The sequence below is a fragment of the Cyclopterus lumpus genome, chromosome 13, assembly GCF_009769545.1.
Source record: "Cyclopterus lumpus isolate fCycLum1 chromosome 13, fCycLum1.pri, whole genome shotgun sequence".
Classification (NCBI taxonomy): domain Eukaryota; kingdom Metazoa; phylum Chordata; class Actinopteri; order Perciformes; family Cyclopteridae; genus Cyclopterus; species Cyclopterus lumpus.
In genome coordinates this window covers 3,740,598-3,884,776 of record NC_046978.1, presented here as the reverse complement: position 1 = coordinate 3,884,776, position 144,179 = coordinate 3,740,598, and the positions used below count along the sequence as shown (strand labels likewise).

General features: G+C 41.4%; 6 protein-coding genes across 12 annotated transcripts; all 6 read left to right on the top strand.

Annotated features, from left to right (window-relative positions):
- Nucleotides 1-37,780: 37,780 nt before the first annotated feature.
- Nucleotides 37,781-43,803, top strand: spa17 (sperm autoantigenic protein 17). Of its 2 annotated transcripts, XM_034549292.1 has the most exons (4): nucleotides 37,781-37,849; nucleotides 38,106-38,179; nucleotides 41,325-41,480; nucleotides 42,853-43,803. In XM_034549292.1, exons 2-4 carry the CDS (start codon nucleotides 38,129-38,131, stop codon nucleotides 42,874-42,876), a joined length of 231 nt encoding a protein of 76 aa, XP_034405183.1. In that variant the 5' UTR covers nucleotides 37,781-37,849; nucleotides 38,106-38,128; the 3' UTR covers nucleotides 42,877-43,803. The 2 variants fall into 2 exon arrangements, with proteins under 2 accessions (XP_034405183.1, XP_034405184.1); XM_034549293.1 differs by lacking the exons at nucleotides 37,781-37,849; nucleotides 38,106-38,179 and adding an exon at nucleotides 39,751-40,007.
- Nucleotides 43,804-46,917: 3,114 nt separating this feature from the next.
- On the top strand, nucleotides 46,918-52,331 carry hepacama (hepatic and glial cell adhesion molecule a). The gene is made up of 7 exons (XM_034548933.1): nucleotides 46,918-47,014; nucleotides 48,715-49,062; nucleotides 49,291-49,572; nucleotides 50,934-51,024; nucleotides 51,256-51,323; nucleotides 51,480-51,550; nucleotides 51,963-52,331. Exons 1-7 carry the CDS (start codon nucleotides 46,918-46,920, stop codon nucleotides 52,329-52,331), a joined length of 1,326 nt encoding a protein of 441 aa, XP_034404824.1.
- Nucleotides 52,332-57,018: 4,687 nt separating this feature from the next.
- pde9al (phosphodiesterase 9A like) lies at nucleotides 57,019-64,035 on the top strand. 3 transcript variants are annotated; one of them, XM_034548588.1, is made up of 18 exons: nucleotides 57,019-57,087; nucleotides 58,560-58,630; nucleotides 59,143-59,220; nucleotides 59,473-59,516; nucleotides 59,685-59,739; nucleotides 59,899-59,969; nucleotides 60,048-60,125; nucleotides 60,238-60,314; nucleotides 60,425-60,499; nucleotides 60,594-60,680; nucleotides 61,586-61,690; nucleotides 61,859-61,941; nucleotides 62,211-62,367; nucleotides 62,485-62,598; nucleotides 62,838-62,942; nucleotides 63,060-63,188; nucleotides 63,275-63,370; nucleotides 63,985-64,035. In XM_034548588.1, the coding sequence occupies exons 1-18, from the start codon at nucleotides 57,019-57,021 to the stop codon at nucleotides 64,033-64,035; spliced, it is 1,545 nt and encodes a 514-aa protein (XP_034404479.1). The 3 variants fall into 3 exon arrangements, with proteins under 3 accessions (XP_034404479.1, XP_034404478.1, XP_034404477.1); XM_034548587.1 differs by having other exon boundaries at nucleotides 60,048-60,135; nucleotides 60,236-60,314; XM_034548586.1 differs by having other exon boundaries at nucleotides 59,682-59,739; nucleotides 60,048-60,135; nucleotides 60,236-60,314.
- A 16,777-nt stretch (nucleotides 64,036-80,812) lies between these two features.
- Nucleotides 80,813-95,606, top strand: oafa (OAF homolog a (Drosophila)). Its single transcript, XM_034548874.1, has 4 exons — nucleotides 80,813-81,663; nucleotides 92,546-92,680; nucleotides 92,822-93,002; nucleotides 93,748-95,606. The coding sequence occupies exons 1-4, from the start codon at nucleotides 81,433-81,435 to the stop codon at nucleotides 94,020-94,022; spliced, it is 822 nt and encodes a 273-aa protein (XP_034404765.1). The 5' UTR covers nucleotides 80,813-81,432; the 3' UTR covers nucleotides 94,023-95,606.
- A 522-nt stretch (nucleotides 95,607-96,128) lies between these two features.
- Nucleotides 96,129-99,904, top strand: tlcd5a (TLC domain containing 5a). Of its 2 annotated transcripts, none has more exons than XM_034548451.1 (3): nucleotides 96,129-96,407; nucleotides 97,866-98,069; nucleotides 98,548-99,904. In XM_034548451.1, the coding sequence occupies exons 2-3, from the start codon at nucleotides 97,874-97,876 to the stop codon at nucleotides 98,985-98,987; spliced, it is 636 nt and encodes a 211-aa protein (XP_034404342.1). In that variant the 5' UTR covers nucleotides 96,129-96,407; nucleotides 97,866-97,873; the 3' UTR covers nucleotides 98,988-99,904. The 2 variants fall into 2 exon arrangements, with proteins under 2 accessions (XP_034404342.1, XP_034404341.1); XM_034548450.1 differs by having other exon boundaries at nucleotides 98,455-99,904.
- Nucleotides 99,905-102,401: 2,497 nt separating this feature from the next.
- On the top strand, nucleotides 102,402-138,226 carry arhgef12a (Rho guanine nucleotide exchange factor (GEF) 12a). Of its 3 annotated transcripts, none has more exons than XM_034548671.1 (41): nucleotides 102,402-103,866; nucleotides 115,740-115,760; nucleotides 116,577-116,668; nucleotides 118,912-118,971; nucleotides 123,051-123,149; nucleotides 124,169-124,218; nucleotides 124,478-124,535; nucleotides 124,635-124,807; nucleotides 125,408-125,485; nucleotides 126,265-126,384; nucleotides 126,800-126,898; nucleotides 127,269-127,397; nucleotides 127,606-127,707; nucleotides 128,498-128,608; nucleotides 128,724-128,822; nucleotides 129,271-129,313; nucleotides 129,604-129,709; nucleotides 129,863-130,000; nucleotides 130,148-130,180; nucleotides 130,744-130,858; nucleotides 130,939-131,044; nucleotides 131,132-131,335; nucleotides 131,416-131,554; nucleotides 131,641-131,673; nucleotides 131,768-131,919; nucleotides 132,174-132,320; nucleotides 132,561-132,646; nucleotides 133,377-133,502; nucleotides 133,762-133,876; nucleotides 135,062-135,162; nucleotides 135,379-135,456; nucleotides 135,635-135,710; nucleotides 135,804-135,971; nucleotides 136,183-136,270; nucleotides 136,360-136,437; nucleotides 136,529-136,623; nucleotides 136,718-136,918; nucleotides 137,026-137,262; nucleotides 137,444-137,670; nucleotides 137,784-137,859; nucleotides 137,960-138,226. In XM_034548671.1, the coding sequence occupies exons 1-41, from the start codon at nucleotides 103,835-103,837 to the stop codon at nucleotides 137,968-137,970; spliced, it is 4,302 nt and encodes a 1,433-aa protein (XP_034404562.1). In that variant the 5' UTR covers nucleotides 102,402-103,834; the 3' UTR covers nucleotides 137,971-138,226. The 3 variants fall into 3 exon arrangements, with proteins under 3 accessions (XP_034404562.1, XP_034404561.1, XP_034404563.1); XM_034548670.1 differs by having other exon boundaries at nucleotides 137,441-137,670; XM_034548672.1 differs by lacking the exon at nucleotides 118,912-118,971 and having other exon boundaries at nucleotides 137,441-137,670.
- Nucleotides 138,227-144,179: the final 5,953 nt, after the last annotated feature.

Genomic DNA, 144,179 nt, shown 5'->3' with positions numbered 1-144,179 from the left:
GCAGGCAAGTCGACTAATGCCCTGAGGGCACTCGAGGCTGAAATGTTTTTTACAATATAAAAATACTTGAAGGAACGCAAAACACGATATTCTTAGAGCCTTGCTAAGAGTTGGACCATAAATGTGAAGCGTGATCATGTTATCAATATATCAAAACAAATGAATGAGTATGAATGTGCTCAGCAATATGACACTATTCCTATTTCATTTTGCAATATGCCTTGTGTAACATTTTTGGCCTATGGGGGATATTTAAAAAAGGAGTGAAATGTGTTTCTTGGTATTCTTGGTAAATTGTAATATTTTTGTGTGCCAGTGGGAGTTCAGCTTGATGGTAGTGCGAGAGGAAAAGCGATTTGTCATCAGCATCATCAATAACCATGGCTAATTAAATGTAAATGCGGCCATTTTTTATATATCTTGTGTACACAGTTGACATTTCTTGCTAATGGTTCCTTTAGAAAATACATAAAGGGCAAACAATTGGTAAAACATGGAAACTGTCACCAGGTTGCAGAACAACAGAGAAGCAGAACAACACCTGATACTCAGTAGAGTTCGGGCTGGTTGATCCAGCAGGACAGTAGTATCCAGCCTGACAAAGTCCTGTTGGCTGTGACAGACCAGGTTGAGAGCAGAACATTCCTGCAGGAAACACCAGCAGAATAAAGTAATCATCATGAAGATTTTAAACAGAGTGACTTGACTTCAATTAAGGTTTAGGTGATTGATGATTTTGAACAAAACACTCATTCTTTCCACACCGGCAGGACAGAGCATGCAGGCATCAGGATTGGAGGCTCCGAGCCGGTTCTGCACGGTGCCAAGAGGGCAGGGCAACTCTCGTCCTAGAGTCAGTCCTGGAGGACAGAAGTGCCCAACGGGACACAGGTTTGGCTGTATAGTACCTTTAACTGAGCCACAACAAGAAGAAGTCATAAACAAAGACAACATCAAATGAGACCAATTCAATTAACATGATTCTACATTTTTGGAATATATATCGTCTTTTGATCCAGCTACATAATTAAGGAAATGCACACTGTGAATCAGTCAGTTAGATTAGCTGAGCTAAAGTGAACTTCCATTAGCTGTTCCTATTTTACCTCAAGATGTTTTAGATTTGCTTAAATTAGTTATACCACATGCTTCCCAAAGTGACTTCTGACAATCCCCACAGAATGGTGTGAATTCGTTGCCTTTAATTAAAAAGTCATATGGGCTTGTAAATGTTCTGCACCGAGCAAGCCAATGATTTCTGTCCTTTCAACAAGGTGATCATTGCCCTTAGAAAACATTTATTGTGGCTGTACTACATGCTAATCTTGTGTGACTACTGCTGGGAAGTTTATTACAATCACTATCTCTAAGTTGTTGAATATTATATGAAGAAAAAGATATCTCCGATAATTCATGTTTCCCACCTTGACAGTAGTACCCAGCTGTACACCTAGTGCAGTTGTCTTGATGTGTGTTGCCTGCTTTAGAGCTAAATGTTCCTGCTGGACAAGGCATAGGGGCTAGTGTTCCTCTGGAGCAGAAGAAACCAGCTGGGCACAGAGCCGTATCTGCTCTGCTTGAGCCCCAGTCGCAATAAAAACCTGCCCAGCAATCCCCTAGAGCACAAAGGGGAAAACAGCACACTCAGATGGAGGATATTATCTTTAAAAGCCATCAATTCAAAAGAAATTGCATTAAACATGGCAAACCTAAACATACATTTTAGGTGTATTTCATGTAATCTACCTGCTCTTAGCCCCTGTTGGCAGAAATTCCCGGGAGGACAGAGAGATCCGGTTCTGTTGTCAGTCGGGTTTGGCACTGTGGCACCCATCAGACAAAGAAATCCAGCAGCACACGGCCCTGAAGGCTCAACCAAACCATCTGACCCACAAAACTGACCCGCTGGACACACGAGGCACTCACCTGTCAACACAGATTGACAGCCTTGACTTCAGTCCAAACAGAAGAACCAACTACCTGCCAGAGGTGCATCAGTCGTATCTCTGACATGGTTCCACACTGCGAGAATTTGTCATTGTGTTGAAGTAAACTAAATTAAGAAGGATAATTTCAAGAAAAAGAAAAAATGTTTGAAACAGTTTTATTTTAGTGTTCACTTTTCAGATTACCGTGCCTGAATTTTCTTTCTGTAGTCTAAAGGAAAGCCAGAATTGATTAAAGCCCTTGAGAGTTACACCAGTAAACAACCACTAAACTGGGTGTTTACCTGTGGAGGTGAGCCCGTGGCTGGGGCTGTAGGTCCCTTTGGGGCAGGGAAGAGGTTGACTGTCTGGACTCTCCCTGGGACAGATGTAGCCAGATGGGCATGGCAGAGGGCTGGAGACTCCAGTGGAGCTTCCCCTGGTGGGGCTCGTACTCGGGTGCGGACAGTGGAACCCAGGAGGGCAGGGATTACACTCAGTTTGGCCCGACAAATCCTGGAACCAGCCTGGCAAAGACATTCAAACAGTGAGTGAACTATGGTACAAATGAAAGTCAGTTATGCAGTATGTCATATAATACAATTTATTATTCACCAAGAGGGCATGTTTTGCAGTAATCTTTTCTTTTTCCTCCGGTCTCATTTTGGTAAAAGCCAACTGGACATGGTGAGGGTACACTGCTGCCCTCTGCACAGTAGTGGCCTGCAGGACAAACACTTCCAGATTCACTTGACATCGGGGTAGCAGTCCGGGATCCCTCGAGACAGTAGACACCTGGGAGGAAACACTTCAATAAAATATTTGGAAAGCCACACTTTTATATCATATATATTTTTATATGTGACCTGGCAGGCAGGGCCCGGAGACTGCAGACAGGCCGGTCTCTGAACAGTAGAAGCCAGGACTGCAGCTACGACACTGAGACTCCTCCACAAGCCTGTTCTGCTTACTGTCAAAAGATGCATAATCAACTATAAACCGCAGAAGTAATGAGGTGATTTGATTTGATTTGGATAATAATAGCTCAGTATTACATTACAGAAGGCACTTCATGCCACCACCTTAATCTCCTGTATCATCACACTTTTATATTTTATACTGGCAAACCAGAAGGTTGAACATGGATCATCATCAGTGTCTGGGGATTTTATTATCTTCAAAATGTCAAATATTACCTAAACATATTACCTAAACATTGTTCTCTATGTATTAAGACACATAGAGAACAGTGTTTAGTCACCATGTGCTGTGTTACTGTAGTTTGGAAATCCTTATGTTCATGGTAATTAGAGATACAGTATGAAGGAGATTATAACATATATAAAGATATTGTAGGATATGCACCTGAATGTTCCTTTTGGGCATGGTTTTGGTACAGAAGTCCCCACAGAGCAGAAGAAGCCGGGAGGGCATGGAAATCCAGTCAGATGATCTAGTGGTGCTGATTCAGAGGCTCCGCCAACACAAAGAAACCCTGCAGCACATGGCCCACTGGGGAAAGTTCTCCCTTTAAACAAATATGATTCAAGCAAGATTTTAGTCACCCCAATAACAGAGCAGCCGCTTACCGCTAATTGTTTCTGGAATACTTACTAAATACTACAAGCAAGGTAGATATATGTGAGAAATACATAACAAATTGTACCTGTTCCTTTGCAGTACATCCCAGGGTCACACAGTGAGCACTGCCGTTCCTCAACCAGTCCTGACATGTTTCCATAAGTTCCTGCTGGACAGGGATGTTGATTTTCTGATCCACTGGGACAATAAAAGCCTCTCTCACATGGAAGTGGATGAGTGACTCCTGATGTACAGGTACGGGACAGAATGAAAAGGTATTTTCTCCGATTAAATCGAAATGTCAAATACATTCATGTTCCAAGTCATCCGACAATGTGTCCACCCATCAGCTTTACCTTGATCTCTACAATAGAAACCAGAAGGGCATGTCTCACAGCTGCCCTGGCCTCGCCTTAGCTGGTAGCTGCCTGGGAGGCAGGCTGCCTGTCTGACACTTCCCTGGAGCAACCATTTAATTGATTTTATTAGACTCAATATCTGGAGAATCACATACATCATCAGGCATAACCATGGTGCAACAATAACAGTGGAGACTGAGACAGACACAACACAGGAAGAAGACTGAGAAAGTCAAGAAAAACAGGAAGAAAACATCAATTGACTTATACAACAACTTTTATACAACACCACCAGTGAGACGGAAGACTCATTCAGAGACATCGCATACAAATAACAGTTATCATGTAATTCAGTAATGATGACAGAAAATAGCTTGAAGAGTAATACTGGATGGCTGACCTTCTCACAGTAATGTCCCACTGAGCAGACATGTTGTTGTGGTCTCTCAGAGCTCTGTCCCCCAGGACAGTAGTAGCCTTCTGCACACTGGCCACTTGGCTCAGCAATCCCTCTCTGGTGGCAGTAGTGACCTGGAGGACACTGCTGACAAGCCTCCACTGTAGACCCACCAAGGGAACCTGATGGATAGCACACAATATGCATATCAATTGGAAATTAATTCATACATTGATATACCTTTACAAGTCTTGAATTGGTTGGGGTTTTATCTAACAATCAATCTTTGTTGACTTGCAAACAAACTAACAAAACCACATAACAAAACCACTAAAATAGGAGGTTAATTTGATGCAAAGTACCTTCATAAACACACAACTGAGCTACAGAACATTTAATAGGATTCTTGTTGTTTGCCGGAAGACAAGAATACAATTACACAGTTAAAACACTTTGTCATTGAATTTATTCATAGGTGCCCAAGGGAAAGACAAAAGGCTTCAATGGAAGTTTTCACATTCCTCTGCATCACTGAACTGCAAAGATAGACATCAGTTCATGTAAGGGCATTAGCCGAACAAAACGAAAAGCATTGTGTGCAACAAAGAGGATTAGGTATTATATTGTATCTCGTTATTCATTCACCATTAATTCATAACCACACTTGATCTACTGCCTCTCAGATGTACGTCTCTGCCAACCAGTCAAGTTGCCATTAACATCCATGTCTGTCCAAAATCTCCTCATTTCATAATTTTATCCTATTAGACATTTATGTGAAAATGTCGTAAATAGCATATCCTTGAGTTATGGCCAATAATGCGTTTTTGTAAAGTAATGGTGACCTTGACCTTTGACCACCGAATTCTGAACAGTTCATCCTTGAGTCCAGGTTTGTTTCTGACAAGAAATTTCCTCCAGGCGTTCCTGAGATCTCAGAGAGACCAAAGGACCACCCGAAAACATAAAGCCTTTTGCGACAGCTGTCGCCGGTGCAGAGGCATAAAAGAGCACAATTAAATCGATGAGATTAATAGATTAATCTAACAATTGCAGCTTTATTACAAAAGAGCAACATCTCACTTGTTATGGTCCCAACAGGACAGGGCAGAGGAAGAGGAGTTCCAGGGGGACAGTAGTTTCCTGTGGGGCAAGGGGTGGCATGGGGGTATAAAGAGCCTTTGGTGCAGTGATATCCTGCAGCACAAGGTCCTGTGGGGGCATCTTGACCAGCGTTGTCACAGTAAGAGCCAGCTTCACAGGGCTGGGGGAAGGAAGAGCCCATTGGACAATAGAAACCTGTAAAATAGGCACAAAAAGTATCAATGAAATAAATGTACTTTAATAAGTTTACTGTTGTTATGCTCTCACTCCCTCGAGAGATGGAGGATATTCTCAAACTCTGCATTTTTTATTTCCACACTTTTACTGCTTCTTCTACCATTAACCCAGCATATATTATAAGTAATTACTTTGCAGAAAGAATCTGACTGTGTTCCTTGCTGTTCCGACATCAGCTATTATTTCAGTGCAACTGTTTTGTGTGCACCATCACCCAACCATCTCCAGGTCTTCATTTAGAGAAATTTGAAGATTAGGTTATTCTATTTGAATAACCATCAGCATTTATCTTGCACTGCCTTTAAGAGTTACTGAATCATGAAGATAATTTCATGATTGGGTTTAACTGATAGAGCCATTTCTGTAATGCTTGACTTATACTTAATAAAACTAACCATGAAAGAAAATACAAGACATTTATTTTTCAAACTATCTTGTCTGGATTTAACATTTCAGTCATCATTTAAATGTTGAAATAAAACCAAGATGAAGTGGTATCAAAGTTGGTATGTTCCGCACAGACTGGACAGATCAGATGAAATCAATCATGTCACAGCAATTTCAGTAAATGGGAATGTCATGTTATGAGCAGGAAATATAACACGTGTGCCTGAGGGAATGAACCAAGTATCAATTCAAGCTCACGCACGTTCACTGTCAGGTTATACCCACCCTTAGGGCATATATCCCCTCTGTAGGTGGAGCAGCAATTATGTGGACTCTCGAGGCATGGCGGTGCGTGAGTCCCAATATGGTCTGAGACTGCCTGAGGCGCCGTTACCACTTCGATCGAGCTTGCGTCTCTCCCTATAATAGAATGTTGCAGATAAAGTATGAAAGATGTCAGAATTAATATCTTTGTCTTGCAGAGAGGAAACCAGAGAGGAGCCACTCTTCTCTTTCTAAATGCAGATTTTAACAGTTTAGAGTGCCAAGGGAAGAACACCTCTTTGCAATGTAACACTGTAAGGTAATGATTAATTGTAGAATACTTGAGAGGAAGGTCAAGCTGAAAGGTGTTGCTTTATGGAACATTTATCACAACACGTAAGGCTCTGCTCGCTAGTTGAATAGTTTGAAGAAATTGATGTCCTGCCCTTTCAAAGGAAGCATTTATTGTGTTATTGCAAACTGAAGAATCACATATTTTACCAGAATTACTGGAGTTATTGAAGCAGGGCAGATTGTGAATCCAGAGGGCAGCATCTGTCTTTGTGGTATAAACCGCCAGTATTTCACAAAGACAGCTGGACAAAGAGGCTCGAGGTGTGGGGCTATCTGCACCTCCAGAACAGAAGAAACCTGCAGAGCACAGACCTAACACAAAGAGGCATTAGAAAACAAGCATTTGAGGAATATCTATTTCATCGTATGTGATTTTAGCTGATCACTTCATGATGTATTATTTTAATCCCCAGAAAAACAAAATTGTTGATGTGTGCAACAATTCAAGGGTCTAGAACCTGAACTTAGCTAAAACCTGAAATGTTATACATTTGACCCAATTTTCCCTCTATACTCATTCAGCAAGGATAAGAAGGACTTCCCTTTACTTATGGTACTCCCCACCTGTCGGCTGTGAGCCTCCGGGACTGAGGCAGTATTTGCCCGGGGGGCAACGGTGGCAGTGAGAGCGGGCAGAAGCTCCAGGCTCTGAGAGGAAGCTCCCAACAGGACAGGGTTTGGGTGACCCACTACCCTGAGGACAAAAGTGTCCCATGCGACAAACATCTCCATAAGGCTGGGAGACAGGAGAAGGCTCAGTGGATCCCAGGGAACAGAAATGTCCTGTGGTAGACAATCTGGTTAGACATCTTACTGACAACACTGCAACATTCAGGGGAAACTGTAGCTTAATACATAGCAGCGATACAGGAGAGGAAAGACACTCTTAAAGCTCTATTCTCTGACACCACTCTCCATGGTGATGCTGGACTATCAGACCTTGTCTGCAGGGTCCAGACGGCTCTGTCAGAGCACTGCGGTTACAGAAGTAACCAGCGGGGCAGGGGGAGCAGTCAGTCAGGGACGTCCTGCCATCTGACGGATTGACACTGCCCACCGGGCACGGTGATGGCAAGGGTGAACCCGGAGTACAGTAGAAACCTGGCCAAGGTGGTGCAAGTCATCGTAAACTTTAGTTCACTTTTGTTTCTTTGTGTACACATATGAGTGCATGTGTGAGTTTTTCAATTACCTGGTGGACAGGTGTTACAAGTGGACTGTCCAGAAAAAGATTGAAAAGTGCCAAGGCTACAGATGGCCGGCTCAGCACTACCATGTGGGCACGCATGGCCAGGTGGGCACTGACATCCTGCAACACAATTAGATAAAGAAAACTGTCATCTGGACCCTCCTTTTTTACAATAAAAACAACATAAATGTCAATATAGAATATTGTACTAATGTTTTAAACCTTTTAAATACACATACAGTATGTGCCAAATATCTACAAAAGAAAGCATGGCTGCTGTATTTCACCAAGCTCAATGTGTTACCATGGAAACAAGGCAATGAAGAAGAGAGCCACTCTGAGCAGTGAAACTCCTGTGGTAGGCAAAAAGAAGAGAAAAGCAGGCTCAGCAGCACGTGCTCTGACTGACAGCAACGAGTCGGAGACTCTTTCTCGGTTCTGGACCATTTCATGCTCAAATTAGGTTTTCTCAATGAAAGGCAAAAAGGGGTCTGGATGCCTTTCATAGAATCTCCAGGTGTGCATGTAATATGAGAAGAGGAGGAAAGCTCTTTTGTGGTATATAATTACGTAGGATTTGTAAAGTAATTGTTGAGTTCTGCTACACATCCAGAGAACCAGTTACCACACCAGGAACCGAACACTTACATTTAGGGAGCAGACATAAACAATGCAAACTTCTCATGGAAAATACCTTAAAGTAATGTATTACAGTTATAATTACTGCTACAACGTCTTATAAGCTTACTATAATCCAGTAGTTAAACTTCTAAATGTTCAAATATATCAAAGACAACTTTCTTGTAAGTTATATTTTAAACTTAATGCATCAACGAAAAGGAAAAGTAGGGACAAGTTGAAACGGACCAAAATAAATAGAACATTGTCACTGTCATTTTTTGTTATTCAGACAAACTTTAGTATTAAGTGCTCCATCTCCAATTTCTTAAGCTTAATAAACAATAGAACAAAATAACATGATGACAATTTGATTCACTTTACTTCAAACTATAATCAATTGTGTGTACAGTATTGTGTCCATCCCCCTTTAGGTGTGCAATACCATTCAAATGTACAGTGTAAAGTAACCTGACCTGAACCCTGATGATGTGTACCGTACCTGGCTGATGTCCAGACACTGATCCTGGTGGACAGAACCAGCCCGGGGGACAGAGGAGGTTGGCAGAGCTCTGAGCCCAGGAGGGGCAATAAGAACCCGGGTAACAAGCTCCACAGTCAGCCTCAGACTCAGCCGCAGACCTCCCCAAGAAAGTGCCTATGTGGAGGAAATAAATGTTAATGTAACTAAAGTAAGTACTCTACTTCATTTTCCCTCACACAAACACTCTCATACGCAGATATACAATAAATAACATGGCATAATAGTGTCATATATACACACCATAGATGGTTAAGTAGCTAGCGGACCATTATTTTATTGGGCTCTCATTAGGTTTTACAACCACCTCTAAGGTTCTGGATACATAAAGCATAATATTGTACCTTTGGAGACTTTATGGAACTGTACACTGCATTTGGGGGGAATGTAATAAAACCAAGAGGTCAGACACATAGCTAATTCTGTGAATCAACAGGATACTTAAATATATGTCTGTTTAGGAACATGTTCATAATACATGGTAAAAGAAATAATTTGTTTGAGAGCTCTATCTGGAAATGTTGGATTTTTACCTGGAGGACAGGGGCTTGGCTTTGCACTCCCTTTAGGACAGTAGTGGCCTGCAGGACACACGCCACCATTGAACTGACCCAGGGTTGAATCACCAGGAAGAATGGATGGCGATGTGGTATCTCCTGTAACTGGGACAATAGAATGTTATTGGATGCCATTACTCATTATGTAAATGAGTGAAATAAAAGGCCAAAGACATTTTCTGCAATCCCAGGGAAGCAGTGGGGACTGTTAAATGTTCTGTGGAGACCTCTCCAGCCTTGTGGAGTCAAAGGTCAGGAAAAAATTTAATAAAAAACCGAAGTGCATTAAGGGAAAACTGCACAACAAAGTATTTTTTCAAGTTTGTTTTCAAGCTTTTTTATTACAAATACCATGTCTAAAACAGTGAAAGTTGCAAAGCATATATTTACCAGCTGTGTCTGCAACGACCACTGTTGTATTGTGTGATTGAATGAACACAACCCACAATTGGCCAACAGCCACATCTAGACACCAAAGGGCTGTAAGGCGCTGTAAAACACACTTCGGCTCGAAGTTGTCATACATCATACAATTGAGTAAAAAACTGAATTAAACTCACCAAGCTGCGGCTGATATCAGTGTGTTTACTGGCTGTTCCTTTAGCAGTTTGCCAAACACAGCGTCCAAAAACAGCAAAAGTAAGCTTACTCAGCTGTGTTATCACTAGCAGCAGTGCGTAGCAGGTAGTGAGTCGGGAGTCATCAGGAAGTCAATGGCAGTTTGAAAGAGGCAATATAAGGTGTTTCGATGAAGTTTAAATTAATGCAACCATGAAAGGTCCTTGAGCATGCAGACATAACTGGCCACCCAAAATAGTATGCAGTTTGCTGCAGTAGATTGCCAGTGTACAGACACAAAGATATACACTCTCAGGGACGCGCACAAGCGACCGATCGCATGATCCTTCTGAAAGAGGTAACAACAAGTTGTCCATGTTGTCATGACTTTCTTTTTAAAGGGTAAGAAGAGTCCGCCTGTTACCTGTGGTGTTACCCCAAGGTGTGGCCGTTCTGGATCCCTCTATGCAGTAGAAGCCTGGGTTGCAGGAACCAGATGGGGAGGACAGGCCAGCCTTAGAGCAATAATGGCCAGGCAAACAGGGCTGACAAACTTCTATAGAAACTGCCCCTGGAACATCAAAAATACACCTCATATAGTTGAGCTAAATAACAAAAAATATTACATGAATTAGAGTCAGATAAAATAATTCCACTTCTCCTGTTTTCAGTAATTGTTCTCTGATTAAGAAAAGGAATTATTATACAGAAAATCCCAACAACAGTGCTTATAACCTCATTTAAGTCATCCCATTATATTCAAATGTCACCAAAAGTGTTTCTGGGTAATTATTCAGTGTTATTGGTTACCGTGTTTTGAGCCGAAGGTGCCTGCTGGGCAAGGAACCATATAGCTGGTACCCTGGGGGCAGTAGGACCCTGCAGAGCACCGGCCTCCTGTTGGGCCCTCCTCTGGCCAGGCAGAAACCGAACCATGGATACAGAGGTAACTAGGGGCAGCAAGATGATGAAGACAGAGATGTTGGGGAGGGGATGTGGAAGAAAGGAAGTAATAGATGAGAAAGACAGAAGGAGGCAGCGGAGGTTTAATTATAGACAAGGGCGACAGAATGTCTTTCATAGTATGTGAACATGATGAGCTATATGTTCAGTTTGCCCATTTACCCAGGAGAGCAGACCCCAGTGGGAGCAGCTAGTCCAGAAGAACTGCAATATCTTCCTGGAGGACAGAGTTCACAGCCCGACTGATTGGACAACCCCATCTGCCTGCTGAAGGCGCCAGCTGGGCATGGGAATGCTACACCAGACTGCGTTCCTGTAGATAAATAGTGTATAACATCTACAGATGGTCTCGAAATAAACATCACAGAACAATTTGTGAAAGCCGTCCTTATCTTGATTACACTCTATAAATGTTTCCATTTGCATAATTAGAAAGCCATTTGCTAATACAGCCACTTAATCAGGAGTACACACAAAACGTACTGCATGCAATCAATCTCACTGAGTCTGAAACAGCACGTGTATGTGTTCCACATTTATTTATAAAATTGTCTAATAACATTGTACAGTTGTCCCAAATTTGTTAGAATATCTGTATTATTGTATCCTACCTTGTGGGCAATAGTGTCCTTTAGGACACAGCGTGGGACCAGACACATGCACAGTGTCAACATGGACTGTGCCAGCACAGTAAAATCCGGCTGGACATTTAACACACTCTGCCTGTAGAGGGGTACATTACGAACTACAGATGTTTATGAATATCACCAAAGATCAGCACTTTCTTGTGTTGGAGATGATTAAAGTTAAACAAAAAGTTCACACAGATGTTGAAGATGCATTTAGGAGAGCCATAATATTTCCTACAGAATGTGCAAATAACAAAACCTCACAATACATTAGAAATCCATCTTGTATAGGTAATATACAATTAGTCAAAAGCAGCAGTTTGTTATCCATTATAAAAAAATGTATAATAATTTTTTCAAGCTATAGGTGCACCTTGCCTGGGAATATTATTATCAGAATATTAGCAGACTGTTCATTCTCATCTTCCACACCTGTCCGTGCAAATCCTGGAAGGTCCCTGGCAAGCAGGGTACCGGTCTATCAGATCCAGGTGGACACATGTTTCCAGGTGAGCAAGGTGTAGAGGCCTGCTGGCTGCTGTTTTCTCTGCCTGGACAGTAAGAGCCAGCTGGACAGATATGAGAAGGGAAAGAGAGCCCTCTGGTGACACACGTGAAACCTGAAGAAAGAAAGGAACATTGTTAAGCATCCGCACACGTGTAAATGGATTATCTCTTGATAAATTAAGTTATGTAATGGGAGCTTTATCTTCTGGCATAAAAAGACACATATTTAAACACTCAAATATGCATAATAAATTTGCTCCAACCTGGAGGACAAGGCAGACAGTCGGAGAGATAACTGTTTCTGGTTTTGTTGCTGTAATGTCCTCTGGGACAGGGCAGTGGTGCTGAGGACCCCTGTGGACAGTAATGACCTTCAGGACATCTGTCACCTGTCGTCCCTCCATCCTCTGGTGTGGGTGACCAGGCCCCTGAGAGACAGAAGTACCCTGCATCACACTGGCCTGCTGCATCACTCTTCCCAGGGGACAAACAGAAGTAGCCTGATTTGAAAGGGGGAAAAAGGTTTTTTAAGTGAAATGTAAAATGACCCTGAATTACCCTGTGAAACACAACATGTACAACAGGCACTTCATATTGTATTAATCTCACTTGCAATGCAGAATAAGTTTGATTATTTTTGCTACATTTGGTTACAGTTTTTTTAACAGCTGCTAACTCAGTCAACTACTTAACCTCAAGGAAACTCATAATCATTAGCAGTAAATGGTGTGTGACCTGGAGGGCAGGGCAAGCAGTTCTCGGGTTGTGCCATCTGAGTGTGGGGGTTGATGGATCCAGCTGGACATGGGTACTGGTGTTTGGACCAGGTCCCGGACGGGCAGTAATGACCTACTGGACACTCATAGGTCTTCGACAGAGAGCCATTACGTCTGCCAGGACAATAAAAACTACCCAGACAAAACAAAAATGGAATAACTTAGTTCTCGGCTTCTGATTGTGGCGATGAGGCATGAATATACTTGTGTCTGTGCAAGTATATGTATGGATGCAAAGCGAGAGGGAAAATAATGTACATTATTATTATTTTTATAACAATACTGGTCCCCCGCTTGCAGGACAGCAAGCAATACATGTAAACATCAAAAATATGTACTATAATTGTGGTAACAGTTGTTTCATAATCCATCATGTTTATATGTGCGGTTGTCTGTGCAAAGGGATTGTGTGTGGCTGATAAGCAAGTTTACCCCTGAGGACAGGAACTGCAGTTGGCTCTACCATCTTCTGTACTGATGGTTCCCAAGGGGCAGTGCTGAGGAGCCACAGAGCCCTCAGAACAGTAATACCCTGGTTGTGTAAAGGCAAGAGTCATGAAACACACACACAAAAACTTTAAACCTATCAACGTGAAAGACGTTTTGTCTACCTCTTCACTCAGCTGGGCTTATGCAAATGTGCCACTTAATTGTGGACTTCACAATTCATTTCATTTTTTGTATTCCATACAATGCCATGGAAAGTATAGTTTTTGCTGTTTAAACAACAGAAACCTGATTACAGTATCCTGAAGTTTGTTTGTTTTTTTCAGGTTGTTTTTCTTCAATTGTTTATTTATTACTTTTTTAATTCTCGACAGATGGTTAGAGGGTTCTGATCACCTTTTGGGCACGGCCCTCCCCTGCTATCACTCAAAGGAGGGTCAGGGCGATCTGCACTCTCCAGACAGAAGAAACCTTCCCAGCATTTTCCTGAAGGCACTGAGAGCCCCGCAGCATCGCAATAGTAACCGGGGAGACATTGCTGGCAATCCTCCTGAGAAGGAAAATGAGAGAGACAAATAGAGAGGGAGAAAGAGAAAGAGAGAGAGAGAGGCTGTGAGAAAATGAAAAAGAGAGAGTGCCTTATTGCAATATTGATTTGGGATTCGATACTGATTGGCTGTCACAATGAAAGACAAAGATAACATTGTAAGTTACTGCATACACAGTATAGTTCTGGTGTTGGATAACACATCATAAACAGTAATAGCAAATAATGAAATACAAATAAGAAATGAAGCAAACTACATACATAACATTAATAATAAATAAATACATGCAAAATATATAACTGTAAAACTGTGAGATAATTATTTTTACATTGACAGCAGATTCTTTCTAAGCCTGTATTTCCCAAAACCATTTTCTTAATGAGAAAGACTCTCAATGATTGTCAAGGAGGCATGCAAGTGCAATATTGAGTCAAAGTGACCTTAGAGACTAATTTGGTGAGATTAGAGAATGTTCCACGTGGACAGGGCAGAGGCTGGATGGTGGCCTGGGGACAGTAATGACCGGCAGGACATGTTCCTCCCTTTTCTGGTGAGAGACACAGAGAACACAGCTGATTTTTTTATCAACGGTCTCAACATAGGAACACTGATGGAGAACCCCTGCCTTGAGTAATTACAAAACATAGTAAGAGAAATGTGGTATTATCAGACAGTAGCCTACTGTACTGTATTTGCTAAATGTGTGAACATGCAGTACATGTCTGGTAAAGACGTTAGTTTACCTGCAGCCTGTGACGAGGGTTGCGGCGATGTGTTTCCATGTGAGCAGTAATATCCTTCCTGACATGGTCCAGTGACAGCTGTGCCATTCCTGGAAGAGCAGTAATGGCCGCCGTCACACTGCCTGCACTGAGAGACAGACCAGTAGCCAGGGTCAGGACCGTAAGTTCCCTCTGGACAGCTTCTCAGGTCAAATCCAGTTATTTCGGGACAGTAAAATCCTGCAGGCCACAGAGCAAACAAAAGAAAATGCATAAACACAATGGGTTAGGGGGATGCAATTAAATTGAAGAGTTATATTTTTAGCTAAATGCATCAGCCTTTTCACGGATCTTCTTTTTTTTTTACCAAATAATGCTTTCAATGTTTTTATAAGGGTTTTAAAGACATACAAACAGAAAACTACACACCTGTAGGACACAAGTAAAGAGAGCCAGAGACACAGTACCAGCCTGGCATACAGGGCTCACACTGAGTAGCATGTGTGACAGCAGCATATGTCCCTGGATCACAAGGCACAGGTTGAACAGTTCCCTCTGGGCAGTAGAAACCCTCGGGACAAGGTCCCCCAGTAAGTCCATCAGTAGGGGTGGATGTAACGGCTCCCTCTTCACAGTAATATCTGCATAAGAAACAACAAGAGCATGAACACTTTATAACAGAATGAACAATGAAAAGCGCACAATAAAGTTTATTTCAGAGCCTGGTGTACCCCCCACTGCAGGGTCCACTCGGTTTGGTGAGACCGGCAGAGTTGCAGTAAAATCCCCCCAAACAGGGTTTGCAATCCTCCTGGTTACGCAGGCCAGAGGTGTTGGACCAGCTTCCTTCAGGGCAGGCCCCGGGGGCTGTGGTGCCTGTAAAGACGACGCAGACTTCAACTCACATTTCAACTTAAGTAAACAGAGGAGAATGAACAAATAAGTATATTAAAAGATGACAAGAACAATGCAGTTATTGGATTTGACAATACAATATTCTATAAAGAAATGTTACACTGTTACACTGTTTTGAATTGAAGTGCAACTAAATAAGTGAGGCATTCAAGCACCAATTGCTGCGTGTAGTGTTGAGTTTACCCTACAGCAACATCTTTAAAGCACAGGCCACTGCCCCCATGTCAGAAAGAACATGTGTACAAATTAATTTGAAGAAAACTGTTACAAAGTTGCAAGACAAATGTTGTCAGTACTGTAGGCCACCAAATGGTAATTAGCATGAATAAAACATTGTAGCCCTTGGATATAATAGGGTAGAATGTTAATAGCTTCACACAGTATACATTTGGTTGCATTAGTCTATAAAACAAGCTGCATCAGCATTGGACTACAATAACTATTACTTTTTAAATGAGAACTGCCTGCAACTTGATACATTTCAGGCATCAACCGTATAGCAGCTCTGAAGCAGTTGCTGGCTGATTGCTTATTAATGGAGGACGAGGTAGGTAACCTGTGGGGCAGTATTGACCAGGCAGACACAGGGAACCTGAGAGTCCATCCAGTGGGCTGGGAGAGGATGCTCCCTCTCTGCACCAATAACCAGCATTGCATGATCCTATAGGAACACAAATACCACAACGCAACACATCATCATAATGTAATGTTATAGATAAACATTTGAAAACAAAGGCAAATGCAGTACATTCCAAGCTGTCTGTTCTAGTGTTCAGTTAGGAAATGTTTATTTTCAATTTGGGCAAACCGCCCATTTCATTATTCAAAACAGACACAAGGTAACCTCATTCTGAATATTACATAAACCCCTCAAATCATCTCATTAACATAAGAAGACTGTGGAAACTTGTTGGAAATACAATTAAATGTCTCAATTAAAATGTAGCATGGGAATGTATGAATACACGTTTGATATTTTTAATATCCATTTGCTGATGACACGGTCATTAAAAAAGTGTTTTCCATCATCACAGAAATAGCGTTACCTACTCCTGTTGAAAATTATTTTTACAAATGTTTTAAATGGAAGAAAAAGAGAGAGGAGAAGAGAACTCTCTGACCTGTCGGCTCTGACAGTCCCACAGAAGGACAGTACTTTCCAGCAGCACACGGCATGCAGCCTGCGATGCTGTGTGCGCGCTGTCTCGGGTTGAAGGAGCCTGTGGGGCACGGGTTGGGCAGGCCTGTACCTGCAGGGCAGTAGTGTCCTTTAGGACAAGGCCTCGGAAAAGAGACATTGGCTAGTCTCAAATCACAGTAGTACCCTTGAAAGAAGATAAATAGATATTTTTAAATTAGCACTGCCGGTGTGGGAAAACACATGATAATGGAATATCAAACACTTATTGCAATTTGTTTTAAATACTCCTTGACAACAAACTATACAGCAAAGTGCTGTATAATAAATGGAACAGATGCATTGGATTGAAGGATCAACTTCATAAATAAAACACAGCCTGTTCAGCAAAATGGTCAAACTGTTTTTCAAATATGTGCTTTTGCCTAGAAGAAAAGAGAATAACGGTATCCTACCTGCCTCACAGACAGCACAGGCTGCCTGTTTCTCTCTGTCCTGGTGGGTTCCTGATGGGCAGGGCACGGGAGCTGCACTTCCCTGTGAGCAGAAGTGGCCTGGAGGACATGGCAGTGCAGTCGCCACAGTCTGACCTGGCGGGCACCAAAAGCCTATCAAGGTGACAAGAGACACAATATGGTTAAGTGAGCAAGGGTGGAAAGGAGCTTGGAGTGGTGGAAATAATGTATCAAAACACACATATATTTATCCAACTGGCAACTGCCAATAACTGAAGTTGTTTCACACTAGTAAATCAGTGCATGGACTGGCCTTGGCTGCAGGGTCCACTCGGAGCCCTGAGACCTGCTAATCTGCAGTAGAAACCTGCAGTACAGGGCTGACAGCCAGCCTCACTGGTCAGACCTCGCGCTGAGGAAAAGGTACCAGCTGGACACAACTCCGGCTCTCCTGAGCCCTCAACTGAAGAGAGAAATAGTTGAATTAGTCTTTCATTCAGCCATACATTCATACCTCAAGTCAATACCTATTCTGGGCTGAAAGTTTATACCACGATGCATTGGGTAGAAAGTGTGGAGATACCTGACACAGGTCAATCGTCTATCAACAGGCTAACAAAAACAGACACAAGATGACTCATACCCATGAGTCATGTAGGGTGTCTAGTCCACCCGAGTCATAGCTACAGCTACTTCAGAGTTTCTAGTCCACCTAATTTGCATGTCTTTGGACTGTGGGGTGCAGTGTTAAAGGCCGGGGCCCTCCTGCTATAAAAACAACTCCAATCAATTCCAAAGAACTATATAAATATATATAAAGTAAGTATGGTGTCTCACACTACCTATAGTATGTAGGAATATAGACATTCTCCCAAACAGACATTTTTGCTCTTCAATTCTATGTTAATGTATAGTGGTGATATTATGGATTACAACTTTTTTCTCAAATATTAATATAAAAATTAAGCATTATGCCAGGTATATGGAGATCCAATGTGCTGTCCATTTCCAGTACTTTTGTTTACTCTTCTTTATTAATAAATAGGCTTAAAAACTTTGTTGGCAAGTTTCGTAATAAAGCCGTTCCAGTGCTGTAAAGCAAGCTTACCACAGTATGCCCCAGGTGGACAGATGCTGCCTGTTTCCCCATCTGTTGGCCTGGCCTCAGTGGCTCCTCCTACACAGTAATACCCAGGGAAGCAGGGAGCCATCGGCAGAGCCAAACCTTTTGAGCAACATAAGTACATGTGTTAGTACATTTGTTATGTTTGTTATGTTATATATATATATATATATATATATATATATATATATATATATATATATATATATATATATAGTGCATTAATTGGGTATATATATATATATATATATATACACACACACATATATATATACATATATAGTGCATTAATTATATATATATATACCACATGAATTGTATATATAAACACACACACATCATGCCAAAGACATACATTTATATTCTACATATAATTGTAATACTTTGTGTCAAATATGGCATAATATATTGAAAATATATTGTAAAATGTAACAAATAGACGCAGTCATATATTTTGTAATATAATGAATTGGCAAAATGACAATTTGTCTTTCTGTGCATTCAAATACATGCTTAATTGCAGTATATTTTTCATTCTAAGTCTCTGTATGTTTTATAATGACAGATCAGTGAATGTAAAACACATTAAAATGTGCTCATCATTAACAGCAACGTCTTTGATTTGTGTCTCGCAAATGTACACTGTGTGTAAATTGCATTCTTTTTCTTTTTACTTTTAGTACATACTGCAGCTGTCCTTACAAAGATTGTACTTTTGCATGCAGTATGGATTCAATTGGGACATACTCCCTCATAACGTGGCAACTTGAACTTTGACCCTCTAGTCTAGCTCATACATCTAATGTGCAAAGCATTGTGGGTCAGAATAGCCAGAGAAGATTGCTGGCTTCCATAGTGCAAAATGCGACCAGATGTACTCGAACATCCTGGTATTTTTGGCATCCTGCTTTTAACATACTTTGTATTGAGACATACTAAATCTATCCAACCCATTTGTGATATTAGATGCATATATTTGGTCCGAATGAAAACAAGTACACTCTTGAGGCCCGACATGGAGAACCAGTGCCATTGACCATTGATGTGCTACTGTGGGCTAGTGGTTAGTGTGCATGAGCTGGTTTAGTGTCCTGAAAAATACCTGAGATGTTACAGAAGGTTCCAGGTGGACAAGGCACGGGCTCTGAGCTACCTAAGGGGCAGTAAAAGCCCACTTGGCAGCGCCCCCCTGTGGATGTAGCTGGACAAAGACAGTTGGCGTTTGTGTAATTGTCCAGATCGAAAGGCTGGGAGTTCCAAGCTGCTGACACACAGAACCAACCTGAGAGGGTCAAATGCAGCAGAAGGACAAGAGTGTGAGAAAGTGAAGATGAAGAACTGATGTTTTGACTGTTTATCTCTGTGACATACAAACACTCCTGTTGCCGACACAAAACAGAATCAGTGTAGACTTCAGTTTCTCAGCACAAGGTGAAAAAGACACTCCACAGAGCAGAAAGACAGCAATAGAGCCGAGATAATAGAGATGAGTCACTGATGAGAATAAACCAGGTAGCCACATTTCTCATATCTGCCTGAGACGTGAGTGCATTAGGTGGTTGGCATATGGAGCCAGGCTGTTTGGCGCCTTTGTACATGAATAATACAGGGTATCATCTTAAAGCTGCTGCTGTTGCTGAAATGCTAGAAGAAAAAACTCTAAAGTGAGTAGAAGTAAAATAATAACTGATGTGGCTGTTGTTAAGTTTCAATCTTAACAAGCGCTCTTTGTTCCCTACCCGCAAGCACTCCAGACTGCTTTAGACTGACTTGCCGACCCAGAGACACAAAACATTTGGCACAGAGAAGTCCTGCCACTGAGAAACCAGGCTGTACGGATGTGATTGTGAAGAAATAAACAAACGCACTACTGACCAGCCTTGCATTTCCCAGACACTTTGGTCAGCCTCTCCTTCTCACAGTAGTGTCCCGGAGGACAAGGCAGACAGCTGTCCAGACTCTGAGTCATGGGCTCTGGGTTGTAATATCCACGAGGACAGGGGAACTGGGTGGCATGCCTTGTACCTATTCACATAATACAATTTGGTTTGGCAAGTGCAACATGCCATGTCAGTGTTGTAGTATCAAAACAGAAGAAATCGTTGAGGACAACAAGAAGCTCCGAGATAGTGTTACTGCGATCGATACATTCATTAAAAAAATGCAACTGTGACTAATAGTATGTTGGGTGAGTCTACCATCTGGGCAGTAGAAGCCAGGAGGGCAGGGGAACTTGGTGAAGTTGCCAGTCTTTTCTGGACAGTAGTATCCAGCAGGGCAGTGGGAACACACTGACTGGCCTGTGAGGTTGGTGTAGGCCCCAGCTGGGCAGGGCACTGAGCCGGCACTACCCTCAGGGCAGTAATGAGCTGGTGGGCAAAGACCTCCTTCTGAGCCTCGAGAGGAAAAAAACAATTCGATGTGGTGAATTACTGAGATTATGACTGCTAAGCTCTTAATGTAATTAATCATGTGATAAACCCTGATTAATTCAGTAATCATTTGTTCAACAAAACACTCTCACATATTCAGATTTCCTGCATTTATCAGCATTTGTTTCTCCTCTATCTGATGCTTATTCATAAGAGTTATCTCTTTCTCCACACATTATATATTAGCTCTGTTTGCCACTATTTCATGTCATGTATAAACTGAACATTATTAATCATTCATTCATAAACAGAGAAATCATTGTGTTGATATTTGAAGGTATACCTGGGTTTATCCTGCAGAAAAGATTAGTTATTGGTCATTATGTCCTTATCCAACAAGCACAAATTAAATTAACTTCTCATGAATAAAATAAAAACGTAATATTTTGCCTTCTACCTGTAGCTATTGTGTCTCCCCCTGGACAGTAAAATCCTGCCAGACACAGTCCAGATGGACGAATGAGACCTGCAGTGCCACAGAACTGACCCGCAGGACAAGGACTACAGCCAGAGACGTCTGTCAGATAAAGACTGCAACCATACATGTGTTAACACATGCACACATATACAGTTACAAAACAATGCAAAGCAAAAGGATTAACTTTCTGCAAGTGCGGTCCACCAACCTGTTAGAGTAGGTTCCTGGTGGACAGGGCAGTGGGAGACTGGTGCCCTCAGGACAGTACATCCCCTTTGGACAGGCCCCTCCCACTCCTGTGCTGAAGTTACCATCTGGGTTCTGAACGTTCACACCTTGAGCACATTTAAGATAAGTTAAGTTGTTAAATTTAGCAATCAGCACAATGGCCCATTTTGTACAGTTGCAGGCCTTCAGGTTAGGTTGCAATGATAAATGATAATATTGCCATTGTCAGAATTGTGCTAGAATCATGCAGTGTACCTGCTATGCAATAGTAACCAGCTTGACAGGGTCCAGTAGGTTCAAACAGACCCCAGTCCTCACAGTAAAACCCTGTTAGCAAAGCATGAAGAATTGGAAATGCCACTGTGGTAACAACTAGAGAACATCTTATGTTGGGATGGGAGTGGGACCTAACATGTTATGCGATGGTATTACACCACATCTACATCTTATGCGGTTGCATTGCTATCACATTGACCATCTGGCAAACATCTGGTAAAGTACTCAAAACCGCCGCTGTGGAAGTTCCTGCTACAGTAGGTGTTATGATTACTTATACACAAGATGAAATCAATACCAGTGTCACTGTCAGAGCTAGTAACAAGGCATGGGAATCCAAAGTGTTAATTGTCACATCATGAAAATAATGTGCCTTCTCTAGTTAATTATATGTGATAAAACATTATATTACTGCCTTTTATCTCTATCGATTTATTCCAACACATCGAGGAAATGAAGGACAACCCACTAAAAATGTAATGAAAAACTTTCCAGTGTCTTGCAGAGCAATGAAGACAACCATGTGGCAATACTCTCACCTGCTGGACAAATGAGGCACTGCTCCACTTGGCTGAGGCCAAACTGAGGGCTGTTTGTGCCAGGAGGGCAGGGAAGGATACCCTCAACACTGCCACCGAGACAGTAGTGTCCTGCTGGACAGGGCTGGACACCTTCTCCCGACAGACAGTAGGTCCCTGAGAGGCAGTCATCACACTCTGCTGACCCTTCATCCAAAAAAGTACATGGAGTACTGAAGTAATACCTGGATTTAACATTTAAAATGGTGATACTTTATTTACGTCATGCAGTTCCGTGAAATACATTTTCCATACCTGTAGTGTTCGAGTACGTCCCATCGGGGCAGAGTACAGGAGAAGTTGAGCCCGTGGGACAGAAGTGTCCGACTGGACAAATGTCCCCTGACACACCGTCTGAAGGCACTGAAGACACAGCCCCTCCTGAACAGTAATGACCTATAGATCAATAGATACAAATTCATTTGTAGACATAAAGTAAGAAAAACAGGGCAGGCAAGTCAGTGGTCAGTGGACAAATACATAGAAACACTTCCTCTCAAATGTTATTCTATTTAACTGTTTTTTAATCGCTTTTTCTCCATTGTATTGTATCAGATTATTAATTACCATACCGGCATTACAGATTCCTGAGGGCTGGCTAAGTCCAGTACTGTTGCAGTAGAATCCTGGAGGGCAGGGCCAACAGGAGGACAGGTTTTGGGCTCCCACGATGCTGCTCCAGGTTCCAATAGGGCAGTGGTGCTGCTGGGGGTACATGGTCCCCCGTGGACAGACGTAGCCTGCAGAACATACAGCTCCAGAGGCCAAGGCCACCTGCGGGAAATGTTGGAGTAGTCACCAGAATATAACAAAGTTGTTTCATTTTGGCTTTCACGTATAATTAGAACTTTTAAAGTTAAAGCTGTGGGCAGTTTGAGTTGGTCGCTGGCATTCATTTGCCACACTATCGACAGCTTATCCAAAAAACACAGCAGAAAAACATTATTTATTTTTCCTGAAGCAAACTTTAACTGAACAAGGCTCTACATTTATGTTCATGTTAAATGTCAGAAAAACACTTAAAACACTTAAAAAAAACGCTTCTTAAACAGCGTATATGTAGTTTAAATGTCACACTAGTTAGTTTTCACTAAAACATCCATTCATTCTTGGATAAGCTGCTGGAAGAAAAGCCACCCAAGCTATTGATTATATATATCTTACTGGAGAGGCAGTGGAGGCTCCAGAGGTGCAGTAGTGTCCTGGATCACAGAGACCCTGAGGGCCAGAGAGACCGGCTCGGCTGCAGAACCAGCCAGCCTCACATAGCCGACAGTACTGCACAGCATTGCCACCAGGCTGGTCAGAATAAGAGCCCTGGATAATCAGATAGTATCATTGTACAATATCAATTATGTGAATTCGAATGAGGGTCAATCCAATTCATGAAGCTTTCAGCAAACATGACAGACTAAGAAGACAGAGATGAGAAGGAGCTGGGCAAGCAGCTAAATAGACACATTCACACACACCACACTGCAGACATATAAACACACAGATACTGACTGGAGGACAGGGTTGAGCAACAGAGGACCCCGGAGGACAGTAGTGTCCTGTGGGACACAGTGGTGGCTGGGACAAGCCTGTCTGGTTACACAATCTGCCTCCATGACACTCCACACATGACTGTCCACCTTGACGCTGTGGAGGATATATTGACAAGGGAATAACCTTAAACCTTTATCACATTATCTCATTTTAACAGTACATTCTCAGTAGAACAGCACTTAGAATTATGAATGGATTATTTCCTACTGGCTGAAAAGTCCCAAGAGGACAAGGTTGTGGCCTGGCTGCCCCCTCCAGAGTATAAAAACCCTCCTCTGCTTCGTTCTGAATAGGCGAAGCTGAGCCGCCGGTACAGTAGAAACCAGGAAAACAAGGACCCGAAGGTGAAGTGTTGTTGGAACCTAAACAATAGAAACTGACAGGAAGATAACAATATTGACACGAGGAATAGAGGTTTCTATTTCACATTGTCCTCCTAGATATCTGAATAATCATGTCATAAGGAAGAACATTACCCTGGTGGACAACTGACACACTCCTCAGGTCTGCTGAGGCCGGTGCTGTTGCTGAAGGTGCCGGCTGGACAGGAGAAGGGAGAGGACGAAGCGAGAGGACAGTAACTTCCTGCTGGACACAAACCTCCTGTCGGTCCATCCGCAGGAGTCTGGACATAGTTACAATATATACATGTCAAGAAAATCCAAATTATACTATAGTGAGGTCATTTAAATCCTTAAATACCTATTCCCAATAATTTAATTCATAAAGACACGTATACAACATGGATGGATGGATGGATGGATGGATTAAAATATGATTGTCATACTGCAGACTTTGCTCCCTCTCTACAGTAGAAGCGTTCTTTGCAGCTTCCAGAAGACTCCGAGAGTCCCACACTGCTGCAATACTGGCCTCCACCACAAGGGGTGCACTCAGACCCATCACTGAGAGCCGGACGTGAGCTGTAGGTTCCCTGAGGACAAGGTTCAGGAGTCGAAGTGCCCTCCGCACAGTAAAAGCCCTATTAATATTGTGACAGACAAAGAAATGGTCAAATGGTCAATGAACTGTACTTGTATGGCGCTTTTCTAGTCTTCCGACCCCTCAAATCCCTTTAACACGACATGTCAACATTCACTCATTCACACCCATTCATACACTGATGGCAGGGGGCTACCATGCAAAGTGCAACCCGCCCGTCAGGACTATCTAACATTCATACCCATCCACACGCCGCAGGAACAGCCTGCGTGGGCAAATTGGGGTTTAGTGTCTTGCCCAAGGACACATCGACATGGACTAACGGAGCCAGGGATCGAACTGCCGATTCTTTTATTGAAGGACGACCCCGCTCTACCACTGAACCTCGAGGTCAGAGGGTGGCTGAGCGCTGAGGGTCTCGAGCCAAACCCTGAGAAGAGAGACAGCCTGGGGGACATATTGTGACGCTTAACATGACTTCCTTACTAGTGGTCTCATTACTGCAGTAGTGGCCCGGCAGAGAAAATGGGTTCACAAACACAGTAGCAAACACGCAGACAGACACGTTACCATGTCTCCTAAATGTAACAAAGAACTTTCTCAAAATGGTGGGTATTCCTACCTGAGGGCAGACGACGGGCATGTGAGTTCCCAGTCTATCGCAGTAATGCCTGGATGGACATAAAACACACGCCTCTCCACTGTGACCAAGTGTGTTGTTCCTATATTGGCCAGCCTGACAGGGGTAGGTGCGGGGGTAGCCAGTCCCCTCTGGGCAATAGTGCCCATGAGGACACACAGCTGTCTGAAATATTGCAGCATACATAATAATTGTGTCAGTGCATTCTTCACCTAAAATATTTTTGTTAACAGTATAATCATGTATGATCACTATGATTAAAGTGGATTAGGCAAAAAACACATTACTAAATGTGTTCATCTTAAATACTATCTATCACGTTCATTTGGCATCTTACGGGCCTGGTGATAGGCTGCTCCTGAGGCTGCTGGGAGTAACAGTACTTCCCCTCCGGACACTGTACACACTCTCTGGTGTCACGCAGACCAGGAGAGTCACTGTAGGTACCATTGGGGCAAGGAATGGGGTTAGGATCCTACGAGGGAAAACACATTTGTAAGTAGTTTAATGAACTACAAGTGCTCTACACGTGTAAAAAAATAGAACATATTTATGTTAAATAGATATATTCCTATGCTGTAAATATCGCGGTGACTCACAATGCCTCCTCCAGGGCAGTAGAAGCCTCGAGGACAGAGGGTGGCTGAGCGGTGGGGGTCTCGGGCCAAACCCTGAGAGCAGAGAAAGCCTGGGGGACACACCATGACGCTTAACATGGCTTCCTCACTCGTGGTCTCATTACTGCAGTAGTGGCCCGGCAGGCATGGAGAACACTCCGCAGAGCCCTCGTCCTACACACAAGAGAATGTGAAGGAAGATTATGAAAGTTGAAGTTAAAGATATCAACCAGTATGGGGGAGGTAAAGAGCAAAAAAAAGACTGAAAACACAAGGGAAAGGAGGATCAAACTTGCAAGATGCTCGTATAACACACCGATGTGTTTTCAATATCGAGAGCAGAAGATAAACTATAATACAATTTGACTTAAACTACGCCTCTTGCTGACATTTAAATATGTGCATACATGGTGAGTAATGTAAAAACGATCACTGTGGGCGGAAAATGCTTTTCTAAAAACAATCAGACTTATGGAGGGACGTGTTTAATGCACCAGCTCTGATTTCCACTGGTTCTCACAGTGTACTGTGATATAGATGTGGCCTTACAGAATAGCTGCCAGCTCCACACACTCTGGGGTTGACAGTGGCTGAGTGGGGACAAAAATAACCGGCAGGGCAAGCAGAGCAGTCCTCCAGCCTCCGACCTCCTTTCAGATGGCGAAATGTGGAGCTGGAGACAGAGAAAAACGAAAGGATATACAAAATCATACTTATTACACCAGCTTAATCCATTATTATGATACATATTGCAAATTGTTTCCATATCATCATCTTCTTCTTCATCATGTTCACATCTATACAGCACACATTGACTGCTTACAGTGGGCAGGGTGAAGGTTTGGAGGTGCCCTTTTGACAAAATGAGCCTTTAGGACAAATCAGGCAGTCTTCTCTGTATCTGTTGCCCATTTGAATGCTGTATGTCCCTGCAGGGCAAGGAAACTGGGTGCCATATGCAGTCCCTGGTGATGCAACATAAAAATAGTAATATCCACAAAGATTAATGCAGCTCTTGAAAAGAAAACAAATCTTATTTTATCGAATCAATTTCATATGGAAAGCTGTGTTTCGTCTTTAAAAGTTTGCAAAACAAAATATTTCATCACTTTTATATGTTGAACAGTAGAAGTAAACACATTTAATAATGTAATGTAGATACTACCTATATTATCACGTATGTCCCACTCATGTGTACCTTCAGGACAGTAGTGTCCAGAACTGCATCGACCTGACGGAGCTCCAGATCCAGCCAAACAGTACCAGCCCTGTGGGCATGGCCGGCACTCACTTTCAGCTTCCAATCCACTCTGACCACTCCATGACCCCACAGGGCACTTGTACTGGGTGGGGAACATAGTTCCAGGGGGACAATAATGCCCTGCAAAGCAAGAGATTGGTGGTCTCTGGATACCACCAGTTCCTGTTAAAGCATAAATAATATAGACATCAAGGTTGGAAAACTCGCAAGCTATAGATTTTATTGACATAAAGTAGGTTTAGGAGATAGTGACACAATTAAAAACAATACTATTAAAGCTTTTGAACTTGTTTACACACAAGAAAACATAAAGAAAGTAAAGGATTATCAACGTAGACGTAGGGATCAAATTAGAGACATTAATTCATTTCAAATGTTACATCTCTAGAGAAGTCAAGTAAGCTTGTCACATTACATCCTGAATGCACCCTTTAGGTCTAGGAAAACACACATTAAAGCTATATCAATATGTTGATTCATATCACATAGAAAAATAACATATTGATATATACAGCTCCATTTGGCATCAGAAACTAAATCAATTGATTCTAATACTACTAATAATGAAATATTAAACAGTACTTTTGAAAGGCCAACTGAACATGTACAACATGTGTGAAAGAGAAGTGGCACCTCGAAGGCAGGCATATCGCGCTGGGCACTGCTGACACTGTGAGCGGTCAGTGAGGTCAGTGCGGTCGCTCAGGGTCCCTGGCGGGCAGGCATTTGCTGGCGGGTTCGGTTTAGAGGAACCAGGGGGACATACAAACCTATCAAGATTCAGGCAGAAATAGGGTAACAATTTAAAGGCAGATAGGACTACAACAATCTCTTGTTTTTAGTCCTTCAAATCAGACATGCAGTATCAATAACAGAATCTGTATCATTGAAGCATGCTTCACAGAAAACCTTCTCTTACCCTTGCATGCAGTCCACATCGGGGGCTCTCAAAGCTACCTGTGTGCAGGCCTTTCCTGCGTAACACTCTCTGCAATCGGTCAGCTCATCCTGACCCTCTAAGGGGTTAAAGGAGCCTGGTGGACAGGGCACAGGGTCGCTTCTCCCCTCAGGACAGTAAAAACCAGCCGGGCATTTGAGACAGTCCTTCACACCTGGAGGGCATAGTTACAAGATGCCAAGATGAATGTAGGTTTGTAAATACACTGTAGCCTACTTTATTAGAATGTCTCTTCGTTTAAGGTTTTATTTTAATATTTTTTCACCCATTTCATCTCTACTGGACCCACAGCTCCAGCTTGTCATCGACAGTTGTGTTTTTTTTATAACTAAATAAACGCTTTTTCTCTTCGCCCTCTCGACACCCATCTGTTGCAATTTCTCATCTATATATTGCGGTTCATCATGGGAACAAAACAGCACTTATATCTTTATATAATCACTGGGTTTTGCTATAATAGACTGCTTTAGCACCATATTAGTTTAAACTGAGCTTCTGAGGAACTGGAGGGAAGTTCCCAAATATTGATTTATCTTTTAAATAAACGCAAGCCATAACCTCTGCCCAGTATGCAAGAGGGAAAAAATCAATAACTGTTCATATGAAATATTACTTAATAAGTGGTGAGTATAAAACAGTAATAATCCAGTTTATAAATTCACTTATTGCTCCTTGATGAGGGGTGAATGTGCCTCGAGGACACATCACTTCTTCCAAGGTGCCAGCAGGACAGTATTTCCCTCGAGCACAGGGCAGGCCAGGACCTGATGAGCCTGTGCCGCACACACACACACACACACACACACACACACACACATGTACACACAAATCAAGAAATCATTTCATTTCATGTTCTTTCTTTAAGTGTGGTTGTAGTTACTTCCGGTGACACATTTGGTCTGCCATCCATTGAAGTCAGTGTACTTGTGCTCAGACTTACCTGCAGGACAGAAGCGTCCTTCTCTACATCTCTTGCAGGCTGCCCTACTTGTCTGACCCAGTTGTTCTCCTGCTGAACCAGCAGGGCAAGGTGACCCATGCGGGGTGCCGGTGCCCTCTTCACAGTAATAGCCCTGTGGGCACAGGAACTGGGAGGTGGGTCTCCATGAGCTGCCTTCCAGACAGTAAAACCCTAAAGAAATTTATAGAAATGTTCATAAGCACAGCATAGCATATCATATATGGTAATTCATACAAAATAATGATCTAAGTAAAATTGGCCTATTAGGCTTGAAAAAAAAAATTGGAACTGGGAGTATTACCTGCAGGACATATTGTGCATTCTCTCAACCTCTGCAGACCTTCTTGAGAGCTATAAGTCCCTGCAGGACAGGGTACAGCTACACCTCCCACACAGTAATGACCTGGGGCGAAAACAAACATGGATAAATAGAGTTCGTCCAATAGAGATGGCTGGAAGTGAGGAAACTGTAAATGTAAATGTCAGTGTGCAAAGGTAAACTCTAACCTATTGGACAGACCACACATGACAACTCTTCCCTCGCTTCTTTGTATGTTCCTGGTCGGCAGCTGATTGTTTGACTGGACCTGTGGACTGGCTGGCTCCAGCGGGCGGCTTCAGCTCCTACACACAGCAACGACGTGTCATTACAGTTACAGTTCATCTGTCCAGGTGTGGAAGACCAACTAGGAGGACAGGGGAGCGGCTGTGACATCCCACTGTCTGGACAGTAACTTCCTATGGCAGACAGAGGACACAAAGTAACTGATTTGTTTCAAGTCTACTGATTGCTGTATTGAGAGCGGATGAGATAACAGTGATTTATTTCTGCACTACCTGCTGGACACTGCAGGCACTGGATAGTGCACACAGTTGAATAGAAGCCTGGGAGACAGCCATTACACATAGTGTGATCTAGGTTGGGCTCTTTGCCGGGTCCACACTTTAAGGCACATATAAGAGATTAATAAGGGAGAAAGGAGCATATGACTTAGATGTATTCAATGTTGTCTTTACCAACCATTTATAATTGCAAACCAGACATTGTCTCGCTCAGATACAACATATTCTTGGACGAAGGACATTACAGTCTGCTCTAATATTTACCTTTGTAGGAAATCCAGAGGTGCAGACAGAATCTACAGGGCATGTCAGACACTGTAGGACCCCCTCAGGAGAATGTTGTCCTGGGGGGCATAAAGAAAGCGTCCCATTGGCTGGATCACATGAGAAACCTGCAGGACAAAGTCTACAGTCCACTTTATCCTCTGAACTGATGAGACCTGGAAAACAAGGCTGCAAACATAGCGAAATGAGTAAAGACAATACAATGACAACGATACTAATAGTCACACTGCAACAAGAACAATATTTGAGGTTTCAGATATAGACAAAATATGTCAAGTTTATGTTGAATAGACCTTTTTAATTTTAGTTCCAACTGTGCTTTTCATGAGATGACAAATTCAAATGTTTGTGGTGAAATAGGTCTTTTGTTTATTTATCTTTCAAAGGAGGGAATGTTGTATGATAATTTGCTCGTATTGACAGACGTCTTTCACCTTGCAGTCACTGAGGGTGCTTTTTCCAGTGTAGAGGTTGAATGTTTCTGCTGGACATCTATGAGGTGCAGATACATTGCCAGGGCAACTATACAACATAAATATATTAATTCATTGTAAATTATCGTTAAATGTCTCATTAGTAGTTTTAGTATCAGTTGCATATATGTATTATCATAGTGTACATAGCAAAGGTATACAGGTCAGTAATAAAAGTGGTTGAAGACTTACAAATGACCAGAGGGACATTCCAAACAAAGCTGGTGGGAGAAGTATTTTCCCTCTGGACACTGATCAATGTCGGTGTCTTCCCCGAGGAAGAGGTCTGCACTCCCTTCAGATGATTCTTGCAGACATAGATTGATTTCAGGAAGGATGTAGAAGAGACATAAGAAAGACTGTCTAGTAAAGATGGTTTTGTTTCTTCTTAAATTAGCTGAATTAGTTTGCTCCGCTTTTAACTGGCATTGCTCTTACCTGAGGCGTGTCCAGATTGTGGCAGCAGCAGAAAAATCCATGATGCTGAAAAACAGAACAGGTGCATTGCTTTCCATGAGCACATTATCACTGAATCTATCTTATTCAAGACTGTTTGGTCTTAGCCGTCATGACTGACTGTTTCACTGCATGAAAGTGAGAGGCCCTCGGTCCCTGAAAGTGAAACGAGAGCATGAAATGTGAGTCCCAGGTCACTGCTCTAGCTGTGTGCAATGATGTTCTGAAACTGTACCTTCCATTTCAATAATTCATGAGTATGTGCTAAAGCTAACCTAGATATTGTCTCTGTTAGTGGATTACTTCAATAATTTATGTTACCCGTGTATTTCATATAAAGAGAATATATAAAATATGGGACATATATGATAAATTGGGAATTAATTCCATGAATCCACACGCCAACGCTGAAGGTTTTATTACAAAAGAACCCCTTTATCTTTAAATTGTGACGATTTGAAAATAAATGAATTCATGTTTGTGTGCCAGGCACATCCTCTGAGCAGAGAGTGAGCTGCAATGGTGCATCTGCAGACATGTGCAAACCACAACATCATGTGTTTTAGACAAGCCAGGTGCAAGATGTATGCTTTGCACTATTAAAAGTACACATGTAGTTACTTAAACATGTCAGTGTGTCATGTGTGTATCATCATGTTTGAGAATTGTTTTTTTTTTACTTTGCAGGAAGTCAGTTGCAATCAATGGAAAGTTATGAATTATTTTTCCACAGCTCCAAATCCTGTTGTATGCCACTTCCTGTAGCACATGTGTGGGTATTTCAGAATTTTCCTGCAGGTGCAAGCATTGCTAAACTAGGTGAGCACAAGATATGTTATTGCATGTTTGGAGGCAGCAGGAATCAGAACAACAATGATAATCTCCGTCCACTTCATTTTGCTCTTTTGTTTGGTGGCACAAGGTAATATACTGTTTATACTCTTATTCATTAGACTGCACTCTAACAATTAAGTGTACATGTCCATGTATTCAATGATGCAGTTATCTATACAAATGTGCTCTTTATTTTATGTAATACTATGTTTTGTAAAGTAGATCAAATTTCCTCTTTTTGCAGATTGTGTGAGCTGTGTTAATATGACGATACCCATTGATTTCTTGGATGCAGTGTTAGGTGGTTCTCTAACATTAAACTGCACATACAATTGCTCCGCTGGATTTGTTCGTGGCTGTTGGAGCAAAGCATTAGACAAATCTGGCTGTCTAGGGAAATTCTCCAAAAGCAGCTTGTGCATAACATCTCTTCATCTATCAAATGTGTCTACTGAAGATCTTAAGAAGAAGTACACTTGCTATACAGTAGCTACAGATTACCCTCAACTTCCACAAAAAACTGAGCGCATTGTTTTACTGAAACTTCAAGGTAATGATGTTAAAATCGATTTAAGATTCTTCAAGATGCAACAAGTAAACAAATGTTACAAAGCTGGAAATAGATTTGATTTCAGTTTATGTGTTGCTATTTCTTTTTCAGCTGAAAATGTCCCAAACTCGACAGCTAAGCCAAAGACTGGAACCAAAACTGGTGAGGACCTTGTATGTAAAAGAATAAATATATATATTTTTATATATACTATGTACTATATTCTCTTGTTTCTCAGCATCGCTTCCTGTTCAGCCAGAAGATCCAACTGAAGGTAAGATGGGACTTACATACATAAGTATATATATGTATATACACAAGCTTACTACAGCCTCTGAAGCTTTATTTATCAATATTACACTGCTCAATGTAATATATTGTCATCGTCATGGTGAGAAGCCAGGCAGACCAATATAAACCATAAAAGTGTCGGTCTTCCCTTAATAAGAGTTGCAAAGAAAGCCAACATACTCAGAAGACATGTTTCTGAGAGTCAACAGCTTGCATGACAGGCAGCTCACAGGACAGTTTCAAGCACAGGGTGAGTGCCAGCAAGGAAGCCATCGCTAAGATGGCGATATCTTCAGTTTATCACGTAGGGTTTTTGTACGCCACTGAGTAGGCGAAAAGGATGGTTCCTCAGTGTGTTACACCAACTGTCAAACAAGGAGGGGAAAGCATGATGATTTGTTGCTGGCTTTAGAGTCCAGCATTTTACAGCACCATGCATTGTCCTCTGGTCTCCATCTAGTTAGTCAAGAGTTAATGATTACAGCAAGATAATTGCCCAAAACAAACCTCCGGGCTATGAACTACTATGGAAGAAAAGCACAAGATGGTCGGCTTCAAATCATGGAGTGGTCCGCACAGGTTTTAACCCACAAGCTGATACGGGATGAACTGGACAGAAGAGTGAAAGCAAGGCAACCTATATGTGTAACACATTTACAGTGTTGGGAAGAACTTTCCAAGCAATATTTTACATCTATTGTAGAAATAATGCGGTTACTTTGCTAAAACCTTTGACCGGTACTATGTGTGGAGCTGTAAAGTAAAGTTGACCCTTTGATGCAATATAATCCAAGTGAATACTGTTGTTTCCATGTTAACAGGAGAATTTACTGGTATTAAGGTTTTAGCCACAGGCACCGTTGCTGTGGCTACGATGCTTGCAGCATTAGCCGTTTACCTGTGCCTGAGCCGAAACAGACGGAGCTGGAATGATAAAGGTGATAATAATATAACAATAAGAACACACACACACTTTCTGTATAAAGTAAAAAAAATAATTATAATATTGTGTAAATAATGTCACACATTCCAGAGGAGGCTGTTGTTTCCAGGTCAGGGTGAGTATAATTGACTGAATGACTATTTGGGAAAATCTGTGTTCAATTACCTTTAAAAAACAATAATTTTGACACATTTTTTATTTATATCTAATTTTTTTATATTTTCTTGTTTAAGCTCACCACTACCTCCTCACGTTGTCCTCTCACCAGTAAAGGGTAAATAGTTTAAAATATACAATGCAAAAATGTCAGTCTCCAAATCCAGTTAGCATTCCCTCTTGTAATATTCCCCAGGGTCACTGTCAACACAGAGTGAAGTAGTGAGGAGTCCGACACCAGGTAAAACGATCTCTGGATTAGCAGAATCCCCACACTTATTTTTTCCAAGTGACACAGCAACTGTGTCTGAAATACAAAGTCTGAAAATAACTTATATTTCTTTTCTTTGTCCCAGATAATGAGAGTGACACTGAAGTACCATATGCTGACATCATGATCACTGTGCGAGGTGTCAGTACACCAGAGCTCACTCAGGTCGGCTACTTGACTCCCGGAGATCAAAAAGAGGTTAGGAACGTGAGAAACGTGGCTTCAGAATCAATATGTTTGTCGCTTTAATCTTACCAAATCCCAAATTCATAGGAAAGCTTATTCTCCTCTAATGTATGAGCAACCGTAGATAATGTAGGCTTCATGAATCCAAAGAAGGTCAATGCAGTGTTGTGGTTTATTATAGTGGTATATTGGTTTACAATGAGGCAGAATTAATTCCGATACTATATTAGCTTAAATGAATAAGCAGATACGTGGCTATATTTTACAGACAACTCGAGTCCGAGGAAAAAGTAAGGAGCTACTGTGCATAGTGAGCGTCATTCACTTTAAGAATGCCAAACAAGAAATGTGGGGTCTGCTAAATTTTAACACTTCTCCAATTTACATATTAATGCATGAAATTGTATAAATAAAAAGAGAAGTAATTTGCCAGTTTATTAAGTATTGAACCATTTCTCAATAGATCGCAATATAATTTAACAGCACCACAAAGTACAGCCTCCAAAATAATCATAATAATAATAATAACACCTCTTTAAAAAGGTGGTGTTGAATTAGCCAAATAAACAGAAAATTGAATGTTTACATGTAATCAAGTTAGATGGTTAGTTAATTACGTATTGTTATTGGTTTAAACATCTGCAGATTACAATGTTAATACCTAACATAATTAAAAAAAAATTGAAATAAAACATGTGGTTGCTTGCAATAAATAAATGTGTCTCTGTAACCTTTAAATATGATAAAAACGTTTTTTATTTCTCCAAGTAACAATGACAATAACATTTAAGAGCCTACTGGCAGAGGCCGCTCAATAGTCTTGAGACAGTCTAGCTATTCACACGAGCTTTCCTCTGCTTCTCCTCCAGTGGTGGGGAGATGGCTCAAGGTCTCACCTGCAGGCCTCACGTTCAGCTGACAGGCTGCATGTCCCCCAGCCCAGAGAGGTCTGCCGCAAGATGAGCACCAACTCTGAATATGCAGTCATCACATATGCCTGACTGAGGCACTTGCTGTTATGTATATGTATATATGTATACATATATGTTAATACGCTTTAATTCTTTTTTGAAGCAATGGTTTTGTGTTAACCAATTATATTGTTTTGTATAAATGTAACGTTATGTTCTATGTGTAATATGGACCCGCTATTATATCCAATAAAGACGCTATTTGCTGTAAGTTTTGAGCCTTGTCAGTGTCCGTAGTTACAACCGTTACCTAGAAACAGTTGTCAACCAAACACAAAACCATAAATGTGGATACGGAGTGCACGTCATTTAAGGTACCAGGTGTAAACAATTACTAACGTTCTGACATGTTCTAAAACTTGCTAAAGTATATATTAACTAAAGCCATCTAAATGCTTATGTGGCGACTAGCCTGCGGTCATGTTAGCTAACTAACGTTAATCAATACCAACGTTAGCTTATATTCTTAAGTTCCCAGTGTTAGCTAGTTAGACACGTCGTGCACTGACTAACGTTAGCTTCTGCCCTCTTCTACTCTAAATAACACACCGGGAAAAAAGTAAATAACTGATAAAAACGTGGACTTCACTTGGTTATCTCTCGCTTTCTCAGAACTTACCGTCCCACTGTATGCTCAAACATGTCCGTGCCTTTCTCCAACACTCACCTGCGGGTCCCGCGAGGACTTGGTACCGTCCTGGAGGGGTTGGCCAGGGAAGTCCTGCGAGACCAGCCCGAAGACATACCTGAATATGCTGCACAGCATTTCGACGCTCTTCTCAAACAGAGAGAGGGTAACTGCAACGTCACATTTGGGAAATTGAGACAAATGCCATTGACTGCTGTCAAGTAATTGATTGTTTGTGTTGCTTGTAACTCAGATAGTGGAATGGACCCTGCTGAGTGGGCAGCTAAACTGGAAGACATGTATAACAACAATGCATTTAAGGCTACTGGGGTACTCATTCAAAGTCACTACTCTCAACATTCCTCTAAATCTCTCCTCTGTTAGTCTCTCCGTTTATTCACCAATACACCTTTGTTGTTGTTTGTTTTTACCCAAAAGGCTATTCCTGGAAAAGATAGCAGCTCTGCTTCAGACCACGATATGCCTCAGTCTGAGTTAGAGCCCACGGACTTATCATTCAGAGAGTTAGGAACGGCAGAGGATGAGGGAGGCGATCAACAAGAGACTGCAATCGTAGATGAGGAGATTGTAGACTCAGAAGGTGTGGTTGTGTTTGCTGCAGAGTTTGGAGCAACAGAAAGAACAAATGAAGGAGTCACTGCTAAAGATGAGGATGACAGCTCAAACCCCCAACCGGAGGAAACTGTTCTACAATCAACATTGTTTCAATCTGAAACTCCTGAGTGCAATCAACATGAAGCAAAAAATCAGGTAGAAAAAGCAAAGGAGGAGAAAGCAACAGAGACCGATGCTTCCCCTGGAGGAATAAATGAAAGTGTTGCTCATATTAAGGGTGGTTTGGATGGCAATGCTATACCAAAGAAGGATTCCTTAGTTGAGATCAGCTTTGAAGATGTTCCAGAGGATGAGCAGATTAAAAAGGTTGATGTGAAACAGCCAGAGGAAGAGGGCTCAGTAGAGGTCTTACAGAGCAAGATATTAGAAATGCAAGAACAGGAAAACTCTGAAGAGGTTACTGTTGTGGCAACAGACCAAAATGTATTTAGCACACCACACCAAGATGAACTTGAAAGTATGGGAGTTGAAAAAGCAGTTCATTCTGAAGGGGGGGAAATGGAAAGTCAGCACGAGGCATTTCACTTATTGAAAGAGAAGGTGGATACACATTATTTAAATGTAAATGATAGTGATGATGATGAGAAGCGCAAAGGTGTTAAAACCAGCTCGTCACATCATTCCACCTCCAAGGCAGACGAAGAGAACCCAGAGGATGAAGCCGATCAGAATGAACATAATGAGAAGATAAGAGGAAGCACATTTCACCAGAAGGAGGATTCTGAAGAAGAAACAACGTCAAACAACCCTGACTACAAAGAAGATGAGACAACAGACACGGTTGGAGGAGACAAAGGGGACATACGTACAGAAGGTTATACTGAGGTGGGGGATCATTCATCACGAGTCACCTGGTCAAATGTATCAACTGCTGCAACGGAGGGTGAAACTTTAGAGGCAAGTGTACAACATCTACGAGAGGAGAATGAAGAGGGTCAGAGAACACCTGTCGAGCCACAGCCGGAGGATGCAGTGGTAGAACAAGAGGTCACATCAAGGGCGAGAAGTTCAGATGCAGAGGACCTTGGAGAAGAAGGAAAGATTGATTCTGAAACACAAAAGAAGTGGGATGCAATGTGTGAAGAGGGCAGCATCATCCCCACTGAAAGCACAGATCGGCCGGCTGCAAGTCAAAAGGATTCCACAGATCCTGAAGGCAGGAGTGGTGACGAGGTAAAATGTTATGCTTCTTCTCAATACGGAGTATTTGCACCAGTGATGCATCATATTTCACACATTTTTAAATACCTTAACATTATAGATGATATTTTTTGTTGTGAGAACATAGCCCTGATAGTTTACCATTCATGGCCGGAGCTTGTATGATTTTAATTTAATTGAGTCGATTGCATCTCACCACATCTCCACTTGTATCAGCAGGCTGATAATAAATGTTCATACAGTTAGACTGCTCCCATTCCTGTCTCAGGTCAACTGTATAACCTTTCAAGGATGAGTCTGATCAACAGTGGCCCGAAGTTTATTTCCTTGGACTCTCCAGGGGTAGGTGATTGAAAATATCCCAAATATAGTTCATATTTTGCTCTGATAAGCTTTGAATGTCATAGAGAGGGTCACAACACAAATCTTTAAAACTGACATGCAGTGCAGAAATTGTAGTTTCAGTGTCTAAATTCACGATAAGCTGTGTCTGTGTTCACTTGCGGGCGTGTTCGAGATGCTTTATGATGCCTTTGCTCTGCCGCATGCTCATAAAACTGTAATACTGTGGCGTTTTTTAGTGCCAGATCCACTCTCCTCTTGGGAGGACACTACAGCCTCCACAGATTGAAACTAGATTCAGTAATCCATCGTCATAAAAGACAGACTGGACGATTTGTCTTGTGAATTAGGACCTTTAACATTTTTACTGCTGTGACAGTTAGCCCTGTCTGATTTCTCTGGACCAACAAGGCTCCAAACACACAGAGGAGGGGGGGGGGGGGTAACCATGGTAACCCCTCACTATCCTGCTCTCTTCTAGGGTCGTCATGGAATTAATAGGAGATGGTGATGCTGATAGTTGCTAGGCACCATCTGTGTCAGTAATCTACCTTTAATAGCTGGTTTTTTAAATGAGTGATTACACAGTACAACTGCACTTTCTGTATTTTTGCACAAAGTAGAGTGATATTTGTTATACTCTTGCATAGTGGCAGACGTTACTTCTACTGAAACAAAGCTACCACACAACTACAATATGTGGGCCATCTATATGAACAGTGACCTAGCTGCAGTATGTCAGATGCCTTGTCTTGTCTTTTTTATTTATTTAATGTATATGCCTGCAAGGTTGTTCTTTTATTCTCCGCATAGGAGAATAAATAGTGTGTTAGATATATTAATTATTATATCCTACCATGATTGATGACAGTACATTTAATTACAGTTATCGTTCCCTCAAATTAACAGTGAATTGATGTATAAAGCCTGTCATCTTTGCGAAATTAGGTGCGAGGACAATTTAACATATTGTATGACTGCTTAGTAAACCAGCAAGACAGCGTTGTGTGTCCGATATATAACTCAGATAAATGGATATATTCTCTTTCTCTCTGTCTCCGTCTTGTCTCTGAGGCTGGCAGAAGAGTGTGGGCGGCCATACCAGCTGGGATCAGAGGGATGGAGAGGCTTGTTAGCTCTCTGCCTCTAATAAATGTATAACACCTCCTAGTGTAAAACAGCCCAAGATGCTTACACGGTTTTATTTTCACGCTATTAGTAGAATTTGAAAGTCAGCGATCATTGTTTTATGACCATCTGGCTTTTACATAGTATTTCTATGTTGGTCATCTGTTTTTATTTGTGGAGTTTGTTGTTGTAACACTAAAACTTGTGAATGTGTATGATACTCAGTGCATGTGTTAGTCACTTTGTGGTTTCCCAATTTACATCTGACAGATTCATCATTTTCATTTGTGTCGAAACTGTCAAACTTTTAATCAATGAAACAGTCTTCATATTTAGCCTGTGTCAGTTACTTTCCTGCAGTCTGTGGGCTGTGCTCGGTGAACGTTACCTCGGACACGGCAGGTCAACAGCCTTAGTGGGACTGAAAAAATGGAAACACATGCTGTCATGTTTGTAGGAGGTCTTTCTTTCCCTCCCTCCCTCTTTCTCTCTTCCTCTCTCTCTCTGACTGTATGTCTCTCTCTCACTCTGTGCATGAGCGGGTGTTACTGAACATACAGTGATTGTTAGTAAGAGCCAGTGAGGCATCTGTATTATACCGGAGACTCATTTAAAGAGAACCGAAGCATACAAGTCGTACTAGGTCAGCTCACCTGAAGACTGAAATCATCTCTGAGAGTCAGACATGGACTGTCACAATGTGAGTAGAAGCTTCAGAATAACTTTTTGATGATTATTTTAATTTTAATTTGTACCCACTAATCAGTTTGGTTAATTGCGTATTGCAGTTTGTTAGATACTGGTCATATTTACGAGCATTTCTTTGCCCTCAAACTGCCATGTGTGTTTATTTTCCTGACTTTAAACAATGTTCACCGTTTGAATAATTATGGCTCACACATTGTACGTTTTCCGCAGATTAGACCACATAAACTCTCCACACAGTGGAGATTTGCCTGATAATATTTCAAATAAATGTGTGTCAGGTTCCTAAGGACCCTGAGAAAATGAAAAATGCCCCCTGACAAAGTGGGTTGCCAGAAAAATCCAGTGTAGCAAACCTGCGTCTGCAACTGCACACAAACTGTATTCTGGCTGCTCAGTGAGCAGTCAGACAGCGAGGCCAATGAATGCTGGCTGAACAGGTGGGTGGTCTCACTCCTACACTGAAGGGGTTTCACTGGAGACGTGATGCACTGCATAACCGAGGCAGTGGGATGACAGTAGGCTCGTTCAGTGGGTTGCCTTTGTGTGAGATGCCAATCTGTTTCTATAAGCAAAGCATGGTGTGTAGCTGAAATGTGTTCACCATGTCCACAGCCATGGCGCTATTCTAATAACACTTTATGACAAGCCATAATTTCTCTTGCGCCCACCTCATGGTTCCTTTTGGATCGTAGATGTGATTTCAGTGAATGAGCTGTTGACTACAGTCGCATTTTTGGCTGGCTCATTCTTTTTTGGGCCCAGGTTGCAGTGAACGGGATGAGTTTACCCTCGAAAGAAATACTCAGTGAAATAAGAAGTATTAGCATTAAATACCTAATAGAAAATGAAGCAATCATTTCCACCAGCTTTGATTTGTGTAATGAAACATTATCAATGCTCTTATAATCATTGACTGTCTCAGTTTTGGAATCCATATGACTGCTCTTTTCTGGATTCTTTAAAAAATGTTTTCCATGGTGAAAAGAGAAAAACACAGCAGATGTTGATTCATTACAAAAATAGGCCGACTCAAACATCAATGTATTATACGACAAAAGAAGATGGGGAGAGAAAAAGGAGACAATGTGGGTTAGTGACCTCCCGAGAGCCTTGTTGAATTCATGTAATAGGGTAAGCCACATCCGTCACTGTCGAAAACATGGTGTTGTTGTGTATACAGTTATCAAAATATGATATTACAATCTGTTGAGGGATAGATTATTCCACCAATGTTCCAAGGGAAAAAGCAACCTCATATGATCATGTAATATGCCACCCTTCTGGGACTACCTTCTGGTCCTCTCTGCAGGAGGAGTGCAGCCGGCCCCAGGAGGAGGAGGACATTATGGACATCCCCCTGGATGACCCCGAGGCCAACAGGGCTGCTGCCAAGATCCAGGCTGGTTTCCGTGGGCACATGACCCGTAAGAAGATGAAGCCGGAGGACAAAGCGGAAGGGGAGGAGGTGAGCAGCTCGGGGGGGGGACAGGTCAGTGGTGTAGAACCACTAGGTCACTTAAGGCCGTGAAAGGGCATTATGGCTAGTGACTGTAAGGACGATAACAGGCTCGCACCAGGAGCTGCAACTACAGTGGTGAAGAAAGGTAAGTGAACGAGAGCTCATTTGACCGTAACCAGCCTTATAGCTCTGTGTGTTGTTGGTTGAGCATTCGACCTCTTCAGGTAAGATATTGTAAGATGTTATGAGAAATATGTGACGATAAGCTTTTCTCAGAGCCAAGCGCATCATGCAAGAACATAAACTAATTAACCATCATACACACTGGAGAAGAAGCCATTTAAAAGCCATACATAATTAAACACACCTATTAGAGCCCCCTATGAGTTATCCAACATGTGATTAATGCAATGCATAACTGTGTGACTCATTTACTTACCACATAGGGTCTCCGGCAACAGATGATTAAATCGTTCATTTATTTATCCTGTTAGGGTTATTAATGGCTCTGCTTGTGCATGTTCTGATAAATCACGAGAGAGAAAAGATGCTTGTCAGTGTTCAGTTGACCTGGAAAGTTCTCTCGATGGTAAACATGTTTTCCTAGTTTGTATCTTATACAACTATGAACAAGAACATGGTTTCAGAATTCCGTTTTTAGTCCAAAATGTCCCCTACTGTTTCAACACAAGCAAAAGTTGCACTTTGATTAGATTTACTGTTTCATTTTTTTTCTCTGAAATGAAAAAAAAAGGAAGCAAAGTCCTCGCCGTATGTATTACACAGTACAATATTTACATCAGATATCCACTCAAATCAGTGTTTTTTTTTTCTGAAACAGGTTCTCCAGGTAGACGGAACTTTTGTTTCCCTCAACATTTCACCTTTTCCTCGAAGACAAAGCAGCATTGTCTTTGGGGATATGGCTGACACAAGGGATGCTCGTCAGTGAATCTCCCTAACACAGTTTTTTGCTGCCTTGCATCCTTTGAAGGAGATGTATTTATAGCGCCAGGTGCATGAGGTACAGTGTATGCTTCAGGGAGCCAAGCAAAATGAATGGAGCTGTCGGACTGGAACCATCCATTCCCTCCCATTTGGAGAGACCCCCTTTTCACAACAGAATTGTTATTTCTTAGCTTAGGTTATGTCAGCCAAGATCTGAGCGTTTGCGAAATACTTTAAAACGTCAGTTGTATCTCCTTTAAGTAGCAACTAGATATAAAGTTTTCTTCAAGTGTGTTTTTATAACAGATCCACCCACAACCTTACAGTTTGTGCACTGGAGTCTCTAACCTTGACGACAAGAGCCTTTACAGAAACGGTTCTTTCCAAGCTACGCAGTGTTTAATTACGCCTTGCCTGTTTCTGTTTCTAGAGACCGGAGGACCGGGGACAGTAGAGGGAGAAGACGTCTGTGCCAGAGCAGTGACGCTGTCCTGAGCTGGATGAAGAGAAAGAGGCGAAGCAAGGTAGCGAGGGATGGCTGGCATAAGATTGCTGGGCTGGCTTTCAGGCACACCTTTCTAACCCGGAAGTCTTTTTCTTTTTCGAAACACATTAGCAGTTAAAGATGAACCGACAGTTTTGAGGGTGTGTGATGTGAAATTTGTGAACTTTAACACTCCTTCTCTGCTTCTTCAGCAGACTCATCAGTATGGATGTCTTTGACCCAGAATTTGCAACTCACTGCATGTACTTGTGAAATATTCTGGTAGTGTGCTAGTTTTTAGATGATGTGAAAATGAATGTCCTCTAAATGCTAAACGGGGCTTTTTTTGATGGATCAGTTCATACCATCTGTGTATAAACCTTGTATGCATCAGCATTAGACTTTGCATATTTAGTGGCTTAAATTATTAGATATTTTGCATTGTTTACGATGTGCTTGTATCTTGACTATCATTTACCTATTTGACTTGCTTACAAAAATGATTAAAACATCAAAAGAGAAGCAGCTATGTATGTTCTATTTACTCGCAGTGGCGTAATTCAGATTGCATTTGCCTCGATTATCTTGTTCAAAATATAAAATGGTTCTCTTTTCAACTTTTCAAGCATTTTCTATAAATCTGATCTTCCAGAACAGTAAGCATGCCATAAGTACACTTTTCTTTCTCCAGATGCATTTAGTTCAGCTTTACTTTCTGAGACATTGCTTCATATGCTCTGTTGTTGTGTTGGTGGGTTTGAATTGTTTGACATATGTTAAATCAGATGTGTGAATCCCATTATCAAAGTCTGCAGAGCCGTTGTTCTTTAAAACTAATCGAATAGTACCTTGCTGAACTTTGTCATGTCATTACACAAATAAATCCAATTAAATATACATCGAAATGTCTGTGTTAAACTTCATTAATTCAGGTTAAGTACTGTTTTAAACAGTAGCTTTTATATAATATGTCATCTCCATCTCTATTCTTCAACAGTAAAGTTGAGATTTGTGTTTATTACAGCAGCCAAAGCGTCTCACTTTTCTTTTGTCACTGCAACATAAACAGGGCTGCTAATTGGAGGGCAGTTTCCATGAAGCAGAATTAATGTGTTGGCTCATGTTTGGCTCTCTTGCACGAGGAATCTTGTATTTCTCATTTTATTACTGTCAATTACACAAGACAAATTAATTGGGGTTTTACTATAATAATAGACAGGGCCAATATAAATAATTAGATTGTTTGTCGTTGCTTGGATGCATTAAGATATAACATGTTTTCATCCTATCAACAAGTGCACTGTTCTAAACAGCCACACCAAGGAGGAATGTGCAACTGTTCTGTATTTTTGCAATACTTTTTTTGGTCAACCTTTATTGCAATAAGGCTGGTACACATTTGTTTCCTTCATTTGGTCAATCAGTCTTGTTCACTTGATGAGAAACAGACTAGAGCATCTTCAGTCTCCCAGTGCTCCCACTCAGCCCACCCACGCACATCTGAGCCACGCAGCACTCAGCAGAAACTCAAACTGTACATGCATTCTCACACAGGAAAAAACAACCCATGCCTTAGTGTGCAGATCCCACTCAAGTCACTCATAAGCTCTTTCGTGGAAAAACACACACACACACGCACACAAACACAGGCGTTGTTGATTGTGTCACAAACTGTTGATATGCCAACGAGCATGAGTCCCTCGCTCAGTGGTTTTGCAAAGCCACTTCCTTCTCAGCCTGACATTCCTCCTCCGCCATGCTCTCATAAACATCCTCTTTGGGTTTTACACAGACTGATTCTCTCTTTTCTCCTACTCAGAACCCAGAGGTACCTTAGCCATGTTGTCCTGTCTCTTCAATGACTGGGCCTGAACAACCAATAGTGTGCACACCTCCAGACATAGCACGACACCCCCTTTGTGCTTTGAATTGAATTATGAGAGTGAAGGCAAAGACAGTTTTCCAGAAAGAAATACACCCTGAAAGGCCTGTTGTTCAGGGTGTTAATTGATCCTCATGTCATGTGAGCGAGTGTGAGTTTGTAAAGTGCACGGGAGCCTTAAACTTGCCACGGTGAAGCAGATAATAATTATAATAGTTTGTTCCCATTTTCAGCGTGTTAAGCTGTAGATGGACTATTTTAGGAGGAGATCATGTGAAAGATATGCTTGATTGGTTTGTGCTCTTTCTCAGACAGCTTGTCAGAGAGAAAATATCTTTCTGGTCTCTTGGGTGATAATTAGAGATGAATAAGCCAGGGCAAGCAGCAGGGGGCGCTGCTCTCTAATGGTTATGCCTCTGTCATCCCCATCTTAGGAGACACACTATCATTAATAGCAAGTAGGTTACACAATGTAGCGCTAATGAGAGGATTGTAATACAACAGCTGCATAAACAACAACTGTCATATTACCATCAATTAGGAGTCACAGTCAAAATATGTGATATCATGTTGCTTCATACATTTTGTCAAATCTGTACGTCTGAGTCACAAAGGATGACATCAGTCTTGTTGGACTAAACGTGATGGTGAACGGTTTCTGTCATAACACGAGTACCCAAACTGCCTGAGACACACAGGCCCCTTGTGTGCTCACGCTCTCTGTATTGTGTGGAAAGAGTCCTCCTTGATTTAAAGTGTGTTAGAAGATGAGAGGAAGAGGGAGGTGCTGCTTTTATCGAGGGCAGAGGTGGAGGGGAGAGGTTCGGCTTTGATGGCCCACTACACAGAAGTCTGAGGCCTGGGAGAGTGGTGGGGAACAGCATCTGTTCTCACATTCCTGGAGCTTTCTATCTACCATGCTTCCTCCTCTGCATAAAACATCCCTTTGTTGTCAAACTAAATACAAAAAAAATGAAACTCTAGGCGAAAGACTGCTTTCCTGAAGTGGGAGAGATCATTTGTTATGCAATTGAGTCAACAATGCATGCAAGCCTTAATCTCCAAAAAAAAACTGTGAACAATGACTGATGTGGGATTTTCTACATCATGTCGGATAAGACATGTCCAGTGTACAATAAACTATGGTAGATAAGTCAAATATGGTATTTTGACTTGTATAGAGACGCTGTCTTTTATTGTCATAAAGCACCTGATGCCATAACGTTAATGTAAAAACATGGCCGACCGTTGATGGCAGTTTTTCTGAAAGCATTGCCTCCTTCAGTCCACTGGCTGAATGTAGCACGTATACCACCTAGAGGACAACGTAGGTACAAAACATTCTGCTCCTTTATTTGTTGTTTTCATTATGATGTAGCTCTCACCTGCAGGTATAGCCCCATGGATCATATACCTGACAGGCACTGGAGCAACTAGCACCAAAAAGGCTTCGAGGCTGCATGTGCTTGTGTGTGGGTCAACAGCAGGGTTGGTTTCCCAGCGACAAATTGTCAGTTTATTGTGACGCTCCAGTCCAGAGAGGAGTTTGCACAATGTGACACAAAAGTGGGCCAAAGGGGGGGAAGTGAGTTGTTTTTCAAACTCAGACATTTCACAGCTTTAAGTGGGCTCCTCTTAGAGCTGAAGTACAGTAGTTTTCCTCAATAGGAATTCTTGCAAAGTAGCTTAACGCAATATTACATTTAACCTCTTAATGGTTTACTTAATGTAATAAAAAAATAAAGCAATTATTTTGTTCCATAAAGCTTTTGAAAAAGAACAAAAAGAGAAATAACACTATAAACACATGAAAGCAAACACTATTTATTTTGAGCTACTTTCTGAAAGGGCAAATTGCAGTAGAAGAGAGGGGTTCATCTACACTAAGTCTCTGTCTCACACAAACAAACCCACACACACACACACACACACACACACACGCACACACACAGTTGGCTGTTGTTGGCTGTGACTGGGGTGCTGTGAGGAGAGTGGGGCTCAGTGGGACCAGGCAGAGGCCAGCGTTGCAGGCAGGCAGGCAGTGGAGAAAGTGTTGAGCCGCAGAGACGTGCCCAGGGTGGATAAACCATGCTCACTAAGTGGGAGAAAGACTCTGCCCAGGACACAAGATGAAGGTGGAGAGGAAGACCTCCTCTACAGGCAACAGTTTTACTGACATTCCTCCTCTACTGACGCTCTTTGGCCTCCTCCTCCTTCTCTTCACAGGTAAGCTCAAACATTTGTTTGGCCATCCAGAGTTTAGAGGATTTAAAATCTCCCCGACCCTCTGCTATCTTTCAGAAGACAACCGATCAAATGCATTTCAATCAAATTGTTAAATTATGAAAGAAAAATCTAACTGTGCCTAGTAATTGTTCTTTAATTTAAAATCTTTTAGAATGTTCTTATTTTACAGTCTTTTGTTTACTTTCACTGTGTCAAAAAAGATCAAAACTTAAGTGAAGTTAATCCAGGTTAAGTTTGTCTCCATTTTTTTCGTCTTGTTCTCGTGTTCCACGGATTGGCGACACAATGGATTTGTTCATGGGTGGTGCTCTCTATTGGGCCCCCATCCCGAGCTCAAAGGAGCCTGGAGTGTCCATTGTAGGTGTGTAAGAAGGGGATGTGTAGGTTAAGTGTGATGATATCTGTTTTTGTGAATAGGGCAGTGCCTGCTTCTTTTGAGTGTGGAAAGCTTTGGATGAGTCCATTTGAGGGGTAAAGCGATGGCAGAAGTTTAGCATGTGAGGATTTGGGTTTTAAAATGTAATAATTTAATTTCATGACCGTATCATGTACCCAGTTTACCCAGTTTACCCAACCAGGTCAGTTTTGGTAGAATCACTTGATCCAGTGTCTATCTCCAACTTCACCGGTGACAAAGACTCACTCTCTTTCTCTCCCTCTCTCTCCCTCTCTCACTCTTTTCAAGGGAGGAAACTAGTTCCAACAATCATGCCCTTTGTCTTATCGCCTGGGCAACCCCTGTCAGGCGGACCAAATGGTTACCACGGCAATGAGGCGATGCTCTGCTAACTGCCTCACTGCAAAGAATAGTGAACAGTGCAGACTCTCTGTCTCCTCCCTCTCTTCTAGGTTGATCTTTCCATCACTGAGGCCTAACAGTGGGATGCCCCTCACAGGCCCGCAGCCAATGTTCAGAGCTCCATGTGTCCAGCCACAGCGGAGTTATAGGCACCTCCACTGTGAACATAATAGCTTTGCAGTGTTCGGTTTCCAAGACAGGGCTCTTTTATAAAAGATGAAATGTGGCTCCCACTGTAATACCTTATATCTGTGTCCCTATGGGAGGTGGAGAATAATTGGGGAACACAAATCAAAATTAGAGTATTAGTTGTTCACTACGAGAGGTCGTGAGGAATTCCTGGGGGGAGTTTCCGAGAAACAGATCAGAGATTAGTGCAAAGCAACGTGTTTGCATCTGAGTTCCAGTCTGCAAGAAGAAAACATCCAACAAATATGTGTTGCAGTTATGGATGTGAAAATGTACATTTTCACATTTTCACCTCTAACCGTAACCCTATGAAATCAGTTGTTTCATGCAAATAGTTTGTACATGATAAGCATGGAATGTAAAAATGGTTAAAAAATTGGATTTTACATAGAAAGTGATACTTAATATGAAGTTTTCAGCAGTGGTGGAAAATCTAGTGGAAAAGCAATCTTTTAGTGGACTGCTCCTATAACTCTTCTATTTGTTTTATTTCAATGCCCACTTAGGTTGAATGCAGGTGTATGGCTGTTCTTAATGGTAGGAATAAGTATTGCAGTAATTAGTGTGTCCTTTTTGCCTGATCTTTGCATGCTGCTGGAGCATCACGGTCTGCAAAGTGACTGTCTCCAAACAACCCCTTAGTTCCTCTCAGTTCAAGACCCCACTACCGTCTTTTTGCCTTCTTTTCCAGGTGAGGTGTCAGGGGTGAATGTGACCAGCCAAACCCAGGTGGTGAGGGGCACGGTGGGCAAAGAGGCCCTCTTGTCAGTCAGCTACTCCAGCAGCAGCTTGGACAAGCCTGTAATTAAGTGGCAGCTAAAGAGGGACAACGAGAAACCCATCACTGTTGTGCAGTCCATAGGAACAGACATCATAGGGAACCTGAGGCCAGAGTACCGCAACCGTATCCTGGTCTTTGAGAACGGGTCGCTGCTGCTTCACAACCTGCAGCTGTCAGACGAAGGGGCTTACGAAGTCGAGATCTCCATCACAGATGACACCTTCACTGGAGAGCGCTACATTGGGCTCACTGTGGATGGTATGCAGAATGACCTTCCTTTTGAAGAGTTCACACAGAGGAGTTATGAGCTAAAAGAAAATATCAATTATTATCTTGCCTGAGAGTGTAACTGTAATAGAGGAGTTTAGTTTGTAACACGATACAGAGTGATTGACAGTGTTAGAGGTGTTCTTTTTAAGTTTCATCATGTTTCTGTTTAGCGCCACGTCCATCCCCCATGTGTGTATGTCCTGTCATCCTCCTCAGTCCCCGTGTCCAAACCTTACATCCAGATGATGGCCTCGTCTGTCCTGGAGTACAGCGAGCACTTTAACCTCCACTGTTCCCACGATAATGGCACAAAGCCCGTCTACGGTTGGCTGAAGGGAGGCAAGGTGCTAACCAATGACACGCGTCTGCAGCTTTCACATGACCAAAAGGTGCTGACCATCTCACGCGTTGTGATGTCAGACGATGACATTTACGCCTGCACAGTGGAGAACCTCATCAGCAGCATGAAGAGCATGCCTGTCAAGCTCACTGTCTACAGTAGGTGGCATGTTACACCGGTAGGATCTCAAGATTTACAGGTTTACATGAGAGATGAAGACATGATGGTAAAGTGACAACAGTGTTTTCTAATTCTTTACTCTAGTTAATATAACAAATCCTCCAGGGGAAAAGTAAAAGTACTTCAAGTGTCAAATTAGATGCAGGGTGACCTTGTCAGTGTTATTATCATGATATTGGATTATTGTTATTCATGCAACAATGTGTAAGCAGCTTTTTTTTGAGGTAGCTGGTTGAGATGGCTTTAATGTCAACGTTTTAATACAAAGAATGCATCATATTTATTGAGATGATAATATGTTTGTGATATACTATTATTGTATGAACAAGTAACTAAAGCTTACAGATACATGTAGTGCAGTACAATCTTTTATATATTCCTCTGAATCCTGGAAAAATAGAAATACATTAATTATAATAATAATTAATGCTAAGCATAGACATCACAGTACTTAAATGTACTTCCATTCCAACAGTGGTTTCTAGCTCCAATAAATACCAACCTACACTATATGAAAATACTGTATGTATTTAGCTCATTGTTCAACAACCATCCATTTTCAGTTGCTGTCAGAAGCAATTATCATCTCATGCTCACCCGTAACAATGTTGTTTACAACAAGTGCAAATCCAGGCTGAGTGCAGCAGAGTTGGCCCAGAGCGGCTGTTACTGGGCGCCAGCATAGGGCCACATGTCAGGCTGGGAGAGAGGGAGAGGCCGTCTAATCCAATGAATGGACAGTTATTTACGAGGAGGGAGCAGGAGAAGAAGGCAGGTGGGGAGAACGCTTTGCCTCAGTGGAGCTCAGTAATCCTGACTTCATTATTTCTGTACTATGTGTTGCATGAAGAGACAGCAACAGGCCCTCACACTCCTTTCTATTCCCTCAAAGCATAGCACCACGGCATAAAGTCTCAAAGTGACTACCCTAATGTGCTACTTCGCTGCCTCTTATTCATGCAAGCACACTCAAACGACTTGGCAAGCAATGTAAGAAAAAAAAAGTCAAATGCTTTGAATATTGCATATCCTGGCTATATTTCATTCTAAGCTTATCTAAAAGAAAACAGGACGTTCCATATTAACAAATGTGTTTCCGTGAAGACACAACTTCATCAAATCCGGCAAACTTCACTTTTCCACTGTGAAAGAGAAAACATCAATAGAGGTTTTGCATACAACACAAAGCAGATAACGCGTTGTAGTTATATGGGAAGTAAAAACAGGTTAGTGGTTCAGTGAAAGAAACACTGCATTGTTTTATTGACACAAACCTCTCCATCTTTCTTTCTTTCCTTCTTTGTGTCCTTGTCTACCTCTATGTATCACTGTGGTTTAGGACGGAGCTCGCTATACATCATCCTGTCCACCGGGGGCATATTCCTCCTGATCACCCTGGTGACAGTGTGCGCTTGTTGGAAACCATCCAAGTGAGAGCTACTTTTTCTTCTCAACCCTTTTCTCCTCTTCTCTCTCTCTCCCCCTCTCTTTCTTCCTCTCTCCGTTGGCTTTGCTATTGAACTTTGAGGGTGTGCCTAGAATCTCAAGTGTAGCTCAATAGTTTCATGACAATCTGTGGAAAAGTAAAAAAACACAGTGACCTGTAGCTTGTAACTACCATTTAGCAGCAAGGATTGTATGTGTTTTTGTTCCTGCTGTAGAAAGAAGCATCGACCTGTCCCTCAAAGAGCTCCCATCTATCTGGAGCAGAGTGAACATAGCCATGATGGTGAGCAACAATTACATTTAATCACCTTTAAATCTATAAAACACCTTATATTGTAACTCACATTTAAAGCTCATGATGACCCAATGATTTTACACATGGCGAAGTTAACTTGTTGGCGGAATATCAACACTAAAATAAATATACAATGTTTTGCAGTTGATGTTGTTCCCAAACCAACTACACTTGGTCGAAGGAGTCCCATGCCTCTTTATGTTCTCAACGAAGATGTAAGTCACTCTTTTATTGAAGAAAAACAAAATCAATACAGATTCTGTTAAGCCAAAAACAAAATCAATACAGATTATGTTAAGCCATTACAATGAAATAAAATATGCTTATGCTCAGCGATTCTTTGAGCTAAATGCCAACAATGTCAACCTGCTGTCTGCTGGTGGTGCTAGAGGTAAAGTCAGGAGATTACCAAAGTCATTATGATTCATTCTCTGGGGGCCATGAATGTCTGTCCACAAAGCCACATGGTAATTGATCAATTGGTTGATCTTTCAGTCTGGCCCTGTTGAATCGACCGACAGACCAACATTGCCATCCATTGAGCGTCAGTTGATTTGCAAATTATGGCTTCATTACAATGAGCATCATAGATTACACCACAGCTGATTCACATTCATCTTCTTTCAGGAGACTCTGGAGCGTTTCGAAGAATATACTGGCAATGCTGCCATCCAATCAGAACTGAGTATTCCTGCTTTGTATGCTCCAGTGCTTCCTAGTCCTTCCTCCTCCAATAGAACTGAGCGGCCCGTCTGGTCTGCCCCGCGCAGATACCCCCGCAGCCCCTCACCACTGGCACAGCCTCTTCCACAACCCTTTGCAGGCCCTCCGCTTCGCCCCGTCCGCTCACCTGCTCACTCCCCTGGTTCATCGCCACGAAGTTTCAGCCCGATAAGAAAAGCCCGTCCACCAGTCGGCATCCCAAGCAGCCACCTGCCTGTAGAGGTCGAGTGCCCGGACCCTCGTGATCAGACTCACTGTCCATCACAGCAGTGACAGCTGCTTTGATGCATGTTTTCATTCTGTGATATGTAAAGTATACATGTAGTTTGTTGATCCTCTGTCGCACTGTGTCACGAGGTTAACGGATTTGATGCACTGGGATAAGAGATGAGTTCACTTTCAGATAATTCTTTGACTTCATATGCCATTATTTATCATCTATTGCATATATGGCTATGCACAATATGTCTGTAGTCTTTTGATGATATCCTGTCACATGAAAAAATAAGTATATTGTGTCCACCAGCATGTAGTATATCATGTATAGGCTGATCAGACAGTAAAAAATAAATCCAGATCTGGAATATATTTTGTTTCTTGATGAATATGAATTTTCATGGGAACTACCTGTAGTACCTGTACATATGTAAGTTAATAGTTTTGGGTCGGGTGTTTAATTTCATTATTTTTTCAAACAATTAAACTGCAAAGTGTATTCTTATTAAGGATTAGGTCATTGTATAACCTCAGGTAATAAAAACAGTTTAAATAGTTTGTAGATCGTTATGAATTTGTAAAACTCTCCAGCACAACTCTGCTACAAGACATACATATTAGGCTATTAGACTTTTTGATTTCTACAGGATTATTGTATTCTGTTTTTATCAGTGTTCCAATAATAGCAGAAAGTAGAAACCTTCCTTTCGGCCGTCATTCCTTTCTAGTCCATTAGGTGTCGCCCACACATTGCTTTAAATGCACACTTGTCAGGAAGAGAATTATTGGTAAATATATTTTACTTTACCACTTTTAATCTACAAAATAGTTGACATATGGCATGTTGGAGTACATTGTGCATAGCTTATGTTTATGCTTTTGATGTGTTACCACTGTTTTGTCCTTTTGCTTTACCTAAAGACATCATCCACGAGCAACTCGTTGACTATGACAAATTGTCCCCACTCTTCCAATACTTGACATTACAAGGTCAATCAGGATCAACCACAGTTCCACATTAATCATAAAGGACACCATAATAGTAATAATTAACTTTAAGAAAGGCTTTAGGGGAATTACATTTAGTCAGTAAATACAGTAAATCTAGTAAATCTCTGCATCTCAATGCAGGTTAAGCAATCATGTAGCCTCCAATTGATTTCCTATAAACACACTCTTCTTGATTCTAGACAAACTATTCCTAAACAAATGGCTTAAGTACATGGCAACTGTATCCATACACACACGTATTGATTACTTTATTGTTATGCATTCCACAAAAACACAGGGAACATGGAATAAAAAGACCAAAAAGATGTGCTGAACGGTTGTGAGGTTACGAGCTTGTGAAAGAGTGTACAAACGTGCACAAACACACACACACACACACACACACACACACACACACACACACACACACACACACACACACCTCCATCACTATTATCATGGATTATGTGTTCCTTTCAGAGGTCCAGCTGGACATCTTTTGTCATGAAGATCTGCATGATTTTATTAATTGCTTTTATCCTGAAATGTATCTTCCGTTACTGAAGGTGTGATGAGTCTTGTGATTACATAAGCAAATCAGATCCGCCTGTTTTGAGCTATGCTTTGGTGTCTTTGTTCCATTTCAAACACAATGTATTCCCTGGCACACAGACTCATGAATAAGCAAACAGCATCACAAACACACACACGCACATATGAGCAAGCACATGAATGTGCATATACTCATTCATGGATTACACAGTAAGTGAAAAATGATTTTTTTATTTTGATGTCACATATCTATTAGTTATACTCTTTCCCATCATGTCCCACCTCTCCTCCAGCATGGCACAGGAGCTTGTAAGCCCAGGCAGTAATTAGTTAGGGGAGCAGGATCACACCTGTGAGCATGCAGTCCATTGTGCATGTCTCTGAGCATCTGCAAGTGTGTGGGGAGTAAGTATCCTCTGAGTTGAACAGATTATGTGGATGCTCTCATCTCTAAATAATAGCCTCCTCCTACCGCGTGGCCGAGCCTTGTCACTAATGTCCTTCTTCACACCAGCCTGTTGATATTAACTCCTCAATATAAGAATGTGACTATTGTTGGAAAGCTAAACCCTGTTTTGTGTCTAGGTCAGGACTTGCAGTAGGTAACAACAGGTAGAGCACAGGCTTTGATCTTTATTTGGGTCAATGGATAAAAAAGAAAAAGGAGAAGAGAGTCCTACCAGCCTCTTCTCCCAGTTTCTACTCAGTCATATTTTGCTTGAAAATTCATATAACTCCTAATATTTACTTCATATTGTCATCCTGAATTACAACTTATGTCTACTCATACTGTATGACATGAAGGAGAACTAACACAGTATGTGCATGTACTGCAGTACTGTGCTATAAGTTTCTTCTTAACTTGAGTATGTGCATGTTATTTCAGAGGCAACTATATACTTTATACTCTAGTGTATTTTTGTCAGTTATTAACGTTGCTTGTGACCTTTAAGAGGATAACTATAACATGTTAAAATGTATTATAAGTATATACAATGCAATGCATTGTTGAATATTAAACCAGTTTTTCCCTTTTTAATCGTATAACTCTTAATAAAAAGCAGAGTTTGGGCCCCTTATCACGTTTTAAATGTCTATGAGTTGTTCATAGTTCCATCAAATATATATTTCCCCTTTAACCATCTCAGAGAGGGTTTTTATTTTATTTATTTAGAATGTTTTAGGCCCAAACAAATCAAAATGTAAATATTGTTAATTAATTTATTGTATGTAAAAGCATGTATAGTCTGACATATTGGTAAATGTATTATCTGTCTTGTTGAGCTCAACAGATTAGAAGGTCAATATCACTTTCATGTCTGTACAATAATTATGACGCCAAAGATAACAGCTGGTTACATAACATAATGCCACTTTCAGGCAAAACAAGTAATTCACTCACATTACATGAGTTCTATCAACAGGATAGTAAGACATAAGTAAAGTACACCGATATAATGTAGGTATGCTCGGTATTATCTTTTACACTATAGTTCTATCTCAACCAACATGCCTCCTACACTGTGATGTGTCAGTATTATCATTAATAAGAATTATTGCAATATAAATTACCATATCGGTTACAAGTGCTATTTTACTGCATTATACGTGTTTACCTTTTGATACTTTAGGTACATTTAGCTGATGGCACTTCTGTTTTGTATGATTTTGATTCCAGAAATTGTACATGAATGTACTAATACTTTACTTATCTAAATACTTCTTCGACAACTGCTGTTGTTTTTCTTCCTTGTAGACGTTTTCCATATCTAAATTGAAAGTCTAAAGACAGTGTCGTGACATGAAATTAAAGGACATGCAATAGTCATTGTATCCTCCACTTGACCATTTAGAAATTGTTTCTAAAAATAAAAACTTCTCAAGTGTTCTGCTGAATTTGTCTGACAAAACCATCTGCTGAACCTGTAGTGGACACAGGAGGGGATGAGTGGTCTGGGGAGTGTAACACACACACACACACACACACACACACACACATAGACAATAAACAGAAATAAGTATCAAACTAGAAGGGCACTTGTAGACCTCCATCAAAGCTCACTTTGGCTCATCCTACACCTTTACACCAAGTTTCATGAAAATCAAGGCCATTATTTCTCCATAACCCTGGTGACCAATAAACCAAAGAACTGAACCAAAAGCATAACCTTCTTGGCAGAGGTAATGAACATAAAACACATTCACACATACGTACATCCAATTCCACATTCAAGTCAGTGACTGAGACAAAGAGCAAATCCTCGCCTGAAATTAGGAAGTGGAGTCTCCCTTTTGAGATGTAATGTTCCATGTGCGTTCACTATGTGCCGTTTAGTTTAGTAAAGATTGCTGCATAATTCAATTATTTTTGCCAGGTTTCAATCAGATAGCTGTCCAGTATTTGATAAAAGCCATAATACTTTTGTGGTTTTTTTCCAAAGAGATACAGTGAATCATTTGGATACAAAGTGTGTGACCAGCGCAGGTAAAATCCCTGCATCACTTAAGACATTAGGGTTGTCTTTTATTCTCCATAGTAACTGTACCCTGGCAACCAGTTAGAGTGCCATTTATACTCATAGTACTCCATACCTCTCTGGCTCCGTCACATCCTCACCTTCTCCATCACTCACCTCCTCTCTCTCCTCCCGTAGCTCTCCCTGTGCATGTGTGTATTTGTGTGTCTGCATGTGACTCAGTTGCATTCTAAGGACCTTCGGTCTCCACGGGGGAAGCTGCATCGCTGACACTGTGAGTGTTGTTGCTTTTGTCAATTAATCTGACTGATATTTTAAAACTCTGTTTTATATTGTTTTCTATTGAAGAAAACAAGTTTCACTATTGGATTGCATTGTGAAAACTGGCTGTGAATGATCGAGAATAAGAAATGCAAATGGTCAGTTGCCCATTTTCCCTAGTAATATTTTTCTATATATTTAATTTTTTATTTTATTTATTTTAAACTGGAGATTGGCAACGGCAAAGTCTTGATTATTATGTTATTTCAAATGTGTTGACAGAAACCATGCTCCCCCGCTGATGTTTTCTTGTCATGACTTAGTGTTTTCATCAGGTATGTAGAAACTACGAAAAAAGAAATTAGCGTTCTCCATTTATTGTATTTTTTATTGGCTCATCAGGTTTGATCAGGGTTTCGAGACACAATCTTTGCAGGTGTGTAAGAGAGGAGAGGGAGGTCAACATGGGCTCCAGCTCCTCCTCTTATGCCCCAAAAACCATTTACCTGGATGTGGATGGGAAAGTGCAAAAGGTGGGTGTCCAGTTCAGGTGGAAACGATGTACTTCTAATATCTTTTTTTTACCTGTTTATCATAGATATAATGCGACTATACACATTTTGGAAATGCACTTATCTGCTGGGTGAAATTAGCTGTTTTTTGAAGATAATAAGGTTAGGCTTCTTTTTTAGAGAATAAGCTTTTTTTGCCAGCAAATAGTGTCATTAAATTGGTTGACAATTAATGGAAATACATAAAGATTTAATAAGACTCAAAAAACATTTCACTGCAGACCGTGAAGTTTGTTGCAGAACTATTTCTACAGTTTACACATAAACAAATAATGGTTGTTGGCATCTAACTAATGTCAATTAAATTAATGAATTAAAGGAATTTATATGGATTATTTTGGCAATATAATCCAAAATATGATTCAATTCATGCAGTGGGATCCACTAAATTTACATGTTGTATCTATTTAGTTATTACATTTTTAGTATAATACTAAATTGGTTTCATTACAAAGCCAACCTATAACAAGATTAATTATGGCAATTAAAAATGAATTTCTTATTTTGCCATTTTGACTCACGTAGCAAGTATTCCCAGCAGCTAACTCGGTTTGAGGAGGAGATTAGTCAGTGATGCAGAGCAGGTAGCCTTCCAGGTGTTACTGACAGAAGAAAACACATGTTGTTAACAGCTTACACACCAGAATTAATTTATGCCAGCTTTCAGCTCTGTTGTATGGATTTTGATAAATTTATTTCCTTATTTTTATGAAAGCAGCAATTCAATAAGGGCCAGCACAAATGAAAAATAACATGTCTAATGCAATTTAATTTTGTAGTCATAAGACAGCGGAGCAAGAGCTTAGTAGTCATTTAAACAGTCATGAGAAATGGTTTAAAGGCTTGAGATGCAGAGCTCCGAACATGCAGAGATACATGACACACACGCTGATCTGGTGATGGAGGGTGCTTCAAGTAGAGAGCTGGCGATGACACATGTCTGTTCAAGAGCCCCGAGCCCACGGCCTGAGTGTTTGTCTGCTACACCTGCTTCCTTCAAGACGGAGGATCACAGTTGTTGCCCAGGGTTTATGCGCCCATGTATTCTTTGCAGTCAACCCTGGACTTTTTTAAATGTTATAACCTCTATACATGTAATGGATCTCCTGCATGAACTGTAGCTCATGGGGAGAGTGGTCGTCTCCCGACCACAAGGTTTCCGGTTCAAACCCCGCTCTCCCCATAGTTGCATGTCAAAGTGTCCTTGAGCAAGAAACTGAACCCCCCACTTGCTCCCTGGGTGCTTAACCAGAGATAACGTGATAACCCAACATGATAACGTGTTGGGTTTGTGCGCGGCTGAATGTTAGGTTTTCTAATATAACGTGACATGATGATAAATCATACATACTACAAAGTTCATCCAATGTAACAACCTTCACCCATCATTTCCATTATGTATGGAGGTAATACAAAATGTGTTTACCTCACAGGTGGTGTTCAGTGGGCACTGCAGCCCCTGTGACATCAAGGAGCTTCTGTGTTCCTCATCTAACATTCCCAGGTGTGTTGCTTTGTTTGCTAATGTATTTATTCACATGTAGAGAATCCCTATCTGTGTCTCTGGCCATACTTGAAAAATATCCTGTGAAACTGCACAACAATGTCATACAACACAGCAAGATTAGTATGGCGTAAAACAGCCAATAATATACAATGAGCACCTGCATGTAACAGACACACATTAGCCATGCACACCAAAGCAGACAATAATACATTATAAAAGCAAGATCATTATCATCATCTTTAATTCAGTTGTATATATACTTGAGGAAAATAAATGTTTTAATCCATAGTTATTCTATTTTGTTCTCTCCTCTACTTTGTATGGAGGAGATGATATATTCTTGACACTGTGAATATTTGTATATTTTCTAATAACTTTCATATCATGCATGTGGATCATTTATGTTGATCTATTCTGTGATAACTAGCATTCACTTAAAAAATAAATGTTCAAAAGACTGACATATTAAGTGAATAAAACTCACTTTTCCTCTAATCCTCTCACCGCAGGAACACTGCCATCATGATGGTGGACCCAGAAGGAGCCCTGGTCTCCATAGATCCCACCATGCCCATCAACTCTCCAAAGTAACATACCAGCATATTGTCATATTGTATTTGTTCAGAAATCTCAAATTCACACTTGTTATCTTTTTCTAAATATCCTCCACAATTCAGGGGCGTTTTCTTCAAACTCCCAACTATATTTACACAACAGCTGACTGAATTAACCATGTGCTAAAATTGCTCCATCAACTAAATCTTTGCAAAAGAACAAATAATACAAACACATGGTCAAACTGATTGAATAATAATAATTTCCTTCTGATTTCCTCGCAGCTCTCTGTACAAGGTTGTCCCTCTGTCTACTGGTCAAATTGGAGGTACAACTAGAACAGCTTTCTTTTCCTTTCACTCTAACGAACACATAACACATTCATGCATCAAAAACACATCCACTGTGAAAGTAACAATGAGCTTGAAAATATAAATGTTGACAACGTAGTTGCTTTCATGATGATTTATCAGGAGTGTATGTATTATCTCAGCAGAGAAAGAGGACATGTTTCAGAACGTGTTGTCCCAGGTGGCTGATCAGTTCAGCAGGTAACGCCTCAGTTCTTCATGTTGTGTTGTAGCCGAAGCCTTCCCATCCCCACCTTCACACACACACATTTCATTCAAGTTTCATTGTGTCGTTATTACCAACGAACCATGTCAATTGTGTGTCAGCCAATCATCATTTTCTCTTCTTTCTCCTCACAGAGCCTTTCGCATTAACGAGTTGAAGACTGAGGTCACCAACAGGCTGGCAATGCTGGAGAAGAGAGTGGAACGTACGTGGTACATTTTAAATAAAATGATCCCTCAGAAAATCTCCCTCTAATGCGATATTTCCTGCCTTCCTGTTTCAGTGGAGGGCTTGAAGGTGGTGGAGATTGAGAAGTGTAAAAATGACCTGAAAAGGCTACGAGATGAGATGACTTCAAGAGGTGGTGGCAGGTGAAATTAATGGGAAGTTAGACATTACATTTGACAGATTACAACAGAAACCAAATCACGTCAAATTATCTTTTTGGGATTTCTTTCCTTTTAAATTCAGAGTAAACTGTCCGTGCAAATACAACTTTGACGATGGGAAGAAGGTCACTCCGAGACGAGATGTCCCCAATTACCCAAAAGTATGTCCACTGGAACAATTACTTTAAGTACTATTAGAAAAAAGATTTCTTCATGAATATTTACACCCTCTTTTGAAGTTCTGATGGACTTGTTTATTTGGCATTTACAGTACACACTGTCTCAGGAGACTGTTGAGGCGCTCAAGAAGCCAACATTCGATGTCTGGCACTGGGAACATAACGAGGTTGGTTGACTCTGCCGCCTCATCAAACATTTCCATTCTATGTTATCCAAGTGACTGATGTCTGAATGTCTGTTCTCTTCCTCTGTGGCTGCAGATGCTAAGTTGTTTGGAGTACATGTACCATGACTTGGGACTGGTGAAGGAATTCAACATGAACCCCATCACACTCAAACGCTGGCTGGTACAGTTAGAGCAGTAAAGGATAACTAAGCACATGGATATACTGTATACCGCCATGCACATGGATATACTGTATACCGCCATGCACATGGATATACTGTATACCGCCATGCACATGGATATACTGTATACCGCCATGCACATGGATATACTGTATACCGCCATGGACATGGATATACTGTATACCGCCATGGACATGGATATACTGTATACTGCCATGCACATGGATATACTGTATACCGCCATGGATATACTGTATACCGCCATGGATATACTGTATACCACCATGCACATGGATATACTGTATACTGCCATGCACATGGATATACTGTATACCGCCATGCACATGGATATACTGTATAATGACATTGACATGGATATACTGTATACCGCCATGCACATGGATATACTGTATAATGACATTGACATGGATATACTGTATACCGCCATGCACATGGATATACTGTATACCGCCATGGACATGGATATACTGTATACCGCCATGCACATGGATATACTGTATACCGCCATGCACATGGATATACTGTATACCGCCATGGACATGGATATACTGTATACCGCCATGGATATACTGTATACCGCCATGCACATGGATATACTGTATACTGCCATGCACATGGATATACTGTATACCGCCATGCACATGGATATACTGTATACTGACATTGACATGGATATACTGTATACCGCCATGCACATGGATATACTGTATACGCCGTATACAGTATATCCATACGGCATATTCCAAACAAGCTTTTACTTCACATGTGTTGCTAATATCAGTGTTCTTACACGGATAACTAAATCATTTTGAAATCATAATTAATTATTTTCATTTGAGATTCTGCAGTCAGTGGCTGAATGATGATTTATCTTGTCTTCCAGTTGGCAATTCAGGATAACTACCGTAATAATCCGTTCCACAACTTTCGCCACTGCTTTTGCGTTAGTCAGATGATGTATGGCATGATTAACCTCTGCAACCTACAGGTATGGTGCATGTATGTGTGTGTTCATGATAAGTTTTACGTTTTGAACAATTGAGCACCATCTCATAAGTCGTATTTAGTTTGAAATATCATACAATGAATTTTCAGAACAGCCATTTTGCCATTTTCTTGACAATTTCAATTAACTTTGATTTACACTGTTGTCCAGGATAAGATGACTCTCACAGATATGGGTATTCTAATGACAGCTGCAGTGTGTCATGACCTGGACCACCCTGGCTACAACAACACGTAAGACTCCCTCTTCTGTATGTAGGTGTGTTAACAGATATAGCATTGCAGATGCCCATCGACCCCATTATGTTTTGACATCCTCTGCACAACACTGTTGTCAATGAACTGTGAAACTAGTTCAGCATGGAGAGAGTCCAGGTATGAAAACAGCCGGATTCAGATTAGAGTGTTGTTTTTGGTCTGCGTTTTGGGCAGGCTCCTTTCAGGGAAACTTCATTGAAATATTCTATCAATCTATCCATTCACCCGTGTCATCCATCCATCAGGTACCAAATCAATGCCCGCACAGAGCTGGCCGTTCGCTACAATGACATATCTCCGCTGGAGAACCATCACTGTGCAGTGGCCTTCCAGATCCTCTCTCTTCCTGAGTGCAATATTTTTGCAAATGTGGATCCTGAGGCATTCAAACAGATCCGGCAGGTGAGATGTAAATTCAAGACATACATGTCTTGTCATGTATTAACATATTATTCTGAAAACAATTTTGACTTTAAATGTGAACAAGTAACAAACTGACTTTGGGTTTTATATTTCAAGGCCATTATCACCCTCATTCTGGCCACCGACATGGCCAGACACGGGGAGATACTAGACTCCTTTAAGCAAAAGGTGGACAGCTTTGACTTCAGCATTGAAGAGCATATGACATGTGTATGTATACAAGATCATGTTGCATCACCACTTGACATCAGCTGCTTACTGTACTGAACATGCAAGACGTCAACATAAGCAGGCCTTTATCTGTTGAGCGTGTTGTGGATCGTATTATTGTAATTGGGAAAGTAGTCACAGAAACACAGTCAATGCTGTTTGTGTCTTGATGATGTATAGGCTTCTTCATCCTGTGTTTTGTGTTGTGTGTATGTTCGTACATGTGCGTGTGTTTTTAGCTGAAGATGGTTTTGATCAAGTGCTGTGACATTTCCAACGAAGTGAGGCCAACGGAGGTAGCTGAGCCATGGGTAGACTGCTTATTGGAGGAGTACTTCATGCAGGTGACCTCAGCTGAAGCATTTTAAAATTCAATATCTAAATCCATCAAGGTGAAGGAAGATTGTGGTTCATTGTGAGCAATAGCTAAATGGCTATATTTCTACTTATGTGCCTCCCAGAGTGACAGGGAGAAGTCTGAGGGTCTCCCTGTGGCTCCCTTCATGGACAGAGATAAAGTCACCAAACCCACCGCTCAGATCGGATTCATCAAGTTTGTCCTCATCCCAATGTTTGAGACTGTCATGAAGGTAGGACAACGTGTGTGTACAGATGTGTTCCTTTACCAGGACACACACTGATTATTAATGAATGCTCTTACTGTGGCATCCAACAGCTTTTTCCTCAGATTGAGGAGATTATGGTTCAACCTTTGAGAGACTCGCGTGACCACTACGAGGAGCTGAAACAGATTGATGATGCCATGACAGAGGTAGAACCTATTCTATCGTATTCTATCTGTCTATCTATCGGCACAATCACACTTTGTTTAAACCCACATATCTTTTTGTTTTACTCAACTATTTTCCAAGCATGTCAAACAACATCACCTGTTGATTTCCACCTGACACTCTGTAACAAAGAGTGAGTAAGTGGAAGGGGGAGTTGAAATATTAGTGTTTCTGTTAGGAAGAGATGTTTCAATACATAAATAAATCAAGTCATTTGTATTTAAACATGCAGGGATCAGAGGCAAAAGTGACATTCCTGGATGGTCTCAAACATGTCATTGAGCCTGTGTGGCATACCAAATAACATTGACTGTAGGTACCTTCAAGGCTCCTCTTGTCTTGAAGGTACCTACAGTAAGCAGAGTGTAAGTGGTTGAAATAATGGCAGAAACACTTGTTTCCCGCTGTGAGAGGAAGATATGTAGAGAACGAAACACAGTGTCATCTAACCATTTCACCTGAAGCAACCAATTATCATTTATAAAGTGTGTGTTACATGGGTGGGGTTACACACACACACACACACACACACACACACACACACACACACATCAAACCACTTGCTAACATAAAGGTGTGTCTTTTGTTCAATGAGGCACAGAAGAAAAAAACTGAAAATATGTCATTAGGCGGGAAGAAGAAGTAAGCTCTGCAATGAGTGAGTGCTGTGCTATCTATGTAAGTAAAAGCCACTGACTCCTTGGTTGTGCTTTAGTGTTTAGTGTTAGTGTCATGAGTGCACTCTGTCTTTGCCTCTCTCTGGCATCTCTGCACAGCAACTCTCCTCTATAGTGAACTCTACAAAAGCCACACCTTTAGGAATGTGTAACATTTTCATCACTTTGGATTTGCCTTTTAATTTTGCACCAAAGTTCATATCAATTTAATAACAAAAGGGAAACCAAGGGGGTGATCTAATTTAGACAGCTCAAGCTAAATTGGCTCAGCTTGAGAAGTTCTTAGACAGTGCTAAGGTCTTGGCTATATAGAAGCCAATCGGTCTTGAAAGAAAATGTCAACAGCCTAGAAGAAAGAAACATAAGCATCTTTTTGATTCCCTTTGATTTCGGTAATGTCATGCCAGAATTACGACTTCATTCAATTTGCTGTTGTCTCGGCTGGAAACATAGTGATGAAATTGTCACTCATTTGTTTTGGTATTCTTTAACACCATCTTACCTTTTATATACAATGACAAGAAACAACATGTTCTGCTTATGAAATTATACTACAACCCTCTTTTCTGTCATTTTACATTGTCAAGTTGTTGACACTAGACTCTGTGAGTAAGCGTTGACTTTTTCATAGGAATGTCAATTCTCACTGACAGCTCTAAGGCAAGTTCAGTCCAATAGACTTTATCTGTGTTGGACGATAACCACACAAACTTTGGTCAGACATGGTTTGCGCTGATCTAGGTACAGCTCTTTTTCACTGAGTTGTCTTCTAAACCTAGATTCAGTAGCGTCCCACTGCAGAGCTACAGGCATGGGCACCCCCGTTGGTGGGACCCATCTCCATCACCAGAACCCATGGTGGAAAATCCATAAATGACATTTACAGTCCACTTTATTATATTGGGCAGTGTATTGTTTTATGGCGCTTTTTGTTAACAAATAAAGTAGCCTACTGAGTATAATATTCAACACATTGTTTCATGTCCATACAGTGATGGAACGTAACATATAAGTACATTTAATTAAGTACAATTTGGTCATACTTACTGACTTACTTATTTCCATTCTACTTTTACTTAAGTAAAGGATCTGAGTACTTCTTCCGTACATTGCATCATGCCCATACGACACAACCTAGAGCAATAACACTAAGGTAAAAGTGCTAATGTCGTTAGTAAACTAACGTTAACATTGGGAAAACAACAGGAAAAAAAACACAATGTCGACAAATAATTTCAGCGTTTAACATTAAGGTTGTTGCAATTTATTTGAAGCTTAATGTTGCATAACCTAACGTTAACGGTGCAGTTATTGCAACATATTAAATCTAGGGTTGGTAATCTTGAGAAACTAGCAAGAGTATGCTAGACTTTTAAAATAATCCAACCGAAAAACCCTGCCCAGTGTTGCCAACTCTTCTCCAAAGAAAGTAGCTTGCAGCACTAGCTCAAAAGTTGCGTAATCTAGTGGGAAAGTTGTCAAGTCAGCCCGGCCCTTGAGGCCTCCCTTCAAATCCACTCCCCGAAAATGATCATTATGATCGGAAACAACTAACATCGCTATTGTTAGTACTCACAGCTGTCAAGCTACCAGCTTGTGGAAGGCTCGAGACGTGCAATGAGTGCACAGGCAGAGTGCACGCAGGCAGGTGGTGAGACAGACAGGCAGGTAGACAGACAGGCAGGCAGGTAGCCCGTCCAATACCAACCCTAGCTTTAAGATTGTATTGTTTACCTTGGTGTTATCGCTGAAGGCTGTGTGGGTTACTAAGGAATGCATGGTATCGCATCTTGATGATCATCTCTGGCTGCAGTGTTTCATCCTCCAAGCTCGGGACAGGAAATGGTCCGACAGAGAGGTGGGCCCGAGCCTGGAGCTCTGCAGCTAGACCCCTTCTCCCTAGTTTTAGTCTCATGGTAACTGCTGTGTCTTTTTACCTCCTAATCTAAGTTCTTATTTTATTGCAGGGGTCTTCTTTTGTCATCCAACTCAGGAAAGACTTTAAAACATGTGATTGAGGCCTCGGGGAAGACATTCCATGCTGCGTTGTGAAGGTGACAGATGGATCAGGATCAGAATGGAGAGAAAGGAGATTGCTGGGCTACATACTAAACTAAATTTAGGCGTTGAGGTTGCATATCTTAAACTTTGACTTAGACTTTAGCATCGAATGTAACAGAGAGGGACCTCTCCGTATATGTATGGTTTTTATGTTCTCTCTACTCTTGTTCAAGAGTTTGATGGACTAATTTCTCCAAAAACCAACCTATTTAAATACTAATACAGATGTGACTAAAGAATTTAATTTCCACAAACAGTAATTAATCATTTATTTTTTCCCAGTAGAAGAATAAAATGCACCAAAGTAGGATATTTTCACCTAAATGTAGCAATATGTTTTTGATTGATATGGTGCACTGTGTTTTCCAAAGAATAATGCAACTTTACTTTTACGTTCACTCCCAATGACCAGTTAATCAAACCATCAAGTCTTTGGGTTCTCTTTCCTTAATCAACACTGTTATCAGCACTGTTCAATAAAATAAAGCCACACAAGGTCCAAGATTTTACGCACTTGTAAAAAAGTTGTAAAACTGTGTTTTGTATGTCTGTTCATCTGTCACACTCTGAGTCTTTAAAGATAAAGGTTAGACAACACACATTTCAGAAGGGCTTCAGAGTGTTTCCATAGTAACTCAGTCACTTCATTTAATAGAAAAGATTTTAAAACAACAAAAGTTGACCAAGATTTGTTTGAGAAAAGCAAGAAAATACACGATTAGCCTGATATGAACCTTATAATGATCACATGGTAAAAGTGACCTGGCGTCCTCGTATCCACATGACTTGTTACATATTACGAGATGAACATGAAAGCTCCTTCCTGCCCTTGAAAATAGTTTGACAAAACTATCTCAACTAACTATCTCTGGCAGCCATATTGCACTCAACAGATGCATCTCCATTACAAGTCCATTATGAAGATTATGTGAAACACAGATCCAATCAGTCTTGAGTTGAGATTGTTTTTCATATCACTGCATATTACTGACACATGCTGTTCATTCCATAACAAACCACAGCAAATGCCTATTTAGACAACTGTGGTTACATTTCACATGCGATTATTGGATTCAGTTAATTATCATCTTCACCTAAAAACAATACTTATTTTTGTTGTGTCGCATTACAATCAGATTATTTCTCCCTTTTGACCTCCACATGTAAGACTTCATTATCTTAATATCTTTGATTGCTGTGCAGAGATTTCAGTTTCACACAGCTTCTCTGCTCATCATCCTGACTGACATACATTTTATTGCCGCATGTTAGGCTTGAGGGCTAGAAATGTGTTGAAATATGAGCAGATATCCAATGTGTTCCACCCAAAGGTGCCACTTATCTCCACCCGAACCACAGCTTCCCTTCAAGCAATATCAGATATGGGTGGTTTTCCTCCAGCTACTCCACAGTGGTTTTATTACCGTGCGTTTTTCGCAATATTTTGGCAATAACTCCAGAGTGATTATTTCCTCACCTGTCAGCTTCACCTGACACACACCACCTGGCTGGTGCCTAACACAATACCACCTACATAGCTCTGATGAAATCATTAATAATACTGAACTAATAATAATAATACTAATGACTAAAACACCAAAGACTTTATTTATGCTGCATATTTCTTTTTTTTTTAGGTGTGTTTGTGCGTTCCAAAATCAAGTAGGAGACTTGAATTTCACTCCTCTAGTCTGGTGTTTGGATTGATTAAACTCACTATGTATTTACCCCGTTGATGGTCTGATGGTTCTTTTGATTGAACATGACCTTTCGTGTGCATTCTGTTGCAATCCCAATTGTAAGTTGATGATCTCAAAGCAATAAAAAATAAAAATAAAACCACATGTTTGTGTTGGTGTTGAAAATGAGAGAAAGTAAGTAAACATATTTGAGTGTAATTGACCTTCTCCACATAGCGTGACCGAGTGTATTGACATTTCCCTGTAGAAATGCTCTGATCAAACAACATACTGTCTTTTCATACAATGGTGCTGCACTGTAGTCTGCTGCATGGGAAATGATTAAAGGACCATTCAAACTGAGTTTCTTCGGGAGAAGTTGAGACAATGTGCACTTTCATTATATTTGAGTGCACAAAGGGTTATTTTTAACGCCTAATTTTATCTTCTCTCTAAAATCTCACGATCTCTTCACATTTCAGTTCACCAAAAGATGAATGACTCAACTTGAGCATCAACCCGTCCTGCTAACTTGTCATCCAAGAAAGAGACTGTTAGATGTTTTCATCAGAGCAACGCTAATTAGAGCGACTGATATCAAAACCCCTTTTGTCATCCTCTTTGCCTAAAGGCTGGGTGTCACATCATGTTTAACTGCCACAATACTTCAATGGGCCCGTTTGTTGATGGAAAAGTGGATACGGTATCTATTACAAATGCACCTTGATGGCCGTTAAATGACTGTTTGATTTTTCTTTCAATGGGCTTGCACAATAGCGGACCATAGCGTGCAAAGGAAAGTGAGGCAGATATTTGATCAGGGATGTGGGACATTATGACTCATGCAAATTCATTGTCTGGATAGCAGCAGATTTATTTACATATTACAGTAACATTAATTAAAACATTTAGACAACTCCTTCCACCCTTATAGATGCTTAGAAATTATGAGCATTGTACAGGAAGGTGCCTCCCGCAGCTTTAATTGACTTAAATCCAGGATCACATGGTTGTCTAACAAATGCTGATTCTCAGGAGACAGTTTAAAATACTTCAAGAAGAACAGGTCATTTAAACCAATTTAAGTCCTTTCATATAGTTGTATTGCAGTTGATCAGGTGAGAAAAAGCAGGTGAGAAAATCAAAATTGAAAAAAACATTCAGCTGGGAAAGCAGCACAGAAGAGAGAAACACATGTCTGTTGTGTGTGCAGTGTTATTGCCTTGTAAATATGTTTTGGCCAATGCAATCCCTTTCTCTCATTTGTTCTACCATTGACAAGGAACCTTGGAACCATTTATGTAAAGAAGTCGTACCTTCAAGTGTGTTCTGCATTTTCTCATTAGAATAAATAGTTTTTCAAATAAAGACTTTGGACCAAAACTCTATTCTCTATTTATTTATTTTCTTCTTTTCTAACTGAAGAGAATTCCTCCCAGCATGCCGTCTTCTAGGAGTTAAGGCAAAATGATGCGTGTGTGTGGCTTTTTAAAAATGTGCAGCAGGAAGCTGGTTAAAATACGGCACACATGGCGATGACTCCACTCTGACTGTACTACCAGCTAGCTGTTTTACTGACTCAATGTTCAATAATCTGTTCTTCGTTATGGAGCTCCAGATTTTCACAGGATTTTGAATGAACTGAATGTGTAAACTGTAGGATTCTATGCAAACACATGCGACTCTCCGTTTATCTTTGGTCAGCCACAGATTAGACAGTGGCGTTGGTCAGGGGCCAGCCACACAGGCTTTGCTGACCAGACAACAGCGAAGCCCTGGCCTGTTTCATGTGAGCAAACACGCAGACAAAGCCATATGCGAGTGGGAGAAAGGCAGTTAAAATCCTCAGGGATGTCACATCTGCCTGACTCCCACATTCACAAGAATGCCCGGCTCCTTGTTTGGATGTGAGGACTCAAGCTCGATTTACTGAAGACAGTTACATCCCGTACAAGAATGGTAAGAAGTCAAAGGTCAGAAGTTAAGGTGGTCAGAGTTAACCCTAAATCTGGTTCTGTATTTATGTGTCAGAGAGTGCTCAGTGGCAGAAAATCAAAGCACCTAAACAAAACAGTTTTTCTCTTCATTTTCTCGTAGAAAACACATCCACTGTTGCCGGACTGTCCCGTTAATCAACACCCCCCTCTCTCATGTCCTTCTTAATGTGTTTGGTTTAGTTTTAATAATGACTCAATCTAAAATCTTACAAGCTGGTTTAACAGCTAAACAGGAAGACCTCACACACTCAGCCAGAGGGCTTTGAGACACATGCACTACATCCTGATACAATCGGTCTTACGCCCCAATGTTTCCATGAAGTGCAGACAAGGCTACGACTCATTTAAGTGACAAACACGAGGCTTCATACACTTTAAACTTTGTTTACAATCAGCATTTCTTACCTGAACACACTGTGTGCGTCCAGGTGCTGAAACAATATGTTGAATGCATTTCTTACTTTTAGATGACTGAAGGTTTTTACTATGAATCGAGTAAATATTGAAAGATCTGATTTCCAACGAGCTGTACACACAAGCTAAGTATTAATTTCTTGCTTATCGCTATTGTTTGGTTAGGATCTTCGACTTTCTCAGGCTTGACCTCGATGAGTTACTTCTGCTCCGGTGATACATTTCAGAGAATTGCTATACCTGAGCCACAGTTTGTCTGTGGATTTCTGGAAATGTGTTGTTTTTGGTCAGTATTATGAAGAAGCTGAACTTTATACCGATTCTCTATTTCATGGTTGCAAAGATCATTCATACTCTGTCAACAAAATAGATAAATTATATATATATATATATATATATATATATATATATATGTATATTAGGGCTTGGCATGTTAAGCGTTATAAATACGTTACCGTAGCAATCCATTAACGCGGACAATGATTTTTTTCATGTGTTAACGGCATTATTTGTTTTGCATTGGGAGGGGCTTAATGCCGCTGAACACATTAACCGAGAACATGTAGAAATGCACTTGTAATTGAACATTTTCATTTTAAATCTCTACCAGACGGCGTAGTTGATAAAATCAAAGTTATTTGTAACCACTCAAACTGGAGTTATCTCATCACCGGAGGACTACGAGCTTGAAGTACCACGAGCATGAAGTAGCCTACCACCAGTGTTGCCAGGTCCGTGGTTTTCCAGCGGAATTGGGGTACTTTTGAAGTGTTGCGGCGGGTTGAATTTTTTGTCCGCTGGTTCGGGTAGACCTATTTTGCATGCAAATTACATGAATATCTTTAAATAAAAATCCATATTTTAAATGAAATAATTTATTTATACCCAAATCCTACCAAACTGACTCCAGATCAGCACGTACACACATGGACATGGGACACGCCCACATACACACACGCACCTAAACAGGTAAGCTGAAATTATTTTAATTCAGTAAATGCATCAGGGAGGAAGAGAGAAAAGGGAAGAGAAACCCTAAAGACAAAGCAACAGGTTAGTTTCTCCGTCAGTGAATTGGTCTACCAGTTCACAGAGCTATATTTTATTTATGATAATATCTGTATCTAATTACACAAGGCCATTTTAGGACCTAGGTGAAATAACTGTTTAGGGAAAACTGCTTTAAATGCTGGCATACTAAACATTTGGTGTTACTTTGTAAATATTACAATACATTTGGCAATGATAGCAATGCTGTTGGACTTTAAAAGCAGTGTATATGGTTTGGCACGGGCATATTTTGAGTTCTGATATTGGGCTGGTTTTTGGGCTGGTTTTGTCACACAGACCTGGCAACCCTGCCTACTACGAGTATGAAGTACCACCACGAGCATGAAGTACCACGAGCATGTAGTACCACGAGCATGAAGTACCACGAGCATGTAGTACCACGAGCAATGAAGTACCACGAGCATGAAGTACCACGAGCATGAAGTACCACGAGCAATGAAGTACCACGAGCATGAAGTACCACGAGCATGTAGTACCACGAGCAATGAAGTACCACGAGCATGAAGTACCACGAGCATGAAGTACCACGAGCAATGAAGTACCACAAGCATGAAGTACCAAGAGCATGAAGTACCACAAGCATGAAGTACCACAAGCATGAAGTACCACCACGAGCATGAAGTACCACGAGCATGAAGTACCACGAGCATGAAGTACCACCACGAGCATGAAGTACCAAGAGCATGAAGTACCACAAGCATGAAGTACCACAAGCATGAAGTACCACAAGCATGAAGTACCACAAGCATGAAGTACCACAAGCATGAAGTACCAAGAGCATGAAGTACCACGAGCATGAAGTACCACGAGCATGAAGTACCACGAGCATGTAGTACCACGAGCATGAAGTACCACGAGCATGTAGTACCACGAGCAATGAAGTACCACGAGCATGAAGTACCACGAGCATGAAGTACCACGAGCATGAAGTACCACGAGCAATGAAGTACCACGAGCATGAAGTACCACGAGCATGTAGTACCACGAGCAATGAAGTACCACGAGCATGAAGTACCACCACGAGCATGAAGTACCACGAGCAATGAAGTACCACAAGCATGAAGTACCAAGAGCATGAAGTACCACAAGCATGAAGTACCACAAGCATGAAGTACCACCACGAGCATGAAGTACCACGAGCATGAAGTACCACGAGCATGAAGTACCACCACGAGCATGAAGTACCAAGAGCATGAAGTACCACAAGCATGAAGTACCACAAGCATGAAGTACCACAAGCATGAAGTACCAAGAGCATGAAGTACCACGAGCATGAAGTACCACGAGCATGAAGTACCACGAGCATGAAGTACCACGAGCATGAAGTACCAAGAGCATGAAGTACCACAAGCATGAAGTACCACGAGCATGAAGTACCAAGAGCATGAAGTACCACAAGCATGAAGTACCACGAGCATGAAGTACCACGAGCATGAAGTACCAAGAGCATGAAGTACCACGAGCAATGAAGTACCACAAGCATGAAGTACCACGAGCATGTAGTACCACGAGCATGTAGTACCACGAGCAATGAAGTACCACAAGCATGAAGTACCACAAGCATGAAGTACCACAAGCATGAAGTACCACAAGCATGAAGTACCACGAGCATGAAGTACCACGAGCATGAAGTACCACGAGCATGAAGTACCAAGAGCATGAAGTACCACAAGCATGAAGTACCACAAGCATAAAGTATACGAGCAATGAAGTACTACGAGCATGAAGTACCACGAGCATGAAGTACCACGAGCATGTAGTACCACGAGCATGAAGTACCACGAGCATGAAGTACTACGAGCATGAAGTACCACGAGCATGAAGTACCACGAGCATGTAGTACCACGAGCATGAAGTACCACAAGCATGAAGTATACGAGCATGAAGTACCACAAGCATGAAGTATACGAGCATGAAGTACCACGAGCATGAAGTACCACAAGCATGAAGTACCACGAGCATGAAGTACCACGAGCATGAAGTACCACGAGCATGAAGTACCAAGAGCATGAAGTACCACAAGCATGAAGTACCACAAGCATAAAGTATACGAGCAATGAAGTACTACGAGCATGAAGTACCACGAGCATGAAGTACCACGAGCATGTAGTACCACGAGCATGAAGTACCACGAGCATGAAGTACCACGAGCATGAAGTACCACGAGCATGAAGTACCACGAGCATGTAGTACCACGAGCATGAAGTACCACAAGCATGAAGTATACGAGCATGAAGTACCACAAGCATGAAGTATACGAGCATGAAGTACCACGAGCATGAAGTACCACGAGCATGAAGTACCACGAGCATGAAGTACCACGAGCATGAAGTACCACAAGCATGAAGTATACAAGCATGAAGTACCACGAGCATGAAGTACCACGAGCATGAAGTACCACAAGCATGAAGTATACGAGCATGAAGTACCACGAGCATGAAGTACCACGAGCATGAAGTACCACGAGCATGAAGTACGTCTTAAAGGCGTCACACAGCATTGATGCCAACGAGCTACCAAACAACCAGTGGAGTGAAACCTCATCAGACTACTGTGGATAAACCAACGCAGGAACAATGAACACATGAACAATGAACACATGAACAATGAACACATGAACAATGAACACATGAACAATGAACACTGAACACATGAACAATGAACACATGAACAATGAACACATGAACAATGAACACATGCCTCGGCCAAGTGGAGAGCAGCGGACTGCAGGCCGCTTCCTGCAGGGGAAGAGGTCGGTCTGAGGAGCGTATGAGACGTATCAAGACGCACCGTCGATGTTTATGAAACGGAGCGGACTACAAAGATGGCGGCGTTACAACGTGCACCAACTGTTGCTCTCACTGTAGACGACTGGACATCGCTGGGTACCACAGTTATCTCAGAGTTACAGTTCACTATGATGATGAACTGGGTGCTGCATTCATGTGCTTTGACTGTCATGGCAACAGAAGACAGACATGTTTCAGAAACGTGGGCGGAACATTGTAATCATGTTGCTCAGCAGTGGACCGTTTACAATCAAGTCAGGACACTTAGTAGTGAAAGAAATATGATTGCAGTGTGTTTGACAAAGTTCTGAACAAATGCAGAAAGGTGGGACACTTAAACTAACTGTGGGTACCTGTTCAACCTGTATTTATCTTTCTTTGACTGAGATTCTCTAAAAGGAAATCCACAGGCTGTAAAGACTAAAGGTCTCCTGCACAGTAAATTACAGCTGTGTACTTTCTTTTGTGCTAGACCACTTAACGTCACTCTAACAGGGACCCTAACTACTGAACATACACTGTAATGCTGTACCCTGATAAAAGACATGTTTTTTCTGGTACCTGTTAAGAAAAGAAAAATAATTTGAATACTGTATATTAACTTGCTGTTGCTCCGAGAGTGCCTGTATATTGTTCTGATAACATTACTTTAAAATAAAAGCGTGTAATACACTAGTTTTTAACTCATTATTGAATTTTGCGCATAATGCAATTAATCGCTGTTAATCACAGAAAAAACATGCGATTAATAATTAATTAGTGCCCAGCACTAATATATATATATATATATATATATATATATATATATATATGTTTTCCACTAACAGCCACTGCTGTTGGGAAACTTGTGGGATACCTTTTTTTCCACTTTAACTTTGTACAACAAAATATTGCACATACAACCCCTGTGGATATTTCTTCATACTTTAACATTTTGTATGTGTTGAAATAGGAACAATTATCATCTATTTACCATCTACAGTGTTTTTTATTGTTTAATTACATTCAGAACATAAAAGACACAGCCTTAATGTTTCCCCTAATTTTCAATTTTACTGGTTTGCTGTTTTTCACGGGAGAGGCCATTAAATGAACAGTTCCCCCAGTCAAATACAGCACCAGCCAACCAGAAATAACTGATGTGGATTCAACAAAAATAATCAGATCAAGGGGGTTATTGTATGATAAATAATTACAACTTTGTTGAACAAATAATAATGTTATGGGGCTTTGTTTGGCCATGATTTGTATATTTGTTTATCAGATTTTTTTTTTTGCTCCAGAAATATTTACTATGTGAAGTTACTCAGTGAGCCCAGTTTGGCAGCCGACAGTTGAACATGCTAATCCCAGCAGATGAACGAGGCCTTCAGTTTGCTGAGGGAGAGGCCGGCACCAGTTTGTTTACAGCGTGATAATCAGGAGCTGGCATCTTGAATGTGTGCTGGCACAACATCAGCGGCCGTGCCATGACTGCCGGGCTGCATGGCAATTACACTGGCTTCTTATCTGTATGGAGAGCAGGCCTTAATGACAGGTGGACATTAAAAAGCCACAAGCAGAAAGTAACATGAAGTCTTCCCTAAGTGAGCTCAGTCTGGGTAATAGCATGGGGCTGGAGTGGGACTGGGTTACGCTTTAAGTGACACATTTCAATCCAATATTTATTTTACTTCTGGAGAACATGTCTGCTGTGGTCAAACGCATCTGAGGGGAATATTCTTACTTACACGCAGCTGCCAGGCGCTCTTGTTTCTATCATAGTTTTCTCTCAGCCCATTTTGTTATGGCGGTCATCATTTCCCTTTGTTCACAACAGACAGTCCACAGTGTGGTTCAGTTCAGTCCTGCTGGTTAGCAGTGTTGGCTCAAAGTGGCTGCCTCCCTGTTTCCCTTCTTCCTGATTGGGATGAACCAATTCCCCTGAACCGGGGTCCTTTTTGCTGCTCACCACTCCACTGATATTTGTATTGAAGGAGATCGCCAAGTGTCTCCTTTTATGATATTTGTTATGATATTATTTTTGTGGAAAAGACCTTGAGCAAGTGAGCTCAGTATTTGGGTGATTTTGGTATGATAATTGTGTTAGATGACGCCCTTTACTTATAAACAATAATGGGATAATTCAAGGCTGAACAGCAAACATTAAGTTTTTCGTATATATTGTGTTTAATTGCTACGGAAACTTTGTTTTGTGAGTCACCTTTGAATGACTCCCAGGAAACATTATTAAATACCCCCCACAGAGAATTAACAGTAATTTCTATAACTCCAGCAGGCCAAGAGTTTGATTAATTAAAACCCGAGGAGACCTGCCCTGTATTCTGAACAGATGTGTTCTGAGTCACGTGCGTTCTCAGAACCGAGAAATGAATCAACACCATTTGACGAGGGAGAGTTGCAAGATATTCTTGGCCAAGTATCATACGTTGAAACTGCACATTTTATCAACATTATGATCTATTCTTATTTCCATTTATGGGTTCTGAAAATGGATGCATTCATATTTGGACATAAGGACATAAGGACAAAAAGGGTAGCCAGAGACACACACACACACACACACACACACACACACACACACACACACACACACACACACACACGCACAAACACTTCTTGTGTTATATAATAACCACAAATGCTAGATGATATAGATGGTCAAAATGTTATATATGAATTCTATCTGAAGAAAGCGTGAGATAGCTCCACCTCAGAAATTAGATCACAGCTTTGACCTCCCATTATGTGGAAAGATAAATGATACGTTCCTACGCCTGTGTTTAAAGTGGGATTGTCTTTCATCTCGTGCTGGGACTCTGCCAGGAAAGACTCTCACTGTGGGGTTTAATGCTCCGAGCCATAAGCCCAAACATGTTTATTTATTTTAACAATTCAAAAGAACCTTTTTTTCCCCTTCTGGATCTCCCACTCATTCTTTCCCTCTCTCTCTCTCTGTCATTAACTCTATAGGAATTCCCATGAAATTCTTTCATAACCATTATGTGTGATCCGATGCCTTTTCGTGGAAAAGCAGGGGTTAAAAGAACCCTGTTTTTCCTTTGAACTGATCCCCCGCTAGTGTTGACACAGGAACATCTGGATGCTACTCTGGCAGTGATTAATTGATGTAGAATCAGTAGACAGCATTCATATCTTTGTGTACTTGAGATTATGCAACATAAAAATAAAACAAAATTGACAGATTAGGATCCTTTACCTGAGTAAAAGTAGCAATGTGCTTACTGTAAGTAAAAGCCTGTTAGTATTATTAGCAAATTGTAATGCAACTGTAATGCAGAAACGTGTGTGTTATACTACTATATCTTACATATATAGGCTTGTTTACTGTGGAGGAGATAGATCTTAAACAGTGGTTTATGTTTTATAAACTCATCACAAGTTACATGTAACATCTTAATCTTTCAAGTAGCCAGTAACTATCAATGTGGGGGAGTAAATGTGTTGTTGTGAATGCCTCAGTATTATTGTTACTGTTATTGTTATCTCTATCTATTTTCCTTTAGCTTAATGTAACGCACACTATGGTATATACATATACAATTTATAGCACTGGTATGAACCGTGCTATAAATTGTATATGAATCTCTCCTTGCCTCGAGTCTCCCCGCCATCATATAACTGTACTCTCTTTTCCTCCATGTGAGCCTGCGCTCTAAAAGGGTTACTGTGGCCCCAGAGCCCCAAATGTGAAAGGGGATATCTCTTGCTGTAGTCAGCCGACAGGCAGCAGGGAGCTCCGAGGGCAACTGGCTGCTGCCCCAGCACACTGGAGGCCAAGCAGGGAGAGGGAGGAAAAGAAGATATGTAAATATCATCAGAGAACTGGAAAGCAGCTTGATTTCAGCTCCCGCCGTCCTTAAGTAAATACTGTACACATTCTCAAAAAATGCATGTACACACACACACACACACACACACACTCACACACTTCTGGCATGTCTGGAGGTGATCAGTCAGATCCACCACAGAGCTCGGCTCTCCCCCACTGGCTGCCCTTATTCTGCAGTGTGAAAAGGTGAAACATCATCAGCTTGTTGGTCTTGGAAGCTTTCTGATTAACTCTGAATACTTTCTTCAAGCAAACCATTATGGAGGAAAATATTGAGCATTTTCAGTGAGTGTTAAGGGTATCTCTGCTCGGCTGCATGTGATGGCGATCAACCCACGATGCAAATATTGTCTTTCTTTACCTGGAGTTTTTCAATCCCTGCTATGAATGCAAATTGGTCCAGTTTGGGAATATGCTTTTAATCCACTTCATTTATCCAAAATACAACAAACCTGATGAGATGCAGGGTAGTCACAGCTTTTTGTTCAGAAATGTCTGTTTTGGTGACTATAGCTTTGTCTGGGTGGTTCACGAAATGCACACTCATAAACACACACACCCACACCCACACCCACACTCACACACACACACACACACACACACACACACACACACACACTTGACTGCAAATCAGTATTAAGACCTCAAAGTCGAGTACCTCACAAATAAAGACAATTTTCCTTTATCAAGAGGTGGAAATACTTCACATTTCTTACAGCAAATATCAAAGTATATGTGTGTGTGTCTGTGTGTGTGTTTAAAGATAATTTTTTTAATCATATCACCCTGTGGTATGACCTAAAATATTGATGATCTTTAATACATCCTCTTGATGCTACTTTCCAATTGTACATGGGATATTCTTTAAATATTACATCACCTGATCATATTCTTACAGTATTAACTGATTAATTTGTGATTTAAAAAAAAGCCTATACTGTTTTACAGTAATCGAGCCAGAATCCTCTTTAAGAATATCTAAATGCATATTCAAATGTAATAAAACATAAAATGCATGTAACTCTTTATCTACACTTAGATACACTCTAACCCTACACATGCATTGGTTTTAACAAAACCACTTTATTTCCCAACTTTAGGAGGATGTCAAGAGTACACGTGTTCAGATAATGACGCAAAAGCAAAAACTTCAGTCTGCAGGAGACGGACCAAGCAAGACTGTCGTGTTTATTTCACAGGTTTTGCCTTTAGGAATGCAAACAGCTTCTTTTCTTTTCAGCTCGAACACTTAAGAGAATATTCTAGAGATAAAGATGACATTTAAAATGTATTCTACACTATTATCGCCTAATTATACACATCGTACAAATATAATCCCAAGAGTGTTTGTGTGATTTCCCCTTTCGATTCTTCTTAACAAAGGGAAACAGACACATCTCCTTTGGCCAACTGTTTCAAATTAAACAAGTCCAGTGAGGAAAAGGCACTGACGTGGTTACTTCTCATTGTGTCCACAATTACTGTGCTAGTTAGTCATAAACAACCTCTGTACACTGTCTCTGCTACCTGCATGTGTCACTGCATGCAAACAGCCTCACAGAGCTACCGGCCTTTGGACCCCTCTGTGTGGGAGGATACAGGAAATTAACGGTGACGCAACTGCAACAAGCAAGCGCATGATTTTGAATAAAGCCCCAAAATTGTTGGATGGCGCAACATTTGCATGTTGTCTGACAACGATTCGATCCCATCAACTATTCTTGGCCCAAGCTTTGGTCTTCTGCTTTGTAAGCGCTCTAACTAAGATGTAGCCTGAGACTCCGTCACAATGGGGTGTGTTTGCCTGACCTCCACTCCTCCACAACTCCACTCCTCCAGTCTATCAGGATCCGGGGCCCCGTTTGGTTTGCCAGGCCCGGCTGACAATGTTTGCTCTGCTTTACAGCCTCTCTGTTTGCTTTCCCCTTCACTGGAGCATCCACCTCTTGGTCTCAGCAGCACTCAAGTCCTGCCACATTCGGGGTCACCAGCCCGGGGCTCGGCCCACCCAGAATGCAGTGCGTCAGCCGACAGAGATAACACCATTGTTCAGGTGGTTCAGCGCGGGGATGTCCCCTTTAAAACACACACAAACACAGTGATCATCTATCATTTGATGTAACTCAGAGATCTCCCCTCATATAGGCAGCTGCTGTCTGTTTGGCAGCCCTCACCTCTGCTTGACAAGCGTGACGTGCATGATTTCACTCGAGGATATCATCAAATATCATAACATGTCAGGAGAATAAAGGAATGACTGTATTTATTGTTTCCATATTTAAAAGAAAGGTGTTCGGGAGATTAGATGCATTTGAAAAACAACTGAAAAATAAAAAAGTGAGTTCAAAAAGAAAATTGTTCTTTATTTTCAATTTAAAATGTTTGATCTTAAAACTGGTTATTAGCCTACTCAAGTTACAGACAACAATAATCTGTTTCCCCCTCATTTGCTTTTAGGCAGTAAACTGTAGTCCTGATTTTTCCAGTAAAAGTTTAAATGTCACACATCTGTGATGAAAATACGCCACAATATAACGCTCAATGTGCAACAAAGATATGTTATAGTGACATAGTGAAACAAACAAATTGCTTGAATTTATTTATATTTATCTTGACATCAACAGGGTTGTTAACTTGAGAAACTCAATACTATATCTTTAACAACAATGTTTGTTTTCTGATTTGTTTTCTGACGACCAGCAGCAGGTTATAGTTTACAGAGTCTTTTATTTATCCCTACATGACAAGAGCAGTAGCCCCAAGTTATGATTTACAAATTCTCACAACACTTTTGATGTAATTGTTGGGGATATTATTAGTTCAGCCGGCGTGCAGTAGGATCACATGAGGCCTTTAGGGGGATGGGCAGAGTGTTCAGAGGGTGGTATGGCTTTAAGAGTTTACTACCACCACTGCTCTCTCTCTCTTTCTCTTTCTCTCGCTCTACAGAAAGTTTGGAGGCCAGGCGAGCTGTGGGATACCGACGGATAGGAAGTGACGGGACGGCATGAATTGCAGAGAAAAGGGAGACGGGAATATCAACACAAAGCGGAATTAGGAGCAACGTGCGACCATCGGACTGTTGGCTGTAGTGCAAGTGGAGGGAGAGGGAGAGGGAGAGGGAGAAGGAGAAGGAGAAGGAGAAGGAGAAGGAGAAGGGAGGGGGCTGAAATGCGCATGATCTGAACAAACGCCGGAGCGAGAGACTTTCAGTGGAAGTGAGAAGCGGAGATTTGAGTCTGATTTCCATGGCCGTGCTTGTAGTTCTGCAAAGTGCCGGCACACCGGGGACCGTCTGGAAGGGCGACCCGTGAACGAGAACCCCCCCCACACACACACACACACACACACACACACACACACACACACACACTTTGAATATGAAGGACAAGACTTTACGACCCATTCCCAGATCACAGTGAGCGGGGGACATGATCGCAGACCTTTGGATCTTCGCCTCGATTTTTCCCCCTCGGTCGGGCTACAATTTGCGTCTTCGGGGATGTTTGCGAGTTGCGTCTCTGCGGCTTCAGCTCGGATACTGAGCCGGCTCTGCGCCCTGGTGCTGGTCGTCGCGCTGGGACTGGGTTCAGAGCTGCGGGTCCGCGTCCGGCTCGCGGACGGACTGGTGACCGAGGAGGTGTTGGAGGCGGACAATGAGAGAGACTCGATATCGCTCGAATTCAAGCAGGGAGACGGGACGCTCATCACGTTTGTGGCGGACTTCAAACAGGTGAGAGGGGGTCCGGGTTACCTTTTCATCGTGGTCCCCGGGAGGCTCATACGGACTCTGGTGATATGATATGAGATGCTGTTAGAAACTATGTCAAGTATGAAAGTATGACTCCACATTCAGCCTGCACCAGAACTTGTTTCCACTGGCCCCAGCTCTTGGGTGTTCAAATGATAGCTGGGGTCCATCAGTGCTCCTTGAGAGCTCCCCATTATTGGGTGTTACATTCTCTGAAGGTAATGGCACATTTAAACTGTATAGACATGGTTATTCTAATGTTGTAAGCCATTCTTGCTCATCCTTGAAATTCGACCCAATCGAGACCTATTCGACCCTACTCCTTGTTTTTAAGGACTTTGGGACCCCCTGGAGCTCCATCAGGGACTGTTATTTCTGCCTCTTTTTGAAGCACTTAGTTCATTTAAATCTTCAACAGTTTCACCGTATTGCAGCTTCAGAATATGAGGAGAAACCTGCGCTCTCGCAAATCAAAGTCATGTCCCTAGGGGGTGAGGTCTATAGTCTGATAGGCAGGAGTAGGCTACATAAAAAGATGACTTGATGCCTTTCATCTTTTCTAATTGTCTCATGAGATTCATATGAGGACTGAAATAAAGTAACCTAATGGTGGTCAGGCTAAATGGTTGTCTCCATCGCAGCATTAAAAATAAATAATAATATCTGAAGTTTAAATGAAAAAACATACCAAAGTAGTTTCATTCATCTTTTTCCATCTTAGCTTGAGTTTCACAGAGGTCAAGACAGCTGCTGGCCTTTAAACCCCTGCTGCTGACGGGTCCAGCCCAGAGGTGATCATCAGCGGCCATATTTAGGATTCTTCTAAAAGTAGACGAGCAGATCAAGTGTCCCTCCATGTCCCTTTTTTTTTTTTAAAGATGAAACTGTTTCACTTTTGATTGACTACACAGGGACACATACAGTCCTGGAAGGAAAACTACAACTGCATGGAGTGAGTGGGGGAGCGCACAGAGCAAAGGCCTGTGTCTGTGATGGTTGCTGTCACACGGAAGCTGACAGGCTGGCGAGATGTGAAGGGGGAGATTTACCAGGATTAAGTGGGCATGTCTGACCTTTTTTGATCTGCACGTCTGGTTCACTAACCAAAACAGCTAATTTAGAGTTGAAAGAGAAGAGTCCGTCACCCCCAATCATTGGTGACGCACCAATATAAAGAGACACACGCTGATCTGTGAGCGTGGAGCCGTTGCTCGCTTGTGAAGCCACCCCGTGTTGCTGCGTCCCTTCGTGCATGCACATATGGTTTTCTTTATTTGAATAAAGGCAACACAACCTCCAGGATACCCTTTTTTCCTTTCTGCTGCCTGATTTCCCCCCCCCCCACACACACACATTTCTGTCTCCCCCTGCCCCCCCTGTCTCTTGCTCACTTCTTCCTGCTCTCTGCTCAATTTCTCCTGCATGTGGTTTCCATTCAGCTCTTGTGCAGTATCTCCAAGATTTATGGAAAGTTGGAAGAGCTGTCACTTCCAGCTGCCATGAATATACAGTCCAGATTCAGGCATGTGGGAGGAAGAGTGTTTTAACAGGGATGTGAAACACTGCATATTTCTAATGAACTATACAGCCAATGGTGGATGGGTACAGTACAGGTTAAAGTATTATTCCAGTTACTCATTATTGAGGAAGTAAGCGTTTCCCTTTTTTTATTTAATATTTTTTTACCATCCAATTATACATGATCAATTCACCCAGGATTGTGGTGCACGGTAGGATCTTTGCTCTCACAAGGAGCATTAAAAGGCCTCTATAAATAATCAGCCGTCTTGCTCTCTTTGTGAATACGTGGCAAAGATGTGATTGTAAATGCTTTAGTCATTAGACACTGGCGGAGAGGTCTACTGGATGTGGGAAGGAAGTTTAGTCAACCTTATCCAAGCAATGAATCACTGAGAATCAGCTGTGCTGTGATTTCAGGAGGGTTATTGCTCTGAACTTGGCATGTAGACTATGGAAAGATGATGTGGTTTAGCTCGCTCATGACACCTTGTGTCATGCTGAGTATGTCTCTTTATGTAGGTTGTTGTAATGATGCATGTCTGGTGCTTCATTGTTCTTTCTTTCTTTCTTTCTTTCTTTGCCCTGCAACGGAGCTCTCATGCTGTTCCATATTTAAGTATCTTGTTTTACCATTGTAAATTTCAATTCAAACCACTGAAGAACTGTTTAAAGCCGAATATACTAAAAAGTGTTGCAGCAATGTGTGTGCAGTTCACTAATATCCTGATGACATGCTTATTTTTTAAACGAGACAAATCAGATTTCTTGTAGCCTAAAATAGACTATTCCTTTTCAGTCATTTGCAGAATCAGTTAATATATTTTCTTTCAACGATCACTGCAACAATTTATGGTCTCATGCAGTCTTAAGACCTTGACCTGAACTTAAACCATGTCTTTGAGTTAAATCCAAGGAAAATGTATCACATATTTGGGTCTTTCCAGATGTAGGAACTTTGTCAGGGAGGATAATCAGTTTGTATTCTGTGTGTCTGGCTTTCATGTCTAACTAGCGGGTTTGATCAATGCAGGAATGTGAGTGACTCCACAGGCCTCTCGGCTGAGTTAACACTTGAAGAAGGTTTAATTTCAGGGATGCAGTGGTGCACAGCCATGTGCATCTGTAGTTACATGCACCATGGCTCTATAATATAACATCTGTGACAGTTTCAACATGTATTATTATATTTAGAGATTGAAGAAACATGGTGTCACACTGATGCAGAATAATGTGAAAAGGCTGTTTTTATAATTGGAAAGCTTTAGACCCACATTGGTGTTTCCAGATTGTATTTTAAACTCTCTGCTGTCCTCACGGAAAGGCCAAAATAGTTACACAGTGTTTAAACATTTGGGGATGCATAAGCCACTTAAGCCAGTAGCTTTATAACTGAAAACGGCCATTTAAAAAAATCGTCACTTTTCCATAATACGACAGCAAAGCCTTTTTTAAGTAATCCACTATTCTGTGCTGAGAAGTTTAAAATGTTGCCACATCAGTGTTCACATGGCATGAGAGTGACCCATTGCTATGCTGATGGACCACAGGAGCAACAGATGTTGGAAGCCACTTGACACTATCTCACACTGTCATGTTAAATGGGTCTGGATTTAGTAAACAATGGCGCCGCGGTGTGAATGAGCTTGCTAGCTGTTTATATTGATTCTCATTTAATTTCAGCCTTACAAACAAGATTGTGTTTCAGCCAGGGGCTTATCCCTTGCGACAATTCACTGTAGTGTACAGTATATTGTGGTTGTCTTCAAAGCACAGAGGCTTTATGGTTATGCCCAGCTTGCTGTAAGAATTCATTTGAGATTCTTCACACACCCTCATGTGCTGTGTCAAACACAGGATTAAAAGAGTGGGGGGTGGGGAGGCAAGTTGGTTGGCCTTTCTTTGTGCCCTTCCTTTAGGATCTACAGTAGAGTATCCATGATACATTTTGTTAGAAGTCCGTTCTCTCACAGCCATATCACATACTGCATCACATGGTCAAATTGTTCTAATGGCTTTGGGCTATGGCCTTTATTTGCTATTAGGCAAACTCTCCTGCGTGGGAGGCTTCCTGGTAATCCATTTCGCCCTTTCTTGTTATTGGGAAATACCGCCGTTTGCCAAATGAAGCAACTGCCGGTTGTTTTTTTCCCCGATTGCAAGTACTGTAGATCAGTTGCAAGTCGGTGCAGTGCAGTCACCCCATTTTATGCCTGGCTTTGTTTTCTTTCTTTTGGCTGCCACACCTTGCCTCTCACTCGCACCCTGAAACACCATCCCACTTTGTCACTTGCACAAACTTGCAAAGTCTGTCTTCACAGGCAAATGTCACCTGTTCCGGAAAATGTTGTAGTTTCAGACACCGTGGAGGACGCATCTTAGGGGCGCGCACATTTTCCTCTCTAGTGATGTGAAAGGTCACCGAGTCAACTGCGAGTACAGCTTTTTGTTTACGTTGCACAGTACCTTTTTAGAAGAACTCTACTCTACTATGGCTCCTTTCCGGTGGGAGAGAGAAACTCCACAAACGAGTTACTGCCTAACTACTTCTGTGAATCAGAGGTACAGCTGCGCACTTGTGTAGAAAGTGACATGTGACATGTGCGCGACATGTGCCTTGGAATTTGAGTACACGAAGATCCTGTTTGGTTAGTCTGCAGGGAGAAACAAAAGCGCAGGTTACATTGTATACCTGAAATTATTTCAGATGTGGGTTGTTTTTTTATTGTACTCCATTTCAGTTTGTTCCATTGCAATGTGTGCAGGCGGTGGACCCTTTTCAAAGATGAATCCATGCACTTAATCTTTCTCTTGGCCACCCTTCGTTCCCTCCAGGAAAAAAAATGCTCCTTCCATCGCCTTGTTGTGGCCCTTCAAGGCCACATAAAGGCCCCCTTTGGCGTCTAGTGGCCCCTCAGCCCCTGTTGAAGTTTGACATCTACGATCCAACTTTTCTATTTCAATCATTTCCAGAAATCAGGGGTAATGTCTGACCCATTGTCACTGCAGGGTGCTGTGACAACAGCCTCTTGATGGACAACAAGACAGTAGTTGCAGCTTGCATTGTGCATAGTTGTGATCATTTTAATCTACCTCAGAGGTTTTTAGATTGCAGCCAACCACGGGTTGAGTTTACTCCACCAAAGCTTCTGCTCTATCCTGATATGTCCTTTTGTCAAATTCATAGCTGTGTCCTTTTGGCTAGCTCAACCTGGTAAGTTTCAAACCTTTGTGACAGTTCAGTCAGTGCTGGTGCTTAAATTATGTGGGTCCACACCTGGGAAGGTATTACATCATCCTTTCTCTTGTCAAATAAACTGCTCTGGTGTTACTCTCCCAGTCATAAAGCACTGCTTGTATCGTCAAAGTTCTGACAGAGAGCAAGGGAAGTCTAAGAAGTCACATTTTCCAATTAGATCTGTAAAAAACTGATCTTCTTTTACTCTGGTGCCAGGTCGCACAAACTAAATTGAAACTTTTTTGATTGCAATTTAAATTTAAGAATTGGATCTCGGTGGGGTTTTGGGTTGTTTATGAATAATTGCATATACAAGACAATCGTGAAAATATATGCCTTTTTACAAAATGAGATATAGTTTAAATGATCCCATCATTTTTAAATGCCTCCTTATTAAATAGCTGTTTGTTTTTCCCTCTGCACAGGATATGAAAGCTGTGGGACAATAGTTCAACGCCGAATGAGGCTGTAGCCATCTCTATTGTTTATGCTTTATCTATCTGTCTCATTTCCTTCCCTGTTAGCACCCACTGTTTGTACTCTCATTTCCTGAATGCAAAGTCTCCATGAACAGTTTGGGTGTCTGGATAATTGTATCCAGATTCTGTGTGAATGAATAGTTCCCTCATTGTGGTCTGCACATACTTTTCACAGGTTTGAAGACTTTTAAAGTCTGCATTGGAGACCTTTGGTTGAGTGTTTGTACATTTCTGAGTGTATGTGTTAACACTCCTAGTAAGTTACCATCCAATAGCCAAGGTGTTTTTATTGTCCATTCAGTGCCCCTGTTTACTAATTGGTCTGCTCTTGGGACCGCCAGGTGTGACCAGCTCAAATGTGACTCCACATTCCTGCTTTTGGAGCCTATGTAATTAGCTTCAACCGAAGCATTTCTTAGCGCAGCGGCTTTTCTCCCGCACCTTTTGTCTGTGGGAGTCTGTCTCACCCTCTCCCCCTCTGTCTCCCAACATGATCTGTAATCCCTGCCTACACCTGTGCTTTTAGACTCATGAGCCAAGGCAAATATTCTCCCCATCACGGTAAATCCGTTTGTTTTTAAAAGGGAGTCTGGGCCATTTGGGCAGGTTAGGGGTCCTAAAAGTAAACATCTCATCACCTGTGTATCTACAAATGAAGGCCAAATGGATACACTGGAAGACCAAATATGATGCAGAACATGTTGGCTTTTATATTAACACTGTTGTCTATAAGAAGAACTTAAAAGAGAAAGAAAATCTGTTTTTTTTTATATTTCAGAAACTGTTTTGTTCCTGCTCTATTTAAAAAAAAAAAAAAAAAAAAAAAAAAAAGTCTGTCTCAAATACCCACTCAAACCCACAGTGATCCCAAGTGAGTCATCAGAGCGTGGCTGACCAACAGCCCTCCGCAGCCAGCCGTCAGCCTTATCAACAGACAGGGTCTTAGAGGGGATTGAAATACAGGAAGGACCTCCTACACAGGGGATAGCTACTGGCACACTGTTTGTTTTTGTGTGAGTGCTCATGTGTTTGTGTGTGTTGGAATGTCTATTCATGCATGCAAGTGTGAGACGACACAGTTAGTATTGCTCCCAAAGTGAGATGTACATGTCTTGCAGTTGTTCTTTTAGGACATGCAACAACAAAAAAACTGCTCTTGGCTCTAAATAGAAAATACACTGATAATTCTTTCAGTTTAGGACTTTACATAGTTCTTATTTTCACAGCCAGTAAACCAGGTGTACCCTCTGACTGTAGCTTGGTTACAACCACACTGATAGAGAATGGTCAGCCTTTGAGTGTGTGAATAGGCTTTTGTGCACCTCTTAAATAACCTGGCCCACCAAAGGTAACCACCTATGAAACAGCCCCCCACCTCTCTCCTGTTTAACAGGTCTTGGTGTTACCCACTAGTCGGTTGCATGAATACAGACTTGTGTTTGGCTGTTGGCCAATGGTAGTTTGTCTGCAAGTGGACTAATTCCCGGGTGTCAAGGAGCAATGCTTAGGAATCTGTACTTGTGTGGATTATTTATAGCCGTGCTGACATTTACTCTGCTCTGGTAGGGGAACAACTCAAGGCCTTGGTGTCCTTTGATTATAGTATTACCCACCTTTTTCAAGGCAGGCAAAGGTCACTCTTTTAATTCTTAATGTCTTTACCTGGTAATTTGCGCTAAATGTTGGTCTGCAAGCCTTTAATTTCATGTAGGTCTGAGGAAATGCACTTTAATGGGGTGACTCATTTTCTTGATATAGGCTTCACTTCTTTTAAGGAGTAGTTGTGAATTCAAATGGCCTTACTCTTCATTTCCAAGCTCTAGCAACCCACTTGACTATGAAGTCCTAAAGTTGAATTAGGCTTTTCCTATTCAAATGTATAACTAAGATTAACTTTATTTACAGTTTGGTAATCAGGGATTTTTGAGCAGCAGTTGACACAATCGGTATCTATACCCATAGCATAGATATAACAGTGTCTGCTGCAGCAGGAAGTAGATTTCTTATGTTATGATTTCTCATAACATAAATGATACAGGCAAGCTTGACGCCTACCTATATCATATTTGTCTGATCCTCTGTCAAAGTTATTCCATTGCAGTATCTTCCCCCATCAGTTTGAATAATTCCTTGACTTAAAAAAACACCATCAAGTCCCACTGATTTTGATCACTTTGTTCAAGACTCACTCCCTCCTGGTGTTAGACCACTAGACAGTTCACTCTTTTGTGCAGCGGTTTTTTTTTTTATCACACTTTTGAGTGTGTCTGCACAAACGAGTCAGTGTGTGGATGCGACGGTGCTGGTTTCAGGCAGGCACAAGCTAGCCTTAGCCAAACAAACAGTTGAATCCAGCAGCTTCTGTCTGGCTGGAGATGTGGAGATGATGTCATTGATATTACTCTATTTGCTTTTAGAAGTCGTGCTGATTATTTTCTTATTACCACATAAATTACCAAGATATCAACACCGGTTTGTTATTGCCATTTAAAGGCAACAATTACACTTAATTTTCCTTCACTGTTGGCTGTATATATTCATTTCATTGTGTCTTTTATTTTGTGGTACCTGTATTTTAGGGTTAGATGAACGATGTAGATGGATAGATACTTGATTCATCCCCAGGGGGAAATGTGTTTGCAGCAGCAAACAAGGTTATAATATATTCAATAAAATAACATATTACATTTAAGAAAATAAAAAAATAAAAAATGCAAGGTATATATAATAGTATAAAGTGCGAAGGGTTATTGATGTTGATTCAATTGGAGGAGGATCTGGCCAGAGGCGATTTATTACAAAGTCTAATTGCAGTGGTCAGAAATGTTCTCCTGTATCAGGAATGTTCTGTTCTCCTGTATCAGGAATGTTCTGTTCTCCTGTATCAGGAATGTTCTCCTGTATCAATAATGTTCTCCTGTATCTGTCCTTGTGAAGCGGAGCTGAAGCAGTCTGTTGGAGAACGTGCTCCGCTGTCCCTGCAGTAGGTGGTGGAGAGGTTGGTCCGGGTTCTCCAATATGGACAATAATTTCTTCAGTGTCCTCCTCTCCACCACCTCTTCCGGATAGTCCAGTTTGCAGCCAATGATGGAGCCGGCCTTCCTCACCAGTTTAGTGAGTCGGTTGGTGTCTCCGGCTGCAATGCTGCTCCCCTAGCAGACTACGGAGAAGTACAGAGCACTGGTCCAACAGACTGGTAGAACATCTCAGAGAACTGGTCCAACAGACTGGTAGAATATCTCCAACATCTCAGAGCACTGGTCAAATAAACTGGTAGACCATCTCCAACATCTCAGAGCACTGGCCCAACAAACTGGTAGAACCTCTCCAACATCTCAGAGCACTGGTCCAACATCTTGTTGCACACATCGAAGGATGCGAGTTTCCTTTAGAAAAAGAGTTGACTCATCCCCTTCTTGTACACAGCGTTGATGTTGGCCTTCCAGTTCAGTCTGCTGTCGATGGAGACAACCAGGAACCTGTACTCCTCCACCATGTCCACATCCTCCTCCACCATGTCCACATCCCTCTCCACCATGTCCACATCCTCCTCCACCATGTCCACATCCTCCTCCACCATGTCCACATCCCCCTCCACCATGTCCACATCCCCCTCCACCATGTCCACATCCTCTCCCAGAACTCTCAGCGGTTGTGGAGCCGTCGTCTTCCTCCTGAAATCCACCACCATCTCTCTGGTCTTGGCCACGTTCAGAAGCAGCTGATTTCTACCGGCCCGCTCCACAAAGTCATCCACCACTGCCCTGTACTCCTCCTCCTGTCCATCCTTAATACACCTGACCACTAGACATGGTATCATTGTTCTCAAACAATCTCATGAAGATGTTCTATTGTGTGCAGATGTCTTGACACAAAGTTGCATCAGAAAAATAAGCCAGAGTAAGCACTGCTGCTCTCACCTCGCCCTTTTCTGGCCTCAATCCAACTGCCGGGCAGTAGAAGTAGACGATCATTAATCTGGACACATAATGACACCAGAGGAGGAGGAGATCTCAGCTTCTGCGTTTTGCCCATGAGTAAGATCCAAAGAAGCAGAGTTTGTGGAGCTACCCTGCTTCTCTGTAATTACCCACAGAGTCCTAGGGCAAATCTATGTGGCTGACACAAATGCCTTCCCTTCGTCTCTCTCTCTCTCCCGCATGCAAACACACACACACACACACACACACACACACACACACACACACACACACTCTGTCAGCAATATGGGAGGTCCTGAAGTCGTGGCCTCTGCGTCTCCCTACACTTGAGGGAAAATGGCACTCTCGGCCATCTCTCAGCGTTGTACTCCCTCTTCCTCACATCTACTCTGCTCACTTTAACATAGTCATACTTCCTGTCTCGACATTCTCTCTAATGATTCAGGCGTTGTTCTTTTTGTAATAAGTCTGAGTACTGGCTTATTATCATAGTATGGCAATATCTGATGTATTTAACGTCAACTCTTTGTGTTTAGTCCCTCGAGTCCATGTTTTAATACACTGATCAGCTCACAGAGATCTGTGGAGGAAGAAACCAGAGGTTATTATCGTATAAAGCCTGTGAATCAATATTTGCTCAGTAATTTGCTTTCCAAAGGTCAAATAGTATCGCATGATTGTCTTGTGTAATACCCATGCTTGTATAGTAAGCCTGCCAGAAACTCTTTTCACTGACAAAAGTGGCTGAGGAACCAGTGATCATGGCTATAATGAACTACAGAGCATAAACACTTCTAAGGCAGCTTGTATTGCTTTCTTGCCAGTGTGTACACTTATGCATACAGGAAGTGGGACAGAGGAGCTTAAGGAGAAGTCAATGGTGTTATCTCTGGGCTGTTTATCTATCCCAGAGTCCCCCATTGGAGGGAACGCCTTCAAACTGCGATTCCTCTGCAGCCTGTTTGCTTCAGACGGGAGTGTGAAAAGCGGAGGAGGGGTGTGTGGGACTGTGTCTCTGTCCTCGAGCTGAAGCCGGGGGGGGGGGGGGGGGGGGGGGTGGGGGGGTCTGATGAATAGGAGGACAGGTCTGCTGCTCTGCTCTCCCCACTGTTGGAGCTTCCCATCATGCTTTGCATGCCTTCTCGCAGAACTCTTTATGGGTTTGGCGCCAGATCTCTCACACACTCGCCAACAGAAACAAGTCCTCTGGTGCGTTCTCCACTATCACTGTTTTCCTACCTCCACCATTCCACATAAAACGGTGCAGAGAAATGTTTCGGACTTTTACGGCATGTGAGGAAACTCTAATAAGTTTGTCAGGAAACAGGCCCAGAGCCTTAATTTGACAGTACAAATAACCAGAGCATGACTCTGCACAGGCCTACAGACAAAAAGTATCAACAAACTGTCAGATGAGGCTCTATGAGCAGAGTGAACACACACCCCTCTTTACTTTGATCAGACATTTGCTTAAACAGCTTTGATCTCAACATATTGAATTAGTCTCTGTGTCTGGAAAAGGGCTACATTAAGTACCGGAATGGAAAGAATATTGGTTTTAATCTGGATGAGCCTGCACATATAAACTGTAAGTTATTATAGCCTCGCTTCATTCCCACTTTAACGTCTTCTGGGAAGCGTCTGTTTATCCGTTCAGCTAGTCATCTCTCATCTCTTATTTCTCGCAGGATGTGAAGATATTCCGAGCGCTGATCCTGGGCGAGCTTGAAAGAGGACAGAACCAGTACCAGGCCCTGTGCTTCATCTCTCGCCTCAGCCGCAATGAGATCATCCCGAGCGAGTCCATGGCCCGTCTCAGACAGGTATGATGTCATGCCGTCGAGCAGAATGTATGCGTCATGTGTACTATCAACATTTTAGGCTCTTGAACAATTCAATGTGTACAGTGTATTGCTCAGAGCATCTGAGGGAGTGAACGCTGATCCTTTGTGTTGTCTGCTCAGAAAAACCCTCAGGCCATTCGCTTGGCAGAGGAGCGGAGAGGATTGGAGCAGCTGGAGATGAGCGCCGCGGTCAATCTAAGTCAGGCCTCTCAACTCAGCTCCCACATCCACAACATGTGCAGCGAGGCCCGGGAGGCCATCTATACCAGGGAGTCCGATGTCAGACACTGGCTGGACAAAGGTCAGGGATCATCTGATGTTTTATCATTGAAACCAGCAGATGTTCTACGGTGGCATTGTGTCCCTTTTTGTTCTCTTATCTCTCCCTCGTCTCTCCCATGCCCCCAGATTGACTATCCACTCTATCTCTCTCCTGACACGCTTTATCTACCAGATGCTCTCTATCTTTGCGGTTTCTATCAGCCAAACACCTCTTTCCACTTCATTTTAGTGATCTTCATGCTATCTTTGGCCTTTTGATGATACGGCTCAATTACTGTTCATGCTATCTATGTTTATCTTCCTCTGTGTCTCTTTACATTCCGAATCAATCTTCCACTTATCTAAACATTAGAGTACAATCCTCCCACTTACCGAGATTTAAACCTTTTCTAGCAGCAATTTGTTTTTAAAGGCATTTTTGCAGTGGTATCCAGTATTTTAATAGCAATGAAGTCTACATTATTGAGGCTGAGGAGAATCACTATTGTCCACTGACAGCACTGTTACAGAGGAAACAATGTTGCACTCCGCACCATTATCAGCCGAGGGAATCACACGAGCATCTCATTTTGCATAACAAAGCTCCCCTTCTACTGCTCCACCTCCCCTCTTTTTCACCACTTTGTCCGCCCTGCTCGGTTCAATACAGTATTCAATAGCGTGAAATCGGAAAGAGAATGATTCACACAACTCAATGATAGCTTGATTTTGTTTTTAATACCACAAGCTCTGATAATCATGTCCCTCTCACGTCTGTGTTATAGGAGTGGATGGCTCCATATTCGAGGTCCTGCCCCAAACAACAGAGGCGCCCAGCTTTCAGGCCTGTCACTCTACTAAAGACTTGTGGCAGCCCTGTCTCTGCACATACAGCCTGCGTCTGGAGTGGTACCCATGCCAGCTGAAGTACTGCCGCAGCCGGGACACCACAGGCAAAGGCTCAACCTACAAGTGTGGCATAAAGAGCTGCAGCAAGGGCTACCATTTTACGTACTACGTTCCCCAAAAACAGCTGTGTCTATGGGACGAAGAGACCTAGCATTTAGTTCTGGATGGTTAAGAAAAGAGAGATACTGTATTTTCTCCCAGCCAAACTGATGCTTCCCCACCCAAGCTATTCAAAGTAAACACGGTAACACTGGACATCGGTTTACGTGACATGAAGTTCACCTTGCTCGAGTGGGGAGTGGAGAGATCCAGATGTTCAAGCTGAAACGGAAATTAATTCAGGTTCCAATTGAGACCAAAACCTTAGAGGAAGGAGAGCTGCAGCACGTAGTTCTACGAGGACCCACTGACTTTCAGCCTTTTCTGGGGAAATGACATATCGTTATCAACTATAATGTGACTTTGCAAAGAAGCTGTCTCTTTTGTGCCTTTTTTTTGAAGTTATTGTAGCAGATTACAGATGGAAACAACAATAACCTCCCAAACAAGCTATGGCATGTACAAAGCTGGATAGTGCATTTCTGGTCGATTTTGAAAACCAGCAAAGGAAGAACAGAGTCCCACTCTGATCACACAAGTCATACTGGACAAACAACATCTACCATCCTGGTGAAGGGAAATTTGGGTGGTGGAGTTTTTTTTCCTATAAAGCTCTGTGTAAAAATGCTTTGTAGCCAGCTTGTTTTTAACAATGTAAGCTGGCGGACAAAAGAAATGCTTCTTCAATGCTGGCTTTATTTATTTTGTTTGCAAAGTGAAATTATTGAGGACTTTTGTTGTGTCTTTTTGCATTAAATAAGCTCTTAGAGTCAAAACCACGAGTCCTCAGTAACAATAGGTATTCACACACATTTCAGAGCATTTAGACCTCTTGGAGTTTGGATGTTGTTTATAGACTCATTCAAGTGTTCATGGTTTACATAGAGTTTGGATAAACAGATGTATTATATTCTTATTATGATATCAGTAGTTCTGCTTTGCCCCATCAATACCATACCACTCACATTCTGTTTAAAAGTGCCAAATAAACCAAAGTCAAAGAAATTGCTGTCAAAAGAAGGGAGTAATGTTTCAGTTTCTAGAACCTCACTCTAACTAGTGTTTTTCCATGTCAGGATTCATAAAACTGTGGCCTTTTTAATAATATATACTGCCATCTTCTGGTTAAACAATGTTTCAGTTTATTGTGTTTTCTGTCCCATCCCAATGGCAAAATGTGTTTTGTTTTCAGTTTTGTCGGTTCATCTCGGCAGTTAAATGTCTATAATTTCTGCAACTCAAATCCCAGATAATATTTCATGCGTAATTCAAGAAGCATTTTTAATAACAATGTTGGACCAAATTTCGTTTTGTCTGTCTGTTCTTAAGAGAAGTATGTTAAAGTATGACCTCCATCTTCATTTCAGTCTTTAGTGCCATGTCAAAAGATAATGTTGTGTTTTGTGTGTCATGCTAACTAAAGAACCAAATGAGTGGAACATTTCTATTTGTGACCTTTACTGGTGATGAAGTGCCTTAACATTTCCACTGATATATTTGATATGTAATTGTAGACATTTTTTTCTATGAAAGAGTTTTAAATGTTGTAAAAAGTTGGAGAAAATTAAGCAGTTAGGTAATGTACCATATATAAGAGTTTTACATGAATTTCAATAAAGTCTTTCTTTGCACTGCATATAGTATTGTATGTATTTGTACATTGTTTGGGGGGACATTTCACATCTTTTAGACAATTTACAGTAGAGAGCTGACAGGAAATAAGGGAAAGGGAAAGGTATTAGAAAAGAGGCTGACTCCATAGGGAATGGTGGGGCTATATAATCAGCATCCTAAACCTGGTCCAAGTCATGCAGATAATATGTAATCCGCAACCATAACACCACTGTTCGGACCCTCATTACACATGTAGGACTATTAGTAATATTAATAAGTAATAAACAATGTCGTTCTTCCATTTTGTCTCCCCTGTTGGAGAAGAACGTATTTGTAATTTCTGCTATTGACCACACGGTGTCGCCACTGCTAAAGGGGAAAAAAAGAAAGCTGAGGCCACTTCCCATTGCTTTGGGAAGACGGCAAGTAGGATGGGAACATAACATACCCCCCCCCCCCCCCCCCCCCCCCCCCCCCCCCCCCCCCCCCCCCCCCCCCCCCCCCCCCCCCCCCCCCCCCCCCCCCCCATATTAAACATTACAATAAGCCTGCTATGACCTCTTAATTGCGGCATATATTGGGGCAATACGAGCAGGGCTCATGCATGTTAATTCTACCAGCCGCCGACACTAATAAGATGGCAGGGCAATAACGATGCTGGAGTCGGCTGCGCTCACGTGAACGACAACAAACAGCAGGCACCGTGTCTGCTAACACACCTGCTTCACATTCTCCTGCGGAAGCCTTCACAGAAAGATGTTTTCACGGCAGACGAGCACACGCAGGGTGTAAACGAAGACACGGTTGCATGTTCCCAGTTAAGGTAAATGCTGTTTTACTGCGTACTCATCCCACAGGAAGAGCTTTTGAACGATAGCTCGCTCCGGGTTAGTGTTCGCTAGCATGCCGGATGCAGCTAACTGGGTAACTAACTTCGTCCGCCGCTGGGAGAGGATCCGTGGAGCGTCGGCTTCTTCCCTTCGGTCCACCAGCCTCGGCTGCACATGGGGACTTGGATACATTGTTGTAGTGAAATGTAGTCGGGCCTATAAACTGCATAATAACATCTACACTCTATATTGTCTCATATTGCTATGTAAAGAAAACAGCTGTTGGAATGTGAGATGCATCATCCCTCGCTTACTTTGTGTTGTATGCTACTAGTTTGCGTTCTTTAATTTCATTTATTTGTTGTCCTTGCGTGTCCAGATCCCATGTTGGATTTGTATCTGTCTTTTGTTTTTAGTTTTGTTGTTGTGTGTGTGTACTGTTTGGACAAGTGTGTCACCTGTAGACAGAATCAAACCTATATTCTCGCATTCAAAAACATCAAACTCGACCCATTGCAGCTGTTCTTCCTTGCAGGTGAAATGATGAATAGGTTAGTTGATGTTTGATGCATCATTGTTGTAAGTTTTCAAGCAAAACAAAAATCGAAACCTTTAAAACATTCCCTGCCTCTCCAAAGTGAGTGTTTCATGCGTCTCCTAATATATAATAGTTAACAGAGTATCTTTGGGTTTTGGAATGTGGGTCAGAACAAGCAATTTGAATACATCACTTTGGGTTATAATGGCCACTTTTCACTATTATATGACATTTTAAAATCCTTAATCGTGAAAATAATGTGTAGTTGCCACCCTATCTTGCCTCCAGGTCACTAAAAACTGCTGTGTTCTAAAGAAATAAAGTTGTCCTACTACATTTAGTATCATGGCTTCGCCTCCCAATGCCACCCTGACATCCATGCATCCACACATAGAGAGTCAACTGCAATACATGTTGTTGTTATTATTATTATTACATGTGTTATTTAATTAGAGCTGAATTAATCTTCCTCTCGTGAGAACTGTCTGAGGCCTCGCACCTAGTAACCTCTCATCTCATTTTGAAACTCGCTTGAAGTCTTTGAGAGTCAGTGAACATCTTGTTCCAGTGGGCTTGACCATCTGCATGGTCTCACCTCCTAGTACAAACGTCACAGCAGCAGAAGAGACGTCCCCCTCACCCCATCAGACCCTGGGCCGGCCAACTGTAGTGCTATTATAGTTCAAGCAAAGGCTAATTGTTGGTCACTTACAAAGGATTGCACAGTCCAAGACTCTGGACGGTAATGCAGTCTCTTTCTACTGTAAGCGAGATTGCAGTGCTAGATGTGCCTCCATACATCTTTTCTCTTTCTGTGTAATGGGATGAGAAGTTGTCCGGATGACTGCTGGCAGACACGTTTGTGAGAGAAAGTGTAAGTTGGTTTAGTGGTTTTCCTCTGTTTTATCTTCAGAAGAGAAGATGGTGCTGGTTGTGGTCGGTGCTCTCCTGTGCATCTCTTGTTGGGTCTCTCTCTACTTCCTCCTGTGTAACCTCAACGGGTCCAGGAGCTACGAGTGGAACTGTCGCCTCGTCACCCTGGTCCACGGCATCCTGGCAGTCTGCATCACAGGGTACATAGGCTATGTGGATGGACCCTGGCCCTTCACTTATCCAGGTAGGACCTTTAACCCTCTGTGGACTCAAATGATCAACGTTCTCGCTTGAAAGATGACTTGAATGACAAATCGATTAACATAGTTGCAGATGCATGTGTTGTTTTTATCGATTAGTTAGCTCTACATTGTTTAGCATGTTGTTAAAATGTATGTGACTTGAAACCATTTTCAAAGTGATGACCAAATCCTTTTACCTTTTCTTTTTTTTTTTTTTTATATTATTCAGTATGGTACAACGTTTTTCATCAGAAGTTTGTTTAGATGTGTTGATATTAATAATGATGTGCTCCTGTCACATTAATAATACGTTGTTGATCTTTTGTGATTACATGATTGTTTTATTGTGTAAATATACAAACTAAAAACGTTTGTTTCTGATGCCAGGTACTAAGAACACTCCTCTGCAGATAAGTGCCATGGTGGTGAGCCTGAGCTACTTCATTTTTGATATGGCCTGGTGTGTGTACTTCCGCACAGAGGGACCCGTTATGCTGGCCCACCACACCTTGAGCATCCTGGGAATCCTATTGACCCTGTGGTTGGGGGAGTCTGGCATTGAGTCCTGCGCTGTGCTCTTTGGCAGTGAAATCACCAACCCCCTCCTGCAGGCACGCTGGTTCCTCAAACAGACGGGACGGTACAGGACGCTGACCGGGGACGTTGTGGACGTTCTGTTTGTGCTGCTGTTCGTGTTGATGCGAGTCTTTGTGGGAGGCACAATGCTGTACTGTGAGCTGATCTCCCCAAGACCCAGATTCTTTATCAAGTGTGGGGGAGTGGCTATGTACGCTCTATCCTGGGTGTTTATGGTGGACATTGTTCGATTTTCCATTCGGAAGAGCAAGAGCTGGCAAAAACGGAAGACAGACCAACAAGAGACAGTGGCAGCTAATGGTCATGAAGGGAAGAAGGACTGATGGCTTGTGCTTCTCGAAAGGACATTTGTTTGTGTTTTTCAGTCTGGACGCGCAAGTACAAAGAAAATCATCTTTTTGTATGCTGAGCTGATATTTCAAAGTCATAGTTTTCTATGTCAAGAAATGACATCTGTCTGTAAGGTCCCACACCTGCACATTTTTTAAACAACTCATTTTTATACAACTATTGCAACACAAGTTTGATTATTGTGTAAAATGTGCTGTTAAAAGACCACACAGATATGTCCCTGAAAAGCCGAGCACTCTCTACAAACACGAGAACAGATGTTGCTTTCATTTGCATTGAACTGTGGCCTAGTGGGGCTCTGAAGGAAGGCTGAATGTTAGGAAAGAGACCGTTTACATGTACTATCCTCCATGTGAGACTTTTCCAGTCATTTCAAAATGTTAGGATTGGTTACCTTTTAACCCTGTGGGGGTTGTCTTTTTTTTGAGCAAGGTAAACTTTGAGCAGATGTGAAAGGTGTACTCAGGGAGATGAAGTTCTATCAGAAAGTTGGGACGCACTCCAGAGAAAGTGTGTGACGTGTTTTGATTGCTTTGTTTAATTGACGTCATAGTTAACGTTTGCTTGCTGTCTAAAAGCCTGCGCAAAAACATGTCCTTAATTTCACTTCCCTCGTGTAAAGGGATACATGGAGGGGAACATCTCAATAGCTCTACACTGGTAATTATGTTATAGTCCTTTCAGATATTTATGTTAACTATAAGTACCGTGACATGTTTGGGGAAATAGTGTCAGAATGTGTACTTTATATAGTATATTAAGTTATGTGTGTTGTATGATTTCAAAAGATTGGCACTATACTAATAGCTCCCACTTCATTTGACGGAGTCGTGTTTAAGTCTCACAAAGATTTTTGTCAGGCAAGATCATTAAACACTATTTATTGTGAGCTGTCTGTAGAGTGTCCTGATCTTATATCTGACTGCAGTTACATTTATGTGGTCCAGAACCGTAACGTGTTTTTTGAGATGTACACTCTGTTTGTCTTAATCTTTGAGATGGACACACTGTCAGGACCAACCAGGTTGCCTCTGACTTGGGACGAGATGAAAATCTGTGCAATCATGCATCCATCTCATCCATAAAATGTCAGATAGTTATCAATTATCTACTGTCCGTAAAATCCTATTGAGATGATACAGTTAAATTGAGTTATTAATTTGCAAAATTCTGTTATACTCATTCCAAACATACAAAATAGTTTAAATTAATCTTGGTGTGTGAAGAGTTTACTCTGAGTTGTAATATTTCATGTGTGATTTTGCCATAATGTGGTATTAATTATCAGAAAAATATTCATCTCAATATTGTGATATTGATTTCCACTGTATTGTCCAGATAGAACACACAAGTGCATTTTGGGATGAAAGGTGTATTGAGAATATAACGATTTAGTCCGCTCCGTGCCTGTCCCATTTCTCGAATGTTACTAACTACCAGGTTTTACCTTTGTACTCAGACTTTATATTGTCTTCCTTTTAATTATGACCTTATGTTGTTTGTTATCATAATATTATTGGATATCCGCACTAACATATTAAATTGCCTGCCATCCCTTTGTTTTCCTATATTTATATTTGAATTTTCGCGCTCATACAAGGTCTCTTTATCTTGTTGCCACTGTTAAGAATCTTCTGAGCATCACCGTTACATCCAAGAGAGCAAAAATCTAACTGGTGTGTGCCTTAGTTATCTGAATGTACTTTCATTATGTTTGTTTTTGTGTCTTGTGCTGTACTGTAAACCTTCCACCATAAGCATAGGAGTAATGAAGAACCATTTTGAGTTTGGGATTATATAATTTGCATTTGTAATCCCTCAGTGAAGTCAAATAAAGATGTGATGGATTGTTTGTATGCTTTGAAATACATTTTAAACTACAGAGTTGAAATAAAAACTAAAGAATCAGCTGCTTTTGCATCATTACATAACACAGACACTTTGACATTATTGGACTTAGACTGAAGCTACCTAAACTGTCCACACGGTGGTGACATATCAATTAAATATGAATGATCAGTGAGGAAACATGAGGACAGTCGTTTGGCAATGCTAAAATAATTACAACAAAAAGAGGAAAAACACCTTTACAGCATTGACAGCTGAACATAATGTCATATATATATATATATATATATATGTGTATCAAAATGTTTCATTGTCCTTCTCAGCATGAATTCAACAGTTTAAATATGTGTGCATTAAGTACATGATTTAGTACAACGTGTGTACAGTGTACAGGACTGCGATGCACAACACTGAAGATAATCATATATAGTGGATGACTTTACACACTTAAGATGCTAAATGGGTTACAGGTAAAATAACAAAAACGCACAGCTACAGAAATTATAGTAACACATATTGAATGGACTGCTAGTGGGACCAATGAATATGAATGAGTATCATGGCGGTTTTTAAATTGTGTGTACACTGGACCCGCAGTAGTTTGCAGATTCATTTTAAACAAAATAAATACACAGACATGAATGAAAACCTCCAGCTGCACTTGAATTTCTATTGCCTTTTCTATCTATTACACTCTTCCTCACACACTCATACAGCCACCTGAGTGTGTTTTCTCTCTGTGTCTTTATCTTTCAAGCTTTCTCTGTGGATGAGTTAAGACAGTTTCATCATTTCTGGTTGATGATGGACTAGGAGTGGACTGTAAGCTGTAAATAAGGAACATAATGGCTATTCTCCCAGTCCCAGACCAACCACAGACTGACAGGAAGCCATGAAAACCATAAAATAATCATATAACAACACAGATAATCACCAAGTTAATCAACCACCTAAAGCAAAGTGCTATCTTACTGGAAAAGTATGAATACTGGTTTCCCTGCCATGGAAATACAAGCAATCTTTCTATATCTATCCAACAACTATAGGCAGTATTTCCTTCACCAATCAATATATTGATTATACAATCAATATGATTGTTTAGTCTGTAAATCACAAAACATATTTTGTTCATCGATTGATAGTTTAATCAACAAATGGTAAATCATCTCCATTACACTTTCCGAGTGTCTCAGGTCTTTAAGATCAAGAAGACACGATATTCACATTTGAGAAGCTTAGACTAGTGATTTATTGATTAGCTTTTGCTATTTTTCTGGAAAAAAAATCCACTTGTTTTCTTCAAATGTGTCAATCTTGAGTGGTGATCTATTTTTTAATCCATAACCTAGTATATAGGAATGTATATACCATAATATATAAAGTAATACTTCTATCCTCCACTATTGCTACCAGTGGTATAAGTAGTGGCATCACACTGTTGTCATGATTTTCCGTGTTATTCTGCTGCCGTGTTCCCAACATGCTGAAACAAAATGAGTTTCCCATCTCCCGGCGGAAGTGGTTAGTGGAAGCGCTACTGGACTCCAACAGCTAGCTGGCTAGGGCGTTGCTAGCGGCAGAAAGTGGGATTTTCGGTACCGCTTTTTGCAAGTTTATTTCCTTGTACAAATAACGTCTTGCGTTGAAGAAAAACAGCGTTTGATATTAGCTAAGAGTGTAACCCTTCTCGGTGGGCCTTCGTGTCGTTGTTTGCGGAGGACCGGTGTTACTTTCTGTCCCGTTAGCCGCGCAGCTAGCCTGCTTCCATCCACGGGAATTCTGCCGACAAACGACTGGATTCTGGAAACATGGAGTCAAGGAGCGTCGCGCGCTGCTAACCGACTTCACTGGGGTGTCTTTCCCCGAGGAGACTTTCTAAAGGACATATTACGGAGACATATCGCAAGCCAGTCGACATCCATGCCGTGTTGTATGTGTATTTCTCGCTCGTTGGTCGGCTCATTGTTGTGAACGGGACTTTGCTTAGTTTACACTCGAAACAAGAGCATACGGAGCAAAGTTTTTTTTTTTTTCTTTTTTTTTTTTTCTTCTCGCTGATAGAGCTCGTATGTTTTGTTAGTAGTTAAGTTAGCTGGCGAGATTCAACACCAGCCAGCTTTCCGTGAGAAGTTTTTTTTTTTTTTTTTTTTTTTAAACAAAAAAAACATTTTAACCGACCATCTCACCGATTTAGTATTTTTTTTAATTTTTTTTTTTTATATCTTCCGTTTTCCACCGGTATAACATTAGCAGTTGTTGCTAATTTGTAACACGGGTCGTTTGCACTCCGTATTGAGCTGTTCTTATGGTCACGGGAGAGTCGTCTCCACGGCCACAGGCAGCAGGCTCTTCTGGGAACGAGGAAGACAGAACGGGACTGGTGGCATCTCCAGCATCTCCAAAGAGCATTTAGGAACCGAGGCCATTCATCCGAACCGGGGTGGCGGCTGCAGACGGACTGCATCGCAGGGCCACGGCGTCTGTTACATCGGATATTGTGTGTGTGTGTCCACGGTTCATATCAGGCGGAGAACTGCGATGTGAACGCGAAGGATTCATACGAGGAGTTCGTGCATGCAAAGACAACTTGTGCCAGCTGACGCAGTGCATTTTCTCGTGTTGCCAAAATATTTTTTATAGTCGTGGTGGGATATCATCTTACTGCTAATACGACAGAGGCCCCGGTTATTGTTTTATATATGCACTGTCTATTCCTTGCTATTCGATTTTGGAGAGGATTAACTTTATTGGTTCACAGATAGCGTAGTATTTTTGTTTCATCCAGTGTTTGGACGTGCCTTCCAACAACCCAACAGTGTTCTACAAGTAATTCATATCTTCAACACCATTCTAAAGATCTCTGCCTACTTCAGACTTATGCCAGAGAAGGACGCTCCAGAAAATCGCCTCATCACACTCTGGAAAATGTTAATCGGATATAATTTGCTGCAAATCTAGAACCGGAAGCCCAATGAGTGACACACAGTCCAGCTTCACTGACAGGTACAGTATGCACAGTCCTTTATACCCGTCTGCACTCCATATGCACAACATGATTCTTCATAGTGATACAGACATTGTGTCGAAGTTCCTTGAAACACAGCCCACATTCGGATGAAAACATGTTTTACATGGTCCAAGTAAAGCGCTCGTTTGTGGTGCTGTGCTCAGTAATAACTATGTTAAACAATCTAATTACTAAGGAAGGACATCAGATCTTGATGGAAACTGTGCTGATCTCAGCATGGATAATGGGAGTTCTCTGCAGACAGTAAAGTAGTACTTGTCCAAGGATAGAGAAGGCCTGCCACTGTTTGTGTGCCAGGGAGCAGTCGCTGTGGGATCCATGTGCACCTTTCAACATCCCTATTACATCTAAGCCATTTAAACCTAACCTTCTCCTGCACCTATTAAAACAGTCTCTGGATTTAGACAAGCCCGTAGCTCTGCCAATTTATCACCTTATATTAGGCATCTGTCAACTTAAACTCAAAGATTTGACACTGTTACTAAACAAGCGGGCTAAATGATGTGTCAATACCCAAAGAAAACAATAAATGGTGGAGAAGCATCAGTCTATATAGTCCTAATCCTTTGGGATATAAGGTGTCAATATGTTGTTGTTGCATCTTTACAAAAATGTATGTGTATGTTTTCCTACCTGGAGCGTAAAGAGGTTTTTATTGTCAATATGATGTACTCTGGCAGTGGAAATGAGAAGTAAAGCTGATGCATTACATCAAGCCATTGCACCTGAATCCCACTTACTTGCATCAAGAGCAGCCCAATACATTGGAATGTGGTCGTTAGATTCATAGCAGAAGGAAGCTTTATTGCACAGGTTGGGATCTGAAATATCCTCCTGGCTAGTGCATGAGCTAGAGGCTAAAGCCCAACCCCATTTTACATGACCCCCCTCCCCCACTGCAATGATGGCAACAGTAGCTGGCACCAATTGCTATTGTGGTGCTGTTTAGTGTGTGTGTGTGTGTGTGTTTTTATCAGTAAAATGAACACATCTTTGCTCACCAATCACAGAGATATTCTGGATGCTATGAAGCACCCAATGTTAGGTTTCCTTTAGACAGTGTAGTATATCATACATTATATTTGTCAACTCTGATTCGCTGCGGCAAATGAAGCCTTGAGAATATGCTACGCTAATTTGTTGTCTATTCAGCTTCCCTTTCGTCAGAGTGTGTTGGTTGACATCTTTTAATGTGAGGCTGTTTGTTTGTGTTTCACAAGCTCTGTTTCCTTAAAGTCACAATTGTTCCCCTACCAGTAGAGCATGATGCAAGCCATTATGTTAATGTAAAAAAATATACAGTGTGACAGCAGTAGACTGCAAGCAACTAGCTCTGCACCTTTTTGTTGCACTAAAATATTGTTTAGACTGCTGATTTCAAGGGTGTTTTCCACAGTGGTTGATAATGACTTTTTTGATTTAATGGTCAGTCTTCTTTGTATTTCCCCATCCTTGCTTTCTCTACCTCCAGTGTGTGGTGTCGTTAATTTTGTTTTCGCTCTGTTGGCTATGGTGGCAGTATGCATCCAACATCTATTGGGGTTGGGCTGCCAGCCGATGGGTCAGTTTAGTGTGCTGTTTGTTGGCTCTTTGTCATAGAGTTCTGCTGATCTCCACGTTTTTCCTACACCCCCCCCCCCCCCCTTGAGGCCCTCCCGGGAAGTGGTGCTGGTGACATCACTAATAGTAAACAATAGCTTTTAGTGGGAGCAATCTGGCTGTCTGCTGAATGCTCCTCCACCAGTGTAGGCCAGGTACGTTCAGAGAGGCTGTTGGGAGTATATGTTTATTGCCACCCTGTTTGAGGGGACATTTATGTGCTAATTAATGCAACACATTTGTTATGAATTGAACATTATCATTTATTCTAGCGTAACTGTTTATTTATTTTGTCAGTCCAACGGCCCAACAACAAAAAAAAGAGAATTTGAGTTTCTGCAACCAGCAAATGCTTGGTGTTACAACAGGATAAATATATAGTCAAAATTATTATATATTGATATTTGTCAATTGATTCATAAATAATTATGTCAACACCAAAGGATAATAACGTTGCACTTAAATTGATGTGTTGCCATCATAGAATCCTCAGGATGAATGTTGTCATGAGTAGTTCTGACCCGTCGGCCTGCTTGTATGCGTCTCCTGTATTTGGCATCCCTCCCTTTATATTGCAGTATGCTTCTACTCCATCTAGTCAGCACTGATACTAGGGAAGCTGCGTCAGCTGCTCTGAACGAATCATTTAAATGAGAATCCAGGAGTCATTTTATGCTCTGATCAGAAGAGCAAAGGCCCCAGCACAGCATGCAGTGAAAAATGTTGTTATACACGTAACATGTTTGCTTCAACTGAAAGATAATGTTTATATTTTGCAGGTTGGCAAAATAACTCAAGTTCAAGTCGAAAAAAACTTTTGTATTATGACTGTTTGACAAAATAAGTTTTCTCCCTTACTTTAAAACTATTTGTGTTGTAGCCTGTATGCCTTTCTTTTCAATTCCTACTTTGTCACAGCAAGCTCTTGCCAAACTAAATGTTTCCAGGTCGTTCCCAGCTGATTATTTCTTTGCTCAAAATGTGGCAACGGTGGCATCTTAACCATCTACATGCTCCAGGTTCTGAGCAGGTGGGCAAGCCCCCAACTTCCTAACCTGCCTTTAGGGAGACCTATTTATGGATTATAGAGGATGGATTATAGTCTAATTTTAATCACTGTTCAATATTTCATAACAATCGAGGGCCTCTTTTAGGCTAACGATACATTGTATTTTGAGGAATACCTTTACACACATCTTCTAAAAAAACAAATGCCAACTAAAGCAGTATCTAATCTTGTTTCTTTTTTTTTTTACAGTGCAGTGCTATGATGCTGTATAGTGGTCGTGTATACATAAATATCTGTCCATCAGGAACATCTCAGTAGCCTTAGGGCCCGGATACACTTCGCGTTTCTTGCGCCCTCCAATCCATTGTTGTCGTGTAGACGCACGCCCAGATGGTGTGCTCAAGTGAGCGATCCTACTCAGTCATCGCACCCTGAGAAACACAGTTAAACTTTTGTAACACAGCAACGAGCACCGCATGTCATGTGACAAGGAACAACCTATCACAGCCGACCAATATTTTTCCTTTATTCTGTAATTTATGCTAAATATGTATCAGTTGATTTATTCTAGTGCAGGGCATTGTGAAGCTTTTGCGTGGACATTGTTTTTTAATGATATAATAGTCTGATATAAGTTAATTAGTCGCTTAGGAACGTCAGGCGCAACCTGTCTCCGCTGCTCTGGAAAGGCACCCAGTTCCTGACCTACATGCTTCGTGGTTTCCAGTTGGTAAAAGACGCAGCATGTGTCCGAGGCCTTATGCAATCAAACTCAACAGCTCTGCAATTTGACCTGCCTTTACAAAGAGTTTTACGTTAGAATTTGTATTTTGTGTCAGAGAGCTGTTCAGTTCCATGTCGAAGTTGTGGTTTGTGGCGCTACATTAGACAGAAAGTTGTTTCTAACACTTTGTTTTCCGTGGGTACGGTATTAGAAAAAAAGTTTGAAATCTCTAGTAAACACAGATGTATCTGTTGTACGTGAATAGTGACTTGTTCTCACAATTTGAACCTGCTGTTATTTTATGAGTGGATGGACAAATTCCATACCCACAGCGGAAAAGCAGAAGCATTTGATTGCAAACTGGATCATTGATTTCTTACTTGTGTCCTGGTCTCAGATCTTATACAGGGTGTGAGTGTTTGTTACATTTAATATGAATGTGACTAGCTGTTGGTGAAATGGTGTCTTGGATTTCAAGAAAGAAGGAAATACGTAGGCATTTATTTACAAGCACATCTACTCAAGATGTTACCTTCATGTTTTCAACATCTGCCATCATTACAACCACCCACAGGCATAAAGTAACAGTTCATCCATCCAACAGTGGTACTCTGACTTTTTTCCACAACAGTTGTCCTGTATTCTGACTCATTTCAGTACTTTAGTAATGTGAATTATTATTTTAAAAGCTAGTACTAATTAAGTGGTGCATCATCTTACTATCGTGTAAGTTCCACTTGTGCCACCCTGGAGTTATTCTGCTGTTCCTTACAGTTGTCGGTGATGTCTTTTAAAGCGATACTCTGGAAATTAGTTTTGATATTGACAACATGGTCACATTTTGGTTCAGATGGGTTGCTGATATTCTTTCTCTATGAGGACCTGAGGAAGACTCTGCTCACACCTGGATGCCACTTTGACAGGCACACACCAACTCTCACCATACTTTGTCCATTCTTGCCAGTTACCATTTCACTTTTCTTCTCACACACACACACACACACACACTCTCAATCACAACCATCACGTATTCCTTTCTTTGCTGCAGTCAGTCTGTTTCTTCCATCATTACCACATTTTCATCAGGCCTGGGGGTAGAGAGTATTACCGGCGCATCAAATTTTCCGTAATAAATTAGCCATGTATAAATGAAAAATGGACAGGTGAAACTGGTTAGCCCATTCTGTGTTGGAGCAGAGGCCTTTTTGTGTGTGTTTTTTCTTTGGTTATCTTAGTCGAGACAAGTCTGCCTAAAGGAAATAAAGGGACACTGTGATCGCAGAAGAGAGGGAGCTAGCAGAGGGGAAAAAACAGGCGATGCCTTTGGGGTAGTGATGTTAGAGAGTGGGTAAAGTCTAGGCATTAGCTGGGGCTCTGAGTGCTGGGGGAGTTGGGGTCTATCACCCAGCCCTGTGATGCTGATGCTTGTGGACACCTCTTCAATCCGGCCCTGTTAGCCAATAGAGCTTCAGGGCCCAGACATTACTTTCACTTCACAAAAGACAGGATCAGTACAATAGAGAAAAAGGGGACACGGGTAGAGAGCTGTCTTCCCCAAGTGTCATCTCTTCACATGTCCATTTAAGGGTTTTGTAGCCATGACCTAGGCTTGTGCCTTTAAGCTTACTGTGACACTTGTGAAGACACGATATTCTGCAGACTGCATAGTGGTCCAAGAGATGTGATGCTTGGGATTTATCTTACTTTTTTATTTGCCGTTACATTTAATCTTTCACGCTAAATTGATTATTTAATTTGATATACATACAATACAGATCTGTTCTTGTGTGCAAGTGTCTGGGCAATCTTTGTAGGAGGAAGTGGATGTTTGTTGTCAAAAGGGAGCAGTAGCTGATTGGGTGTCAAATCCTTTGCCTGGTTTGTGTCCCCTACCCTGGGTCTGAGTGGGGATGCTCTAATTGAATGTGCTCTCTGTGTGTAAAGAGACTGTATTGTAGAGGCTACTGCAGCGCTGCGATTAATCTTACACTGCCTGTTTCTGCTGATTCAGGGGTGACTAGACAGTCTCCTCCCTACTCTTACGCGACAAGAACCAATGTCAGAACACAGGTTCTCAACCGGCAGTCATGTTGAGTGGAAGAGGCTGCTTTTTCAATCACTCTAAATGATTTTGATAGCAATAAGCTAGGATCGTAAAAAAGGAGGGCGAGGAAGAAAAAGTGTAGGGATGTACACGCAACACCTTTGCTTAAAAGACTCTTCTGTTTAGATAGTCTTGTTGTCCCATAAATGTCCTGATGTTGTTGTTCCATAAATGTCCTGATTCTCTTCGCAATAAAGCTCTATAATAAGTAGCATCTTGCATTCATCATGTGTGATTTCAGGGAGGGCAATGTAATGGAACTCACCTTAATGTGCTTTTACTACAGTTTGCCCCGGCTTAAATGTCATCATAGGCCTGCTTTTGACAGCCATTCATACTTTTTTTTTTTTAGATCAGTGCAGGTCAACAGATCATACAAGTCTGGTGCATGTGTCCCTTGCAGACTTTTTACCAACCCTCCACCGTAGTGCATAAATACACAGCTAAATTAAAGATACTCAGTTCAAAGAACTACTCATGGATTAGAAAAGTTCTTAGGTGTTTGTGACAGGTCTTGTATACGAGCAGCAGTGTAGACAGTGTAGCATGTTGAACCACCTCTTTTCCTCTTTCGGTGTTGTAGCACAGCAGACAGCATAGCGTGAAGAAATGTCTATCCCCCGGCCCTCATGTCAGGAATCCTGATGAGGTTTATTGGGGCAGAAAGGGCACTGTTTTCCCCCTGAGGCTGTAGCTTGAGCTCCAGAGCTATTGCTCTTGTCTCTGCAACACACACCATAACCTCCCCGTATCTCTCTGTCTGTCTCATACGCTAACTTCATGCTCTCTTTCTTAAAATCCAATATACACCATGCTAAACGGTATGATTTAAAGTGCTATGGCCTCGAGTTGAGAGTGCTTGTTTGATAGTAACCTATCTGTAATACTGCCAGACAGAGGTTTAAAGGAGTATTACTGCATGGGTGTAGACTACGTCTCACTCAGTGGCAAGGAGTGGAAATCAGTGACGTAATGCTGGCTCTGTGTTTGTGTGTGCACCCACATTGTGTGACTCAGGTATATAGATGAGATAACGTGTGCATGCGTGTGTTTGTGCGTTTGTTTTCTCTCCTTTTGACAGGCCGCAGGTATGAATTGGGCTTTTCAAGAGACTGTTTTCATTAGACCACTGAGATATAATCGCAGACCAGTTTTTAAAGGGAGACTGAAAATAAGACATTGCTTGTTCCATAGATGATGTGGCATGACTCAGCTCAAAACCCAGCTGAGGATATTGTGCCATCGCCACAGATTTATACTCCAGTTCTACCATGTTTTCCACAGTAATCCAACATCTGAGGATGTTTTGAAGGGTGCAAGGTTATGGTGTGTTTCACCGCCTGGAATGAAACACACCTAAGTCTGATCTCTGTAGCCTGCAGGCAACTCCCAAAACTATCCAATCCTCTCCCAGTTTCAAACACGCCCAACTTCTCCCAGCCCCAACAACACCTGTGCTGTGAGCTGAGCTGTGTCACTCTGCTTTGGTAGGAGACTCCAGATTACTGCAGCAACTCCATATAGTACAAGTTACAACATCAACATTGTCTGACAGGGAAAAGCCGGGGTAAAGCTCTCTTTATCAATTATCCACCCACTTTTGTTTTATAACTTTGGCACAATGGATGTATTCTGCCAACTCTTATCCGTATGATCAGTTTTTTTGAGCTAATTTTTTAGGTGGCTCTTTTTAAATATTCAAGTAGCTGCTTATAATTCAATGTTAAGTGAAACCTCCCTCTCTCTGTCTCTCTGTTCCAGTTACATATTACAGTATTTTACTATGGGCATATGACTTATTACAAACCTCAGCGGAGAGGTGATGTAGTTATCATTACTTTTTATATTGAAAGCACCCATTAAAAAATGCAGCCCAAACCAAATACTTAGTTGTTGGACATGCAATTTGTGTACAAATAATTATGCTTCTTTGGACTTCTGCTTCTAATGTTTTGTTGCCTCCCAAGTTGTGATGAGGTGTCTTCATGTTTTTCATAAAGGTTCAACTGTCTCACAATCAGCACTGCTGTCTTGTGTAATTGCGCTGTGATGCGTGCAAGTCTTTGTAATATTATTGTTTTGGGGCTTTTTTTCAATTTCCTACACTCCATTTTGCTGTTTTTAAAGGGAACATCATTGTGACAGCAGCACTCATCCACCCAGGTGGAAAATTGTCGTTAGATTATATTTTTCAATTTTACTTTTATTTTAGCTTTCGTTATTTAATATTAACATTGAACAAGTGGTTGTCAGCCTTAAACATTGTTTACAGTCATCCCGGTCTGGTAGCACGGGGCAACTCGAGACCTTTTCCCGATCTTCTCTGTGCTTAAACATGATTAATCTGGCTGCTTGTGCATGTTAGTGTACGTGACTTCCGTTGTCTGTCTGTCTGTCTGTCTCTCACTCTCTCTGCCTTCATACGCTTAGACTAAATCTAAGAGGAACTGAGAATAACCTGAAGTGCTTCCCCTGAATCTTGCATGAGTTGGTGTTTCTTTTTGGTCACTTTTTTTCCCTTCCTGTTCAGTTTGGGAGACCCGTTCACAGAAATGGCTGTGTGAGAGTCCTGCTACCTTCGTCTGTCCCTCCCTGACTACTTTTTTCTCTCTCATGATCTGGTCTCGGTCGCTCTTGCTGCCACTGTTGCTGCAGTTGGCCCAGCTCTGCCACAGTTTTCCATCAAAACACCAAACCTCAATGGAGCATTCAAGCCCAGGCCCGCTCCAGGGCTGCCCCTCCCTCCCGTCCCACCCTGTTCTGACTCTGCCTTCTTTCTCCTTTTCTCACTCTGTGCACATTTAATGGACCCGTCAAGAAAGAGGTCCTAGCTCAGACTTGGAGACTTTTATAACTGTATCTGAAGAATTGAACGAGTTGAGGAAAACGGTTTTCAGGGGAAACCGTTTTGTTGTTTCTCCTATATCTATATTACATTACATTACATGTCATTTAGCTGATGCTTTTATCCAAAGCGACTTACAATAAGTGCATTAAACCATGAGTCCAAACTCAGAACAACAAGAATCAAGCAAGTACAATTTCTTCAATAAAGTTAAACTACAAAGTGATATCAGTAAGAGCCATTTAAGTGCTACTAAAGTGTTAAACTACAAAGTGCTATGAGTGAGAGACATTTAAGTGCTACCTGCATTCTGGATGAGCTGTAGAGGTCGAATGGCATTAGCAGATAGACACGCCAGGAGGGAGTTGCAATAGTCTAGCCGTGAGATGACCAGAGCCTGGACCAGAACCTGTGCCGCCTTCTGAGTGAGTGAGTGAGTGAGTGAGTGAGTATATAATCTGTTGACAAGTCCTAACTTCAATACACACAATTTGCTCCTCTGCAGTTATCAGTTTCATTCGGATCTTATAGAAATACTTCCAATGTCCAAAAACACATTTGCACCAGAGCAAAGCTTCTATAGACTGTTTATGGATTCAAATTGACTCGCAATTATTTAGGCCAATAAATGATACATAATGAGTAATATTGATTAATTTAATCTAATGCTTGCAGATGATCAATTGAAATATTACTCCTGTTCACATTGCATCTCACAATATGTGTGTTTTGTAGAGCTGCAAATAATGCTTTTCTTTTGTTATAAATTAATTTCTCAATTATTAATTTAGTCTAACTGTCAGAAATGTGTGAAGAAGCAGAAGCATCGAAACTGCCTGTTTTTGTCCAAAGATCTAAGTTGTTATTATTGAAGAGTAAGAAAATGTGCACATTCGAACAGTTATGTTGTTTATTGTTCTTAACAGAGTAGTAGAGTGTTTAAGAGTATCATCAGGACATGGAACAATACACCGTTGTTGTCTACTTGACAAAGACTAATGTGGAGCCATTATGAGGGTTTACTAGAGATGTACTGGGATGTTATGTACGCTCTGACAGTGATTCCTTTTTCAGTGAATACTCAAGAGAGAACCTTTTATATGAATAGTCAGCTTTGCAGTGACTGGAGTCTCTTTGTGACAAACATTTCCTCTCAGAATTGTCTTAGTCATAACTCCACTGTCGTTTTTCCAGTTGCATATTACAGTATTTTGCTATGGACATATGACTTATTCAGCCTTAAACATTGTTTACAGTCATCCAGATCTAGTAGCACGGGGCAACTCGAGACCTTTTCCCATCAATCCCTTAAGTTTTGTGTTTTTTACCAACTCCAACCAAAGGCCGTCAGTTTCAGGATTCTGTGCAGCAGGATATTTTTGAATTGGCCATTAAATTACTTTTGATCTTACCTTCTCTGTACTTAAACATGATTGATCTGGCTGCTCGTGCATGTTAGTGCACGTGACTCCCTGTGTGTGTGTGTGTGTGTGTGTGTGTGTGTGTGTGTGTGTGTGTGTGTGTGGTAACCCCCGTATGATGCAACAAGACATCCCACTGGATGTCTTGTTGTATCATACGAGGGTTACCACTAATAACGCCATCCGACAGCGATGCAGTTGAAGCTTTATGCTCCACTGTTGTCGTTGTTGTTTGCAATGCTAGTGCTGTTAGCACTGTTAGCTGTTAGCTACCGACTCACCGCATGTGTTTTGAATTTCAAAATTAGCCCCTTTTGAGTACTTGTATCTGATCGCAAAATAATGTATTCATCCCGAACGTGCAGACTTCGGTTTCATCATTACCGCTTTTTGGCTTAACTTGCATAAATGTTCTTGAACATAAATGTTCAATTCTCCCATTGCGTACAACCTTCAGTATCAGTAATTCTTTCTTAATATGCTTTCTCCCCTGTGCCTTGTGTTTCAGTCTCTTGATGCCTCTTTAACATCTTCTCCCTCGGCTCCCTTCTTTCTGTCCATTACTGGCATCATTCTTCATGACCTCCTGTGTCCCTCTCCTTAGCCCTTAAGTGGGTATTAGGCTCAATAGTAATTAAAAATATAGATACTACGTGTTATTATACAAAACTAAATTCCTTCTCAGTTCTCTTTAAACTTTTTTTTAACATGAATAAAACCGTATTAAAACATTTGTAGTGGTACAACATTATTTCTGAAAGCATGATTCACAAGTTTAGTGCAGCTTAAACATTACAGGCAGCCTGATGCATCATCCAGCACCACGTTTTTATTTGTTCCTGTACGATGAACCAAGAACAACATCTGCCTACTCAGTTTTGCCATCCACGAGTGTGTGCGTACACATGTCCCAGTTTAGTGTGTGTTTATGTGCTGACTTTTCCATCTCTCCAATTCAGAGGTTTCTTAGGGAGTGGGCTACTTAAAGCTAGTTTTTTTTTTCTGCTGGAGGCTCTGGAACTTATTACAGTCTGAGGCATTTTCATAAACGGGCCATTCAGCTGCCCCTGCATGGCTCTGAATGGGACGCACTGTCGCCAGGAGAGAGTTAATGTGGGCTAGTTAGTCATGAGTCCTGCCTATTACGGAAGACTCGTGGAGTAATTATACTACTGTTTTGTATTCTAATACTGTGTGCATTTACATTTTTAATAATACTAGTTCAATTCAGAGTTACATGCCGTTCATTGTTATCTTTTGACTATTTACAAAAAGTAGAAAATGCATTACAGATCAAATATATGATTAACTTTGGCCTTTAAATAGCTTTTGGTATAGATGACTTCTAGAGAACATAGAACCTGAAATGCAATTTGGCCCATTTCAAAGTGTGGCTTGTGTCTTTGTTTGTTAGTGATACATATCACACACAGGGTACTGGAGTTAAATAGGTTATTATGGATACATTGTTGGGTCCACTTGGGTCACTAACACTCGTTAAAGTCCAAGGCAGTGTCAAAGTGAGGTAGAAAACCTTTAATCTTCGATGCAGAATTAATTATTTCAATCCGAACCACTTCCAGTCCATAAGGTTTTATTATTAAGATGAGATCAAATGCCTACTAAGAGAATTAACACTGAGTATCTCCCTAAATATAATTTCAATGTGCATCTGCCAACACAAAGTCAATACATAAATCAATCTCTAACTTCCTGGAAAATATGGCATTTAACATTATGGTATTTACAGCATCCCTAATTAATTTCATCTCTACCTCACTATGTGGCAGTAATCAGTCTCGGGGCAGGCTGCCTCGAAGGAAACAGGCCATGGACGTGATTAGGATATGATTATTACAGTTAAGTCATGATGTCTGTTAGGAACTAAATCATGACACGCACACACACGCACACGCGAGATCTAAGAGGCTGAGGGCATTTGACCTGGAAAAGGATTTACTCGGCAGCTGAAGAACTCTGATGTTTGATCAGGATTATCATGTTTACCACAATATGGGTCTCAGGGGAAGCTGTCACTTTGGCATCTTGTTTTTCACCCTCCATATACATATAAATGCTCAGCTTCTATTTACTTTATCAGTGTATTGCTGTGAGATACTAATGAGTCTTCTGTTTTATCTTGTAGGTTTCCCAAGAAAGCAAACAGGTAAGAATACTTTTTTTTTTCTTCATATCTTATTGCAAATATCTATGTATGTTTATGGGTATAAAATGTCGACACACACGCATTCCAGTCGTTTACATACGCAGAGTTCCAGATGAGGGAAATGAGGCAGGTCTTGCTAGGAACTGGCGTGCTGCAACGGAAGTCTATAGAGCTTAGACCAAACATACCCTCTCTCCCCCCATCTCACTCATGTACACACACACATATATATATATATATATATATATATATATATATATATATATATATATATATATGCACGCACGCACGCACGCACGCACACAGTGAGGGACAAAGGAGTCCCTCTTCTGAGGGCGGTCCATCACTGCCTTTCACAGTGAACAGAACAGTGGCCTTTCACAGTTGGGGCCGGCATAGGCAGAAGCAGCCATACATAGCCTCCCGAGGTTCAAGCCGGAGTCTGGCCTTGTAGCACCTCCTGTGAGGAGCGTCCTTTCTCTGGCCTTGCTCCCCGGCACTCAGCAGAGCGACTCCACATCCTCTCTGGCTGTCGCATTATACAGTAGACGCACTCAGCATGATTCATACACTAGGAGGTTAACTTGCCACATCATTCTCAATGCTACAGTGAACAATTGCTACAGTGAACAATTGCTGGTTCTGTGTAATTCCTCCTGAACCGTCACTTGCCTGCATCTTGTGCACATGCAGGGTAGGAGTACAGCAGGACACAATGACACAGCCTGTTAAATAATGCTTCTTATAAAGGTCTACAGTGTTGCATGTCACAGCGCATGTTGGATAAATGCCAATGTTTTTTTTCTGTTTCTCTAGAACCAGCAGCATTCTCAGTAAAGACCACCCCCCGGACAAGAAACCCAAAAGTGACAAAACCTCACTTCCCTCCAATGAGTTTGACCCTACAGGTAATTTCCCACTTGTTTTCAGGCTCATACTCCTGTTCTCTTTCCTTTCTTTACTCTCTGTCACAGACCCTGCCGTTTTCCTGTTCTGTCTCTCTATCTCTCTCTATCTCTGTATTCATCACTTTATCTGACTGCCTCCTACATCTCACGCTCACTCTCTCTAACACACAAACACAGTCTCATGAAACAATTGTGGTGATGTTAGTTTGCTCAATGCACAATGCATGCTGGGATGGTGATAGGTGGTGTGTGTGTGTGTACCTTGCTATGTGCTTTGTGTTCTCTTTGGAAATAGCACATTCATTTTACTTGTGTGGTCTGATAATTGTTTGATTCTTACCACTGGAGCATAACAACTTAGTTTATACAGGAGTTGGAATTGTCTTTTCTTTTTGTGTTAATTCAAAATAATGGACAGCATAATATGTGTTCACTGGCTCAGTCGTCATTACGCTGCATTATACCAACTGTTTGGTACAAGCTTATGTTGCTTTAGATGTTGCTGGTTTTAAGCCGATAAGCAAAGAAAGGTTTGATTATAGGACCCTAAGATCTGCAGCTGCATGTTTAATGTCCACATGGTTCTTGTAGTTTAACATAAATCAGTGCACTGTGGGTTTTGTATGTTAAAAGTGGTTGGGTGGTCTTGATGCATACTTGACAGGAACAAAAAGCCATTAAGCCTGTTATGCACTCCAGTTTTAAGATTGTTAAAAATCAGACTAGTTTGATGTGCGGACACCCCCAGTAGTATTTGTCAGCAATCGGGTCACTATGATTTGAGATATGACTAAAGCTTCTGTATTCAAAACAAAATAGATAATCCTCCACACCACATGGCGGTTTATCTCTGTATGATGCAACAAAACATAGACAATATGTTCTTTTACACAAGAAATGCACTAAAACTTCTTTCCATGTATTTCTCTGATGGGTTGTTCCACTTTTAGAATGTGCAAAGTAACCACAGAGAGGAACATTATTCTTTATTTAATTGAAACCTTTATCGTTGGGTCATCCCTACAATATTATATTTGACATTATTCATGTTTGGATTTGTGTAATGACCCTTTGCATGCCTGCACGGTGGTAGTCTGTATTTCTATCTAACCCCTTTTTAGTTATCTGAAACTTGCATGAACTCTTTGACAATATTTTCCTCTGTTCTCCTGGTGTCATCTTTTCTGTCATAATTTCAAACTGGGTTGGATTTATTAAGGATGGGCAGGAGTCGTCAGATACTCTGGAAATGGATGTTAACGCTGGCTCCCGAGATTCACATGTTTCCAAATGAATCCTGTGTAATGATTAAGTTTATTGGTCCAACAGATCATAAAACTCACGGTTCGGACCGTATCACAGGTCAGAGCCACAGAAGCGTTCACACAAAAGAAAAAAAAGAGACCAAATATGACTTTTAGAGGTTTTTTTTGCTGCCCATACTACTTGTCGATCATATTGGCTGATACAGATCCCTTTTGTTTAATTATAGCAGCTGGCATACAAGTCTTCAAACCATTTATTTATTGTGACCAGTGTAACCATCACAAATTCTTAAGGTTATCCTTTAACTTTGTTATAGTAATCTATGGTTTCATAAATTACCTTCGCCCAATACTCCTTTCCGCCTGTAAATTCAACATAACATGGATTGGTTGTTTACAATGTAACATTAGAGTTCAGCGACTAGAAAAGCATAAATGTCAATATTCTGATTGCATATTTGACTGAATATTGTCAATCTTGAGAGGGAGACCTGAAATGCATTGAATATAAATTCAATTTCACCAGCCGCAGGCTCAGTCCCAGTTAAGTAAGGCCGTTGAAGTATTACCACAATACTTTTGGATCACAAAGCCCACAAATTCTGTTTATTTTATTAACGTCCTTTTGCATTTTACAATAAAATCTGCACTTAAAAAACGAAAGCGCTTGAATTTAGAGTTTGGAAAAATAGGACCACTGTCCTTGAAGTCACAATGCGTTGGTAGATCACCTATAGGAGTAGAGGTACTTTCAACAGATAACTAGCTAGTTAATTTTTAGTGACTGCACTCCTGCCTGTCCAAATCATCATGTTTTATCAAACTACTATTTGTTCATTTAATTTTCTCCTCCCATGATTATTTCTCCCTCATGATTTTTCTCTTTCCTGTTTTGTCTTTCCTTTCCTTGTGTTGGTTCTTGTTGTGTTTGTATACTGCTGTCTGCGCTGTGGTCTGCGTGGTGGGGGCTGCGAGCAGAAGCTCTGCAGAAGAGTGGCAGCAGCAGTGTGCTAGCAGAGGGGAAGCCTGAGTCCTGTGGTAAGATGCTCCTGCTGGAATGCTGGTGTGACAGCTGCTTCTATGTGCAGCTTTAGACTCATGGTGTGAAATTGCCACTAGATGTTTGTTTTAAGTACAGTGACAGAAAACGAATTGTATTTGTTTCACATATTTGTAATCATTATTACAGATTTGACTGGGCAAAGGTCTCAGTTGCATGTCGTGCTGGGGGGTATACCGATTCATCTAGAATACAGGTTTTAATTTCCCGTACAATATACATTTTTTTAAAATACTGGCAGACCAGAGGATAGCCATGAAGAGTGCTACCATCAGGGCAAGATTTGAGTGCATTAAGAGGGGACCCCTATTGACTGCATACCCATCTCAGTCATGGTTGAGCTTTATAACACAACATCTAATAACCCACAACTGACTCTTTTAACAGGCACCATGGCACAGCGTTTCTTGTATTTTGACATTTCTATAGAGCTTTTCTAATGTGATATTTCAGTGTGCATACAAATATATCAATGGACATTAGGTGCTTCCAATCACCACGTTTTTAGTCTGTGTAGTTGTAACCAGAACACCGGGGACAGGTTGTGAGATATTTGGTGTTGATATTTTCAAAAGAAACAAATATATATATATATATATATATATATATATATATATATATATATATATATATATATATATATATATATAAAGGTATAGAAACTAGACATTTATTTTCGCTATCCACGACGTGTGTTAGGGTGCATCAAAATACACATTTCCAGCATATTGAGCTGTCTGGGTGCTAAAAGTGTTCCATTTCATGTTAAAGCGCATGCAAAATATTGTTGCAATCCATGGTGATCTAGAGGTGCAACGGCACATCAGCTTTTACGACTGAAGGGGGTTACCAGCAATGCCGTGTAATCCGTGTATGACAACTGTGACCCGGTTCTGTCGGAGCCATGTCACGATTCGAGGCCGTGTTGCACCTCTAAATCTCAATGAATTTTCCCAAAACTTTGCAGAAATCATTTCTATGTGCATTCGAACGAAATGCAACCTCAGACAGTTCAGATATATTGACATTAAAATGTTGCATTGAATTCTGATGCACCCTAATGTGTGTGTGTGTGTGTTTATAAGTTGTAGTCACATATTGTGTCGCAAATTTCATCTCAATCCAGGGATGTTTTTACTTTTTTTCACCATGAAAAATAGACACTATTAGAATCCATTGTAGAACTTCAAAGTTAGATTTTGGACTACCAGGATACAGTTGTATAGTTTACTTCAAACTGTAATCCTACAATAGAGTCAGGTCCTAATATTGATATATATTTTCAGCTAAGTGATCATTGAAATGGGATTAGCAATTAACTCACACAGAAAATAATAACTCATAGATTCTTAAAGGGACTTTGAGGTCCAAGCGCCCACTGAACAAAGTGACTTGTCTTCAGAATCCTTTTCATTATGAAGCCGTCAACACACTGTTCTCTCTCTCTTACTTCTTTCATCGTCTGGGACACTTTTTTACAATAATTCTCATGTAATTTAAGATTTTCAACAAAAAGACTTCTAGTGGATGCCTGACTTCACATTTAGTTGACTGAAAAAAACTAATTATTAAGGCAGCTGTCAGAAGTACTAGTTCCTGCTGATGTCTAGTCTCTGGCTACATCCACACTTTGACATTTTCGTTTAAAACTGGGGTATTAAAACAGATTATTTGCGAAATGATTTCCTTCTATGCTAGCACGCCTGAAAAGGAATATCACATGACTATTCACGGACACTGGGCATGCGGGTGCTGGTTTAAACCGGAAGCAGATTGGTTGCGGAGTTACAGAAGATGCAACAGAGTATTATATTAGTCTTTTATAATAAAAGGTGTTGCTTGAAACTAACAAACTTACTCTCAAATGTTCTACATACTAAAACAGACACATTTCATGGAAAGCTTTCAAAGGTTTATTTTTCATACTTGAAAGCTGCAGGTGTTGATCTCTCTCACACACGCATCAAAATGAACACTTCCAAACAAAATTTTAATAGATTATGGGTCAATAAATTTGTCCAACACTCGTCTCTCACTCGCTTTATTTCTTCCGTTGTCTGTATTCACACTCGTAGCTCTGCTGGTGGCTGAAGTCCCCGTTGCACTGGAGAGCATTTATGCTTTTGTTAGTTTACAGTTTCTGTGTGGACTTCACAATAGTTGTGCAGAACAAAGAAAAATATTAAGATTGCCTTCCTTAAAAACCACAAACTGTGACTAGGCAGTAGTAGAATTATAAAATGCAGAATGTAACTGCACAACAGCTGCTAGCATAGACAACAAGGCCACTAACGCTTGTAATCCATGTTGAAACGAATCAGTGGTGGACCTGGCTGTTTGTTTTCTTTTGGAAAAGGCTTACGTGATAGGGGCGTGGCGAATCAGGGAAGGACACGCCGTGACTGCAAAGACCCAATCAGGTGGTGAACGCGGGTGTCTACCTCATCGTTTTCAATTGTATGCGGTTCCACATGTCCACACACGGAGGTAACCCCAGAGTTTTCAAACTTACGTGGCTTTGGTAGCATTTCTAAACCCCTTTTTAGTTTTTGGTGCTCTAAAACGCCAGAGTAGTGCGGACACTCTGTGTACACAGAGCAAAATGTATGCGTTTTATAATGGAAACGTAGTAGTGTGGATATGGCACAGTTTATCAACATAATTATCTACTATCATATTCAACAAAGCATGGGTGTGTTCTCTCTGTTTGAGTCAGTTATCTCTGCTGTGTTCAGTCTTACAACAATTTAGAATATAATATAGAAAAGCCTTTATCTCAGAACAGCACTTGACGCTCTGAACAGACTTTTAGATTTAAGGAAAGTAGTCTGACCTTTTGAATGCGGTATTGTAATGATTTATTGTAATGGTTCCTTTTTGTGATTGTGGGGCTGAGGGTACTTTGGCAGCATTAAAGGTCAGTTTATTCTCTCGAGTACATTTCCTTGTGTTTCAGCAAACGGTGCAGATTTCAGATCAATCAAACCTCTGAATAATACATTAGTTAAGATGGATTAACCTGATCCGTGATCCTCTCGGTTTATAAATACCAACCAAAGATCTCTAAAAAACTGTTGGAACACGTGCAAAAGATCAACATCTAGAGGCATATTCACACCAGTTCTTTAACCCATATGGCTCACCTTTTTCCTTGACACCCCCTGCCCTCCCCTTTTTTCCCTTCCTCCTGCTCCCGCACTCTTCCTAAACCTCTCATCATACCCTCCCCTCCCCCCCTCCCCCCAAGCCTGGGGCTTTTGCTTCCCCTAACCTCTCTGTGTATTAAGCTCCTGTTCCTTCCACTCTCCCAACCAACCCCACAACTGCCCTCATCGATCGGCTCAACTCTGGTTGATTCTGCACAAGAAACTAGGGTCCCCTTACTCAGCTTTGGGTTACTTATAAAGTCTTGTCTTGTAAATGTGTTTTAAGAAAGCTTGCTTTGATTGAATAATCCACTCACTACTTGTTCACGATAACATGAGACAATATTGTATTTGTTGCTTTTTTTGAGCATTTTTTTTGCTACGCTACACCTCATAATTAAACCTGAAAAGTAACGTTCCTCCTTCTGGCCCATGAGACTGCAACCAAAAATGTCTGGAGTGCCTGTTTCAAACATCACCTCAGACAGAAGGACCCTCGTTATTAGTGTTAACGTAGTTAAGAGGATTTATTTGTATCTTTTTGGTATTAGCTTGTCACCAAATGAGAAAGAAGACAATGTGTCTAAAACTGCCCTAAAAAATGTTGCTATGTAAATGTTTACTAGCCAACCTTAAAACAAGCTTTCTTAACTGTACATGCTCAGATTATGGGATGTTGTAATGTTCTTATCCTGAAAACCGAGTTCTAGACTACAGGTTATGTGCTGATATGTTAAAGACTATTTTCAAGTAAAACTGATACTAACGTACCCATATGCACTTTGGTTTTTAGTACATGGGTGAGGTTTAGTGGTATTTGATGCACTGGCTCCAGAGAAGTAAGTACATTTTATTTATTGACTTCCTTGTTCTTTTGAAGACACTGGTATGTATTTCTGTCTCACTTGCAGGTCTGGTTCAACGATGTGTAATCATCCAGAAAGATGAAAATGGCTTTGGGCTCACTGTCAGCGGTGACAACCCAGTGTTTGTGCAACTTGTCAAAGAAGGTAAGGCGGAGTCTCAAACTTAAAAGGGTGGAAAAAAGATGTTGTTACAATACCTACTTTTGGTCTTGGCAATTGCAATAGAGATATGGGCTCCTTTTTCATGCACTGACATCAAACTGTCATGGTAGTTTGCTATGAACTCACAGATGTGAAGGGTAATTGGGACTTGGCAAACCACCACCACTCTGGCACTTAATTAGAGAAGTGAAGCCATTGACTGTACATTTTCTGCTCAGTAGCTGCAGCGTCTGCTTTATCGTGTTGTCTTTTTAAAGGCGTGACTTTGACAGGACACTTGTGTATGTGGTCCCCAGCTGTCTTTCTGTCGGTAGAGAATGATGTGGGCTCTTATCGGGTCACAAAAACCTGCTCAGTCTGTAAAGTAGAGAGACAGAGACGGGAAGGAACTGTTCGAGGACTTAAGTGTTCAACGATCTCCCATTTGTCACTTGACTCTCCTCAAAGCAGTATACTTAGTTTCATTTGAATAATTCCTACAACCTCTTTTTCATTTTGTTTTTAAATGAACAAAATGTATCTAGTATCTTGCTGCAGCTTTTCTTGTTCATCCTTCTACTTCCAGTCCAACTGATCAGACAGAATTATGTCCTTAGTTCAGTGACACCATTTAAAATGTCCATACTAATATGAAATTGAAGACTCAAAATGAAAATCATAATAGTGTTTCAGTAAAACTGTATTTTGTTTACTGACTTTAGAGTCAGGCGTGGATCTCATAATAACCTGTTTCATGCCTAAATCCCTTTGTTTTGGGTGGAGCTGTGAAACAGGTCCTTCTTATAATATAACCACTGTTATGATCTTTCAAAATGTGACTCAAATAGTCACTTTGCAGCATCTGGTCTGTCAGGGTTATATTATCTATTGTGCAGAAATGTTCAACAATTACACCATGAAGCTGTATGTCTCTCCACCCATTTTATTCTTAGAATTGTTCTATATCTTTCCTCGCCGCTTCTGTTTCTTTATCACTTATTTTCCCCTGTTGTGTTTGCCAGATGGGGCTGCCATGCGGGCAGGTGTTCAGACAGGGGATAGGATCATCAAGGTATTGTGTAAATCTTTCTCCCTGCCTTTAAACTGTGAATGTCACTATTTTCTTGTCCACGACCAATAAAGAGGCTGTAGGCTGCCACCTTCTGGTCGGTTTGTATGTCTACTGTCTTTATCTCCTTGCATCTGGGAATGGAGTGAGATGTCAAAGTGTAAAGCTGGACTGAGAATGGAAGGTTTTGTTCTCAGCATCTTTTTTTTTTTTTTTTTATATATATATAAATGTTCATGATGTTACCATTGCTGTTTTCCAGGTTAACGGGACCCTTGTTACACATTCAAATCACATTGAGGTGGTGAAACTTATCAAATGTAAGTCTTACCGTCTGTGTTCTAGCAAAAGCCACATAAAAAAAAGAGAAGTAAACCTTTAAGTACAACTGACTCGTTGCTATGATTTTTCCTATCTAGCGGGCTCCTATGTGGCCCTCACAGTGTTGGGGCGTCCTCCAGGGCTCGCCCAGATCCCTTTGTCTGAAGCAGAGTCCGAAATGTTGGGGGTTAGCATTTCGTCTCCAAACTCCCCAGCAGCAGAACGCCCCTACAGTGCTCTGGACCGCCTCTCCTTCACTCAACCACCATGGGTACTAAAGACGGTTACCTTCAGTTGTCCTCTGTTTCTTGCTTTCCTTCCCTATTCTCCCTATTCATCTTGAGGGCTTTCATATGGGTCATCACTTCCCCTTTCAAAGTTGTGGTATTCAAAGTGGGAATGTTGTGTGGTGATTCCACCTTTCCGATCTGTATAAAAGGTATGAACATGGAATGGGGCAACAGAGTCATTACAGGTAAGCAGTCAGCGAAGGTGTTAACAGAGCCAAATGGACATCTGTGTAAAAGGAACAGCTGGCATAGCGGAACACACTCACTAGACACCAACACTTTTGTCTTACACGTCATGCCGGCATGCTATCTAAAATAGCGTTGTATTGTTCAGTGTAAATGCTGTAATGGTGGATCTTCTTTACGGCAGTATTGAACAATTTCTGTTAAAGAAATGTGTGTATTTTGACTTCTGAATGTGCTCTCATTTTTGTAGTGGCTTCTCTATCGCATCCCTTCTCACATATTTTCCGTACGCCTAAATACTTGTTAAATGCATCATGATTACGTATATATCTAATCTTTGCCTGAATGCCTCTCATCTGTTGTCTAATGCACAGTTCCTGTCGTTTTTCCCAAAGGATGAGAATAGCAGTGTCTGCAATCAGAGGGTTGACATGTTGCAAAAGATGCTCTCAAAAGAGCAGCAGGAGCTACAGGTTAGCATAACAATCACTGCCACTTACTGTCTTCTCTCTATTTTAACACTACTTTTCTTCGTAGGTGTTTGCAATAGAATCTAAACCCTCATAAATGATTGGGTTATTATCTGTGTTGAAAATGAAAGGATCAGCCCTCCTCCATCTTTAAATAGAACGTTGTGTAGACCCTGTTCAGACCTGGCATTAGCATATGGGTGATCGATCACAAGTGTCAAGCTCCAGGTACGTCAGTTCCCACTTAGCATTCACTCCGTGGTTTATGTGACATGTGAAATACTTTCAAAATACTAATGTTTAATACAACCCAAAATACACTGAGCTGCAGGGCAGTTGCCCCACCTAGTGGAAAAGTCGCATCAAGAAATCAAAATCAAAACAATACAGACCGGATCTCTTCCTTGGTATGTTCATGGCGAATGAAATCGTCCAATATGTTTGACACATCCAGTAAATATCTCTATTGGTTCTACTGGCTTCTCTAAATTTGTTGACAAAGCCAGCGAAAGAGTTTGTACTTGCGCTCACGTAGAGGACATCTGTTGAGTAGGCACTCCTTCAGTTTTGCACAGGACACATTCGCGTACACACCTTTTAACAGAATGTGTCCGTTTGCGGCCCAGACCACCTCTAAATGTGATCTGAGCGATCGGGTCTGAGGTGCATTGGTGAATCGGATTGCCCAAGACGCATGTCAAGGACAGGTCTGAATAGAGCATACCAGAGGCTGATGACTGGTCATGATTGCTTATTTTGATTTCACCTCTCTTGCTGTAAAGGTCATGAAGGAGGAGTACAGCAGGAACCCCTCCCCCAAACTACTGAAAGACATCCAGGAAGCTAAGAAACACATTCCTCAGCTGCAGGGTCAGCTCCTCAAGGCCACTGGGGCAACACAGGTAAATCAAATAACCCCCTTATTGCTCTGTACTCGCATACAGAATAGGGTTTCCAGGGACACTGTTCTACCAGCACCATCCAAGCAGTATGATTTTAGTGTTGTGCGTTTAGGGAATGCTCCAGACGAACCTAATCCTAATCTTATCAGAGGATTAGACTTTCTCTGTGGGAAGCCTCTCTTTTGTGTCTGTGTGACAGCTTATTTTATTTACATCACTTACTAAACTTATTTATGTCAACGTATTAATCTGCTCTCTCAATTGTAGTCCTCTTTTAAGAGAATATGTTAAAATACCATTACTAATGTGGACTGTTCTAAACGTGTTTTATTCTGGACTTTGTCTCTGTTGTTGTTTTTGTGTAACAAGATTGTTCATAATTAATAACACATCTTGTTTTTACATGAATCTGTAGGAGGCTGTTCCGGGTGGAGATGCAGATGATGGTAGCATGTTTGAGACGCAGCACTCTAAAGGAGACAACAGTACAGACCTGTCCTGGAGTAGCACTCCTGTAAGTTGTCAGCTCTACTAACCAACGTCATTAAAATGCCCCTTTTGAGCTTTATTTTAAACCTTGATTCCAAGCTTTAGGACAATAGATGCATGGCCTCATGCTAAACTAAATTAGTTAAGTCAATCTTAATTAGCCCTGCTCAGCTTTGGCTGCGCTAAGTATATGTATTGATTCTGCATTCAAATTTCGGTTTGTCATGTATGAAAACTAATGGAATAAATTAATTGGCAACACTTGTTGAATTGAGATTAATTGAGAATTTGATGTGTGTGTGCCACCCAGGTAGCTCACCAGTCTACTTTCAGCTGTACTAAACTAACGGCAAAAGACTAAGACAATATCATGCTTTTTACCTTCCCACCTTCAGCTTTCTTGCAGATTTGGGCCTGGATCTCCAGAGAGCCTTTACCAAAGACAGTCATCCAGCCCAAAGAGCACCCCCAGGAACAGCTTCAACTCCTGCCACTCTCCAGAGGCAGAGGACGCCACTGACCTGGTAACTGTGCTCTTTGGCCGAGTGAAAATTCTGCAAAAATAAATGTACTTATCCCTTTCCTGGTGTAAACTCGGGAAAGAGAACTTGGAAGTGTGCTTCATCAAAATACATTATATGTTCATGAATAATCAGTCAGTGCAAGTAAACCCAGATCAGTTGGGCTATAAATGTCCACTGATTCCACAATGTACACCTGTCTCTTCCCCAGGACTCTCTGTCTCCTACCACAGTCAGCAGTACCTCTTCCGCCCGCCTCGCCTCTCAAATAATTGGAGCTGAGGACGACTACTTCGATTCAGACCAGGAGCAGGTAATGACATCAATGGCAGTTGCATAAGGTAGTTACAGCGGGCCCCAGCGAACGCTATTTTGTTGGGCCCTTGTGCACGCCAGTTACTAGTTATGAAGCACACGCACTGTGGGCTGGCGACTGTTTATAAAAGATGCATGTTTGAAACACACGGCTGTTTACTCGGGTTGGAGATGTGCTCATCTTGTCAGTTATTTTGCGAAAGATTTTGTGCCAAAACTAAACACTAGGCCAGCATCGTCTCGTCAAACCACTGACCTATGGCCCGGTGCAGACCAGACTGTAACGTAGGGCGATCCGATCACTAGTACAGGTGTGAATGCACATAAGACAAATGGAGGAAGCATTGTGTGTTACACAAAGTGGTGATCTACCACCGCTTACAAGATGATGGAATGACTTAACTTGCGTAATCCTTCGTGTTTTTGGAGAGGGTGGTAATGGGGATATGAGAGCCATCTATTGCTTCTCCAAGCTATACACCATCTCCCACAGTCTGTTCCCTTTAGGCAAACTAATAAATTGGCGTGCGTGCGTGCATCCAAACACAATTGGACACTATTGATTGGTGTTACTGCCTCCCGCCGGTTAAAAACCACAACACATTTGGTCTTTACCAATTGAAATGATGTACGTGTTCAATTGCAGGGAAGTGAGATTCGATCCCAAGTGGTCACCCGAGACGCACGTGGAGTCGCATTCTAATGCTGGATTTAACCGGAGTAGTACTTAGAGCTGTCCACCTGGTATCAGTGGAAGACTGCAAACTGTTGTACCGGTTTCGTTCCAGACAAATGGCCAATGTAACAGCTTTAACAACGTTGAGCAGCTCAAGTCTCGTCCCGCACACCTCGCAGCCTTCCTTCACCATGTCATCTCTCAGTTCGACCCTGCTCCTGTGGTAAGGCCCTCCTCGTTCACACCGTGCTATTATCTTTCATGTATTATTTTCCTGTTTTCGTGCAACCTGGCAGATTCACTGTTTTCTTTAATAAACCTTAATCGTATGTCCTCAGCTGTGCTACCTCTATGCCGACTTCTACAAGCAGACCAACTCCAAAGAGACCAGACGGGTGTTCATGGACCTCCTCACGTTTTTCATTGACCGTGGAGCAGTAAGTACAGTTTTTGTTCCCCACTGTGAAATATGGGCAACACTACACGTCGGACTCAAACAGATCTTTATCCGTCTGTCTGTCACATAAGTTGCACAAAGTACATCACTGACTTAAACAGAGGAAATGTTGCATGGCACCACATTGTCAAAATGGCTCGAACTACACCAAGGACAGCCCCAACATATGTGGTTGTTGTCTTTTAAGTCCAAAGCTCAAAATGGAATGATCCACATGTTCAAGTAAACTCGGTTAACACCAATTTACAGTTTAGAATAAAGTGATGTATTTGTCACTAATTGACTATTTCATTATTTATAGGTCGTAATGTGATTATGAGTGCCTTGATTTATGCTCTGTACTCAAATTGACATTTCATATTATTTGAAAGGGTTTTGCTGGACTTTAGTATATTTACTTATTTATATTAATGGTTTTCTTTTTCCAGAATTTGAAAGTTGCTGTCCCTGAATCCATCTCTACTGATCTCGGTAGGTATTTTACGCCGTGCTTTTGCTTCATCTGGTTATCTGCCTGGTGCCATTTTGAGTTGAGCAATTTCTTTTGTTACGGCCACCTTTTGTACTTTGTTGCCTCACTTCATCCATTCAGCCATCCTCATTATACAGTCCCTATAAGCCATGCACACGCCCGAACAAGGTGTTAAAAATGTTTGTTGGAGAGTATTGCTTAACCGTAATAGGGCATATTTAGTGTGCACTTGACATAATCCTGTTGGAGACTTGGCGTACTGTGAATGTGTATGTGCATGCGTTTGCAGACCGCCGGCGGACAGAACTGATCCCTGAGGAAATAAACAGACAACATGTTCAAACACTGCAGGACTCTCTGCTCCCTGACATACAGAAGAACCTTGAGGATTTCAGGTAAACTTGTCAATTCAGAATCTTTACTTTCCATGGTTTGGTAAGCTCTGATGAATTACAGAACTTGAGGATTTGGTTCCCACATCAAGGAAAATCAAAAAAGGCATTATCAACCTAACAATAGTAGATGACTTGATATGTTGGCACATGCAGGCAGAAGCGCAGTATGGGCCTCACAGTGGCTGAAGTAGAGCTGGCCAGACTGGACCAAGAGAGAGTCAGAGACCGTGTCGCTCTGGAGCGAGAGCGCTCATACGCTGAAAACATCATCACCAAGATAGAGGAAGTCTTGTAAGTAGCACATGAAGACCGTTACCTGACACGCGTGCCATGCGGACAGAGATATGCTGCTGGGATGCACAAATACTTAAACAAATGCTTATGTTTCTAACCATTATCAGCTACTCAGACAGTTTGTTTTCTTTATATTGTGTATAGGTTAACTACTCAGACCACAGAGGAAGAGAAATGGTAAGCAAACTTATATTGTGGAGCATTTGGTTGATTGATATGTATTTCTCAAAGCATATGATGGGGATCATTTAGGACTTCAGGGGCTATCATGGCCCCTCAAACCAGCTGTGGGTTAATTGCATTATTATAGAAAATATTTAGCTAAATGAATAATATTTGTCAGTGGTAGTCATTTTTCAACCTTTATAAAGTATAGTTTTAGATTTTATTTTTTTTAGCCAAGAACACGTAACATTGGTGTCATCCAAGTCCCATTCTACATCCCCACAGTTTACCAATTAAACATGCGGGGTAGTCCCTTAAAGAGAACATCTAATTTATGCAGTGTGTTTATATTAAATAATTCAAATGTGTGACTGATTGAAACAGTCTTGTTTGAAATGCCATAGGTTCGCAGCATCCCACAGATGGTTTGTGTAGAAACTGTAGAGAAGGACTGGTATGACATATGGTGAAAGTCACAATATAGAAACTTCAAGTCTTAGCATCCTGTTGTTTTGTCAGTTCTAATTCAAATGGAGCAACTGAACTAAAGAGTTGTCACTTTTGTTTTAACTTAGCACTACAATGCAGTATGTCATCTATACATACATGAAGCACCTTGGGGTGAGGGTCAAGGAACCTCGAAGTCTGGAGTCCAAACGTGTCAGGATCAACTTCCTTCCCAAGATCAAGGTATTTAATGTTGCCCTTTGCCCTTCTCTCTCTCCCTTTATTATTTACCTGACACTTCCCTTGTTGTTAATACATTACAGAAAAGCATCAAGACAGAAAAGGAAGGAGAAGAGAAGGTGAAGAAACCCAGATTTCCCAGCATCCTTGGACCTCAGCGTCGGCCCAGCCGCATTGAAGCAGCATCTGGTGAGTTAGTCCTTATGCTTAAGCCAAAATTCTGACACTACTTTTCAAGCTTTTTCTAATCTTGACACCATTTTTCTCCATATTCAGTAGGTAAAGCCTTGGATGGTCGCCCCCGGCCGCAGAAACAGTTATCTCAGCCGACACTCGGGGCAAGTGATCACATGGAAGCTGGTCGTCTCAGAGGCAGCCAATCGAGTGAGGGCTCGGAACTCATGCACTCCATGTCTACCAACACCACAATCCCAAACAGCGCCACCTATAGCTCAGACAATAGCCGAGACACTGATATGGGTGAGCGGCAGAATTAAACACATACGTAGAAGAAAAACACAGAGGAGGCAATGATTTTTAACTTGTGACTTGTCTCTCAGGTGGGACTCCGACCTCAGGCCTGTCCAGGCTGAGTGACGGCCTTCAGTCCGACCCCCTTGATGGGTTGCCGTACCCTGCTTCGCACTTTGACCTTTACAGCCTGGACCAACTGCAAGAGGATGACAGAGAAAGCGACAGGTGCATTTACAGTTTACAGCAACAGTTTTGCTCCCTTAAGATAATTTGTATTTCTAACATTGATTATACTGTTAATGTTTTTGCAGAACCCACGAGGGAACACCAAAGGTCATAAGAAGGTGAGAATACCTCATTATTTTCTCACTTACAGCTCTCACATCCAAGTTGTTAGTTAGTTGCCAGATGAAGAGCTCACATTCTGTCTCGCCATAGGCTGGAGGGACTGGGAGCAGCTGACGTCCAGAGTGAGGACGACCAGGGAACAGACTCTGAGCATGACCCTCCAAACTGGCAGCAACTGGTGGGGCGAGAGGTCCTAGCGGGTCTCAGGCCTCAGGAAATCAAGAGACAAGAAGTCATTAACGGTGAGGACATGGCCCCCCACTTCACATGATATTGCAATTCATTTTAACCAGATCTATTTTTAAAGAATATAAGAGGTTCCTCCTCAATGTACTGAAAATACTTTTTTATAGAATATAATGAGTAGAAAGGAGAAGAGGGAGATATTCAGCAGAGAATCTGCTGGGGTGCAACCCAAGTTGCTCTCAAAGTACATAATGTTGAGCTGTGCAAATGATCTGCCATCTTCAATTAACGTCTTGCATTGTGTCTGCAGAGCTGTTTTATACAGAGCGTGCACATGTAAGGATGCTGAGAGTTTTGGACCACGTTTTCTACCAGAAGCTCTCCAAAGAGGCCATCCTGCCTCCTGCTGACATCAAGAACATCTTCACCAACCTGGATGAGATTCTACAGCTGCATGGTACACACCCTCCAATCTTATCTAGGCACGGCTGCTCTTGAACCATTAAGGTTCAGTAAAAAGAAAACAAAAAAGAAATGAAAAGTAAGGCATTGAGAATCAAAATAAAGTTTTGAGTAAAACTAAATACAACAGCAGCACACACAGCACCCTCGCATTTAATGTTGTATCCTTCATCTTTATCCTTGTATGTACACAAACACACACTGACTGTCCATCGGTGCCTCTTTTGACTTTCAGCTTCAATACTGGAGCAAATGGCTGCTGTTCGGAAGAGAAATGAGTCTTCAGTAATTGATCAGATAGGAGACGACTTGCTCACTTGGGTAAGTCCAATTCTCAGGCTGAAATTGCATTTCCCCTTTCGAACATTTTCTGATATTGAATACATTTGAAGATGAATGATGTGGTAGAAAAAAAAAATGTATTCACAAAGATATTGAACTGTTTTCCGAAATTGCTTTATAGCGTGAAAGAAGAGGTTGATGTTTGCATGAGATTGCTTTCTTCAGCCTCTATTCTTATAATTTTCATGTCATGTGTACGTGAAACTGGTTATGTACAGTTCAAATATGATAGAGAAGGGGTTAACACTACATCATTGAATTCTACACCAAAATCCTGAAAGTCAAACCCTTAGACAAGACACAAAAGAATAACTCAGCCAAAAAATGTAATCACAATGGAAGCAAGCGAGTGAAGTGGAAGCTGGTTTCTCAGTAAATGGTTGTCAGTCAGTGCCCCAGATTTGTCTGACATCTCGATATCATGTGTCATACGTTTGAGAGTTAACTGCATTGCAGCTGGCAGCCTTGTCTAAAATGTATCTATGGGATATAAGTAGGGCAAATGGTCCCCTGAGGGTCCGAGCATTGATCTCGTCTACATTCAAACTTATCTGTCTCTGCTACGAGGTCTTAAGTCTGGCCCCCTTCTGGGAGTTGCTGCTCATTGGAGTGGTTGAATACTAGACATTTCCATAGCAACTACCACTGACCCAGATCGATTGAGTGACTGATCCTCGTCTCTGCCCTGTCCCGTCTTGTGTGGTTACAGTTCAGCGATGGAGAGGAGGAGAAGATCAAGAAGGCGGTGGGGATGTTCTGCAGCAATCAGCCATTTGCTCTTGAGATCATCAAGACCAAGCAGAAGAAAGACTCGCGGTTTACTTCGTTCGTCCAGGTACCAACTAACATTATGCTTTCCAAATTGGTTTAATCTTTGAAATGTGTAGTTGGCTACTGTACTAAATGAATGCTGAGAATGTGTCACACGCAATAATTGAATGAGAAATGCAGCTGAAATGTCAATTCTCTGAGCAAAAACCTAAGCTATATATAGTATTGCTCAGTCACGATTTATACTTGTTTAAAGATGGATTTTGGCTTTTTGGCGACAGCTTAAGTTCACACATCCTGATTTTATGTGTATTGCTTTACAGGAGGCAGAAAGTAACCGACTGTGCCGCCGACTGCAGCTTAAGGACATCATTCCTGTCGAGATGCAGCGGCTCACCAAGTACCCGCTGCTCCTAGACAACATCGCCAAGTACACAGGTGCTGTAGTGTCGCCTTACCAAGCAGTTCCTCACAGCAGTTTCCAGGGATTTGTGTACATGGTTATTTTACTGCACACATTTCTCCACATACTAAGTGTGTGCATGGTCTTGGATGAAAGATTATTCTGATTATCAATTAGTTCACCGATTAATTTCTTGTCTAATCGATTAATTGTCCGTTTCATAAAATGTTACATTTGAGAAGTTGAAACTAGTAAAACATTTGGGGACATTTCTATCTTTAAAAAAATATTTTAATTGATAAGTCAAAAATAATTAAATTTGTACTTTCTGGGAATTAATTTATTGCTGCAGCTTAATAAAACAGTGTATGTGGTATATACAGTGGGCATTTGGACATGCATGAAGCCATAATGAGGTCAACATGCCTGCAGGAGGAAGCACAGAACAGATTTGTACATTTATACAAACTTCTTACAGTTCACGGAAGACACAAAACTGATCCCTCCTCCAGTTTTATTCACACATGTCAACGTTTGTTTCACTCAGGAAGAGAAATTGTGATCTACTTTTGAAAATGACAGTTTCAAACCACTATTATACTTGATCTCTCCACTATTTCATACCATTTTAAACCCTCCTAACTTAACTAGAAATAATTCCGTGCTCCACGTTTTTCTGCACTGCTACGACACTCCTGCATGAACTCAAGAGTTAAATTATTGTTACCTCTCTTTAAACCTAAAAGCAATACAATTCTGAGGCAATTCATTCAATATTGAAACTAACGTAAGTAACCATGGAAACAAGTAATACAGGAGTAATACGTACTTTGCATTTTAGATTCTGAATGTAATAGAATACAGTAGATACTGATGGATCTCTAAGATAAAATAAAGTGGATACAAATAAACTGAATTACAGAGACAAATGGAGAAATTAGCATTTTAATGGTCATGGAGCAGCTGTGCACATTTTGGGAATTGTCTCACCCATTATTTGGTCCATCATTTTAGTCTTTGCTGGGGTTTGGGTATCACACAGAGAGAATGCACTAACGATAAAGTATAACCAGCTATTACAGGATCATAATGACCCCCTGCTTTATCTTAATTCTTGAGAACGATGGTGTGCTTATGGACAGAGGAAATATCAGTTTCCTTGACAGCCTCCTGCAGAACTGTGGAGGCCTTAATTTTTATTTGATGTCAAAATCTTTCAGACAACGCCGTAGAGAAGGACAAAGTGAAGCAGGCGGCAGACGGCTGTAGAAAGATTCTCAATCACGTCAACCAGGCTGTCAAGGAATCTGAGGACAAGCAGGTGGGGTGTTTTTTAAACTCTTGCATTTCATTTTATGCTATCCCCTTGACTTTTCGCTTCTTCCCCTTCAGTCTCATCCTTTCTTCTTCTTTTTAGTCTCTACCACAGTTTATTTTTTTCACTACCTTCTTTGCTCCCCATGCAGTGGCTTTCTTTTTAAAGAGAGCTTACTTATCCTCTTTCCTCTGCCTCCATTTATTTCCGTCCTTTCTCTAGAGGTTGGAGGACTATCAGAGAAGATTGGACCTCTCTTCTCTGAAGCAGACCGACAACCCAATGATCCTGGAGCTAAAAGTGAGTTATCTACACGCCCCTTTTAGCTTCATTGAAAGCACACGCACCTGTTGTACACCCACATACACTGTTTGAAATATCTGCTCGGTAGAAAGGTAGTGCTGGTGGAGAAGGCTCCATGGACCACAAGCAAGTATTCATAAGCTGTACATTTATTTTCTCATTCTACCTCCTTCAGAATTTGGATTTAACCAAAAGAACGATGGTGCACGAGGGACCTCTGTCATGGAAAGTGAACAAGGATAAGACTATTGGTTTGTAATCGGCACATTTTAAGAGTTTGATTGTTATTTAACTTTTATATTGATGCCAAAAACTAAATAAGTAATATCTCTGTCTCCTTTCAGAGTTGTACACCCTCCTGCTGCAGGACATCTTGGTTCTACTCCAGAAACAAGATGAACGGCTGATCCTAAAGTGTCACAGTAAAAACCTGGCAGGCACCGCAGATACCAAACATATCTTCAGCCCCATCATTAAACTGAACACTGTGCTGGTCCGCTCTGTGGCCACAGGTCAGTTAACACCAAATCTCTCTGTTTTGCTTCTTTCTTTTTTTTTTAAATGGCGGTACAGTAACTTAATGGATCAGATCAAAGAACGAAAGAACCCCTCACTATACAACATTCAGACATACCATCCTTTATACGGTATCCAGAAGTCTCTGTTGGGCAAAATAGTGCTGAATCTCACCCTGAACCTACTGCCCACACTCTCTCCTGCCAGACAACAAGTCCTTCTTCGTCCTATCCATGTCGGACAACGGAGCCCAGATCTATGAGCTGATGGCGCCCACAGTCTCGGATCAGAGAACGTTAGTCCACAATTTGATTGATTAATCTAATTTGTATTGCTCTAGTTGTTCAATAGGCTAATTACTGTTTTTTCTCTCCCTTGCACAAGGTGGCAGCGTCTAATCACTCAGAGAGCCGATGCCATGAAAGTCAAACCTCACAGCGTCATACCATTACCTCAGGCCGAGTATGTTTTATCGTCTTTCTAATATGATCCAATCAGATTGTGTCAGGCTTTGAGCTCGCTATTTACATAAGATATTGCATGTGTGTGTCAGTGGGGAGAGAGACGGGGTGGAGATCATTACAGCAGGTGTTTCCAGGTTGAGTCGAGACCCAGACCGCACATCCACCGGCAGCACCCAGTCCACAGGTAGCTGGAGAAACATGTTTTCATTTGTACTGCTTTACATATTCTATCCTCGTCGACTGTGCAGATAATCCTGATCAAATTACAATCTCCTCAGATAAAGAGAGCAGTCCAGCCCCTAGAAGTGTGACGCAGAGTTCTCTACCAAGTAATAATCCATTTGAGGGAATAAAGACAGAGGAAGAGGAGGAGGAAGGTTTTGTGGACCCAGAGCTTCCTTATCAAGCGGCTAAAGATGGCAAAGGAGGAGACTCGTTTAACATGTTTCCCTCCAGAGCAGACGAAGCACTGAAAACATGTAAGCACACAGAACAGATGACTCCAAATGAAATCGGCTCAATAAGTCAGCTGCACAAAGACATTATATGTAGATTTCATAACCCCTTTTCCACATTGTTCCCTCAGTGGCAGCATTGAAGCAGGTGTTGGTGACCCAGCTGATGTCCCAGGAGGCTTTAGAGCAAACCAAACGCTCCACGGGCGTACGTCTCCTCAGGACCACCTCTCTGCGTACACCTGTAGACAGCCGCGCTCGGGTGATGGTCCACAATGGCTCAGAGAAGAACAGCTCCCAGATAGAGGACCCAACTCAGGACCTGGGCTCTGGGGACACAGGCTTCTTTGATTCTCCTGAAGATTATGGTGAGCCTGGACAGTTTAGCTGTTATTATTTATACATTTAAATTGAGCTTTAAATAAATTGTACTCAGAGATAAATGCTTCTTACACTTGTCATTGTAGGATGCAGCTTTCTCAGGGCTCTCTGTCTCTCCTTGATCCTGCAATAGTGGTACTAAATCTCATAATCTGGTTCTATCAGCAGGGTATCTAGTTCTGGAGGGTTATGGTGGCCCAGGGGAGAGCAGCACAGATGATGACATATTGGCATCAACCACAGGAAAGCAGCTGAGATCCTCACAGGGCTGTGCTGCTGACTCTGGAATCAACTTGCGGTTTTCTTCAACGTCACAGGCTGGCAGCCTCTCCTCTTTCAGCAGACAGGTCTTGTCTCACCTTAGAAACCTTCAGGCCAACCTCAACTATCTGAAGGTATCAAACAGTCAGCCAGCTCGGCAACACACATTTGTATTAAACAGTAAGATGTTTGAACATTGTGGTCATTAGTATTCCTGATCTGACCGTGAATTGTTTGTTTCTCTCAGGAGGTTGAGGCCAAGTACAATAATATAATACGCCAAAGGCCAGAGAGGTCAGCAGCAGACACGGATGGAAACAAAGGTATCTCAATTCATGTTCAGTGTCAACATATTCATTATTATTATAAATCACAACCTTCATCTGTCCTTTTTTCTAATCCTGCATCTCAATTATTTTCCAGATAAAAGATAGTGGAAAACAGTACCGCAGCTTTTAGCTCTGGTCCCAAAGAGGAAGTACCGATTTGTGGTCTGTTCCTACTTGTGTCCTGGACTTTCTGGACATCCTATAAGCTTCCCCTCTCACTGCTGAGCCCCTTGTTTTACTTCACCCTCGCCCACGGTTGCCACAGAGAATGAGAGACTGAGTGAGCAGAAACGTTTGAAGGGTGGAGTCATCTTTGTGATGCCGCATCCCCCCATATCAGCACAAGGCAATCAGGAAAGTGGGATTGCCCCAAAAACCTCACCCCTCTACCATATGACACCCATTTTCCCCGGATCTCCCTGCAAGAAAGAGAACTTATACCAAAATGTACAAAGATGTGTGTTTAGAATATATATATATATATATATATATATATATATATATATATATATATCTCTCTGAGAAACACAAAACAAGAAAAGGAAAATTTTAAGATAATGTATTAAGATTTTTTTTATCCCAAGATGTATTTATTTTCTTTCTTTTCATTTAAAAAAAAAGAAAAAAAGAAAAGTGTTTCCAACATTGCTTGCATGCTTTTGGCCATGGTGTTAGCGTTTTGGCTGCTTTTCCTGTTTCAGTCAATCAGGGTTAGTGTGAGTGTTGGGTGCACGCTCGCATACAAGCACGCTAGTGTCGCGTACCCCGAGGAAACGGCAGGATATATCCAGACTGATAGAGGCCAGGCGTGCACTGGTGATGGCTAGATCCCATTGGGTTAAAAACTCTTGAAATGTGCTAACGTCTAGAATTTCAGATACATTCTAGTGTGGTGTTAACTAGAATGAAGAGTCTGAAGGCTCTGATCTGGTCTTGTTGCATTTTCGTGCTGCGTCTTTCTTCCTCCTCCTCCTCCTCCTCACTGTGAGGGGTGTTCTGCCTCTCGGCTGCTCCTCTACTCCTATGCGTGTGCCCCTCCCTCCCCACTTCTTTTTCCTGTGAACACTTCCGGGTGTCAGCTTTCTCCTTTCCCTCACAGCCCCAGTGTCTTTCATGCTTATTTATCTTATCCCCTACCACACTCTATATGTCATGCTTCTTCATTTGCATTTGGGTAACTCGCCCCGTTCCTCTACAACTCATCTACAAGGAGCGCTCATGCTCTTTCTGTATCGGCTCCTGACAGAAATGCTGCTTCTTTCTGCTTTCACAGCAATGCTGATCCGACTGCCTGATATTCTAATAATGTCATGAAGTTCAACATATGTACAATGATCAAGTTGGAAGGTTATGCATAACTTTAATAAATAAATGGTGCAATGACACATTCAAAAAGGAAAACCTTGCGTTTTTTTCCCCATTTAACCTTTTATGTGCACCTGATGTGAAATGAATTTCATGAAAAGTCACAATCACATTTTACCGTTTCAGAAATGGAGACATGATTAAAGACTATTTTTTCACTTAAAACATGAGAAAGATCAAGGACAGCTTAGCATTGGTCATGATGTCATGCAAAAGCCTATCCTTGAACTCTTCAGTAAAATATGTCATATTTAAACCTAACTATGTTCACTGGTCATATATCTGTCCTGCATGTACTGAACTCTTGTATCTGATAGTATACATTTCTCAGATGTCAGGATCTCATCATGTGCTCGTTATCTTCCCTGCTGATGTCCCCTCCATGCATCCTCATGTAAGATGTATTGTTAACAATCTCTCCTGATAAAATCCCTTTTTACAGGGTGTCATAGATCACAATTCATTAATTCAGCTAAATATAACTTGAGTACGCGCTTTTTATTTAAACCTAAAATAAGGGTTTTTACATTAGCCACTTGGGAGAAGCTGGAGGGAAACTGAGAACAAAACTGTCACCTTGTAGTGACCATGTTTAGCAAAAAGTTGCACTAATACACATCTTTAATACACAGCGCAACATCATTAGTTTAGTCATGTTTAGGTCCAACTGGTGAATGCAAGTTCCATATTCATTCGTTTTCTTTGGTCTTCACAAACCGTTAACTGAGGAAAACATCTGGCTCTTTAACTTCTCTGTTTACCAGCTAGTTGCTACATTCGTCTGCAGTTTGGTGTTCGGCAGTTATTGTCTCTCTGGGTGGTTATCGGGGCTTTTTCAATGAAAACAGCTGTTGACTGTGGCCAAAAAACATTTTATTTATGGTTACAAGTTTCTCTTATGTTTTTAATATGGTTTTAGAACTTCCCCTGTCAAATCTTCTGATGTGTACAATGCTACAGATAAGGGGTCCATAGTCCTTTTTAGTTGCTAGGTCCACAAAGATAATTTGACTAAAAAGTCAAATAAAAAGATGGCTGGAATTCCAATTTGAGCTTATGGTGTGGAGGTGTATGCAGTACTTTGCAGGTGAATGAGGTATTGAATAATATGCCGGTGCATTCAGATGGACCGTAATGTGTTGCTGCATGTTGTATTGCAGCTGGCAGAGATTATGTGTATTGTTAATGGATACAGGGCTGTGAAAGATGATCATCTTGTTGTTAGTAACCAAAACTGAATGATGGACATTTTGGAGCATTTTAATTTGATCCTCTTAATCCATAGTCTATATAGTCTAGAAATTCCTTTTGACCTTAACGGAATGAAATGCTTTTTAGTTGACATTTGGTGTATTTTTAAAGGAATCAAAAGAGGTTTGATCAAGGACACCGGAAAATTATCATAACCAGCAGGTGGCAAACTTACACCATTAAACATCTAGTCAAGAAGACCCACCCTGAAACCTGCAGTGACATCAGTGTTTTAAATAACCCAGGGTACCTCTCGACTTTCCAGATACATTTGACTTTCGTGTCTGACAAATAAATAGAGAGGAATGTATCGTTTGCAACCATAATGCGACAAAGGTGTGGTCAAGAGGAAACCACAGAGGACCTTCTGCTCCCTACATTAGTGGAGTCACATCAGTGTTACGCCTGGCAGGGATTTAGCTTGTTGTGTGGAAAAGCAGGAGGACGCCTCAGTCTGCGTGACATGCTCCCTCTTTTCCTCATCACCCCGACTGTATGCATGCTGCAGGGAAACCGGGAGGAGAGAGAAAGTTTTGAGAAGCCAGACACGGCATTAATGGGAAAATTGTGTGTGTGGGGGGGCGGTAACTAAGCAATATAAGAGAAGAGGGACAGAATGTGATAAAGTCAAAAGGAAGATGGACAGAGGGAGAAGAGATGGTAATTGTCTCATTTCTCCACAAGAACCTGTCACCGAGCTAATTGGAGAGGCAGAGGTGTGTCGGTCACGTCACCTTTCAGGAGGATAGTTTGATGAGACGAGCTCTTCTCCTCTTCCTCCCTCTGCTGTGCAACAGTGCTGTGAGTCAGGCTGGGAAATGAAGCTTTATCCTTCAACCAAGAGCAAAGATTTCCATTGTTGATGTCTTACTTTCACCCAAAAGGTTGTCATTTAAATATAGTTTGAAAACATTTATTCACATATTTTTTTTTCAGATACTAATTTGCATACATTTAGGATGAGGCTGAAAATTAAGTTGAGGATTTGATGTGTTTACCTGATGCTGCGTGCCACAAAGAACTGTTGCAGGTGATTTAAGGTGGAGCGCATCATTATGGTTGTTGCCATGGGGCTTAATTCCAAGATAAGGATGCTTGACTAAATAACTCACCTGTGACGGTAAACAAACATGGAGAATTTTCTGGAGAATGTGGGCTTTTTCATCCACATCTCCCAAAACAGCTTTGCAATCATCATATTCTGAACAACATTCACATGTGTGCATGTAACTGTGCCAAAAGAGTTTCTCATCAATATGCTAATGCATTACACGTGCATCTATTACCATTCTGATGTTTCAGGTCCTATAGATTTACAGAGCAGCCACATAGCATTTAAACAAACTATGTTGCTGCATGACTGCCTTCTCCTGCATGGTGGTGTTCACACAGAGAGGTGTTCAGTATCACTACCCATGTTAAAACTTCATGTTGTCACTCCGTAAATCACGACCAGAATGGGCCTCGTTCTCTATTCTGCGCGCCTCAGTTTACGGGTTTGGTGGAGTGCGCTTTTATCAATATTCATCAGTGTGTGCAGCCGCCTGCACACGCGCAGCATCCTGAGCTGCTGCTCTTACCAATACGCGGTCAATCACCCATGGGATAGGCCCGATTGTGTGAGGTCCATCTTAAGATCAGTCAACAAAATAATTAGTTATATCTTCCGTTACTTTTCTAGCAGAGGCCCAGTAGGGTAGTTTTACGGTGCAATAAGATGGTGATTTATGGCTGTGGCTATATTCTTTTTTGGTGGGAGAAAGAAAAGGTTTGGTTGTTTTTCTCTCCCTACAATAATTTACAATTATTTATATATTTATGGATATATATATATATATAAGAAATTTAAGTATTTCCATTTTTTTCCCCCTCCTAAATCTCTTTTTTAAAAGCCTGCTTATAAAATCAGGTTGAGCCGTCAAATCCATGTCATACTAAATCAAGACATATGTAACAGTCACCTCAATTATAACCTGCTTCCCAAAGTGGAACCCTTGACCTTATGGGATTGATTTTCATGCTGCACTTCTCCCCGCCCATCGAGCAGCATCCAATATCTGATAGATTGGACTGAAGATCAATGCGCTCTCCACAGTCTGATTAATCCATGGCCTCCATGGAGCAATCACTGTCCCAAGCACAACAATGAGATGTGGAGAGGATGTGTTGGCCGCAGCTGAGAGATGAATGAACGGACTCCTTGGAATGAGATGAATATGCTAACATATGGGCTGCTGAAAGGGCTCAGAGTCATTATGCCGCCCAACAAGAAAGGATACGTGAGCCTACTCTGTGAGACCCTTGATAATCAACCAAATAGGCACCTGTGGCGTGGCTTGGTGTTAACCCTGTCCAAATACCACGGCGCACTTTGATGGAGTATCTGGTTGAAAAGCTCTGGGCCGACATTTGGCTGGCAGGTTCAGGCTGCTGTGAAAGATAAACCAAAGAGAGGTGCTGAGCCGGGACCTGGGAACGAGCTTAACGTCGCTCAGAGCCGCAGCAGAAATTGATGGCACTTTTTGGCACGTGTACTTTTGCTGATTTCGGTGACCAGCGCCGGCAAGGTACACAGCTGGTGCTTCCGACTTGCAAGGTTGCCAACATAATCAGAAATAAAAACAAAGCGAAATATTTAAAGTGTTGGTTGATAGACATATGGCTGGAGTCAGCTGCTCTGTGTTGTCCTCTGGGCACGTGATGGGTCTTCATTTCTATTTGACAGCGATGAATGGTGACTGCCTCGCTCCTCCAGATGCTGGATTTGGTCGAGAATAGAAATTGATTAGTTATTCATCATCCTTAATATGTGACGGCCACAATCTACACAAAAAAGAACACAGTAGAATGCATCTGTCTTTTAACCATCAGAGGAATAGTCCAACATGCATTTGCTTTCCTGCCGATTCTATAGCCCCAAATCAATAATTTGCCTCAGAGGGCTTTACAATCTGTACTCATACGACACTCCTCTGCTGCGTATCAATCCGCTCATCTGAAAATTAATAGGGAAAGTGTCAAACTATTCTTTTAAAGTAAAATGTATAATGTTTACATGAATGGATCCATTTTAGCTTCTGGAGAAATAAATATAGAGCAACATATACCCCAAAGAGCTACATTGTGTTAGTCGCTAATGGCATGTTGTACAACCAGAATGGAGGACTATGTAGCCGATTAGCACAGCGTTCAAAATAGCATACTTTTGTTTTGTTTTTGTACATACTGCCGATACCCTTAGAAAGCACATGCTGTTTGTTGCATGCCATATGCATCCGATTGGATACTACTATAATTCTTCACATTGCAGAGGATTGTGGGTCAACATAGCCAGAAAAGGACGGTGGTGCGACAAGGAGAGATAAATGTGGAGATGGCACGAGTCTTAGCACTGGGCTCAACTACATACGCAGTCAAAATCTGGTCTGCACTTGCCCAAAGGTCTAGCTGGCACTTGGCACACGATTATAGAACATGAGGGTGATTGATTTGTTTCACCGAAGCGTCCGCAGGGAGGGTGTCATAAAAACATACGACATGGGTGAGACTTGCAATTGTCCTAGAGCACCCAAAGAGCGCCCTCCATTTCTAGCGCTGTCTGCTGTCACCCTCCAACATTACAGCTCGGGAACATGTCCCAGCCTTTATCCTTGTATTGTTGGCATACTGCATCTGATCTAGCAATGGGGCACAGTAGC

What these genes read in the sequence shown, in the direction of transcription:
- spa17 (XM_034549292.1), top strand. Translation starts at nt 38,129, where the DNA reads ATGAGTCTGATCAACAGTGGCCCGAAGTTTATTTCCTTGGACTCTCCA. An exon ending in TTTCCTTGGACTCTCCAGGG is followed by an intron (nt 38,180 to 41,324) that starts GTAGGTGATTGA and finishes TCCTCTCTGCAG; the next exon opens with GAGGAGTGCAGCCGGCCCCA. An exon ending in ACAAAGCGGAAGGGGAGGAG is followed by an intron (nt 41,481 to 42,852) that starts GTGAGCAGCTCG and finishes TTCTGTTTCTAG; the next exon opens with AGACCGGAGGACCGGGGACA.
- hepacama (XM_034548933.1), top strand. Translation starts at nt 46,918, where the DNA reads ATGAAGGTGGAGAGGAAGACCTCCTCTACAGGCAACAGTTTTACTGAC. An exon ending in TGTCAAGCTCACTGTCTACA is followed by an intron (nt 49,573 to 50,933) that starts GTAGGTGGCATG and finishes ACTGTGGTTTAG; the next exon opens with GACGGAGCTCGCTATACATC. An exon ending in GCTTGTTGGAAACCATCCAA is followed by an intron (nt 51,025 to 51,255) that starts GTGAGAGCTACT and finishes TTCCTGCTGTAG; the next exon opens with AAAGAAGCATCGACCTGTCC.
- pde9al (XM_034548586.1), top strand. Translation starts at nt 57,019, where the DNA reads ATGGGCTCCAGCTCCTCCTCTTATGCCCCAAAAACCATTTACCTGGAT. An exon ending in TGGAGGAGTACTTCATGCAG is followed by an intron (nt 62,943 to 63,059) that starts GTGACCTCAGCT and finishes TGTGCCTCCCAG; the next exon opens with AGTGACAGGGAGAAGTCTGA. An exon ending in TTGATGATGCCATGACAGAG is followed by an intron (nt 63,371 to 63,984) that starts GTAGAACCTATT and finishes TTGTTCAATGAG; the next exon opens with GCACAGAAGAAAAAAACTGA.
- oafa (XM_034548874.1), top strand. Translation starts at nt 81,433, where the DNA reads ATGTTTGCGAGTTGCGTCTCTGCGGCTTCAGCTCGGATACTGAGCCGG. An exon ending in CCATGGCCCGTCTCAGACAG is followed by an intron (nt 92,681 to 92,821) that starts GTATGATGTCAT and finishes TTGTCTGCTCAG; the next exon opens with AAAAACCCTCAGGCCATTCG. An exon ending in CAGACACTGGCTGGACAAAG is followed by an intron (nt 93,003 to 93,747) that starts GTCAGGGATCAT and finishes TCTGTGTTATAG; the next exon opens with GAGTGGATGGCTCCATATTC.
- tlcd5a (XM_034548450.1), top strand. Translation starts at nt 97,874, where the DNA reads ATGGTGCTGGTTGTGGTCGGTGCTCTCCTGTGCATCTCTTGTTGGGTC. An exon ending in CTGGCCCTTCACTTATCCAG is followed by an intron (nt 98,070 to 98,454) that starts GTAGGACCTTTA and finishes TTCTGATGCCAG; the next exon opens with GTACTAAGAACACTCCTCTG.
- arhgef12a (XM_034548670.1), top strand. Translation starts at nt 103,835, where the DNA reads ATGAGTGACACACAGTCCAGCTTCACTGACAG. An exon ending in CAGAGGACGCCACTGACCTG is followed by an intron (nt 127,398 to 127,605) that starts GTAACTGTGCTC and finishes TCTCTTCCCCAG; the next exon opens with GACTCTCTGTCTCCTACCAC. An exon ending in TGATTCTCCTGAAGATTATG is followed by an intron (nt 137,263 to 137,440) that starts GTGAGCCTGGAC and finishes TGGTTCTATCAG; the next exon opens with CAGGGTATCTAGTTCTGGAG.